The 119,208-nt window shown below is 40.9% G+C and overlaps 7 protein-coding genes across 13 annotated transcripts; 5 read left to right on the forward strand and 2 right to left on the reverse strand.

Moving 5' to 3' along the window:
• Nucleotides 1-1,118: 1,118 nt before the first annotated feature.
• ccnl1a (cyclin L1a) lies at nt 1,119-9,844 on the forward strand. The gene is made up of 10 exons (XM_026367792.1): nt 1,119-1,425; nt 1,670-1,744; nt 2,327-2,436; nt 4,111-4,231; nt 4,349-4,413; nt 6,828-6,927; nt 7,058-7,162; nt 7,309-7,562; nt 7,775-7,873; nt 8,023-9,844. The coding sequence occupies exons 1-10, from the start codon at nt 1,186-1,188 to the stop codon at nt 8,498-8,500; spliced, it is 1,647 nt and encodes a 548-aa protein (XP_026223577.1). The 5' UTR covers nt 1,119-1,185; the 3' UTR covers nt 8,501-9,844.
• A 2,694-nt stretch (nt 9,845-12,538) lies between these two features.
• veph1 (ventricular zone expressed PH domain-containing 1) lies at nt 12,539-64,246 on the reverse strand. 3 transcript variants are annotated; one of them, XM_026374870.1, is made up of 15 exons: nt 64,098-64,246; nt 56,779-57,422; nt 56,468-56,686; nt 54,829-55,003; nt 37,915-38,078; nt 36,836-37,045; nt 33,010-33,230; nt 31,620-31,859; nt 30,582-30,928; nt 28,545-28,675; nt 27,934-28,068; nt 22,791-22,908; nt 16,830-16,966; nt 14,623-14,676; nt 12,539-14,525 (listed from the first exon to the last, which is right to left on the reverse strand). In XM_026374870.1, the coding sequence occupies exons 2-15, from the start codon at nt 56,944-56,946 to the stop codon at nt 14,343-14,345; spliced, it is 2,502 nt and encodes an 833-aa protein (XP_026230655.1). In that variant the 5' UTR covers nt 56,947-57,422; nt 64,098-64,246; the 3' UTR covers nt 12,539-14,342. The 3 variants fall into 3 exon arrangements, with proteins under 3 accessions (XP_026230655.1, XP_026230647.1, XP_026230664.1); XM_026374862.1 differs by having other exon boundaries at nt 64,043-64,246; XM_026374879.1 differs by having other exon boundaries at nt 56,809-57,422; nt 64,043-64,244.
• ptx3a (pentraxin 3, long a) lies at nt 44,565-50,694 on the forward strand. Its single transcript, XM_026374903.1, has 4 exons — nt 44,565-44,898; nt 46,890-47,049; nt 47,270-47,712; nt 48,703-50,694. Exons 1-4 carry the CDS (start codon nt 44,760-44,762, stop codon nt 49,335-49,337), a joined length of 1,377 nt encoding a protein of 458 aa, XP_026230688.1. The 5' UTR covers nt 44,565-44,759; the 3' UTR covers nt 49,338-50,694.
• A 1,017-nt stretch (nt 64,247-65,263) lies between the features above and the next one.
• On the forward strand, nt 65,264-70,132 carry slc66a1l (solute carrier family 66 member 1 like). 2 transcript variants are annotated; one of them, XM_026374924.1, is made up of 8 exons: nt 65,278-65,359; nt 65,603-65,849; nt 65,958-66,087; nt 66,402-66,489; nt 66,689-66,798; nt 66,872-66,970; nt 67,907-68,092; nt 69,065-70,132. In XM_026374924.1, exons 2-8 carry the CDS (start codon nt 65,653-65,655, stop codon nt 69,173-69,175), a joined length of 921 nt encoding a protein of 306 aa, XP_026230709.1. In that variant the 5' UTR covers nt 65,278-65,359; nt 65,603-65,652; the 3' UTR covers nt 69,176-70,132. The 2 variants fall into 2 exon arrangements, with proteins under 2 accessions (XP_026230699.1, XP_026230709.1); XM_026374914.1 differs by having other exon boundaries at nt 65,264-65,849.
• A 2,026-nt stretch (nt 70,133-72,158) lies between these two features.
• Nucleotides 72,159-87,536, forward strand: golim4a (golgi integral membrane protein 4a). The gene is given in 17 exon segments (XM_026374891.1): nt 72,159-72,799; nt 79,029-79,103; nt 79,430-79,479; nt 79,707-79,760; nt 79,975-80,125; nt 80,735-80,817; nt 80,918-81,001; nt 82,719-82,937; nt 83,022-83,279; nt 83,654-83,922; nt 84,212-84,267; nt 84,420-84,493; nt 84,901-85,077; nt 85,079-85,111; nt 85,215-85,283; nt 85,501-85,590; nt 86,384-87,536. Coding segments are annotated over 17 exon segments (2,076 nt in total). The 5' UTR covers nt 72,159-72,612; the 3' UTR covers nt 86,531-87,536.
• A 7,359-nt stretch (nt 87,537-94,895) lies between these two features.
• serpini1 (serpin peptidase inhibitor, clade I (neuroserpin), member 1) lies at nt 94,896-108,949 on the reverse strand. Of its 3 annotated transcripts, none has more exons than XM_026365970.1 (9): nt 108,892-108,949; nt 100,144-100,493; nt 99,150-99,380; nt 98,695-98,889; nt 96,994-97,198; nt 96,761-96,858; nt 96,143-96,229; nt 95,921-96,010; nt 95,741-95,817 (listed from the first exon to the last, which is right to left on the reverse strand). In XM_026365970.1, the coding sequence occupies exons 2-9, from the start codon at nt 100,412-100,414 to the stop codon at nt 95,741-95,743; spliced, it is 1,254 nt and encodes a 417-aa protein (XP_026221755.1). In that variant the 5' UTR covers nt 100,415-100,493; nt 108,892-108,949. The 3 variants fall into 3 exon arrangements, with proteins under 3 accessions (XP_026221746.1, XP_026221755.1, XP_026221760.1); XM_026365975.1 differs by having other exon boundaries at nt 100,144-100,439; nt 108,892-108,946; XM_026365961.1 differs by lacking the exon at nt 108,892-108,949 and having other exon boundaries at nt 94,896-95,817; nt 100,144-100,414.
• A 125-nt stretch (nt 108,950-109,074) lies between these two features.
• On the forward strand, nt 109,075-116,925 carry pdcd10a (programmed cell death 10a). Of its 2 annotated transcripts, none has more exons than XM_026365005.1 (8): nt 109,075-109,104; nt 112,344-112,523; nt 113,579-113,632; nt 113,834-113,951; nt 114,710-114,836; nt 115,377-115,455; nt 115,541-115,623; nt 116,050-116,925. In XM_026365005.1, the coding sequence occupies exons 2-8, from the start codon at nt 112,443-112,445 to the stop codon at nt 116,129-116,131; spliced, it is 624 nt and encodes a 207-aa protein (XP_026220790.1). In that variant the 5' UTR covers nt 109,075-109,104; nt 112,344-112,442; the 3' UTR covers nt 116,132-116,925. The 2 variants fall into 2 exon arrangements, with proteins under 2 accessions (XP_026220790.1, XP_026220779.1); XM_026364994.1 differs by lacking the exon at nt 109,075-109,104 and adding an exon at nt 109,739-109,777.
• The last annotated feature ends 2,283 nt before the right edge of the window (nt 116,926-119,208 follow it).

Raw genomic sequence — 119,208 nt, forward strand, 5'->3', positions numbered from 1 at the left:
GCACCTCCTGTCACTTATAAACCAGTTTCCAGTTCTTTATGTGTCTTAAGCTTATTTTTGTTTCTCTATTTTGGTCCCTGTATATTAACAGTGAAGTTAAAACTGTATTTAAATTACTTTCATTTGAAATTACAGATAAATATTAATATCTTGACTTACAGAACATCACTTAAATAGGCATTTAAACACTGATTTATGAATAAAATCTAATTTAAATCAGTCACTGCAACAACTTTGCTCTTGTCCTTTTTGAATTGGCGGATGGATATGTTCCAGCGGTAGTGGTGAGAAGTCCGGACTTTCCTGTAAGTTACGTCACAGAAACTGGTGGTGGTGAGTAGCTTCCCTCTGCTGCCTTCACGTCATGTGGGAAATGTAGCAATCACAAAAAAAACACATTTAAGGAAATAATTGTATTTATTATAAATGTGACGTTAGATAGGTTTATACGGTGCATATGTGTATATATATATATATATATATATATATATATATATATATATATATATATAATTAATGGTAAAATTGAACTTATGTATAATAATAGTTATAAACCTATTTGTTGAAATAGACATGCCTAACATATTTGTAGGCCTGTTAAACGGTGTCGTTATGAATTCGGGGTCATAATTTTATTGTGATAATAATTTTACACAGTGACTGAGCTGTTTTTTGTTGGAGGGTTCATTCATGATTTACCGTCACAAACGTTGGTGTGGTCAAAAAGCGAAGCTTACGTAGAGTTCCTGAATGAATCATGAGGCAATTTACCGCTCTTAAAAAAAAAAATAAAAAGAAAGTGAAATAGTTTATTAGATGCATTAATGTGTAACTATGTGTTTAGACAATAAGTTAGGTTAATTAATATTATTAATATTACTTAAACTGTGCTGGAGCCTACTCTTATTAGACTTAATATATAGTCGCGATAAAGGAGCAACACCAGGAAAATATAAGTAAGCGAAGGCGGGGGGTTATTTCATGTTATATCTCATCATAATATTGATATTTGTAATAAAGTAATACAGTTTTTATCCAGTATTTCATTATTGCGGGTCTATTTCCTCACCGCGGATGTGCACTGACGTCTCGGTAGCGGCAGGGAGGTGACGTCACGTGCTTTGCCGTTCACCCCGTCTTTCCGTTGAGGCTGGCTGAGCTGTAACTGCTGTTTCTCGGGTGAAGATGGCCGCAGGTCCTCTCTCTGTTTCTTCCAACGCATCCACAAACAACGATGGCATCCTCATTGGTGACAAAGTTTACTCGGAAGTTTACCTTACGATCGATAACTCGCTTGTACCCGAGGAAAGGCTCTCTCCGACACCTTCCATGCTCGACGGCCTCGACCTGAACACGGAGACCGACCTTCGCATCCTGGGATGTGAATTGATTCAGTCGGCGGGCATTCTTCTGCGGCTACCACAGGTACACTTAGCAGTTAATAACCTAACACCGAACTTGGCTGTGTTGGTTTGTTTGTGTATTACTTGTAATTAGCTAAGGTTCACAGGTTTTATAACCCGCGACACGCCGTGGCCTGGTTATTAGCAGTTTGCTAACGTTAGCTCTTTGACGTTGGCGTGGTGGAGTTAAAATGGCGGCGGTCTTTTGTGCGAGGTTATCTCAGGTGTTATACAAGACAAAGTACAAATGCTCTGTTTTTTCATAGGTGGCAATGGCGACTGGACAGGTTCTCTTTCATCGTTTCTTCTACTCCAAGTCCTTCGTCAAACACAGTTTTGAGGTAAGTGCTTACAGTTTGAGGATCTTTGTCATGCCGGTGGTAGCAGTAGCAATGTTAGCATAACGTTGTGGTTACGTTCGTGGCAGCCATATTGTCTATAGTTGTAACGTTACCCAAGTTCTACAAGTGATTTGAGAGACGTATGTATCAAACCCCAAAGTAGAACGAATATACATTTTCTAGACTTGAGTAACAGATTAATTCAACGTTAGCTTTCCAGGGTGACTTGTTTCTCGCAAACGAGATCAGTTTAATCTCAGTTACACAATCTGTCATTACAGAGATTACTCTTGATTTGTTCATCTGAAAACATCTGACTCCATCACCCTCAGTCACGTTGTCCTATGCTATAATGCTAGAATTAAAAGTACAAATAACAGTATGATTTGTTATATTGACGTTACCATCAATTCCTGTTGTGACAAGTTATAATCAATTCAATACTTTAATACACTTATATAAATTATGGCTTGTAAATTTTGTCATAATGTCTTACCATGTTTGTTGCATGTGGGCCCTTGTTTTGCATGTCCAAAGTTATTGAACTCTTTCTTCCAACTTTTCCTTTGCGTATCTTAACAGATTGTTGCTATGGCTTGTATCAACCTGGCCTCCAAGATTGAAGAAGCGCCACGACGAATACGAGATGTCATCAATGTTTTTCACCACCTGAGACAGCTCAGAGGAAAAAAGTAAGTATCAACAATAAGTTTTTTTTTTCGGTAATGGATAATATTTTTGTTTTATGAATTGTGCTGCATTGCATTTGTTGTGTTTATCCAATGTTGTATGATGAACTGTTTTTACTGTGAAAGTGCTCTTCTGTTTATCCATGTACTCTAAACCATTTTAAAACTTTTCAGTTCCCCCTCACTGGTAGTTTCAAAAGTGTAATTGTCAACATGACATCTGAGTTTGACATTACTCTTGACACTGAAGTCTCGACAAACTCACTTTAAAACTGGAGTGCATTTTAATCATTGTAAGACAAGGCACGACTGCTTTATTTTTGAGAGTGCCTCTGTCTTCATAGAAATCTGTTCATGTCAGTACTATAGACCGTGGCATTAACTTGGATTCTTTTTTCCCTTGCAACCAACTAACAGCGACCAGCTACATTTACCAAAGCCTGGGTGATGTGGAATGGTACGTAAGATGAAGCAGTCGGCATGACAACCATGATGCGAGGGGGTCTCTCTCCTCCCCCAGGCCCACCCCACCCCCTCCTATGGGAGACACCCGTGGTCTGATCCACTGCGGGGCACTGGGATCGGGGATGACAGGTTGGCCGAAGGTTCTTGGCCCCCGGGGCGCCTTGAGGACTCCTGTGGTTCATTCTTAAGCTTTGGGTATCAGTCCGCATAACTGCGGACCGTTGGGTAATGTAGTTTTCTTCTGACTGCTCTGCACCATTCATTTTTGTTCATGCTTGAAGAGCAAAACCCCATTCACCAACTGTTAACCATGGCTTTTATAGAAATATCACCTTGTTTGTTGAGGTCAGTGCATGCACTGTAGCTTTGGTAGGCTGTTATGTATCAGGAATTGTGGCACATTTGTGGCTGGACTGTTCTGGCCAAATGTGGATAAAATCATTATATCTATTTTGATAATGGGCTTTATATTAATTATAGAGAGGAATTCCCAAGCATGTGATTCGTAGAATAGAACTGTATTCACAATGTTTGCCAGAGATAAAAATACTGAATTACTCCCCACTTGTGTTAAAAAATGTTAGATGGACGTCAATATTTTCTAAGTTCCGTTTAGTCTGTTTTTCTAGTGTAGCAGTAAATTGGACATAAAGAGGTTGACATGCATTTTGTGTGATTTTTTGATCTTATGCATGTTTTATTTTAGAAACATTGGCTATGATTGCAATAAAATAATGTTTAGCAGTGTCTGCATTATTAGTATTTTACATGCTGTGCTTTTACAAGCAGCTGTTTAGTGCAATAGTACTTTTGTAGCAAAATATAGTTCATTAAGAAAGAAAATTATCAGTCTGAATATTCTGGTGGGTTATGAGCTTAAATACTAGCTTTAATAGTTTATTAGTTTTTATAGTTGAAATCAGGAGACTGGCAGATTTTTCCTATGGAAGGAGGTAGTAATATAGGCAAAGATCTGAGTTGATATTTCTGTTAAAGCTGTGGCACAGGGTGTTTGAGCATTGTCTACAGATCCCATATGCTTTCACTGGAACCACAGGAGTCCACAAACCCCAGCAAACTGTCAGGCATGCTTGCTTTGAGTTGGTTGAAACGGGAAAAAAAGCAGAGTACAAAAGAACAAAAGGGCACTTTCTTTTTCACTTTTGTTTTGAAAGGGGGAAATATTTTATTTTGATTCCTTTTATAAACTAGGACTCCAAGTTCATTGATACTTGATCAGAACTACATAAATACCAAAAACCAAGTCATCAAAGCGGAACGGCGGGTCCTGAAGGAGCTGGGCTTCTGTGTGCATGTCAAGCATCCACACAAGGTGAGTTTAAGCCACACTAAAAGTTATTCACTTGTGTTGTGCAGTGTACTTCCACCTTAACAGTGCCACGCGTAGATTTGTTTGTATGTGTTTAACATGATAATTTTGTGTTTCCAGATTATTGTCATGTACCTTCAAGTCCTGGAATGTGAGAAGAACCAGACATTTGTCCAGACGGCCTGGTAAGTTCCTTCCTTGTTCTCTACTGACCATCCCCCCAACAGCAGCAACCTGTGTCATGTCTGCAAGAAATGCCACCAGACCTGGGCTAAAGATGAAGTTGAACGAGTTTCAAATGGTTGAATTACTTGAAGAGCACTTGATTTATCTGCTGGGAACTTGGGACAGACCCATATGTGGAAACGGCACCTGTCAGATAAGTGATATTCAAGTGCGTCTCATGTTTTAAGCACGAATTTGAAAAGCTTTCAACAACCATTTTGCCCAGGTCTGACCGCGACATTCCCTCACTCCATTTTAACCTTTTCACCTCTTTTTTTTTTTTTTTTTTTGATGGAGCAATTTATTTTATTGCAAACCTGTTACGTGTCTCACTCTCTGTTTTCCCTTAACATGGCTTTGCTATAAAGTCTGTTTGATTTGCTGTGCCCAGGGAACTTGGTTTAACTTTGTCCTTTCTCTCTACTCTTTGATTAAAGGGTAGTCCATGCTGGTAAGTCACATAAAGAACCTCTGAACTCTGCCTCCTCCAACCACATGACCTCAGGAAGCTCCCCCTATTGGCTGGCTGCCCCTCTCCAGACAGCCAATCCCAATGCCGAGATTCACTGAAGGGGGCGGGCGGGCCTTTCCCAACAGCCAACATCGTCTTGTTTTCTCTTGGGTGTCCAAAAGGATTTGTATTTTTTTGGTCTTGCTACAAAGGTTTCAACTGTAATACCTATTTTGCCAAGTAGCTACAGATACATTTATATACTTTTTTTTTATAGTTTACTTGCATCTAACAATGAAGTAAACTTAGCCAGAGCAGATTTACTTTTTTCACCAGCTTTTCATATTTAAAGCAGATTACTGTGTCCTGTCCCCAACTGACGTGGTGTCCAGACATGTCTGTTTTGCAGGCTGATCCAGTTCGCATGTTTTGCCTCGAAGGACCTGTCTCACTCACTCAGCAGTCAGAATCCAACGGCCATGTGTTCTGTAGTAGTTTTGGCATAGACTGACCTGTGAAAGTAACGTTTAGGTCATTCTTTTGTGAGGGCAGGTTAAACTGGACGTAAACCCTATGTCAGGTTTTCAACAAACCTCCAGCAGAACAGTATACATGTTTTGATTGGTTGGAAATTTACACATGGTGTATACAAATGGAGAAGTGTCACAACTGTAGAAAGGATGTTGCACTGCTTTTTGATTAGTTTTAGTATGGTTTTTAAGTTTTTTGGCTGGGTTGTAGTTCTTTTCAGGTCTTGTCTCGACTAACTTTCTTAGGGAGTTTGTCATGTTGTTTTTGTTATCACCCGTTTTTTGTCTTAATGACTTCTATGTTCAAGGACATAGATGATCACACCATCCTGTACCTGCCCGATTAACATCCTGGCCAATTTATTTTTCCTACTTTCCCCCAGTGGCTTATCTCATTTATCCATTCTCCTAGATAACCCACCAACATAATCTGTTTTGAGATTTTGCTCTGTCCAAATAGAGGCACATAGATTGCCATCTAATGTCAGTCTTGCAATTGCATATAGTGGAATGAGCTTGTGGACATATTGAATCAGTGAACTTATGGGAGTCAGTTTCAACTCAAGAAAGTTATTATTTTAAGTAATTCATTGGGGATTTGCAGTTGAATCTTTCTTGCATTATTAAAATTCCTTATGGTTCAGATACTAAATATACAGACTTTAAAATATATTAAATTAGAGCAGTGTTGTATCTGTTGATCACATCAGCAATCTACTGACTCCCAAAAAGTAGCTGTTGTGCATGTCACTGTACATACTGTGCCTGTATATTCTCCCAGATGTAACAATCTGAAAGTGGCCACTGAACCTTGGATGAATGTTGTACATTTGCGTGCCTGCATGTGCCATTGTATTGACCATCACTAGTATTAATAGTAAAATAGTTACACTCGGGTCATATTGTGGTATGGTCGTCTTGGCAGATCTTCATTAGATTATCTACCATTCGTGTCTTCATGCTTTACCTGTGACATACAGCACTCCCATGGATGCCCCAGAGAGAAATGGACAAAGTTAAACTTCACAAATCAAAATGCAAATATCACTTCAGCGCTGTGTAAATTTTAAAATGTGTCTGTTGTGTCTATTTCTGTTAAGGCTAAAAATAATATTGAATGATGTGGTCTCTAATCATCCAGTGGACAATTTCTAACCTATACTCCAACCATTTAGAGCAGTTAGAGCATTAAGGCAATTTATACATTGCTCAATGCTGATTGTAAGAATTAACTAGACTTGGTATTTAAAAGAAAAGTCTTAAATATGAAGCTAACACTGTATCTCTTAAATGTTGGCAGTAATAGCTTGTGGTCTACAATGTGGGTATGGGGGAGAGGTTGCTTTGTGTAGAGAAGATGCTATGTTTTGGTTTGTTCTTTTTGTCCCTATAGGAACTACATGAATGATAGCCTGAGGACAAATGTGTTCGTGAGGTTCCAAGCAGAGACCATCGCCTGTGCCTGCATATATCTCGCTGCTCGAGCTCTGCAGGTCAGTGGCCACCTGTTGCCATGAATACTTATATGTTTACGTCTCACATTTTCACCACATGGTTTCAGATCAAATCATCTGTATAGTGTAAGTGTTATAACATCTTGTACATATTTTTTTTTTATTTCAGATACCCCTGCCATCCAGACCTCATTGGTACCTGCTGTTTGGAGCCAGTGAAGATGAGATTAAAGACATCTGTATCACCACCCTTAGACTCTACACTCGGAAGAAGGTACGTGGTCCTTTTTATTTATTTATTTATTTTTTTACACTAATCTTCCCTATTTGTCAGAGAAGCTGTTTGTCACAACAATCCTGTAAGCTGCATTGTTTAACTCTGCTTGTTTGACAACTGTAAGTGTGATTTCTCTTGTGCAGCCCAACTATGAGCAGCTGGAAAAGGAGGTAGAGCGAAGGAAGGTATTTTTGGCAGAGGCTAAACTCAAAGCCAAAGGCCTGAACCCTGATGGTACCCCTGCACTCTCTACCCTGGGTGGCTTCTCTCCTGCTTCCAAGCCTTCCTCCCCAAATGTTGTCAAGGTAGAGGAGAAGTCCCCGAACCCCCAGACCCTCAAGCCAGTTAAAAAGGAGCCAGACAACCGGACTCAGGTCAACAAGAGTCCTTACAATGGGTAAGAAACTAATAAAATTTTACAGAGATTTTAGTAATGAAGATGTTTGTAAACTGTTTTGTCAGCCCTGAGGATAGACTGACATGTCGGACAACATAAAATTAAACGATGTATATGGAGATTTTAGGGACTCAATTTGTAATCCCTAAAATAGTTTAAATATGTGCTGACGAATGATCTTTCTGATTAGCCTAATCCTTTTTATTCCGCAGGTTGAGGAAAGAGGTGAAAATTGGGAGGAACAGCAGGAGTGGAAGTCGATCTCGTTCGAGAACACGTTCTCGGTCTAGATCTCGCTCTCCTCGCAGACAGTAAGATTATTTACATTATTATAAAGACATTGTGAGTTTACTAGTCTAAGAATTAACGTGTAATATTCTTACTGAGCTTCTGACAATGAGCCTCATTTTAGCTTAATTATCTGATTGCTAATTTTTTCCTTTTTCTTTTACTTTCACAGTTACAACAGTAGGCGCAGTCGCTCAGGGACCTACAGTTCTCGTTCACGCTCTCGTTCTCACAGTCGCAGTCCATCACCTCGGCGACATCAACCCTCACCACTCCTACCCCATCTCAAGTCCAAGACCAGCCACCATGGCAACAGTGACTCAAAGTCCAGCGGACGCCATAACAACAGCGGGAGTGGAGGATCCGGACATAAGAGGAAGCGCTCGCGTTCTCGCTCACGTTCCCGCACTCCAGTCAAAATTGACAGGGAACGGGACAGAGAGAGGGAACGGGAGAGAGACAGAGATCGCAGCTCCTTTGACCTCTCTACAAAGAAACACAAACATGATCGAGGAAGTGGCCATCGAGGAGACAGGAGGGAGAGGGAAAGGTCGCGGTCCTACGACAGGGACAGAGAGAGGGAACGTAGCCACAAGAGCAAACACCACAGCGGTAGTGGGCACTCAGGACATAGTCGTCACCGGCGTTGAGACAAACCCATCCCAACAGACTAGTTCTGGGGCTGATGGTCACTGAAATGTTTCCCCTATACTCATAGTAATCAAATTTGGTGTATTCTCTGAATTCTGTCAGCAAGTCAATGAGAACCTTATCTGTTTATTTAATGTTAATTTAAAGTCCATGCCAGCTGGATTGACGTTAGCAGAAACATCTCACAGGTTCTTCAGATGGTTACGTTTTACTACAACTGATTATGGACATAAATGTAATTTCTGCTACCTATTAATGCTGCAGCAATCTGAGTCAAATGCTGCACGTGTGCTGTATTTGAGAGAACACACCAAGTTTGATTTAATTTTAATCATATTACCAGCTTCCTACCAACATATTTTGGTTTCTGGATTTCTCATATGCACCCCGAAAGGTTTCATTTAAATGGTATAAATTACAGGAATGCTAATTGTTTTCTACTTGTAAATTTTGTTGCATACACCAAATCGTAGAACCCTGAACATTACCTTTTGTCCCACTGAGAACTTGTAATAAAGCATCGACATCAGCAGTATTTATGTCAACATTGTTAAAATCTGTGTGAACAGATATCTCGCTGGTGGATTATTTATTAATTTAACGTGTCTCCACAACAGCACATATCTGTCTCTTAGGCAGAGGTGTGAGATGTTGTGTTGGTGTAGACTGAAGGTGTGCATCTGAGGAACCCAGGCAGCAGCAGCCACCATGCAGTGACTGTTTGTATGTTCGTGCTGAACCTTTTAGCACAGGGTCAGACATGATCAGTGGCTGAGGGAGGGCACTAGTGCATTGTGAAATCAGTCCCAGACCTGTCATTTCCTCCGCGTACGTGTTTTACTTTTTTTTTTTTTTTCTATTATAACCTGTCTCCACACCTCCACATCCCCTTAGCCTGTCTTTATTTTCTTGGTTTTACATGTGAAGTTATGAACTTTGGGAAAAAGAAACTTATTTACAGTGTAAAGATTGATGGATGTCCACTGACAAAATGTGAACGCTTTGATTTATAAAAGCGAACAGTTCGGTGGAAAAGTTAAATGAATAAATGTAAAATAAAAATGATCATTCAGGAAAGATGTTTGCACATTAAGGGACTGGCAGGTGAATGGTTTTTGTTTTATTTTTTTGGGCAGATGTTGCTTGTGTTTTGTATAGTTTCCAAAAAAGGCAAACTGGTTTTTGATTTTTTTTTTTTTTTTTTTTTTTTTTTTTTTTTTTACAGCAGGGATGCAGACTTGATTTCAGAATGTTTTAGGGTTTGTCAATTTGTTACACTGGTTTTAGTCTGCACGAGTTAATGTCCTATTTTTATTCGATAATAAATGAGTTATGCCACTGAACTGTATGTTCTTTTATTGAATCAGTACTTGTTTTCATAAAGAGCACCATTAAGTAAAATACGATGTATGCAGTGGAACACTCCCCCAGTTAGTGGAGGTGTGTGAAGCATCTCATGTCATGAGTTGGAAATACAGCTGACTTGAATCTTCAGAATTAATCAAGTGTGTACTCCTCTTGTGAGAAGTGCTGTATTCTTAAAGGTTAGAAAACAGCTGAGCACATGTATAATGGCAGCTAGAGGGAGCTGTTTGCCTTGTAAGCCCTTGGTGTCCAACAGTGTTCATATACATGGAGGTGGCTGTGTACATTTTTTATATTGTTACTACTGGTATTAAATTTAGTAACAATGTGCAGCAGAAGGTAACTTATCATGTTTCTACTTTAATGTTTGTAAATAGCAGTGGGACAGTGTATAGACCAACTGATACTCTCATTAAATACATAATATATATACTTCATGTTGGTTTATTTAGTGTCTTTCAAAAATCCCATAAAAAAATATAGACAACAAGGCCCAGACAAATCTTAATGAGATTAGAATAACCCTGTTTGTGTCCATCATTAAACATGGTTAAAGTAGAAACATATTAAAATGCAGTAATAAGTCACTGGACTGCACAAGATACTGTTAAAATACTCTGTGATCGAGTTGCAAAGTTTATTAAATTAGATACTTGTGACTGTTTAGATCTGTCATTACTCTCTGTACTCACTCATGTCACTGCTCCAATTTCAATTAAGCAGCTTCTTCTGTCTCAGAGTTTCCAAAGCCTTTCGATTCTTACACGCTTCATCGTGTGGCCGTCACACTGAGTGATTACATCTGCGGGAAAGTTCAGGTCCTCGCAGCGATGAGACACACAGACACGCATTTGACGGACCAGGCCGGAACGTCGCATGCTTTACAAATTGTGCAACAGGAAGATGGTGCAAGTATTGGTTAACACCGTGTCCTGTGATGTGCATTAAAGCACTGTGAGGGATACAGTTGTGTCTGTAAGCACTTTAGCCTCTGTATGAGAGTTCAGCTGACAAATCTACACCTGATAAGAAGGAGAAGTGCATGAAAGAAGCAAGAATGTGTTTAACATTTGCTGAAATGAAGCCAAAATTGCAGCTGACTGTCCTCTAAAACACTATAACATACCTGACTGATCCCCTAATGTAATGTTGGACAGCTGACAGACATGTGTTGGACAAACATCTTACTGTCTTGAAGAGATAATGTGTGATTCATTGTGATTCCAGCAACTACACGAGTGTTTTTGTGTTTGATTCCAAACAATGAGGTTTGAATTATGGGAAAGGCGTTTTTATCAGATATTCATGGTCGACAAAGAACTTACTGTATCAGTTTGTTATGTGGACGTAAAGACATCAAAATGTAGGAAAAACTGGAAAAAAAAAGGCGCAGTCGTTTGCTATTTCTATCGGGTGTGATCAGGAAACAAGTTTAATGTGGTAAATGAATCTGAATGTTTCAGCTTAACTCTTAACTTTTTGGTTTGTGGATGTGAACAAAGCAGAAATTATAGAGTGCATGTCCACATGCATAGCTGAGTCATACAGTCCCAGCTTTTTGCCAAAGGGTCTGAACACTTGACGCTGAGTCACCCTCACGGTCCATTTCCCTGCATGACTAATCGGTTTTCCTGAAGAACTTTTAAATGCTTGTAATGGCGGTTTGGGAATGTCGAGTAATCAGCTGGGCCAGCCTCACTGCAGCTGATAAGTCTGAATTAGAACGATGTTGACAGACTGGATGTAGGAGAGAGATGAAATCTGAGGGGTTTGAATTCAGAGCTCTTCGGATTCAAGAAATGCCCAAGTTTTAATTCCAATGGGGAAGTAATGTAATTATGTTTAAGAGATGAGTCAGAGATATTCAACAGCATATGCTGTGACATTCAGCTGAGACAACTGACGCGACAGAAGATCACTATCACAGCTGGACGAATCAGCTAAAACTAGACCTGCACATAAATCAGCTCTACTCTTTTCTAGATTTTATTTCATCCAAGTGACTAAAACCAAACACGTGTGCTTTACTGATTTCACTGGTAAAGATTTATTGTACAATTCTGTCGGCAAAAAAGACAAAAAAAAAAGCTGTGTCAGACATGCAAACGGGCAAATATACAATCCATAACTACTGCATATGAATGAATTGTTAATAAAATACAGCATTTATTCATTTTGAAGTCATCGTAATGTAAAAACAAGGGAAGAAGAAAGGGAAGACTGTAGCTGACACGATGTGTTACAGCAGCACTTGTAAAAATAAATATCGACATTCATGTCAAAGATCAAACATAAAATCAAATGTAATTTAACATAGTAAAAAAAAAAAGAAAATCGACTTTCAATATGATTCTTAAAGCAAAGTATTTACTCTCAACACAGTTTATTTTATACATTCACTTATGTTAATGTGTCAGTCATATTCACATGTACATAGTTTGTGTGTGATTCTTGAAATCAACAGTGTTTTAACGTCATGTCAGTGTGCTTTTGTTAGATAGTAGATAGATAGTAGAGATAGATAATGATGGATAGATAGATGATAGATAGATTATAGATGATAGACGGTAGATAGATGATAAATAGATAATAGATAGATAGCTGATGGATGAGGATAGATAGATAGATAGATCTAGATAGATAGATGAGATAGATAGATAGATAGATAGATGGATAGATAGATAGATAGATAGATAGATAGATAGATAGATAGATAGATAGATAGATAGATAGATAGATAGATTCAGTATCTGTCCTCTAGACTAGTTAAACTGCTGCCTACAGATGCCTTTCATTAACAGGAAGGTTCCCTAAATCAACTGCTAAAACGTTGGCCCCCACAGGTTCGAAAACTAGGCCAACATGGCAGCGTGACGCCAGAGAGTCTTCACATTGTCGTTTTTAGACAACGTTGACATTCATATGATGAGACATTCGCTTTAAACAACAATCAACACTGTGCAGCTGCACGGGTAAAGTCCGCTTCACGGTACATTTAGTGCACAGCGTATGGCAGAGGAGTCTACATTTGCTTGCCAGCATGTAAATATGCTCCTCAAACACTTTGCTGAACTTTATTAATAGACCACTGGGGTGCCAGAGAGTGTGAGTGTGCACTGGTATGTAGATGTTTCCTAAGTTATTCAAATCTGATTAGGTTATTAGTAGATATGTGATAAAGAGGCACAGCCATAATGGTCAAAGATGATCTTCATCCATCCAATAGTTGAGATATATTATAGTGGTGGATGAGTCACGGTACCAGATGGGCTAAAAGATGTTTGCTGGAAGGAGAAATCGCAGCTTAATAGTTTGAATACTGAATTTTACGCAATGAGTGGGAACCTGACCCAGTGGGAAAGACAGAGCTATAACAAAACACGGAGTGGATTGTGAAAGAGCTGTTCAGGAAAGCCCAAAATAGTCCATTCTGAGGAGTGTTGCAAAAGAACGACTACTGGGCCTCAGCACCAGAGCAGGAAGATATGAAAATCTTCTTCATACAGTATGTTGGATGAGTTAAAGAGAATAAAGAACTTGAATGATAGAAGATTGATTTAAACACTGGGTTGAAGACGAACTGTAATCGATATTTCACAAAAAAAAAACAAAAAAACAATAGTTGCCACAAGTTTGATGTAAAGATCGAGACCAGGGAGAAACGAGCTCAGCCGTCTTGAAGGTGTGGTTCTGCCCCGTGTAACTTGTCTCTTTTCTTTTTTATTTGGTTTTCAGACAGAGTGGAGCAAAACTCCCCCTCTCCCCCCCCACGAACTGCTCGTCCCATCTGCTGTCCATTAGCTTCCTCTTCATCCTTCCTGCTTTCCAGTGGAACTGTTCAGTCTCGTTATTGCTACGCGTCTTTACGAGGTCACTGCTTCTAGTGAGTCTTTATTGCTAAATACGACTCCGGACCCAGATGGACCTCAGTCACAACGCTCCACTGACCTCAGAGATACAGCGCTTCTGCACATGCTGGTTTTGTTTGCTTGTTGTTCACAGCAGACTCCGAGGTTGATGACGTTTTTCTTATATTTTCCAGTCACATGTTAGTGTCAGTGTTGAACACCTTTGTATTGTAACATTCATGTAGATGGTCCACAGATGTACATATATCACATCTGGTCCACGGCTGGGTCAGTATTTGAAATATGTAACTACATATTCTGAGGGTGAGTTACTTATTGCTAGTTTAATCAGTCTCATTCATAGAAATACTGCAGTACACTTCTTTTCTGATTGTTTTCCATCACTGGCATTGGATGCCACCAAATGCAGAGGTGACGTTCTAGTGTCACTGAATCCGTGCTGGCATGAGATGATGTGAGTTTATCTCTTTATCCTAAGTTTTACCTCAGCATCTTCAGAGGCTGTGTTGGATGTTTTCTTCTCGTCAGCTCCGGTGGTCTGAGCACAGAACTCCTTTTCTCATCTGTTCCTACCACGGCTCTTTGTGGCGCCTACACATTCGGGCTCTCACAGGTAGGTGGTGGCCTCTCGGTTCTCCCTCTCTCTGGCCTGAGCCACAGCCACGTTGATGCACTGCAGCCACTCCTCCGCATGTTTCTCATCCTGAGCTTTCAGGACGTACGTCTTGTTGTCGGTGAAGATCTCAAAGGCCCTCGGGAGACCCCGATCCCGCCGCTTCTTGGCTACGACCTATTAAAGTAAATGAAATTGTCAATTTTGAGATGCATGTTGTTAGTTAATGCCCCCATGTTTTTTTATCTGCGTTCTCAACAGGCAGCAGACTCACCTTGACACTCTGGACCTTGCTCAGCTCAATAGGGATGTCGTCCAGCTCGTCCTTCTGAGGATAAGATGGAAAATGACAGAAGAATCTACTTGTATACTTATGATTACGTATGATACTCAAACTAATTAAGAAATAGAAACTAAAACAAACATATAATCAAACATATACATTAATTATACTACCCCCCCCCCTGATTTTTGCAGTGTTACTAAATTCTCCAGCTCTTCTTCGCACGACATCTGTGCTTCAACCAAGGTGCGGTTGTGTGTGTCGCACCTCAGTTGTGTTTTTACGCCATTTTTAGTTATGTGGTTGCAGCCAGCTGTAACACTCATGGCAGCTGTCCACATCCTTTCTGTGGTGTGTTTGTATTGAAAAGCCTTCAACTAGAGTCGACTGTGCCGAGGGTCGGATTTCTGTTTCCCCACTGAGGATTCACGTTAGTGATTTCACATGTTAACTTAACCCCTCACTAACTGGTTACACACATTTAATAACGCTTGCTGACAGGTTGCATCTTCAGTGCATCTGACACTCAAGATGTAAAGATGCAGTTCAGGAGGCAGCGATACTGGTATCAAGCCAAACAATGGAGCATCCTTTGAGGTGTATTTGTTACCTGTACATAGTTATATTTAGTTATTATGGATATTTGTGCTAAATATGAGCAGCAGGGAGTTTCTATTTCTGCTTATTGGACATTGACAGTAGACCAGCACTTGGCCGATGTACAAAACCATTTTATTTTCTATCATCACTCTATTTCTTTTTCGAGATGTGTCTGTTTGCTTGTTCTGTCTCGTCCGTGCCAGATTTCTGACAAGTTAAATAAAAAATATGTCCAATATGCTCGATTTTTGGAGCTTGTCTGAGCGCCTGAATGCACCATAACTAAGCCTTAAATGGCTCTTTGCAGCAATGCTACATTTCACTGACAAAAACAAAAACAGACACAGTCACGGTGATGGATTACCTAACGCAAGCAAGTATCTGTCTTAACAGTGAAATCAGTGGAGCTACTGACTGTAAGAAAAGGGTCATCAAAAACTATAGACAAGTGATGTTTCCTTTCCTCCATCAAAAACCTGATGTATACTGTTGTTTTATATACTGTATTCAAACAACCCTATCATAAGGTCTGTATTCAAAATAGAAACGGTGCTAAAGGAAATAAGTGCAACCACTTCAGGACCGGAGTAAGATTCAAGTCTCTGTGTGCATTGGAGCTGCTTGATCATTCACTATGATGGAAACAACCGCATGTTTTGGTTCTTACACTCACTCACCACCTTGGGAAAAGTGTTTCACAACCTACCAGTCACCTCCAGAAAACGCTGAGCTGCGAGAACAAAGACTCAAAACCTTTCCAAACGTGTGTGGCTGCTGCAAACACAGGAATGCATTACCATCTGCAGCAGAGCACAAAGACTATTATTTGCAGAAGAATGTCGTGCTTCTTTCTGGTTTCTAGTTTAGAGGATATCCAATCTCCTGTTCGCTTTGAGAATGATTTGAATCATCATTAATTGTTGTGACTGTCTAAAACTGTAGATGAGCACGTAAACACACAGGTGAAATAAAACTGTCATCAGCTGACTGAAAACTTTTTCCTTTTACCTGGATGAAGTCTAACTCAACCTTGTTTTTTAAAAACCTTTGTAGACCTCTAACCTCAGCACATTTTCAATCATGCTGCTTTGGCTCCACGTTTTTGATTAAGCAAACGTTTACCTTGCACAATCATTCTCCGCTTGGTGACCTCAGCCTTTACTCAGCATTATTGTAAGTCATCCACAAATCGGGGGAGGTTGGAGGAAAACTTGTGCTGTTTCTACCCAGAGGAAAATCTCCTCACTTTTGCTTAAATAAGAAAGAAACACACTGTAGGAGGCCTCACCTCCTTCTCTGTGTTTGCTGCTTGTGAGCTAAAGTGTGTGACAGTGACTCATCTTATCGCAGCATCATGCTTTGGCCTCGGAAGAGACACAAAACTTTGGCCAAGGAACATCAAGGATTCAGCAGATGTTCCTGAGGGACGGTTGATCTTATCAGGAGATGGGATTTCCACTGTTTCATACAGTTTCATCATGTTTTAAACGACACGGAACGGTGAAATAATAATGAGGATTTTCAGAGCCAGTATCCATGGACAGTGTGCATCTCCGTGCTTAAGTGTATTTGTGTGTGAACCCTCACTGGCTACGTACTGATTTCCCTCTGCGGAAGAGTAGCTGGTTTCCTGCCAAGGTGAAGTAGCGGGTTTTCCAGCGCTTGATAAACTTCCAGCGGACCTGCTTCTCCTTCAGCTTCCCCTCAATCAGAGGCTGTCCCTCCTGGTTCACAACTAGGAGGCCACAGCACCGCATTACGAGAGAGAGAGAGAGAGAGAGAGAGGGAGGGAGAGGGAGGGAGAGAGACAGAAGACAAAATAAAAAACAGGAAGAGAAACAGAAAATACATTTGTGTGTTTATGGCTTTTGAGTGTTTTTACTTTACATGTGAAGAGTCTGTCACTATGGTGCATTCACAAGCTGGTGAGACAGTCTGACATCTGAATGATATGCAAATAATTAAAACCTATATTAAAGACTATGGAGCCAATAAGAACCATTTGTTTGATCATTTGCGGGAGAACTAGCATATTTTGTACATTTAATTGTAATTGTAATTTCAAAGAAAATGTGAAAGCTTCATCTTAAAAACCTAAAACAAATGTAAATGTTTCTTAGTTACAATATTTGATATGTTGCCTCCTGTTTTGTTTTGTATACAGGTTTTAAATGATTTGCAAATTCCTTGCTTTCTCTTTTCATTTCCATTTTATCCAGCATCCATTTGGTGCAAAACACTTGTGACATGTGATCTGGAAAATTATGGATTGCACCAAATGAGGTGAATCCTGCAGCTCTCTTTTTCATTTCCTCAAAGTTTCTCTAAATAATGTTGGACGGCTTTTAGCATTTGTGCACCTTAAACACAACACAGCCACTGTTCTGATCGGAGCCTCGTGCCATTACGTTCTGTTATGTTCTCAATTTTCTTTTCTTTGATTTATTATGGTTCCTGTGTTGTTAGCTGTAATCTTTTATAACCTTAACACTTCACAAAAACTGTATAAATAATTGTGCAATACAAACAATCTTGATCTTATCCAGAGTCAACATTGTTGAGTTGCTCAGTTTTAAACGAACAACCGTGTTTTGTCTCATGTCTGATCTGATTTGATTAGAAGCACTGACCCACATCGACCTCCTGGACTGAGCTGGCTCACGTACCAGTTTGAGTGTGTGTGTGAGTGTGTGGTGTGTGTGTGGGAGAAAGAGAGAGAATGTTTATAATTGAATGCATCAAAGTGTATTTTGTGTTAACATATAGGGGAGTTTTGCTTGACTGCAAATGACCAGTTTATTTTGTTTTGGCCAAATAATCACTAAAGCCACGTTTTAATCAGTCACACCGGTCATTAATATCCCATCAATTTAGTCCTCTACGAGTCAACAATACTCTATTAAGTGACCTGTTGTTGCAGCAGAGAAGCATCAAGCCTCCACATGCACTGTGCAGTCGAAGAGTTTAAGAAACTGCGATCTCCAGATGTTCTGGTTGGTGCCAGTAAAGCAGAACCACTAAACAGAGCCGCTCTTTGTATCCACGCTGACGAGCAAAGCCGACAAGAGATTACTGCAATCTGATCGGAGTGTGTGTGAATGTGTGGGCATGTTGAAAAGACTGTTCACGGACGTACCTGAAGCCAAGCACGACAAACTATTAAAGGTCATTAAACCCCAAATCGTTTAACCGAGAACGCCGGAGGGAAATTAGCGTCTTTTGATTTTTGATTTTCATATTTCAGGGAGTAAGAGTTTCAATGAGCATTAAATGGTCTGTTTCAAGTACATTAACTGGTAATGATGATGATCATCCAGCTCTAGACGTTGGGGCCATTGCACACCAAGCTGAAGTGAAAACCAAACCATTTTAAAAGTTGAATATCAGCTTTAATCATTTGTTTTTATCTTTTCTATATTATATTACTGCCAGGCACCATGGTAAGTGATCTGCCACTTCAACTCTCTTTCGGCCTTTTGACAGAAGCACTGCTTAAATACAACTGGACAAGCTGCCACCACTATGGTGCCAACTTGTCTGCATCGTCTAATAAATATTTCAGATTTTTGGGAGCAGAAATAAACTCGTCTGGTGCATAAATCATTCATCACTTTGCTTTGATGTAGACACCTGGAAAATGATCCCTGCATTTGTTGTCAGCCCCAGGCCTGTGCTTCAAACTCACAACCAGTCGTCGGAGACACAGTGACATTAAACAGCGAGACCAGGACACAAAGCACACACACACACACACACACACACACACACACACACACAATTCAAGTCCTAATCACCACGTTTCACGGTAATGTCGAAATGTATAAAGGCCTTCATATTACATTTGTTTGGTATTTATAGTTCATGAGTGCATGTGCATGTAATTTTGGACCGCTGATACTGATACACCAGTTACAAGTACTAGGAGGAGGTGGAGCTAGTTTTACTTTATGTAAAGTTAGTGTCACAGTTAGGGGTCACAGTGAGACGATTAGTTAGGTAGCGAAGTGGAGAAAACTAATTCTTAGTCTTTGGTGATTAGGTCGTAAAGGTAAAAATACTTACCTTATTCTAACATGTCCACGCTTACGGTACGTGCACAAACACACACACTCTGCTCATTATCGCTCAGTTCAAAGACATTCCAGTAGTTAAACTCAACAGTATATCATAAAGCATCAGTGCGGCTGCTGTAACAACCGGTTTTCACAACAGTAATCACTTCACCTTTTCCTCTTTTCTCCTTTACCACTAAAACATGATACAGGCTCCTTGAATGTGTGTGAGTGTGTGTACACGGTTAGACAATCAGGCTGACTCAGCATTTTTTTTTATTAGAATAAAGCAATGTAAAGTAGAAATACTAGGTGATGGCAGATGGTCGTGTGAACAGTATTTGTTTGTTCTGTGCAGCATTTATGATGAAGAAAACAAAACAACAAACACACAAAACTGTGTAAAGTAGAGCTCGAAACTTTTTTGTATGTTTATATAAAATATAATGATGTCTCATTCAGATGCATGTGCTTGGCCTCCAGGGTTACATTACACATGGGCCATTCACCAGGCTACTGCAGGGCTGACACACAGAGATAATATTCATGTGGACATTCACACCTAACAGGAAATTAGAATAGAGAAGCTGCATGTTTCTGTCCTGTGGGAAACCAGATTTACAAAGTCTTTTGTCCTCTGAGTTGTGTAGCTCACTGTTCACAGCTGACTAATCATATGTTGCAGATAGTGTTGGTTCAGGACACTGAGTTCATGTCAGCAGTCTGAGGTGTGACTCACACCAAACTTCTTAGTTTTTGTGCATTTTCCTGACTCTGGCCTTTTCTGTTACTGATACATATCACACATAATCAATCCATCTATTAGCTGTTCCCACCTCCCAGATCAGCACTCGAGAGCTGCACCCATGTTTCAGTTACGCTGCCTTCTGTGCGTAATGAAGTTTTAAAATGTCATTTACTTGCTGTGCACACCCAAAACCAAAGTGCGATTTATTTTCACTGTGCAGAGTGGTGGGACCATCCAAGGGTACAAACACATTGATAAACACATGCATTCACATGCACACACTTAAAATCACACAATCCCACAGTGAAAGTTCTACTTTTCCAAATCCTCCTGTAACAAAGAGAGACTGGCATGAATCTGAAAAGGACTCATCTGTTCCTTGCGGTCATGCAGCAGGCAGCTCTCTGATTGATTGCACCGGTTTGTTCTGAGCGGCACCGCCTGGAGGAACGGTTCTCATTTGCACCGTTTGGATCAGGCCGTTTCATGTGAGCATGTGTTTACTTCTGTGCCTGTGTCTGTGTATTCCATGAAATTGGTGATGATGAGAGGACGACAATGAAAAGCTGTGAACGCGGTTTAGTGACAGCTTCCGTCTAAACGAACCGTGCAAATATTAATGTCATATGTTATATGAATATATCCTGATTGCTGTAGAGCCATTTCTAAGTGACTGTGCAGTGTTTCATTTTTTTAATGTAATTAAAACTAAAATCTGTTTTTTGTTATCAGAACCTTTATTTACACGACAAAAGTACCAAAATAGCCTACGATAAAAAATAAGTTGGAACAGAGGCATATTTACCACAGTGTTACATCACCTTTCCCTTTAATTACACTGTTTAAACTTTAGGGAAGTGAGTTTACTAACTTAGGTCTATCTGCCCATTTTTGCTGGACAAGTCTTCAACTGCTCAACAGTCTGCGGTCGCTGTTGTTTGATTCTCCTCTTCACGACATGCTATACAGAGAGACCAGTCGACCACCTTCACTCTATGTCTACAAAGCCATTCTGTTGAAGCACATGCAGAAGTCTTTGTGTCGATGGGCACTGATGCACAACCGTACCATCACAGAAACAATTAAGCTGTACAAGGTGACATTCTTTGCAATCTTGCATTGAAAAATATTCTGTTTGCACTGTTTCGCAACGCTCACACAAGCCCGTCTTTGTTTGCGAATACTGAGCGTTTGTTGGATGCTCCTTTCATCCTGAACCACGATCACCTCACCTGTTACAGATTAACCCACTTAGTTTGGGATCATCATCATCTATTGTGACAAACAGAACATTGTGTTTGATTTCTCTCTCGCTCTCTCTCTCTCTCTCTGATTCAGGCAGAAAGTGTTTGCAATAAAAACATGCATTCAATTAGTTAATATATGTATGTACTGTACAGTATTCCAGACCACACTCATGTAATTTGTGTATCACATCATTTGTGAGTAGTGATCATGTAATATAGACATCACATAATATTTATGTTATATTTTTCTGATAACAACAACACAACAGTTGTTGTTACATAAGTCCTAGACCATTAATCACCTACAACACATCAGAGTTAATCAAAATCCCACCAAAACACCGTAAGATAAATAAACTCATGCACACACACACTAAACTTTAACCGCATCCAATCTGCCAACAACTTTCTGAGAAATACCTGCTCTATGAGACAAAGACTAAAATGTACTCATTATTGACACTTTCTTAGCCGCCATCCTGTGTAAACCGTCCTCTCAGATTTACCTTTTCCTCCCCCGTCTCCAACACAACATTCGCCTCAAACTGCCCCCTTCGGACTCCTCTTATATAACTAATAACTGCTTCCATGTGAGAGCGACAGAGATGGGTTTTAAATTCAGATTTAAAGCCTGTTTCACAAACCTTCTGTCACATTTGTTCTCCTGTCTCCTCTCCTAAGGCTAAAATGTCACTCACTGATTTATTGACTGTCTCATCTTCTCACTACAAGCAGAGAAGTGAACTATGAGGTGGAAGACAGACGAGTTGAAGATGTTTTTGATTTTATAGACTTTTTAGTGTGGACCATTTATTATCTTGTATGGTTTTAAGTATCCACTGGGTATATTTGTGGGAGACACACACACACACACACACACACACACACACACACACACACACACACACACACACACACACACACACACACACACAATCCCTATTCCAACTCTGACTTCATTACAATGAAATGCTTGTCACAGGGGTGACTGGTTGAAAGTGAGCACAACACTACTGATTACAATGACCCTTCATAAACACTAAAATCAGACTGGTGGCTATTAAATACACACTGCTCCTTGCTCTATTTTTCCTCGACTGTTCTAAGAAAACACCCCCTGGAGCTATGTGATGGTTTGAGAGAGGAATTCCAGGGAACCACAACTGTGTCCAAAAGCCTGTCGAGTGACCGAAAATAAGAAGAAATGTGTTCATTGCTCTATTTGGAGACGAGGGCTCGTTGCAGTTCAGAGGAAACCACAGTGGAAAGTAGTCAACATGTGTTTTATAGTGTGTGAGTGTAAGTGGACAGTACAATAAGATGTTTTTTTAAAAGTCGAAGGCGGTCAGTCTACCAGATAACAGCTGATCTCTGAGCTTTGACAAGTGCTGTATCAATAACATTTAGCTTTGCCTTTGCTTGGTCTAAACTATGGTTCGCCCAACTATTTGTGGTCACTTGTGTTTGTGTTGAGGACACGGCAAACGTGTGCGTGTGTGTGCGTTTGTATACCTGTGGCTTTTTCTGGATTGTTACACATGAAGCAGAGCCAACCTCCTTCTTCCTCACTGTATCCAAACAAGTCAAAGAAGCGCACTTCCTCCAGATGGATCTGAAGACTGTCCAAGTCCTGGAAACAAAGGGAAACAAAACAGACACAGACAGACAAAGTCAGTGCATCACTAATTTGAAACTGGCCTAAAACTGTAAAATACCCAACGAGATATGCTGCGAATGTTTTGTTTTATATTAAACATGAGCACGGCCAGTCTACGATGGAGCTGCAATAAAGCTAGTAAAGAATTAGTTAAGAAAATAAAGCTTCTTCTTTAAAAAAAGATAAATCTGTGCTGCATACTACATACTCATCTATTCAACTGTGCATGTGTGTGTGCATGTGTGTGTGTAAATAGAAAGTAATGGAATCCTAGACCCCCATTAGAAATCCCTGAAGACCGCCTTGCACATGGTTGTAGTTAGACGTCACCATAAATGCACAGGAACAGTGTGGACTTAAGTATCTTCAGTGATACCTAAACCCTTGACATAATGCAGATTTATCTTAATGTGGTTTGGAGAAAAACTGGAACACTTAAGAGGATGATGGATTACTGTCATCAGTCTTCATGACAAAAAAAGCTCCTGTGTGAGTGTTTATACTATTTAAATGTTTCTAAATCTACATTTTCATGTAATGTCCCTAGAGAACGGCGTTCATACTGCGATTGCTGCCAGTGATGTTATAAAACCAAATCTTTTGTTCAATTATAGTGAAACTAACTTCTGCTCCATCAAGTCGCAGCTCTGATCTGATTCTTCACATTTTCTGATAACTTATTTAAGACTGGGTGCAGAATTTCCCACCACATCAATGTTAGACTCGAACTAACAGGGAGGTGAATTGACATGATTGTGTGGAAACCAGATAGCTGTAATGACTACTACAGTCCATGACCTTTTGACCTTTGCCCTTTCAGTCTTTGAGTTAGGATGTAAATGTGAAATCTGTTTTTTTAAGAGTGTATTCCCATTTGGATACTAAAACCTGCATTTCAACACACACACACACACACACACACAGACACATTAGCTTGAAACAGTGACCTACTATTCAGAATCGTGCACACATCAGAGCTTTCTTTGTGTTGTTAAAAGTTAAGTCATTGATGTGAACGGGCTTTTACTTGCAGATACAGATAAACTAAGACCATGTGTGGCTGAAGGGGCCAGTCCACATATGGGTTTACATCGACGTTAATATTCTGATGGGGTTCAGCAGACTAAGTGGTCTTCAGGAGAGTGAGAAAAGCCTGACTGTGATTACTGGAAAACCCAGTCAGTTTACTCATCGTGATCACAGAGAGTTCACGTTCAAACTGGGGATGAGGAAGCTGAAGAAATGCAGCCATTTATCCAAGGGAACCAGGTTGCAGGCAAAGATAGCATTAAAAGAGACCATTAACTTTGGCAGGAAGTAGTTGATATTAGCCGGAAGTTGTTAATCTTGGCAGAAGAAAGACCTTAAGGCAAAGGTTAAGATCAGGCAACACGTTTTGAGGGTTAAGGGAAATTCAGGGAGATAAGAGTCCAAGAAGACCAACTAACTCCTGGAAAAAGTTAACAACTTCCAGCCGAGGTTAAAAGTTGAAATTCTTGTTGACAGTCCGTGTCTGCATGTATATACATGTCCATTTATCAGCTAGAGGGGACCTATTAAAAAAATCCCCCGTCAAGTTGCATTATGGGAAGAAAAAAATTTAGGTATTTTGAGATGAGACTCATACCGATGGTGAAATTTTCTTACTTTCAGCTTTTTTTCAAAAAATCTGTATATTACAAAATATTGTTTTAATACATTATATAACAAACATATAACCAAATCACTCATAGGGGCTATTGCTCTACAGAAGATGTAGTTTTACTTTCATACAATATTTGGTACTTAGTAGTAATTAGTAGTATTTACTTTCACTTATGTAGCTTAAAAGGTGATAATTTAAGATAAGTAAACTAGATCGATAGATTAAGCAATTTATTCTCACATTGTGTCCCTGAAAACTGACAATATTGCCACTTGAGTCAATATGTGTTTGTTAAAACATTTTAAAGTTTACAGTAATCTTTATTCCAACAGGTTTGGCTTTTAGAGGCAGTGAAAACAACCTTTCTTTGGCATCGAAAATCCAATTCATGTCAAAGCAAATGCCAAAGTAATTAAATGGGTTTTTTAAATTATTTACTGATTACAAAATAAAGCCAGAGAAAGCGGAAGAGTGGTGAAAGACAGACTGAGTCAGATGTTGAGCAACACAGAGTAAAAGTGAATACAGAACCAGGGTCTGTTGCATAATACAACAGTAAGAGATGAATCACTAACAAAGAAAAATTAGTAAGCACACATTTGCTTCCAGAGTCCGCTACCAAAAAACCTCACAGTACACTACAGTCTCTGTGGTGCCAGGCTCACCACACTGTTACACACAGCTGGCAGCCAATGATGCACAGTAATGGTCTGTGTTATGAGGGACAAATGTGTAGTCGGGCAACAGGCTCGTTTTAACAAACACAGTCACACGTGATTATCTGGGAATCCAGAGGTGGAGTCGATGAAGAGGTGAAGAAACAAAGGCTGAACGTAATCTGTCTAACCTCGCGTAACCTCCCTTACCCTCACCTCTCGTTCTGCACCTCCTTTCTTCCCTCTAGCGCCATTTTTAGATCACAATTATAATTTGATCAAGATGGAACACTACAACCAGATGTGACTGACTCTGGCTGCAGCGATGAACGAATGTACTGAATGAAAATATCAAGCAACAGCTTTGTTCCCATGTTTAGATGTAAGAGAAAAGTCAATAGTCATCAGGGAGATTTAGTCCAGTTATTTATTTCATTTTATAGTAAACTTAACTTTACTTACTCTATATTTGAAAGTTCAAAACGTTGCTTTTTATTAGATGTGATTAACACAAGTCGATTTACACCTGGACTTGATTAGAGGAGATGAAAGGCGGTTTCTCCACTGAAGGAGAAAGACAGTGGGAGGCTGAGGTAGGAAGAGATGGAAACAGGGGGAGGGTCTGTCAGGAGCAGGCTGAGTGGACAAGAGGTAGGAGTGTCTCGTCTTTACATCTATCTGTGCAAACATGGGAAAAGCAGGGGTCTGACATTATGAGCCATTTCAAACAGGCTATGACAGAACTAACAGTTTTCATACGGGAACCTCAGATCCTGTCTCGCTTTTCTTCTTTCATCCCACTCCCTTCGCTCCTTCCTTCTCCAAAACTCTTTATCTAATCCGAGCTGCAGCTCTGTCCGTGGCTTTCTCTTTATCTCCTGGTTATCAGTCTTCCTTCTTTTCCTCCTCCAAACTCTATCTCCGCCACAGTTGTATCAACAAATGCTCTTACTGTGGGAACGAAGGAGAAGGCAACAATAACTGTGAAGTATCTCTTGAGTCTCAGGCTTCCACTTCGCTCAGCCTCTCTCCACCTCTCAGGCTCTTTTGCTCCATCATTTCCTCTGTTCTCTTGCTTCACCCTCTGTTCTCCATACTTAACATTTACATGTCTTACTCACATTCAGGCTCTCACCTACTCGTCATTCCTACATTTCACCTGTCATTTTCATCTGGTATTCATATGTTCTCCCTACTCAAATCTCAAATGTCTTCTTACGGTGCCCCAGTTGATTAGAAGGCCCCTTGTTTTTTCGTTTCTAACCTCTCAGACGATAATTTTTAAACTGTGTTTTCCCTTTTTCATCTCTAACACCTCTCTGTGTTGCAGTGCAGGTTTTTTTATTCTACACTTTCATGGAGCTCATCTAAGTTTACTGTTGAGCTTCATCTAATTTCCTGTACAGTGTGATTTATTTTTATACACCACCACCATCACAGCTGACTTAGCAGCTGTGATACTTCAGTAGGCAGGACATTGCATGACACTGTTTGCCACAAGAAGAAGACATATGGAGAAGTGAATCCTACAGCCTGCACGAAGCCTTCTTAGTCATGGATATAATTTTATAACAATATAGCTCGCTAGCTAACTGGTTTTGTTTATTATAGAACATTTGAATATACCAATATCACAGTACCATAGAATATAAAAACAGAATGAAACACAAACATACTGTATATAAAGGAATATACTATGATGTATTTTGAAACCACCAGAATCTTAAAAATATATACTACAACACAAAACAAAACTTCATGTCTTCTTTGTTACTCCCACCCTTTAAACCTGTTACTTTTACTGATAATGGTATCTTTCTCCAACATTTCCTCCTTTGTTTCCTGCAAACATCCTTTTTCCATCTTCCCTTCCCTCTCCTCATCTTCACTCACACCAGCTTTCCATTATCATGTAACTACTTAAACAAGTCATCAGAGGCTGAACATAAGGCCTTCTTAAAACTCCGAAGCTGGATTCAGCCCTATATTATTCCTTTAAATCTCCCTGTCAGTATAGATTTAACTGGCAACTATTTGTGTCTTATACATGTTTCCTCCCTTCACATCTTCTCTCTCCTCGTCTTCCACTACATGTGTTTCAGTTTGGCTGGCGGATCTGGTGAAGAGGCAAACAGGAAACGCAATGCATATGGAGAGAAAAGGTTGCGACCTTCTTCCTGTGTCTCTCCTATTAAACATCACCTTGATTTCTCTGCGTTTTATTCACTGTGCTTGTGCGCTAACATATCATTTAGTTTGGAGCTTTGTGTTTGTGTGCATGTTAGAGGAAAGGATAAGAACAGCTGACCTCTAAGCAAACTGGACAGTATTTGTCTATCTGTGTGTTTTTTTGTTATTGGGATTAAATACGTGGCTCCATATGGGAACCATAAGTGGTTCATCTCACTGCAGCCACAGCACATTTAGTTACACAAACTGAGTAACACAAACAGCTGTATTTTCTTTTTGGGTCAAACGATTTCCTAGCGACCACTTAGCGTGTCACATTAAGAAAGGGCAGCACGAGAAACACCACCCACATCTACATTACTTACAAAAACATTCACTGAAAGTGTTTTTTTTTTCTCTGTAATTAAGTGTTTCACACACACACACACACACACACACACACACACACACACACACACACACACACACACACACACACACACACACACACACACTGGTGTCCAGTACCTTCCTGTGTGGGGTAGTTTGTTGTGTCATAGCCATGGAGAAACTGTGAGCTCCTTTTAGCTGCGTCCTCTCCCAAAGAGAAGCCAGTCTCTGGATGCACTCGTCCTTGGAGCACAGAGGGACACTGGACTTACTCTGTTTGAGAGGGGGAAAAAAATAAAACAAGAGGGAAACAAAACTGAACATGAAACAGAGATATGGCTGAGATGGAGACAGAGGAGAAATGTGAGACAGTTCAGTGAAAAGCAGTTGGCACACGATGCTGGTTTTACATTTGAACAGATGCAACCACTTTTTACATTCCAGGATATTCTTCAACAAAGCTCTTTATATATTCTTAAACATAACAATGTGTGTTTCTGAATCAACATGTTTCGTCAACATGGTGACAGGTTTTCTTCCAGTTGAAGGGACATTAAAATTGGATGTGATGACTCTTCTCTGCAGTAACGTAAAACAAAAGTAATGTCCAAACTACATTTAAAGAGAGTTTATATAAGATATAGAAAGATAAAGCGCTTTTCAGCACTATGACAGACAATATGGAGTATTATAATCCTATGATATGATCAGTTTGACAGGTAGATAATGTCTTTCCTGCTTTACAGCACCTGTAGATGCAGCAGCATGATGTGAATCCAAACACGAGGCTGTCGGCTGGTCAGGTTGAAACAGGACTTGGCGTACAGACAGTAGTGGCCCTTCAGAGGACAGGAGAATGACACCTTGGCCACGTTTGAATCTGAAGCACAGACGCACATAAAAGAGTGAAAATGATAAAACTACAGTATTTAGATTTGCAAAAGTTCAGAGTCATTCAACTTGACCTAAATTCACAAGCCCAGTCACTCCTAGTTACTGTACTGTACGTCTTTCTTCATGTGTTTCTCTCTGACATATGGACTTTTGCAACTGTGGGAACATAAGTACACAACACAATGATGAAAAGAAATAATTATAATCATCAGAAAACATCTCTCTTCCCACCCCTACCTCCCACAGACTTTCATCTTTCAGCCAAAAAGAAGGAACCAGTAGTTTCTCTGCATCGTCAGATAAATATGAGACTTATTTTTGGCTTACAGGCCAATACAAAAACTGTGAGGATGATGGGTCTGATTTAACAGATAAGAGACGTATACGAATTCTGCTGATTTGTATATGTTTAAAAAGAAGAAACGAGACGAGGTGTTGAAACTACACATGCATGAACTACTAAGTGTTTATTTATGGTGATTCGCTCATTAACCCGTGTGTTTCTAGAAGGGTTTGTTTGTGGCCAACAGCCTGTGACGCTGTGTATTTTCTGTGTCAACATCTGTGTGCGTTTCTAGATGTTTTGATTGCGTTTGCATGTGCACGTGCGCTCTTCTGTGTAATCCCCCCCCCCTCAGGGTCAGCAGCTCATGTGTAGGTCAGCCAGGAGCCTGATGACATCATCCAATTGAGACCACCTGTGACATCACATCTGATTCCCAAACCAAGACGTAAGACTGAGCAAAGCAACAATTACAGGACGAGGAATAGAGCATGTGTCTATATGTTAAGGTTAAACACTGGCCATAGGAGGGCTTTACTTTTTATTAGATGTTTTTATTTTATTAGAGAGTTTGCTCAGTATATTTGAAGTTTTCTTGCATCTAATTTAAAAAATGTATGAATTCGACCAAAAGACATGATGCAAGACACATTTTTTAATACACTTCAGTTCATTTTTTTTGTTGATTAATTTACCTTTCTTTCACATTAATTTAATATCTGTTTGGGAGGAGCTGGATCGAGAAAAACACATCTGATCCAATGCAGAAAAGGTGATGAAAGGCACTGCTAAAAGATGGCAACGAAGTCTTAATTCAAGTGGAGCAAATCAATTTGAGAAGTGAAAAATAAGCAGGACTGAAAATATTAAATCCTCGAATGTGAGAAGGAAAGTGTGGAAACCTGAAAAGAATTTGTTTTAGAAACTAAATAAGATTAGGTTGGAGATGTAGGAGGTTTTCTATTCCATCGACTTTCTCATGAACTGTTTGGCCTCTTGTTTCCAGTTTGAATGCACCGATGATGAACTACAGTATAAACACACGCACACTCACATAACTACACACACAGATGTGCGTACAGTTGCTTGAGAGGTTATTCAGCTGACTCTGTCTTAAGCCTTAATTTTAAATGGATAAATCTTTTAGTTTTGCAAATACGACACAAAACATTCTGAACTTTGTTCAAACCCATTTAGTTACAGCTTGTTTCCACAACTTCTGCACATGTGGATTCGGGTGGTTAGGGCATGTTGGCTATGAACACAAGTCTACATTCAAGAATTTACAGACTAATTCAACATCCTGAAAACAATAATTTAGTATCAATAGCAGATACCAAGGTCGGATATCAACCAAGATGCTGCACTGTATTTGTTTATTGCAGATCGTGTATACCACATGCGTGGTTTACATGATATGCTTGTCTATACATGACATCTATAGTCTTACTCCTCTGGCCATCACCACATCTGATTCAGGTTGAGCTGATTATTCAAACCCTCTGTGGGCCCAGCTCTGTGTAATACTCCCTTTTACAGTACTGTATAAACACACACACAGCAAACACTCAGCATGCACACAGACAGCCATTCATCCTGTTCACGTTACCTTCTATCACACACTGCTCTGGGATGGGGATCTGCTGCACCATGTCTTTACAGAACTCTCTGATGGTTTCCATATTGTCTCTTAAATGGATGAAGAGCCTGTCAGCTTCGCACCGCTCCTCCGTCTCTCTGCTTTGACCCTTGTCTGCCTCTTTGACCCCTCTGTCCAGTGGAGCAATAACAGTCAGAGACACGTCGCCCGTCAGTTTTCTCTCACCAGGTGCTTCCTGGTCAGGCAGACTATTAGAGAACATATTGTCTGTGTTGAGCTCCACTCCCTCACTGTCCTCCCCTGTGTCTGAGTTGATGGAGCGGGACCGAACTGCATGGAGAGCCAGGCTCTTTGACCTTTGAGAGACCATGAAATTAAAACAAATAATTAGTCTTGCGAAATGATCCTAGCTATTTACATTTGATTCGATCTCTTATAGTGATAACCATCTCTTTTTTCTGTACAACAAGAAATGTGCAATACTGGGACACTTTACCATCCTTACTGTACACATCCCTCCTAAGTAACAGGGTAGAACTATTTTTTTAATACATACTACTCATATTTCAGCATAACAGGAAATGATGACAATAGTCTTAACAGTAAGTCAAGGCCACCCAGGAGTTTTTTTAACAGTTAAATGTTCTTGATTACACAACAGCTGATCGTAATCCAGCTGAGAAGGTAAGACCGAAGTTCAAAGACCTGAAAACAATTAAATATGAAGATGAAGTAGTAGCAGACTAACTCATCTGATTCTCAGGAATTAATCATCTGCTGATGTTGAGAGTGTCAGACTGCTTTTCCTGCTATAGATATATATCTTCAAAGTTTATGTTTAACTTAAGCATTATATTGGATTGTATTGAATTAAAGTTGTTTTAGTTCCTGTGCTGTTCATCTGTAAGATCCTTTGTGAACTGGGCTGGAAATCAATTAAATCAACCAGGATGCACAGTGACAGTGAGAACAGTCTATATGTTTATTATCTGGTCAGATTTGAACAGACACTGAGCAGAGCTGTGTTAAAGCTACGAACTGACCGACCTGTTGAATCTCATCTCACATCTCTCCTCCCTGACAGCTTGGTTCAGGCTGTAGCGTCTCTGAGGTGCGGGAGATTCCTCGTCTACCTTGTTGCCTCCCTCCTCCTCCTCCTCCTCCTCCTCCTCCTCCCCCATTCTCCCCTTGAAGGCCTGGATCTTCCCTTGTAGTCGGTGCTCGGACCCCACACCTCCTCCCCCTGGAAGAGCTGCACCGGGGGATGGAGGGCATGCCTCGTCCGCCCTGTCACAAACACACACAGAGGGGCACAGGGTTGAATTGGAGGCGGTGGGCATGTGAGACGCACACATGTGGGCAGTGTCGTTTTTTTTCTCACAATGACTGGCTCTATTTCGTTGTCCCTCACCCCCTCATGTCCCTCTCTCAATATCTACCTTCTCCCCTCTCTCTTTTTTTTGGCTCAGTTCTTCTTTGTCTCTCACTATGGTGCCTCTCTGGTCCTCTCTTCTCCAACTAAACTAATTATTCCCACTCCATCTCTCTCTGTGTTTCCCTCCCCATTTATTTTCATAAAGTGGCCTTTTATAACTTCATCAAACGTTCCACTTGTTTGCTGAAAGAGGACTTCCAACTTCACTGTGTTGTCTTCACCCCCTGCTCTTTCTCTAATAAACCATCCTGCCTCTCTCAATCTCTTGTGCGCTGCCTTTTTTTTTTTCCAAAGGACCCCAAGCAAAGCCTTTGTCCTGCACACAATGTTCTTATTTCAGAGGGCTGTGCGTGTTATTCCCACACTGCAGCCAGATGAATTCCAGTCGGCTTGTGCACGCCAACACACACACACGCTATCCTCACATGTTGTGCATGCGTACAGCATTTTTAAGCACTTTTTGAGATTTCCAATTACTGTAAATAGCAGTTATGCATGAAAGAAGTCAGTGGAGGACAAAATCACATGTAAATACTTATAAAGAAAAATATTTTAATGGTCTAGTAATAATCCAGATCTTTTAGGGTTTAGTACCCAAAAATCAGTCGAGCGTTTGAGCTCAATATGTGTGTTTGGTAAAGGTCCAGTCCTCTTAATTAGTCTCTGTAACATGCACATAAATCAGTGATTTTTAAGGCAGTTATTGTTTTGTGCAGTTATCTTTATTCACACTCTTTTAAATAAGGAACAAGTGCAAAGTAAAAGCATGTTTCAATTGAAACAACTTTGTTCTTGCAGTAATAGTTAATGTTAAATGTACATAATGTCAGTTTTCATTTAAACATCCTAATTAACCTTACTCCAAATGAGAAAACTGGGTTTCCATTGTTGGTGGCACCTACACTACATCTGCCTTTGTAACTCCATACATTTCAAGTTGGTGGGTCCAAGTGTATTTGTGGACATTCTCACGCGTGTGTACAAAAAGATGTCATTTCCAACCTGCAGTGTGTGACTGTGATCTCCTCCAGTCGCCGCCCCAGCTGTCTGGCTATAGCTGTAAAAGAGTTGCTCATCCTGTAGATGTCTTTGCCACAGCCTTCTAGTAAGGACGGGTAATGGTCAGTTAGATCACGGATCTCCAGCAGCAGGGTGTGGTGAAAGCTGTGCTCCATGCTGCCCAGAAGGGACACCAGGTAGACCAACGAGCTGTGGGCATGAGCCTGGAGAAATATGTTCATAATTATAATGTCTGGTGTTGTGAGCTAAGCAGGGAAATAAGAAAATAGTTAAAGAAAGGATGAGATTGTTTTCTTATGTATAAACATGCTGATTAATGATTATTATATTATATAATGTTGTGGGTTGTACTGAAAATGATTCTGTGTCATGTTATGGGAAGATTTCCTAAGTACTGTTTCTCACTACACGTGTTTTCGTGACACTGAATTTGATCTAATTCAACACACATTATACACTCCCAGGAAGTTTGGGGAGGTTTTGGTGTAACTTTGTTTCTACATCTTGACAAACAATAATAAATACAAACACATGCCGATGCCTCTCAGCAAATTTAGAAGTGGAAACTTCTCCTTTTTCTCAGATGGCTTTACATCCCCATTGCAATAACACACATATACCTTTCCTCATTCTCAGCCTGCTTTTTTGTCAAATCTACAAGAGCATGCTCGGCCTTGGTTATTTTGTATTCTCAAAAGAGGAAGATGCAAACCTCTCCATTACATGTACAGGCTCCTGCATTATGGGGTGTTGATAAACAATGTGATCTGTACATGCAATGTATACTTTCGCTTATGTTCTTTGCCATAATTTGAAAACAAATAAGACCTTATTGCTTCTGGCAGCAGCACATGTCTTAATGTGCCAGAAATATTAAAAAGCTTCTTATTTAAATTCACATTTTACCAAAATAAGACTCGTCGATTCACCAATCGGTTTTATTTCTTGTTTGTTCTGTTGCTTAATTTCCTCTGACTGACCATTAGTGCACTGGCCTCTGTGCTTTCTTTGGAGCTGCTGTCTGGCACTCAGCTAACAATTCTCTCCTTGCTTTGTTTCCCAGTCTGTACTAATTGTTTGTGACAATAAAATATATGTACTGTATCAAGAGAGTAATTATAAGAATTAGCTCATTTCTACTTCACTGTGAGGGATTTCACATGGACCTATCATACTGTTACTAGTAACATGTTTATTGATCCATTTAATGCCCATGACTGACAGATGACTACTACATGTCCTATATTATTGGTATTGGTTTACCTTTACTGTCCTGTGATGTTTTGAAGAGGTTTTCTGTTGGTTATTTTATCTATATGGACTCTATATGTCTATATTATGTTCTCTGTACAGGTGGTTTTTGACTTTTGATCCTTTAAAACTCTTTTATGGAAACTGTGATTGAAAAGTTTGTGATTTTACATTGCGTTGAGGCTAATACTTATTTAATTTACATTTGTTTATGAGCTGACCTAGCTGTACATTTTAGCCTATTTACTGTGTTTGACTACATTTACTTGTATACAGTACATGATGATGCATAGTTTAACTCAATACAGAATTCAACCAACATCTGTCTGTTTCTACTACAGCATTGTTGCACTAGATTACAGGTCCAGGTGTTTCTATTTTTCTAGTCTCCCAGAGAAACCTGAAATTTATTCTGACCTAACAACCAATAAGTAAGACACAATATAAGCTAACGCACTTCAGGAGGTAAAAGACCCAGAGAGAGTGTTGTGCAATCAAACGCATCCCAGTGAGAAAGTGTGTCTATGTGCATGTATGCGTGTATGGGGCACAAACATGAACCCACAGGAGGCACTCTCCACTGCCATCACCAGGAGGCCTCTGCAGAGGCATTTCCCAGAAAAACTTGGGTTCATTTCCAAATGGTTCCAATGTGAAGAAAGACAGGACACTGCGGTCCAACCAACTCTGTGTGCATGCATGTGTGTTTGTACGTGTGTGTGTTGAAGCGGTGTTGGAGGAAAAATTTCCCTGGAGCACTTAAAACCTTTATTATGCTTTTCAGCTCTGTGATTTCTGTTGGTGTGTCATTCTGTATGTGTTAGTGCAGAGCACTGCTTCGTTTTTCATTCATTTTCCCAAATTGTTGTTAAACTGCCTTAAATGGGCCCAGAGGGAAAGAGCAAGGGAAGCCCTCAAACCTGCCCTACTGTCACCTTCATCACACACACAAACACACACACACACACACACACACACACTGTCTAACTAAACCCCTGACTTCATCCTACCTACACAGTGTTGTGTTTTACATCTGCACAAAACAAGTTGATAGAGCTACGTTATGCACTACATACTGATATATTAGGCATGCATGTATACACAAAAGGATCAACCCTGAAATACTTTCCCATTTAACTCTGCAAGTAGTTGGAAGAAAGAAGATAAATAATAATTTGAATTTTTATGGATCGGTTCAAAACTTAAAATTGAACATAAACAGTTGTGCATGTTGAGGTCTACAGTATTTTATTTTCATATTTTGATCAGCTGCCAGCACAAGAGAAAATGTAGAGAATTCATCCTCTGGACACCATGAATGTCAGTACAAAGCTTCATGGAAATGTATTACATAACTGTTGTTATGTCTGAGTCTGTACTAATGTGGTAAACAGAATGTGGATTGTCTAAAATTACTGTTGGGTCAGTCCAGGTTTTTTTTCCTCCCCACACAAAACCAAGCTTATCAGACAAAGCTTAATTGCTGACCCTTCATGCATGCTGTCTGACTATGCATGTGATGCCTCAGCCGACATCAGTCCCTCCCTCTCCAGCTCATCAGTCAGCAGCAATGCCATCTTGCAGCTTGCTCCAGTTGCTAGGTCAATTAGGCTGTAATGAGGAACTCAAGTGTTTTAGCACAGGTCTCCAGTCACAGTCAAGTAATGGCTGAAACACCACGATTTTTTATTTATTTATTTGAAGACAAGAGCTATTAGGGGAAATCGAGCAGCCAAGTCTGCAGGGCAGCCAAGTGTTTTACTCACGGGTTGTCCAAAATGAGGCTCACAGGACACATTTAGCCTAGTTTGAAATAAATTGGTAATCTAAATCTTCCACTTATTGGTGGTTATTGGAACAGGACCTGTCGTCACATAAGTGCTATTTTGAGCCATGAATGCCATTGTCTCATCGAGTTGCTGCAGATGCATTAACATGCTGACCTGATGCAAAGCACAATTTATGTCACACACGATTTAATGCTGGAGGCTCTGACGCACACATGCATATGCACAAATGTGATTTTAGTGGTGTCTTTGTCAGCACATGTACAACAAGGTACTTCTCCTGAGGGTGATATTCATTCAAATTGCGTTATGGCTGCACCATTAGGCTACGACTTAACAAACTTGCTCTCAAACGACACCTTTTTTCTCTCACCAACAGCAGTTTGGATTCGTTGTAGTCCCCTACAGCGGTTGCTATATGTTTGTTTAGGACAGACGCTACTATTGAACAGAAAACAGTCAAAATCCTCTGGATCTGCACGACCTGTCCTGTGTGTGGCAGCATGTGTTTTACACTTGGCAGGACAACAGAGAACAAGTCATGTGAGGCTGCAGTTCATTCCTCCCTACTCACTAAAATAATCACTCCAGTGCTCGAGTAACTCTCTGTCTCTGTGTGTATGTGAGCGTGTATGAATGCACGCTGTCACGCTGACCTAAGATGCATTGAGAACTTTATTCCTGTTTTATTTGATCACAAACATTTGATTTTGTGATATGTCACACCTTAGAGGGAGAACTACTTGCGAACCGTCACTTTGTGTTTGTACCTCACTGATGATGCCAACAGCACCGTGGATTTTGGCCACATGACCCAGGAGAGCAGGGCATCGTTGTCCTACCATCCTCAGAGCTGGCAGGAAGCTGACTAACGAGGAAGGGCTGGCCTGTGAAACATCCACGAGAGCACCCAAAAGAGCCTCAGTCAGAGACTGATTACAGAGGTGACCGACCAGTGCGGGTACCTGGGGGCTCAACATCTGTATGGATAAAAAAGGAAAAACAAAGGACAGAGGGCACAAAGTGAAATCATTATATATCCTTTTTGATTGGATTACACTTGATTAACTGCGTGTACATCAACCCGACTAAACAGACGCTTCACGTGTTATTAATGAAGGTGAGAAGAGTGAGCTTGGAGCAAGATGAAGAGCCTGCAGACTATCAATAAACAAAAGCTTTACTGTAGCATTGTGAATAAACAGTTCCTCCTCATTATCTGTCCTTGTCACACTGGGTTACACTGAATCAGACTAACAATGCCCACCATTGCAGTCCTCCTGCTGCTACTTTTTTGAGTCACGTGTTGTGAATAATCACGGCATCAAACAGTATGTGTTCCTCTGAGAAAACATGTTCGGTTATGTAATTTCAAAATTGCATATCATTGTTAATTTTAATCTTTTCAATACCGCATCACTTCCAGTAAGTGAATACTAGCATACAGGAAAATTTGGTAAGTGCTGCGATGATTGCAGCTCACAGCAGAAATATTTTGTGTGTCAGTGTGGGGGGTAGAGATCAGAGTAACTCCAGATGGCTGGTTTTGATTCTCCATTGCATTGTTTTACCACCATGTGCTGTGTTTGCTGGAATGTGGTACTTTCCCTCATGCTGAACATCAACAGCTCTGCTCCAAAATATGCAGGATTAATGGGATTCCTACTGAGAAATGTGTACTAAACATGCGCTGACCCACTTACTCACTACTAACTATGCTCCAGTGGAATTTTCTACATTTTGACATCGGTATTGTAACTAACTACAAGTTCTAAAACATATTTTAAATGTCTTTGTATCTGTATAATTTATAATTAGAATTTACCCATAAAACTACAGAAACACTCACAAGCGGATGTTGCTCAGCAACCATTTGAATGAGTCGAATCAGGTGATGTTGCTCCGTGGACTCCAGTTGTGACATCATTGTAGTAAGGTTTCCAAGGTGGCAGTGGATGGTATCAGGTTGTCTGGGGTAAACGGATGGCAGCACTCGTAACAGCATGTGGTTACCTGACGAAGAGAGAGAGACACATGTTAGTGACAACAGTAAGGAAAAGGGTCACTGTAGAAAATCATACTGTGCCCACTGGTTTTCCAATGGGTATCTATCCACTGATAAGTGTACAGGTACGCTAGATGGTTTAGCTTTGGCCTCACGTAGTACTGTGAGGAGCCTCAGTTATTTTCAATTATAATATTTCCTTTACTTTGGCTATCAGCCTCTTCTCCCACTTCACCCTCTCTACTTTTAAGACTGAGCTTAAAACTTTCATTTTTAATTAAGCTTACAGTTAAAGTTGGCTCAGGTGACTCTGAACTATCTCTTAGTTATGCTGCTGTAGATTAGTCTGCTGGAGGACCTGTCTTAAATCCTTAAGCTCCTCTATTCTCCTCTCTCCATTTATATGACACCATTGCATGTCATTAGCTTGGTGTCTTCTCTCACCAATAGTTGTGCCTCCTCCTCTCTGTACCTTTCGGCAGGTATCCCCAGCGTCTGCGCTGCATGTTTCCAGTTTCTAGAATCCTGTCTAGTATTTTATTTTGTGCTTTTTGTTGAGATTCTACACTATATAAATACATTGAATTGAATAGATGCATGACAGCTTTATTACAAATGAAATATATATTAACCTTTTGCTGGAACACCATGAAGGACAATGTTTTTCACTCCATCAGTAACATCAATGTTACATGTAAGAATGTTTTTATGTGGAAGAAAACTTTACTGGATAGTTTAAGTGATAAATTCACTTTCTCCATTTGTGTTCTTTCTCCTAAACATGAGGCGAACCTTGCAACCTTGCTCTGTAAAAATGTGTCAGACTGCTCATATTTCTTGCTCCATAGTGTCACAACTCCCAGATCCAAACAAAAAACTTGGTGACAATTTTATTGTTACCACTAGAATCGATGGCTAAAACTAGGAAAATAAGACCCAGGTTGTATATAACTGCAACTTCCCTTTAAGCTGTTTGCGGTGTAGCTGTACAACACGGATATTTGCTGTAACTATTTACTCAGAGAACACACTATCCAGAGTCACGATAACATCTGTGTTAGGGGATAAAATGTTCTCCATTTGTTGTCAATATCCTTCCAGTGATGCTGTTGCATGAAAAACGCATGGCTGAACATAAAGGCAATTGTGAATCTGCACGAAGCTCGACAGAGCCCTCGGCATTACCCAACACCCCTTGACTCACGTATGAAACATCTTTAAATGATTCACATGGCTGAACAAAGGCTCCAGTTTTCAAATGCTAGCTCCATTATCCGGTGCCTTCTCAACAGTTCAAACAATGGCTTTTGTGTCTTGCGATAAACCAAAATCCAGACAACAAGAGACATTTTAACTTTATGTTTTAAAGCTTATTATTATTATTATTATTATTATTATTATTATTATTATTATTATTATTACTGTTATTATTATTAGTAGTGTAAAAGTTGAATAGAGCAGCAATGCAGATTATATGTGGTGTTAATGACCGGGGATGTATTCTAATATTTTACAGAACGTACAGTGTCTGGGACAGATGGAAACAATAACAGTGAAGAGAAAATTGATTTGACAAATACAGAGAAATAAATGAGCAGATGGACACTGAAGGAGAGACAATCTGAAACAGCCAGCTACCAGTTAGCTTAGCATAAAACCTGGACCCACATGTGTACAGATGGCTGGCTGACTTGTGTCCCTTTCCGTTGCCTTTAATCATAGAATATACTGGACAATATCACTGAGAGTCACGCAGCTCTAGATTTAAAACACTAATCACCAGATACAGGGCATTTACATAAGGGGAGAGCTGGTAATAACCATACAGCCAAGTCAGCATTTACAGGTCTGTTCAGAGGAATGTTAAAAGGCAGGAGGAGACGAGAGTCTGCACAGAAACACGCTGAGGACGATTTATAGAGATTACCTGTGTAAGTAGCATGCACACTGTACCCTGAGGCACACTTATAAACACAACTTGGCTGAATAAACTCCTATAATTCTGGTGAGTTGTTGATTATACATTGAATATATTATATTTCAGGAGCCTTGTTTTTTTCAGTTTTATTTGACTGTGTGTGTTTGTGTGTGTGTATCTGACCTTCATACCTTCATGCCAGCATACACCCATCCCAACATCACGACTTCCAAATCTCAGTCAAATATCCTGAAGTGACCTTTGCTCCTTCAGCAAACAAAGGTGACATTTTTGAAAAGTTCCTCCAACATTTTCCATGAGGAAAGAGGAGAATCTGCTAACTGAGCTGTCAAACTATTGTGAGGAGGCAGGAGAGGACATAATGGGTTTCTGTCAGCGTGCGCTTTTTCCAAATGTCACATTAGAATCCCAAAGTGAGTCATAAAATCAATTCTGGAGACAAAGTTAACTCTTAATAAAAAATAACTTCAATACATCTGTTGGCTATCTTAAAGTGATATTCTTTCTTTGTGCCTGATGCATTTAAATGCCTCTGTGCATGCTTCTATAAAGACCGAAAGTCCTAAGAGGACAGTAAAACAGGGAAAAATGATTTTAGTCTCTGCTGTTGATACAGTTTCTGGTAAAAAGCCATTACAACCCACAGCAATGACAAAAACATACACTGAAGGTATAACTAACAGAACGGGGACGTGCAGCCTCTGAGAAGTCAACACATGTATATTTTTTTATTTAGGAAAAGACATTTTAGCTCCTTAAAACCCTGTCTTAGTACTTGAAATGGTTGTATGGAAGTAGATAGAAATCATTGAAAATACAAACAAACAAAGCAAACTTCTTTGTCTTCTCCAGTTTATTGCTAGTAGCAACAATTTTCTTATATTGTCTTATATTAATCAGGAATCAAAACTGTTTTCTGTCATTATTGCGTCTATATTTAAAGAAATAACTTATCAACTATGAATGAACTCCTACACAATGGTATAGTAAAAATAAACTGCAGAGATCAGCACAAATTATATCCAGAGGGGCGTTTCTGAAAAGCTTTACGAGTTAAACATGTTTTCTGGAGCTTCGAACACTCTTTTCATGTCCAGTAAGTCGTATATCACGCGGATCGAGTAACCTCAGGTGAGCGAGGGCAGGGAGAAAGTGTCAAATCAAAATGTAAAAGCCAGGAGACAAGAGACAAATCTCTTCCAGAAATACTATGTCTTTGGGATTCTGTGCATTTTTATTGCATGAACAAATCCCCCTGCAAGGATCTAGGCCCCTATTCAATGTGCCTGCCCAGTTTTCTAGAAGGGATCCAGTTACTAGAGTGCAAATACATACAAGGATTTTTTATTACATGACACAAATAGTTTATTTCATAAAACTATTTAAAATCTATATGATAAAATGAACATCACGACAGCTAAACTCAAATTCATAGATCTAAATCCAAACACACAGAGAGAATGACACTGTCTCCTGCAAAGTTTAAACTTGATGACACACTTCCCCTTTCACCCAGAAAGCGTTACCCCATCAAACTCTTTCCGTGTGTCAGCGGAAGCAAAAATATCATGTCCATTGTGGAACTGCGCCTCCTCTTTTGTTACTGATTAAAAATACTTTCAGACTACAATAATTCCCAAACATCCAAAGTAATCATCATTTTTTTTCTGTTTCTGTTCAGTCAGCAGAAATTAAGTGCAGCTGGAGGCATGTCTGACACATCTACATACTTGATATCATATTCTCCCTTGTTGTAAACTCATTTGAATAAATCACACTCAGTCAAATCCCAGAGTTATTTGTCACTGCAACCCAAAGAATTACTCAGAACTACTTCCTGAACTGACGCTGCTATGGTCAACGTGTTTGAATGAATATAAATATACATGAATACAACAAATAAAAACTACTTGGTTAGGATAAAAAATCATGGTTAAAAGAAGAGGTGACTTATACAAACTCCTTTATCCATGTATCAAGTTCCTGTCAGTCAGTTCCCCCATTTATCGGCATCTTTTTGTTTCAGCCGTTTTAATAATTACAAATCCAGTACTTCTTGTGTGAATGGTGACACAATTCCCAGTATTTAAGTAAACAAACGGAGGTTAAACAAAATATAATTTCCTGGAAACACGATATATTTGCAATATACAGTATATAACCTTTCTGATGAAGCATACACACACTGACGTGATTTAATGGTCTGTCTGAGGAGAATCTGTTTCCAGGTAGCTTTCTAGCTCTTGTCAAACTCAGGTGGCAACGATTAAGGAAATCATGGAAGCATTAACTTACACCTCAGTCGTGTATTAGTATAAATGTCAAAAACCACAGTATGTTTGTTGAATATTTTTTACAACTAAAACGAGACGAAAACTGATAAAAGCAATCAATGAAAACAGGAGCTGTGTAGATATATATTACATTTTTACAAATAAAAACTAAATGATGAGATGGGCCAAACCGATTTTCTCTACAGCCGGCAGGTTGTAGAACTCTCTGCCACCACTACCACACTCGTTTCAGTGACTACATTTGATTTTCAGGGACGGTGATGATGTGTGACTCCTGTCCGTCATTGTCCAGTTCCATGGGAGCACAGGTGCAGTGCTAAATGTTTCTCAAAATCTCAAAATCGATTATTAATTTTCACATTTGAATGTGATTTGACTACAGCGTACCCACATGTTTTCTGTGGCTTTAACACTAAGAAAATATCTTTTTGTTTTCATTCACTCTACGGCTGCCATTAAGAAAAACTTGTTTTTCCCTGGGTGACACAAAGTTTCTCACAGATTTTTTTGTTTGATTTAAAGACATCAATGTGGTATGAATTGAAAGATTATAATCCAAGCTTTCATCAGAAAGCCTGGGCTTGTTTCTTTGTTTTGAGTTATGAGAATAATATGGCCTAAACCGAATGGCTGGCATCTTAATCATTCGCGCTTTCAAGGAAATGAATCTTATGGTTGACAGCGGGAACAAGTGGGTATAAGTTAACACGCTGACCTTTACGCAATAACAGTAACTTCAAAAAAGGGTGAAAACCAGAGTTTGACTGAACTCACTTGAAGTGTAACTACACCCAGCAGTGATGTGCTGACACACCCTGGGGTGCACTCCTCCACAGTACATCACCAATTCCCTCAAACCAAAATAATACCATAAATTTAACTGGCAAAGAAGTACATTTCAAAATACTGCAGTACATAGTTTTTTTTCTGCCATTGTAATTCCTCTATTGCAAAATAGAGGCATTTCACTGCTCACAAACATGCACACACAGTGTAGAAATCCACCTACTGTGTTTCAGGCTTTTTGAGAGAGAGAGAAAAAACAGACACAATGATAGAGACACAGGCAGACAGAAAGATGGAGGGAGGGGCGGTGGGACAAAAGTGGGAGAGGGGGCAAACCCTGAAATTCCATGAGGAAGTGATTATTTCCATTCCCTTGAAAATTCACCCAAGTGCACAGACACACACACACACACACACACTCATCATATAGACATGCATACAGTACTCACAGACATGCACACAAACACACACGGTATAGCTGACATATAAATAAATAAACAGAGTGAAGCAGGAGAACAATAAAGCCATTTAGAACCCCCTGATGTCTGGGTTTCATTCAAACCCCCCCCCCCCCACACAATCCACACACACACACACACACACACACACACACACACACACACACACACACACACACACACACACACACACATCTCTACATGGGGCCAAAATCAGGAAGCTTCGTGTTCTCTGATTCCTCTCCTTCCTTTCCACTACCGCCCACCTCCTCTCTCTCTCTATCTCTATGAGTCACAGGAGCTGCAGTTATATCAGATTACCACATAGAGGCTACCTCCAACGTTGCATTACTCACCGCCTCGCTTGCGGGCCAGGGCACTGCTTTTATATTTCTTTATTTTTACAGCCAAATGTTGAAAGGATGGAAATTTAGAGGAATGTTTGCACATTTCCTCATACAGGTATTCCCCTATGTGTTTGAATGTATAATTTAGTTTAACAACTGTGTTTATTAGTATTACAGTAGAAGTTTAGATGAGCATATGGACACTTCTTTATTAAGAGCTTTGGTTAAGAGTTATTATAGTTACAAAGTACATTACAAATGACAGTGGATTAAAAGTATTTCATTTAACAAAAGACAAAACACGAGGAAAAATTCTTAAATATTTCAGACAGAGCAAAATTATAAACTGAGATAAGGCAGAAAACAGAAATCTTTATTAGCTATAATGATTTGGAAGATAAAACAATAAAATTAATAACACAACCCAAAAATACAGTGTACACATGGGGTCAAGTTTAAGATCATCAATATCAAAGTCAGTGGAAAGCTCTAATAATACTGTATAGATTTACAAATGTGTGTACAGCCTCTCTCTCTTGTTGGAGTACTCTACATTGCTGGGCTTCCTGCCAAAAGATTGCTCAGCATTTAACAAGGGGGGGGCTCCAAGAGCGCTAGAGGTGGGGAGTCATTAAGGAGGAGGGACAAATACAGTATGAGAGAGTGAAGGGTTGAAAAGGAGAGTGGAGGACCTGCAGTGATCTAGAACGTGAGAGAGACAGAGAGAAGCAGCAGAGGAATCCAAAACACACACAGACAACCTGATATACTCACAAATAGACTGACAGTCAGAGACTGACCGCCACAGGAGGCTACCACACACATAAATAAATATCTCTAACCATCAGTCAGCAGCAACAGCATCATGTTTCCGTGGAGGCTCCTCCGGGCGGTGTGTGCGCTGTCAGTGTGTGTGTGTCTGGCTTTCGCCTATGAGGATGATACCGAGGTCAACTACTCTGACCACTTCTATAATGACATCACACAGGGAGAGACACCAGAACGTGAGTATTAAACTATGTGCTTGTCTGTGTGTGTGTGTGTGTGTGTGTGTGCATGTGGTGGAACCAAAGATTTATCTGATTGAAATGATTGTGGCTGAAAAATGTTGATTTCTTGTAGGATGTAAGCATTTTTTTTGTGTGAGAGCTGTGACATGGACTTCAGATTACTGACCACAGTGGAAATCAATATGTGACATGCTATGTCGTAAGGTTTCACTACTCATCCAAGTAGCTTCTTCAGTCACACTGCACTTGCCATGACTCAACTTCCAGACATCTTTGCCTGGCTGAGTTAAAATCTGCACAGACAATGCATCATGATGACATTCTTCTCTCATTTGTTTTGGGAGGCATCGCTTTTTTCTGTGGTGGGGAGAGAGAAAGAGAGAGAGAGAAGAATACGTTCATGGGTGTGAGTGCATGTGTTTCTGTGTGCACACTGGATGTTGCATTTGTTTTTTTGTTTTAAACACCAACAGTGAACAGGCAGGAAACTTTGCTCTGGGCACAGCCTGAGATGTGATTGAACAAGATTCGAGGCTAAAACTGAGAGTGATTGACTGAGAACAGTGAAATACAAGCACGTGCATTATAAGTGCCAAAGCAAAACTGAGAGATGGAGGAAAGGGAACAGAAAGATGGACAAAGAAAAAAAGGGCAGCTCATGTGAGGTAAATACCGTGTGTGCAGATGTGTGAGGAAGAAGAGAGGAGGAGGACACAGACCAATGCTTGTGACCTGCTCAAATCAAAAGTAGATTTGTAATGACTGAGGACAACATGAGCAGCAGAGGTCATAACACTGCTCAAAGACAAATGAAAGGCTAACAAGTCAAAAACAAGTATAATCAGTAATATTAGTGAATTAATTATTTTTAAATCAATCCATCCATCCATCAACATAACACTTCACACAATTAACAGTAAATAACCACCTCTCTCAACTTACTGAGGGAGATTAGGTGTGATAACTGACACTGAGAGTCCTCAAACACAGCAGCTTAAAAGGTGCACAAAGGTTCAACAATCCAAATGAATCAAATCTCACTCTTTGACAGGGCTTTTACACTCTGCTCACGCCCAGGTCCATTAAAATCAGCCTTAAGTCAGAAGAAGCATGAACCTTCTGACTACTTTACTCTGAACCCTGGGGACAGGCAGCCAAACAAATCCTGCAGTCTTGTGATAAAGTCCCTTCAGAATACATTTGCAGGTATAAACAGTTTGTGGTCGAGAGGCTCACATGTTAATCAGAACGGCGTGTCTGGCACAGATTCTCACTCCAGGATTGTTTTACCCCTGGTTTACGCCTCAGCTCCTCTCCACTCTGGTTATCGGTCTGTCTCCTCCCAGCAGATCTTCCCCTTCCCTTTCCTACCTTATTTTCCTGCCAGATGATCTCAGATGATCTTTGCAGGGAAAGCAGCAGTCAGACATGTATGGTTTATGACCCAATTGTTATCTAAACCTCACTTGTGCTAGTGGAAAAAGTATGTGAACCCTTGGAATTACTAGCTGGTTGACCCCCCTCCCACCTTGGCAGCCATAAACTCGACCAGGCGCTTCCTGTAGCTGAGGTTGAGACCTGCACATCGTTCAGGAGGAATTTTAGCTCATTCATCAACTTAGATGAAGATCAGATCCCGTTTTATGACAAATTTAGGCAGAAAACCATGAAATTCACACACAGGATCACATACTTTGTTAGCCACTGTTTATACAGTACTTTTTTCTCCCTTTCTCTTTATAATTATGACTTTGAAGTCCCTGCTTAGCCTGGAGAGTATGTTCAACTCAGCACATTTGATAAATGTTAAATATATTTGCTGTTTTCTCTGACTGAAGGCACACCTGCTCTTGTTTTTGGTAAATAATTACCATATACATGACAAGTAGAATCCCCCTCTACAAACATAATGTAAAAAAAAAGTAAAAAAAAATCTCTTAGATAACTTCATTTCATCTTTGTCTTTTCTAAATCCCTCTCTCCAGCAACACCAAGCTCTGCGCCCTGCAGTTCTCGGGACCTGACCAAGTGGGACAAAATCTTCTCAATGCTGGAAAACAGTCAGATGAGGGAGAACATGCTGCTTCAATATGCAGACGATATCATCAAGGTAGAGATGGGGTCACTGCGCGGAGAAATGCTCAGGTTGGTTGGACAAAGGAACAAGTGGTCAGAGTTTCAAAAGGAAGGAATGTGTTTTTATAGTAGCTGGATAAACGAAGCTAAAACTTGAGCAACACAGATACAATAGTACGTCAAGACTGAAACTCAAGAGTTCAATATGATCGATTTTAAAAACAAATTCATGAGTTTTTGCTTTTAGTTAAAATGAAAACGTTTCTTTTCTATTGGTCCTCTTGGTCAGATTTGTAGCTCAGTATGGTGGCTCCTGTGGGGCTGCAGTAGAGACTACAGGAAGAAGAATGGCCCTGCAGCTGGAGAGCCGCCTCCGAGACATCTTGGAGCGCCTCAGACTTGGAGGTCGAACTTCTGCTGCTGCTTCTGACGATCCTGTCGGTAATCCCAACAACCTGGAGGTGATGCTACAACAGCTCCTCACCGCAGCGCAAACACAAGCTTCCCGACTCGCCAAGCTGGAAACCAGCTGCTTCACCAGTCCTGGTGCTGAGATGGGGGTGAATATAAAGACAGGATTTGGGCTTCCAGAGGATGGAGGGGCTGGGCACCAGGAGCAGGAGGTCACATCACGAGATGTGGCTTTAGACGGGATGCTGACTGCACTGCAAAACACGAGAGAGGAGCTGGAGCAGGTCCTGAAGTCATCGAGGCAGAGACATCTACCTGCAGGTAGGATAGCCACCTAACATGAATCATTGATTTGGTTTCACGTCTCTTCAAAGGCACGCCTCACGCCGAACAGACAGTTATTCAAATAACCGCTTAAACACACTTACTCATCCCACAAAAACTCACACACATTCACAGTCCAGAAATCTAACACAGTCCTACACACACTTAGAAGAGAGGGAGGTCCAATTATTAGCTGGTCGCCACAAAAAAGGCCACACCAAAGGAGAACCAGATGGAAACGATCATGAACACACACACACACGCACACACAAAGCAAGCTCAAAATGCCTTTGGCACTGATGTTTTGTGGCAGAAACGTGAGACAAATGTAATCTCCAGTTTTCTATAGGTAAGGAGCACGTCTGCTAACTGGAGGGAGAGATGGAAAGAGAGGAAAGGAAATGAGGGGATGATGTCGGGGCAGGTAGAGGGTAGAGAGCAAGCAAAACTAATGGAGGTGGAGGGAAAAGACTGAAGTAGAAGGATTAGGTCGACAAGCGCAGCTTTCCACATGGTGAATTCAATTTGTGTAATGTTTGCACACACACACACACACACACACACACACACACACACACACACACACACACACACACACACACTATACCACCAACAGAGCTTTAAATTGCCTGGAAAAGCCTCACTTAAAGGAATACGGCGCACATACAACAGTGCTTCTGGGTGATACGTCCTCAAAAATTTGCCAAAAACATTGGCTTTCACAATGCGGGGAAATGAGGCAGAACCAAAACCAATGAACCAGATGACCCGGAGCGGGACGTGTCTGTGAGTGTGTGGTGATCACCTGACTGTGAACTGATTTTGATTGTCTCTCATTCAACCAGACTTCCACATCTAATCCTCTTTTTCAAAACAGCTTTCATTTGTGTGCCACGTAAAAGTTACCAGCACTTTGCAGATACCTTGCAGACGTCCCTGAACTGCAATCAATTATCACATACTAAATCACATCTTCTTGTTGACTAGGTTGCGAGATGGCCCTCCTCTTTCCCATGCGTTCCAGTCGAATCTACACCACCGTCCTACCAGATGTCCCCCTCTCCACCTCCACCTTCACGGTGTGCATGTGGGTAAAGCCAACCGCCACCTCCAACAAAACGGTGCTGTTCTCCTACGGAAACAACCGCAACCCACACGAGATCCAGCTGCTTCTCGGTCAAACCTCTGTATTTTTCACCATCGGAGGAGAGGCTCATCTGGTGGAGGCACGCGATGTGGTCAACTCAGGGGAGTGGATCCACTTGTGTGGGGCTTGGTCCTCCAAGCAGGGCCTGGCGTTCCTGTGGGCAGGTGGGAAAAAGGTGGCCTCTACCCCCGGAGTGGCTGAGGGACACGTCTTACCCGATGGAGGCTCACTCCAGCTGGGGCAGGAAAGGAATGGTTGCTGCTCTCGCTTGCCAGGGTTTGAGGGAGGCTTCGATTCCAAGCTGGCCTTCGCTGGGAAGATGACAGGGGTGAACATGTGGGACAGGATGCTGTCAGAGGACGAAATTTCCCGACTGGCTGTGCAGGAGGGCCGAGGCTGTGAGCAGAGGGGTAACATGGTGGCTTGGGGAGTGACTGAAATGGTGCCACATGGAGGCGCTCAGTTCACCAACTAACAGACTTCTACTGTCCATGATTTTCATTAGAATCATCATCATTATCATCATCATCTTCATCAATATCAAATACGTTTTCATGCTAAAGCTGAAGACAGCAACTTGCAACAGCTTTTATAATCATCAACCTCGTTCCTGTAGTTAGATGTCTGAATTATTATCATGACATTAACACTGTTTCATTTATCATCTTTATTGCTATTACCATGAAATTTAATGCTGCGATGAACTCTACTGGAACTGTTCAAATGAGAGAGAAAGCCAACGCTGTGAGAGACTGAACACTTTATTTTTCTAACATAACCTCTTGAAGTGAGGCCATAACACACACACTCTGCACTCATTGGAACACACACACAGTACAGTACATTAAGCTCAGAAAACGTGTACTGTAGCAGGAAATGTGCTGCAAGCATTTGCCAAAGATTTAATTAGACTCCAGGAAAGACAAACAGTCTATTGTTGAAGTGAACGGGTTCTGAGCCAGTAAATGGAGTAATCCCTAGACAGATATGCAGGGGAGGAAAATAGGAGGTCACAGTTATTGCAAGAGATAATCTTGTAATTGCATAGTAATTATGCATTTTCGTTTTTTTAACATCTAGATTTGTGCAGAAATGACTGAAGCGCTGCGTAATCCGCCATCAATGCAAAATCCGATCTCCCCTTCGCATTTTTCAGGGGAATGTTAATTAATGAAACGTCTGCTTTTCTACCTTTACAGTCTGGTAGGTTCAGTTATGAGAAGTGAGTGTTAATGTGTTAGTGTTAATGATGTGTTGTAATGTTGTAGTACAATATGTGATGTATGAAAATACTTGTTCCTGAAAACTGCTGTACTTGCTTTTCATTTCAAGCACGGCCAACTAGCGACTCTAGAAATAGCTTCAAATCAAATCATTTTAACAACTTATTGTTTTATTATCATAATGTTTTTTGAATTTATTAAAGTTTAAAACCGTTGTACAACCTTACATTTGCAAACCTGTACTTAAAGTCACAAAGTGTTTACATTAATATGAATTATATAAATTCTCTTCTTGTCTCTTAAGTTTTTTTCTCACTACTTTGCATTTAATTATAGAGTTTTCTGTTTTTTTTTGATACTGCATACATTTTGTCATGTGAGATTGAGTCATTGTTCATTGTTTTTATGATATGATAAAAAAAAAACCCGAGGACAAAGTTTACACAGTCTAATCTTTTATTAATTAAGTTGTCTTGTATAATACTGTAAATTGCTTTTGTTGTTGTTGTTAAAACGGTGAAACTGAATGTATTTTGTACATAAATATGTTTTCCATAACATATTTGGATGAATGGATAATGAATTATGAATAAAAATATTAAACTTACAGTATTTTCTCTTGTTGTGATACAGCTGATGGTTTATGTTGCATCAAATCTACACTCACACTCACTACTGTACAGCCGAGCCGCCATGAAACACTTTGGTCAACTTATGGTTAGGTGTATTGTTCAAGATCGCCAGGTGATGCTTAAAAGAAACTAATTTGAACGACATATTGTCCAATCACACCACAATGCAACGTGTTTAGAATGAAAACCAGTCTTCATAGTGGGAAGGAGGGACTATATTATTGACCCATTTGGGGAAAACTGTGCAAATATTGTTGCAGTCTCTTCTGGGAGACATTCAAAGTTGAACTGTGCACATGGCTGGTGCTACAAATAGCAGAGAATGAACAGTCAAGAATGGAAACAAGAGCCGGAGAGTGAAGTTCCTTTCTCACCTACACACAGCTGGTCAAAGCCTGAGCAAAAGGGGGTGTGAATGTCAAGCTGCAGAATCTGTTGGACACAGCTCCCACAATTACTGATGTTGAGCAAGAAGAGGGTTTTCATTACCACTACTTCAGTGTTGTGTGTTTATAAAGCTGTAAATAATGTAACAAGAAAAAATCCAAATTCTCAACGTTGCAGCAAAGATTCAAGTTTAAAGCACAGAGATTATGATAAACTGTACATAATATATGATAAGAATTCATTATATGTGCCATAACGGCATAAACTACATAAACTACTTGCTGCTTAAAATGCTGTATGCCATTTGAAAGAATGTTCCCATCTGCTCACAGTTTATGGTGGCACATCCTGTTATTGGCCCATTAGTGACATATAACAGGTTTCTCCTGCAGCCACAACCTCTGCGTAGTCTCCAACCGCGACCAGTTACGAAATGGAAACGCTCCTCAGCTCCCCTCACTCTCCTCTTGTTTTGCCTTCTGGTAACCTCACAGACCAGAGTGCAGTGGCTGCATATGTTTCACAGCAGGGGACACCCCCCCCCCCCATCCCCCCCCCAAAAAAAGACAGACAACATAGAGAGATGACACATTTTAAACTTTAGTGTTGGGTTAAAATCAGGTTTTACCTTCAAGGAAGGAGGAACTTCAAAATCCCTATGAGGTCAAAGCAATGCCATATGTTTTTAATGCGTGTGTGTGTGAGACATCTGATAATGACTGAGTCTTGTTGTTGCTTACTGTAGCAGGCTATAAAAACCTTCACGCTGCATCCTGCTGTTGGCTTCCATAACTAGTAAACACACAACATACAAAATACAGCTTGTTCATGTGGCTTCCAAAGAACACACACAACAATGTATAGAGAATGTGTAAAGCCTGCATATGGAAAGCATAGGCCTCAGTAAAAAAATGTACAGTGTAAACACACACATATGCACAGTCCATCCATCCTTATAGCTCATGTAACCAACCCATCACGTTCGCATCATCAACATCATACGAACCCCATTACGTCATCTCGTGAACGGAGGACTGCTGGGAAAAAGAGATGTCATCTGTTATTGCTTCTACGTGCCACACGTGTGTGTGTGTGTGTGTGTGTGTGTGTGTGGGTGTGTGTAGACTTTGGCATTCTAACGTGTGTTTGTAGTCTTGTGTTTATCTCTTGTTGTGTTTATATTGAGGTTTCTTTGGGGGGAGAAGAGAAGTAGAGGTTTGTTATAAAGGCTTGAAACGCTGAGAGCACAATAGACGAGCCTCGGGAGTGAGTTTCGGCAGGGGGTAAAAAGTTGAAACTGCCCAGGCTGCATTAAAAAAATGCCCAAGGACACATAAATCTGAGCTCGCTATAATAAAGCCCTCAAGTTAGTTTGTGCTCGCTTTCATCCTTTCTCTAAAGTATGTGTGTTCATCCCCCCCGTCAAGCTGGATCACAGCGACTCAGAATGCATACATGCATACAACTTACTATCTCTCCCTTCTTCTTGTCTCTAAATTCAAAAACAAGGCCAAGTTTCCAAAACTGCCCCTCAGTGTGATAATACGTGATGGTTTTAGGGGTGTTATAAATCTACTGGAAAGATATTTCAAGGTTAGTATTCAGAGTATTTTGAAATATTATGACTAACATCACTCCTGAGTGGTGGAAATTCAGGAATCTGATACATGTATGTTGACTAGAAAGCATACATTTTAAATGAAACACATTAAAATGGCAAACTGATACGTCCTGTGTGGGACTTTATTTGCTTCTTAGCTCTAACAAGCGAACTGAGTTTGACTGTGGCTGGACACTGAATCCACAAAGGCATGTAACACAGTACCACATGTGCCAGTAGTGCAAATATGCAACACCACAGTTATTATTTTACACTTTATCAGTCAAAGCAGCACTAACATAAACAAGTGTAGACAGATGGAAAAGACAAAAGCTGCTATGTGGAGCTATATTGGATTTATTTGAAACAAACCAGAAATGATACTGCATGTTTTAACATACATTTATTTAACATATCTGCCCATTAATCATGGTGTGGATGTTTAAGGGCTAATCAGTTCATTTATGGGTTCAAGATGTTTGAGCCTTATATAATGAAATCACCTCCATGTGTCGGGGCATTGAAATTGGGACACACATGATGACACAGTGACCTTGATCTGTAATCAGTCCATCCATTAAAATCCATCAATGATACTTTGCAGAAATCACCCTGAGGGGTTCCTGAGATATTGTGTTAAAAATACTATAGACGGACAGCTCCCAATCATATTGTCTTCTAAATATGACATTGCCACATATTATACTAACATTATTTATATTTTTGGAGAAGCCTTGAAAAACTTGTTTTTAGTCTTATACATCTCAGATCAGAAAAGAAACACCTCATTTCTTTTTCCGTTTGGCATGGACCATAAGGTATCTCAATTTTCACCCACAGTTTTATGAACCTAATGTGTAAAGTGTATTCCAGCGATCTGACGCTCTAAGCCCAAAAACCTGGCTAAGCTTCACTTGTAAAGTGAACCAGACAGCGGAGAACTAAGCTGTTTCATTTGCTGGGCTGCTGGCTGCAGAATATGTGCTCGGTGGGAGCATCACTGTGGAGGGCGCTTCGCTGTTCTGCAGCCTGAGGTGATTAGCGCCACGTGCTTGTTGTGTGTGTGTGTGTGGGTGTGTGTGCGTTCAACATGTTGCCAAATTGTTTTGCAGAGAAAAACACACCGGCACATGCAAATGCATATTCACACAATGTGCAACTGATTACTTCTACAGAAATAAACTCTATTAACCGAACCCCTGTACAGCAACCCGCTTGTGCTAATGGAGTGTGGCATTTGTGTATGTGAATGTGTATTTGTATGGCTTGTGTATCTTTGTGAGGACTGGTGTGAGTTTTACAGCTTGAGAGTGAGGACGCTTTTGAAAAGTGACCAGATTTTGCCCTGATTTTAGATTTAAGATGAAGATTAGGGTTACGCTTGTGTGTATAGCTGTGTCCTCAGCACAACGTCAGAAAGACATGACTCTGTGTGTTTCAGGCTCGAGGGGTAAACAGATCTCCAGCAGGTTGTGCTGATGACAAAACTTGAGAGATCTACACTAATGAGCTTGAACAGTGTCTGTGTTGAATTAAAAGAAAAGGAACTCAACGTTTCAAGGAATATATCTTATTTATAACCACTGGCCAGAGGTCAGCCCCCTCTCATACTTACTGTTAAGAAGGGAAGCTAAACAAAGTAGAGACCAGAACTATGCTGTTTAATGTGTTCTTCTTAAAAATGTTTAAGTAGCACAAAAACACGCTGACAGCAACTGCACAAAACAGCAAATCTGTTTTTGTCCCTAAAATAACTACTTCTTACTCACGAATTTTCATGCTGCATCAGGGAAAAGATGATTTGTAACAGCCGAAATTTGCTATCATCATTTTCAGTGAACTGGCAGCCGTCATGACGGTATGTACACCATGATTCATGACATGATAAGACTGTGAATCACTACTAAAACTAATGATTGCATGTCTAGTTCCTTTTTAAAAGAATAAAAGTAGTATGTCTACAACATGTCAACAATTAACGGCAAAATAAATACAACTCTAGCAGAGGAGAGGAGACAAGAGGAGAGGAGAGGAGATGAAAGGAATTGCATAGAATCAGAGGTAAAAGGGTAAAACACAGGGGACAGACACTTTTAAAGTGTGCATGTGACATGTGTGTCCTACCTCCCAGCACGCTAAGTGTTATGGCCTCTGTGTGTTCAGCCAGCAGATCGGCCTCAGCGATAGCAGCCAGGGAGAGATAACTGGACATGTTCCTGCTCAGCTCCCTATTCCCTCTCTGAAGGAACCGCACTGCCACGGGGATGGCCAGCACCATGACCGAGGGACAGCTGTAGTTCTGCAGGTTGAAAAAAGCATTTATATATTTACTAAAGGGTTAAAACATGCATTCAGTCCCATCAGTCCTATATTTGCAGAAATAGAGATGGGATGGTAAAGCAGGCCGGACGTAACAGCACCTTTAAAAGAAGTATTTAACTTTCACTATCTACAACGAACAAGAACAAGAATGAAGTGTGATACTGATGATGATGTGTGTTGGAGAGTGTGTTGCATTTGACGACACAGACACATGCAGATGTTTAAATGAAACAGATGGAAGGGGATTTGAAATACTCTAGCGCCCTCAACTGGACACATCGAAATCTGCTAGGATGTGTGTGTGTGTGTGAGAGAGAGAGAGAGAGAGAGAGAGAGAGAGAGAGAGAGAGAGAGAGAGAGAGAGAGAGAGAGTCTGTGGTGAAGACAGAAAAAGGAGATTGTGGCTGATTAACCTGACGTTTACCGTTGTACCCCCCCCTCACCTCTCTCTCTCTGTCATATCTCTATTTTGCCACATGGCGTCAGTGTAGACAATGTATACATAAAAAAATCATCATGCTAACAGCCTATTCATCAAGCTCCTGTGTCATCAGTGAAGACATAATCTATTTGTACTATTGCTTACCAGTGTTGACAGGGCTCATACAACTTAAACTGTACTAAACGTAATGAGGCACAGTAAACAACCAACAACGGTCGAAGTCAGGAATGCCCAATCCTGATCCTCCAGGGTTTTCTAGCTCTCCCTACTACTGCTGATTACCTGAATCAGAAAGAGTGTAGGAGACTGAAAGAAAGAGTAAAAGAGAGAATAGAAAACAGAGAGAGACAGGGAGACGCAAAGAGAAACAGCAACAGGGAGGAGAGAGAGAGAGTGCGTGCTCCACTGACACCTGCTGGAGTCAGAGCATCGGAGCCAGGAGCGGCTGCCAGAGCTTCTAGTCTCACTTCTACTTGTGTGTATGTGTGCATGTATTTCCTCAAGAATCAGCCTCATTACGGTGGCATTAAGCACATTCCCATAGCAAATAGGCAGAGAGAGAGAGAGAGAGAGAGAGAGGAGGGTGAAGGAGAGAGTCCTTCTGCTTTTAAGTCTTTTAGCTATGGAGGTCTGAAGGGGAATGAAGGAAAGATTTAGATTTACAGTTTGAACCCCCTTAGCAGTGATTATATAAGGCATATTTGCCAGCAAAGTCACATGGTGATGTGATGTGGTATTAATCTGTGATGCTCACTGCACTCCTTTGATCATTTTGCGATCAGGAATTGCAAAAACACTGATATCTCCCATAATAAGGAGTGTGATGGTGCACGTTGGCTGTTCTCTGAATTAAACTTGCACCAGTGGGACCCTTGTTTTATTGATGCCAAAAAACAAAACAAAAAAAAAAGTTGTTGAAAAGTTTAAATAACTCGAACGCTCAAACATTTTGTGCAGTAGACTATGTAAGTGTTCAACAGTGTGTGTGTGTGTGTGTACCTGCAGGATACAGCTGGTGATGTCAGAGGCTATCTTAGCGTGCGGTGTGTCCTCTGTGTTTTCTCCTTGCGGGGTGAGGTTATGTTCCAGACATGACTCCCACAGCCCCACCAGCGCCGTGCTGTGTCTCTCAATGGAGCCCGTCTCCCTTATGGCCGTGGTGATGCGTGTTATGCAAATCTCCACCACCGCCTGGTCATTGTCATTGGTCAAATAGTCCTGCCGGCCAGCAGACAGTAATAAGATGCAAAATTAAGGAGGCAATGATAAATTAAGGACAAAAGGATCATAAATAATTTATTAAGACTGACATTTGCTCTGAAACAGTTTGTATAATATACCGGTGAGCAGGAAATGGCCTTGATGTGGTCCAGAGCCTGAGAGAGACAGTCTTCGATCTCTGCATCCTCCAGAGAGAACAGATCCCCTGCTCTGGACAGATCCCTCTGGCCCAGCACCTGGCTAAACAGCTGGTGCATCCTGGATCTGGTTTAGGCCTGTTTTTTTTACACCACTGTGGGACGAGTGCTTCCCAGTTTAATGGTAACTCAGAATAAATGTATCCCTGACATTATAATCGAGGAATTAATGAATGAATAATAACAAATGGTTATAAAGTTATCTCCGGGCTTTAGGGAACCATTTAAAAAGAACACAAAGTGCTCTGCATTGTGATTGATGAAAATTTCGGGCACTGTTTTTGACATTTGGGGTCCTGTGAAGAACCGGACCTCGTAAAATCACTATGAGAAATCATGGAGAAGATGCCGAATATTGTAACTATAATTAATCGTGTGAATTTAAAGTTGAAGTCCTCTACGGTGCAGCCTCAGGTAGGTTGGATGAGAGTGGGGCCAGTTTGGTCCGGTGTTTTTCTGAGTCTGCCTGAGGCCTGTTACCATGGAGACAAGGCATATTTATATTTTGGAGAATGGAGTCTTTCTACAGCAGAGTCCTGAAGGAGAGAGGACAGAGAGAGAGAGAGGGAGAGGAACAGTGGATTAACTAGAGAGAACTAGATTCACTAGATAGAAGATACAGACAAAGGAACTGACACTGTGAAAATCTGTTTCGAGGACAATAAAAGAAGCAGACAGACTTTTTAGACAATTTAGACAATCAGGAAACAGATTAAAACCTACTTTGTATGGTTTCAGAGTTTACATTTGATCATTTGAAAGATCCAAACTGAGGTACTAAGCAAGTGGACAAGGTCTGAGAAAAAAATGAGGGAGAAAACGTTCAAAGCAAAGTAACATGAGGAGAAATGTCTCAAACACTATTTTTTTGTTTCTCATACTGAGTAAACTAATCAGACATAATGTTTAAGGTGAATTTTGCAGCCTACTGTATAAACAAAGCCGAGCTAGCTGTTGTCGCCTGCTCCCACTCTTTGTGCTATGCTCACTTGTCAGTTGCAGCAACTTTAGGTTAATATGTGATGATGTGAACTAAATGATCCCTTGATAATGTGTGACATATCTGCTACAGAACCGTGCATACCAACAAAGATACACACGCATGCATGGGACTGTGTGACCTCAGTTTCCAGGTCACAGATGTTTGTTCAAACTGTGCAGCCTCAGTGAAATATTATTTGATAACAACAGACTACAATAAACTAAAGTTATATTGTTTGCTAGCGAAGCAGCACTATTTGGGCCAGGGTACATATTGTGGTCTAAAATCCAATATGGCAAACAATGTAAGGTTTTTATTTTTCTGTATTAAAACAACATTTCACTATGCCATTCAGTAATTATTACTAGTATTATTAATAAAATAAATACATGTAAAACAATGTGTCATTTGCCTTTAACTCTTATGAATGGAGTTAGAGCTGTGGGATTTCAAGTGTATGTTGTTAACCATTTACTTGCTATTATCGCTGTTTCTGTCAGCCTCGACTAAACTTTAAAACATTAACGCAACAAGAGGATCCGGAAGGGCGGAAAAATCACACACACAACGGTCTGTCTATGCTTGCTCCTCCTGGAGTAACAATCTGTCCTCCCTATACAATACAAATGTACACACACACACATCACATATCCCTGTGACAATATTCTGCAAACGCTCAAAGCTGTTCTCTTTAAAGCAGCCACCCAGCCTGTCTGCTGCCTCTGATCATGACTTTGCTTAGATCTGAACTCTGCCTCCATTCAGATGATGCATCTAAGTATATGTATCTGTGTCACTGTTTGCTTTCTGCACCCGCCTTCCTCAACAATCGGGCGTCATCTCATCTTCACACCATTTCTCTGAAATCCGCATTGGAGCGGTCCCAGCCTGGACCAAAAGGAAAACACAAAGCAGAACACTTGGGAGACCATTATCTGTCCAGCCAAGCCGGTGATGGCCATGGAAACCTGCCCATTGCCGGGATACCACATCAGGAATTCTGAGCGGTCCAAGCCAGGTCTCTGAGCCCAAAACAACAAAACAAACATAAACCCAGAGCAAAAAGATTTATCTGTCACACACAGACATGCAAAAACAGCTATTATCCTCATTGTCTGGTGCAACAATCAAACAAGCTATTTCTGTGCATGGCTGAAGCTACTGTATATAAAAAAATAGTCTGATGATGTGTCTTTAACAGTGACAAATGTTAATATCTGTACCTCTCTGTAGTGATTCTTTATTAAGACAAGTTCTGACTACACAGTTCATTTCTTTAATGCATGTTTTTTCCTAGTTTTTTTAGGATTTCTAGGCAATGTTAGTGTATGGCTCTGTTTGTTTACACAGCAATTAGGTTTGTCATCAAGCGCTATTCTATATGTATTTATCAGAAATAAAGGAAAATTACAGAAAGAGAGTGAAGGCATGAGATAAAGTCTCACGAGAGGGAGATGAAGAGGATCAGGGAGAAAGCAAACAGAGCAAAACAATAAAAAAAGCACACATTGAGAAATGAAAATCAGACACACACAGTCACAGTGACAGAGAAATGGAGACAGACACACAAAGTAAGAGAGACGGAGAGAGAGAGAGACAGACATATAATGTTTCTTTGTCCTGAGATCCCTGTGTAACCTGCACACAAGTTACATACTGAGCTTCCATTATTACACCTGAATGCAACATACACACACACACACACCTGCACACAGATACCATATACAGTATAGTGTACGTATGGGCACTCCTCTAACTAGTGTTGATATACTGTATCCTTTCCTGCTCTCATTATATCACCTGAGTGTGTGTGTGTGTGTGTGTGTCTGTGTCTGTAAAAGTGGAGGAGAAAATGGGCCTGAGGAATTTCAGTTCTTAAACAACCTGCTAGTTACTATTAATCACCCGGCTACGGCTCAGCAAACTCAGGAATGCAGCCTTTAAATGTGGGCACACACACACACACACACACACACACACACAACAGCGATTGACTGCCAGCTTGTTTTCACCTGCATGTGGTTGCACATACTTTAATATAAATCTTTCACGACGAACTGAACAGCATTTTTGAGCTGTGATTTTCCTTTTCGAGTCGTTGGCGCGTTGCCTGTCAAACTTCTGCAAACACACACACACACACACACACACAAAAAGACATAGATCGCTCTAGTAAAATTCGGTTGAATGTAAAGCTCTGGCAGGAAACCACATGTTGCAGGAGAGCTGTGCCTGGGCAACAGGGTGCGGGGTGACAGGGCGCGCATGCTGGGGGGCCGGTGAGAGGGTTATGTGAGGACAATGTGACCGAAGGGCCTCTCTCCTTCTTCTCCGCCACCGCCACTACTGTCTTCACTCAGGGCTCTGAGCAAGAGAGAGAGAGAGAGAGAGAGAGAGAGAGAGAGAGAGAGCGAAAACACTGGCTCTTTTGTATGACCTATAAGACAGACCACCCCTCCCTTCCCCCATCCCTCTCTCTCTCGCTGCTCAGTCGGCCCTGTCCTTCTGTGTAATGTGCACCTGCTCAGCCTACAAGACTTACACACACACACACACACACACAAACACACACACACACACACACACACACACACACACACACACACACACAGACAAATACTTTAGAGAGAAGCTGGGTAAAAGGGAGAGACAGATGGAACTATAGAAGAAAAAAACAGCGCTGCATGTGAAAAATGTCTCTTTCTTTCTCTCAGTCACTCTTTATTTATGCACACATTTATTATGTGGATTTGAGAGCGGGTGAGTTTGAAGCACCCTGTTAGGAAGCTGCTCCTGTCACATCATTAAGACATAGATAAATACATCATTCTCCACTCTGGGTTTGGTACTGTAATGTGGTTTCATTTACTACTTGTGGAAATGTAATTAGCAGACCAGACAGATTAACTTTGCCATGTCTATAACCACAAATGCAGCCATTGCTAACAAAGGTGCTCACAAAAATGACTCTTAAACAGTGACAGGTACTCATGCACATGTCCCAGTCTAAAACCATGCTCCTAAAATGAGAACGACCACACCAGAAGACTTTTTTTCAATACCAATCAAGAAAAAATGGCAAAAAATTCCAATATGACTTAATTGAAATCTACCATCTATATTAACAATTCCATTAATATCTGGTTAAATCTGTGAATTGTGAGTAGTTATTCCCTGGGACAATCACTTATATAACTGTTGCCATGAATTTCATGAATAAATAAGCTGAATAAGTCACAAAAAAGAGACTCTATGAGGACTTGTTTGGAAATAGACGCTGCCTCAGAGCGCTCACTTACGACTTGAAAGATAGACCCCCAAGGTTTATTATATGAAGATATTGGAGGAGTGTATTGAATTCAGTGTGTATGTGGGAGAGCGGGAAGGAGCTCCATTATTTATATCTTGCAGTTATACAGCTGTGGAGCAACAACTGGGAATTACAGTATGACAGGAGCTGCAGAAAATAGATACTGTAAAACACACTGAAGCCACTGACAGATAGAGAACGACAGAATGGGAAATGGGAAGGCATGGAGTGAACATGTCTCTTTCTCTCTTGTTTGCAGTCACTGTGACCTGGTAAGAAAAAGCACAACCAGACCACAGGAACACTTAATGTGACACTTATGGATGCCTTGTTGCCTAATACAGAACGAGCAGGTGTTATGAATAGCAAAGAAAGAAAGTTAAAACTGGTTCAGACACACACAGAGACACATATCTGCTGTACATGTGTGGCATTTAATCCTTCAAAATGTACACATGTTCACTCTCATATAAAGATTTGCACATTAATGTTTTTATCAATCAATGAAAAATAAGGGTTTAAGTCATTTATCATGCAAAAATGCTAAACAATCTCGGCCCGCAGCTTCTTGAATCTGAGGTTTCTCTGTTTTACGTCACCATAACGTGAAAATCTTGCTACTGTGAAAATATCTTTATCTAATCTGATGGTGAGTATTTTAATTACAGTATTATCAAATGAAAGAAAATGCTAATTACAATTTCTCAGGGTCCATGATAATATGTTTAGACTGATTGTTCAACAAAAATACAAAGATTTTTAATTAACAATTAGAAAATATAACAAAGTAAAGCAACAAATTCTCCCTTTGAAAAAAGTTAAGTACATGACTATTTATCTTCTTTCTTTTTCTTTAACAGCAGTATTACCGTGACTTATGCAATTCAAACTCTCAGCTTTAACTCGGACTGGTCTTACAAAAAAAAATCTTCTGGGAACCACCGTGTTGGATTCCACGGTGAAACTAATCAGAGCCCCAGACAGGAACGTAGACCCACCTTTAACAGGAGGCCTCCGTGGACTGATATGAACCGACTTCATTCCTTTTTTTCCAGTTTGTATTTGTGGTCATACGTTGGATGTAAATGTGTGTTTATGTAAGAGGCTCTGCAGGCATAACTGTGTCAAATGGCAGTGAATTCAGTCCAGGGTGTGGAAGGGGGGGGGGGGGGGGGGGGGGGGGGGGTTTCTGTTGGCTTTGCTGCGCTGTGAGACCCAGAACCACTGAGAGGATTTCCATAGCCGAGAGCAAACGTGCTGGTTGGAAAAGTGCATTACTGCCACAGTCAGCCAACTAAAATTCATGCACATTTTTTTAACTATTCATTATTCATTACTCCCTGCTGCCTTCCGCAGCCCAAATCCAGAGTCTTGTGTGCTGAGAACTTGAACGGAAGCATTTTCTGGTTTCAGGGTCTGACCCAGGAGTAAAGCTTTAAAGGAATACATTCACCACTCAAAATATTAGGATCTCATTCTTAACTGCAAGCTGCTTCCAAATATCCTCGATGCATGTTTAATAGGTTTCTAAGTTTAGAAATCCTTTCATACCCTGCATCCGCCACATTATCTAGATTTCCTGTTTCCTGAGTAAGTGAGTAAAGAAATGAAAAGAAATGAGCAATAAATCGCGGCGTTCACTCGATGAAACGCATCAAATTGTTGCATAAAAATATACCCGACTTTCTATTCCTGGTAGCTCACAATCACCTGCCATCACAGCAATGAAACAAAAAAAAAAAACAACTTCACATAAACACACTCACAAAAATCATCCTCCAAGACCGACGTGTCCTCATCCCAAGGTAACATATGCACCTTTTAGGAACAACATCACATGATCAATCAAATTAAAGTGTTCAGTACATGATGTCTAAATGACACACACGGAAACAAATAGGTGTTGAATGTAGGTATTAGTTGTGAAAAGAAGCGAATTAATGATGATGGGCTGGAGTTTGTCCATTTAATGTGTTTAAAAAATGAATGATAAATGTATTACAGGCTGCTTCTAGAATTAAATAGAGAACAGTTTTATCTTTATGTCTCTTTCACAATGCAGGTGAAAAAAATGTATTAATATAAATACAAATAATTCCAGTTCTAAGTTGAGGATAACCCTGATCATGTCCTTCCTTTTGGGACAGCAACATCTGTCAATCAAAGAAGTCTGTGACCTTGAGGAGTCCCCCCCCCAACCACCACCTCTCTCTCTCTCTATGTGTTCCCACACAGAGGTGGAGCAACAGAGGGTTTCGACTTGGCCAGAGCATTAAAAGCAGAAATGCACACACTAAATGTGAGTAATGCCACTGAACTTGCCTTTCAAGCTGTCGGAACACATTCCTCTGCATTTACACCGAAGCACCGGGACCGTGAGAGCCACAGAGGGGAGGGGAGGGGAGGGGGGGAGAAGTGTAATTGAAGTTGTCTGAGACACCGAAATGATTTCACAACATCTTTAGCAGAAAGTGTCGATCTGACCCAAAGCTACAGATCAGCTGTTTATTCCCATGGGGGCAATATGTGGAACCTGCTAAGACACTAATTACCAAGTAACACCACAGTTGTTCCCATCAGTGCTTCAGGGCTTTCGCCCACGATAACACCTCTCCAGTCCACCTGCACGCTAAACTGTGCACCCCCCTCCAGTAAAAGGCGTTTAATGCACAATTAGATCAACCTGAGGCACATCAGCGCTTCTGGCCACCGATTCCATCCGGACAACTTTCCCGACATCAAGGGATGTGAGCAGCATTCATGCATTTTCCCCAGCAACGCGTTTCGCCTCTAATGACTGAATGTCATGCAACAAGGAAACCAAACACCCCGATCCCTCGCTCCTGCGGCGTCGGCCAGCTTACCTGCTCCGTGCGGGACGAGGGCGCAGGGACATTAAATACGGAGATCGTTCAGTACCTCTAAAGCTCGGTCCACAGCGGCACATAGCTCCACAAATTCCCCGTCTACAGCCTCAAGTTCCCCCACAGAGCAATATAGTCATCCTGGTTGGTCAACCTTGGAAAGCGCGCCATCGTGCGGCAGACGGGGCCACGGTGCAACAGGTGGATGAAGGAGAGAGAGGTGCAGCGCTCCAGGGAAACGAGATGACATGTTTTACTCATCAAAAATAACACGAACTGATTACTTTTTTGCAACCCTCAATTCTCTCAGCACTTAATTGTTAATAGTTTAGCTGCATGTGACGCATTTTGTGTTTAGATCTGGCATCCAGGCAACATTGCAGGGTGTGTTTCTATTGTGGAACATGGTGACTGTTACCTTGAATTGGTTTACCTGAGCATCTGTTTCACAAGAGCCCTGAAAGGCAGCACGGTGATACAGAGGGATGGACGAGGTCTGATGAGTTCATTGAAACCAAAGCAAAGTTATTCCTGATCCCTTCTGCCATCTCACATATAGGCATAGGAAAGATAATGGGCTCTATTATAACTATTCACTATTTACAATCTTGTGCACTGTCTGTATTTTTTGACAATAGGACAGGCATCAAAATATCCATTATGTAAACAACTTGTGTTTTATTTGGTGCTTATTGACATTTATACCTTTTACTTTTATTTTCTGTGTTTTACAACTGATGCACCATCCACATGTCCAGGTGATCAGTAGGTGGTGGTATTTCCACAGGCATCAACCATCGGAAGTGAAGCTGGAAAATGTATTTCCCGTCTATGGAGCCTGAAGGTAACATCAATAGTGTGTAATTTTGCCTTCACAATAAAAGCGCGGCTTTTGCCACCTGGACTGGTTGATGTACCATCCCAATACCACGCTGACCGCTTTAAAGGATGCTGTTTACTTTGCAAATACATATTTTACAACTACATATGACCTTACTGTTCTTGGTGTTACCAAAATTAAATCCTTGATCACCGGCACACTACAGTTAATGTTTATAGGTCAGATGCGTTTATGACACAGCAGAGATGAGATGAAAAAATAAAGAGTTTGTAATAAAAATCTATCAAAACCTAATCATGGCATGTGCTCCTTATTATCCATGTACCTTTCAGTCCTCCATGTCCCAAAGAATGAAGCGACATTATTTTGAAAATCCTCTCATCGTGGTGCATTTTGGTTCCGGATTTCTTGACACTTGGGGACCAGCAGCAGAGATGGACGATAGCATCTGTGGAGCTAATCTGTAATATTTAAAGGTGTGCATTGCTCGCAGGGACGTGTAGGACGTGGGGAAAGTTACCACGGACCCACACACACCCCCAGTCTGCTGCCAGTGTGCTTCGTCGGGGGGGGGGAGAGGGGGCAGGAAGCCGCCTTGAGCCATCTTTGTTTGATAGCGTCCGTTCATCAAGTCTCTCAACACTTGCCTAAACAAAAGCAGTGCTCGTAGATAAGGGACGTGTAGCTCGAGTTGACCGCTGTTTGTTTTGATGCAACAGACCCTGCAGCTGGGGAGCAGCCAGTCGGCGGACAGAGCCCGTCTCCCCCCATGGCCGCAGTGCGCTTCCCCGGGAAGACCGTGGACGTGGCCGCCGCCAACTGGAGCGCTCCAGCGCCGCCGGCGTGCGTCAACGGGACGCGCTGGATCCTTTACCTGTTGGAGGAGTGTGTGGACAATGTGTGGGAGTACTGCAGCGTGGTGATAGGACTCATATCCATGTTCTGCTTCCTGCTGTCCACTCTGCCGTAAGTAGTAATGATCATGATGTTTACCATTGTGATAAACTAGTATTAACTAATATTACTCTTTCTGTCTACCCCTCCCTCCCTCCATCCATCCATCCATCCATCCAGGCAGGTCTATGAAGCTTATCGTAATGGTAAAGTGGAGAAAGCCATGTCTTTTGGCTTCCTCTTCTTCCTCTTCAGTGGAGACTTGACCAACTTTGCAGGCTGCTATCTCACCAACCAGCTGCCTATTCAGGTAAAAGGTGGAAGTCTGCACCATGAAGTCTGTAGCTGGTGTCCTGAGGCCGGGGTTTTTGTCGCTCACACATGCTTGTAATCCACTACAAGTACCACTAGAATACAAATCTTCACCAAGAAACTATGTGATATTACATAATTTAGTAGGTGATTACGTTTTTCGTGAAGAATTTGCATCTGAAAAGTAACTAGTAATTAAAGTGGAGAAATAAACATAGTGGATGTAATGTAGTTAGGTAAAAGAAGACGTTTAGTTATTTATTACTAAGTTAGAGGATAACATCTTTGTTCTTTGCCATCTCCGTCTCTCAGGTCGTCACGGTGGTTTTCTACATCTTCACAGACCTGATCCTCATCTCTCAGTTTCTCTACTACAAGATAAAGAACAGCTCCAGCAGACGTAAGCCCCGACCTTAAGTCTACTCTTGAGTTAAAGAGCTAGTCAGTGCTGCATGTGTTGTGTAAATAAAGCACGTCACAACTCCTCGTGAATTAGCAGAACTAAGAGGGAAGGAAGTGCTCACTATTGTTGGCTAATACCTTAACGTAACTGCGCAATGGGCTGCAGCACTGTCACTTCTCGGTTTTGTGTCCCATAGAGAGCCCCGTATTGAAGTGGCTGTGCTTCATGTGGTGTGGTGCTGCTACATTAGTCCTCTTGGCTTTACCCAAGCTCATCATAGACAGTAGTCCACCCTTAGACACTCAGGTAGGTACATTGTGTGTAGCATGCTTGTATCCATGTGTGCAGGGGGTGCTCATTGAGCTTGTTTTTTTTCCAGAGTCCAAATACCTCCAAAGTTGAAATCTCTGGCTATATATGTGGATACTTGGCATCCATCTTCTACCTCAGCTCCCGTTTCCCCCAGCTCTATAAAAATGTAAGTCATGGTTTGTGTGTTTGAGTGAGTTAAGATCCGCAGTTTGTTTCCGTGGTTTGCGTGTGAGCAGTACCATAGAGAGAGAGAGAGACAGTTTTTCACATGGCTTTATCCCAGGGGTCCATGGAAAACTCTGCTTATTGCATATGAGTTAGTCACAAACAAGGGCCCTGTGTGTTTCTGTTTGAAGAAGCAGAAGGGGTTTGTGTGTTTGTGTATTCAAAATGAGAACCAGGTATTAAAGACAATGGTGTTGTTGTTGCTGAAGAAACATCATGGCTCGAGTGCAGCTATTAATCACTAGAGGGAATTGTCTCAGTGTCAGGGAAATGTCTGGATACACACACACACACACACACACACAAAGACACACAGCCTCCATGGCTGCTGTAAATCATCTAAGTCAGATTTATCCTGGGGATTCCTGCATGATGAAACATGTTCCTAATTTTCAGCAGCACTTTGTCCACATCACTCCTGGTAGCAAGTTACACTCTCACACTGTTTATTATTATTCCCTTCAGTATTTCTATGGCACATGTTGGTTTCATTTTATTGCTGGGGTTCAGTTTGTGATTCAATCAACACTTGGAATCATTTCAGCATTTCATTGTAGGGACAGGTTGAGCTTAGGGACAGTAACTCAGTAAAACATTTTACTTACCCAATGTGCAGCTAAAATTAAAATGTTTCTACAATTAACTATATTATTTAACTTGTAAAGAAAATGATGAACTCAGAAACAGATCAGATAAAGATATATAGAAATTCTATTCTTATTCTTGTTATATTTATCTGCATCTGTTTAGAGTGTAGATATGAAACAGAAACCTTGTGGTTTACATATAGCACCCTACCTTTTTCTTTTTCATTGACTGTGGGTTCTCACATGTGTGCACTATGACATAAATATGCTGTAAGCTCTCTCCATCCTAGTTTCAGCGACAGTCTACAGAGGGCACCTCTTACCTGTTGTTTGCCCTGGCCATGATGGGCAATGGCACGTATGGATTGAGCGTTATAGCAGTCCTGCCTGCACTGAGGGGCTCCAAACAGACTTTTATCCTCAAACATCTGGCCTGGCTCATTGGCAGCCTGGGAGTGCTCATATTGGACTTCTTTGTATCCTTTAAATAACAAGTGCAGGTACTACAGATCTTAGGAAGCATCAAAGGTGCGAGGAATCCTTGTTCCCATCCTAAACTTCACCCTTTCATCATTATACAGGCATAAATATGGCTTGTGACATCATTGCTCACACAGTATATGCAAGTAACATCGAATGTGCCTATTGGGTTGTGTCCATGTTATCTGCACTTACAACAGATGATTAACTAATTCATTTAACATTCATGATTTGCATTAGCACAGTGCAGCTTCAAGTACTGTATGAAATATTTCCATTATGGTCTATTGTGCTAGAGTGTGGATGTTTCACGCCAACAACCATGTGTTTAAAGATGTAGTTTGGAAATTTGGGAAATTTTTTTTTACTTTCTTGCTGAGAGTACATTGAGAAGATCAGGACCACTGTCACATCTTTTACATTATGAATAGTGAAAGTGAGACTGATGGTACATCCTGGAGTCATGTCTTCAGAGACTTCTGGATGTGACTCAGTCAACAAAGAGAATGCAACATGACCTCAAGTAAAACCACAAATGGTTGTTTTCAAAATTAGCTTTTTGTACAGATGTTGTAAACAAATGAGATAACGGGGAACAAGCAGGGAACTTTAGAGGTCGGGCTCAGCACATTTTGATCAGCGGAAGGTCAACGACATCTGACACTTTGTACACAGTAAATAATATAGTTAGTACCACTAAGTTAATTTATTTAATATAGAAACAGTCAGAATCTGAAATATGTGTGTATCTTTAATCCTCAACTTTCTCATTATTTCCAGGGTACATTAAAATATTGAGTCACACTTAGTTTACATTATATACTTTAGTGGGTGGTGTCAATACTATCATGTAACATTTGGCTAGAAAGCAGTAAGTGTTATTTCTTTGTTATTCATGTCACAGATAGTGTGGAATCACTAGTTGCCATGAACTCTGCATGCTTCTGTATGAACCTTAACTTTATCAGGTTACTGCCCAGTTCATCATGTACAGGAAGAACAGCTCCGCTAAAAGCAGCACACTTCTCCCAGAGGTGGAACCCCTTCTGTGTGAGGAAGAGGAGCTGACGGTGCTATAGGACACAGAACCGACCCCGGTTGGACAGTCCACTTTCTGGGATGACTTGACTCTCTACTGCAGAGCCAGTAGAAGCAACACGTGTTTTTGCAGTTCCTGCTATGAAAAGGACAAACACCACAATCATCTTTTCTGTGGTTCACTGTTGCAGTGAGGAAGCTCTGTTCAGGCCACTGGCGATAAAGTGAAGTACTGTACCACTTTAAGAACAGCTTCTCTTCAGACAGGCCTTCCAGCACCAGTGGAGTCTTTCTGTGGTTATGAGCACTGTCATTTTGATTAATTATTCCAGCGGGATGTCTTGATTTTGTTTTGGGCGGAATAACCGTCTTTTTATTTGCCACCGGGGACCGTACACGCCCAGACGAGGAAGCTTCATGCCAGATGACTTTACAAATGCAAGCTTTATGGAACAACAAAGTGCCTGTTAGATTTACACATTTTTTGACAGGGTAAATGCAGCCATAGGGGATTATGATATTATTATTATCATTATTATTATTATTATATATGGGATAATATATATATTATTATGTGGGACTGTGAGTTTTTTCTTTACTGCTTTCTTACTCCATGTTCTGTGCTCTCCCAGAGAAACTCTTTGTGCCCTTTTTGAAACTAGCACAGTCTTAATGTAAACAGGCTGCAGATCCTGTTAGAACTAAATTATTTTTAAATTATATTAGGTCTGATTTTTAAACTGTTAACGCTAATTTATTTAACCCGTTATTGTTTTTTGTTTGTTTTTAGAAAATGCACATTTCTCTGATTTTGGTCTTCTCCATTTTCTCTCCACTTCCTTCTGGTTAGGTCAACCAGCAGGAAGTCCAGTTGCTATGACTCCATCCACTCCATCCACTCTAACCTCCATTAACCGTTAAGTTTTCTTGTAACGGTTTCCTTTTCTGTACCATCATTATGACATACGAACACATTGATTAAAGGCTTAGGAACAGAAGTTGTGTCATTATTACAATACTCTCAAGCTCAAGCAGTGTTGTTAAAGTAATACAGATGAGAACTATTCTGTCATCAGGTTTAAAGCCAAGACGCTGCTCTTGTCATTTGTTTTAAGACACTTTCCCTTTTAAGCTTCATTACAAGGTAAAAAAAAAATTGATGATAACAAAGGAGAGCAAAACAGAACAAATGGTTGTTTTAGGATTTTTCATTTAAATCAATAGTAAAACTAACAGCTCATCAAAGTTGTGCCAAATGTCTTAAATACATTTTGTTTGCGATGATGATGTCATTGTTTAATCTCATCATATATTATATGCTATATAACATATAATAAGTACTGTACTTGCGGACATCTGAAGATTTCTCCACCTCATTACAATGTGGACGTGGTTTATTTTATTTCTCCCAGTTTCCATGAAGAGGTGGGATGTACCCGGAGCGAGGGAAAACGCTGTCTTTGTATGGAGGAAGATTTAATTTAACACATGTAAAAATTTGAAAACTGAACTTAAGATGCAACATCTGTTTGTTAGCAGCTAAACTATTGTGACATGTTTTTTCTATTCAGTCAGTCAGGTGATGCTGTAATGTAGATCTATGTGGAGATGGAAGTCCTGACTTTGTTTACTAAAAGTTAACTTTGCATAATAAGTACAATTAGGGTATCATTTCTTAACCAGATTATGTTGTCGAGATTTGCTACTTTGATTCCTTCTCATGTCCCTCCAAATCAGTCTGACGTACTTTTTCAGTATAGCACAAAGAAGTACCTACAGACCTGCCTAAGTTGTAATTAAAGGTTCTTCTGTCATTTATACCTGCATGGCTTTGGTTTGCTGTAAAATAAAACAAAGCTGTGAAAAAAGCTGAATTCATGTTTATTCTTTGAACTGCTGCTGAAAAAAGTGCATTCTAGTGATATTTCAAGCAGGTTATTTCTATTTCTTCACTGTGAATCACCAGTGTTTTATTATTGCTCATTTCACCTCTTCAAGTGGTGAAAACTCATCAATGGAGCTTTGGGTCACTGTGTGAACATGGACAAGGAAAACAAAGAATAGAGTTGTTTAAGGACACGAGGAGAGATTGGTGTGAAAAGTGAAAGCTACAAGACCGTCATCTAGCAGGTGATGCTTCTGTGATGACAGATTTAAGAGAAGGGTAGTTTGAATGGTGGAAAAACAACTAAGAAGACCTGGTAAACAGTCTCCAACATCACGGTACAACAGTGTCCCATCACACATATGTTGTTTTCTGAAAGTGAAAAATGAAAGTGGGCGATGAACAGGATAATGGCTCAAAATACTAGTAGTATAGTAACAAGAATGAATGAGAAGAAAATATAGTGCTGTGACTGCACTAAGACTGATCTTAATCCAGCTGAACGCAAATGGGAAGAGCTGAAACTCACTGTCACGGTGGAGAGACCCATAAAAACCCGAGGGAGCTGGAGCAGCGTGCTCAAAGAGAGTGAGACAAAGTCAGGAAATGTAGAAGCCTCGTTAAGAATCTGCAAAAAATATACTGGTATTTACTCTTGTAATTGAATGTACATGCTACTGCTCAACAATAGGATGTATTTATTTTGTTTAGATGTTATATTGCTGCTTTGATGGGGACATATTGCTTGCAAGTCAGACTTTTAGGAGCAAAAGAAGTTGTTTTTAGAAATCATTTGCATGCTGTGTTGTAGGGTCGGCTGTTTATTGTTCAGTACATTACAAATACTACAAGTGCTCAGTAGCAATAACAATGACTTGACCCTGGAGCCACAGTAGTGCATGAGTCAGTAATGAGTGTAATGCCCCTGCAGGTATTCAGTGACTTTGATGACAGCCTACAGTAACATGTTATCACGGGATTACAAGGAGCTGTGTTGATGGGAGAGCAACACATCTCCACACTCTCCACCCTGCTGTTTGATGGAGCTCTCCTCTGACCAATGGGTGACAGGTTTCCCTCTGAGGGGGCGGGAGTTGGGAAAGTCTCTGACTTGTCGGAGGAGGGACTTCCTCTGTAGTTCCAGTCGGATGGCAGGCAGGCGGCTGCGGGGCTGACACGTAACTCAAGTTAAAGGTGCTCTGGAGGCCTCGTAGGGCACTTGAGGTTTTACTTTTTCCCCCCTACAACCCTCTGTTAAATTGCGTCGAAAGGGCAAAAGTGTGCAGCGGGGGGAGGAAGGCGCGGACGGGAGCGGTGCGCCTCGGGTTGTTGTGCGTTTCAGGAGTTTGACGTGAAGTCCAGCGAAAATCTGAGCGGCTACTTTGAAGTCGGGAGAGGATGTGGACATGCGAAAAACAAAAAGCAACCAGAGGTTAAGTCGTGTTTTCTGCGCGGAAATGCTCCTGGAGTGAGGGGAGGAGGGCTCCAGCTTTCACCGGGAGGTAAAAAAAAAAAAAAAAGTTGAGTCGGAAGTTTCCTGCAGCAGAGACGGGGCTTTCTGGCGCAGACGGCGGGGAGGGGTGCGGGTCCAACATGGGAAACGGGGTGTGCTCCCGCAGGCAGAGGAGGATCTTCCAGTGCCTGCTGCTGGTCACGGTGGTGTGCGGGATGATGTACGCGGGCATGATGTCGTACGAGATGCACAGACAGCTCAAGAGGGCGGAGGCGACGGCGCAGAAGTACCAGCAGCACCAAGAGTCGCTGTCGGCGCAACTCCAAGGTAAAGTGAGGGGACTGTGGGTCCCTGCTCAGGGGACAGGTGAGCGCGTCACCTTTGAATGAAAGCGGCGGGAGACGTCACCCCGCCATCAAAACACGGCGCTGTTGTTGTCGTGTTTAACGTCAGAGTTTAAATTTGCCATTTTCACCTAAAAGACAGACAGTCACATTTGCGTAATGGGTGCATGTCACATGTAAGAATGACTCCACAGAGGCTCAAAGCTGTCTCACACAGCCAAGCTGTTTTTTTTACCAAGTGCCTGTGTTTGACCTTTGACTCTTGTGCGCCCTTCTAACCTTCTAAACCAGGTTGAGGTCTGAGCAGATTGAGATTTAAAGTTCAGCAGAAAGTTAATTTGCTCGGACGAGTCTGTCTAGGTTTACTGTAGGAATGAAATTAGACGCCACCCGCCCCACCAGTGGGCTTTACTGCAGACTGGAGGCTATGGTACACACACACACACACACACACACACACACACACCTGGTTGTAGTCACTGCGTTCCCAGGCACACCTCAGAATACAGATTAGTATACTTTTACAAAGTTATGAGGACAGCCAGAACATCTGCTTCCTGAGGAAGAGAAGAGGGAAGGGGTAGACAGTCGCATTTAGTTTTCTGCAGAGGCTGACAAAGCACAATTTTACCAAACCTCATCCAGCTCAGTGCTACACCACACTGATGCCAGTGGTCCCATGTACAGCCGCCACGACTCCACTGAAGACAGTGATGTTTGCAAAACATTTCTTTTTAATCTGTCTTTAACACAGTCTTTAAAGTCTACATGTTAACCCCAGAGAGTGTGGTAATATCTCCACATTGTCTCTGTTGTTTCTGTGGGTACTAATCACTTGTTCCAGTGTAGATATCTCATTCTGACCCTTTGGTTCAATTATAGACACGATCACTACAAAAATAAGCATTCAACCCATCACAAAACTAGGTGATATGAAAGTAGTGTATAGAAATCATTGGAAATGCTGTTCTGATTTATCAGGTTTCTGTCTTTTGTGCTTCATGATGGTGGGTCAACCAGTTTGTTAGCATTTAGATTAGAGGCTGTGTCTTTAAAGAGTCACTGATTTTACTTTGAAATGTGACGCGATGCCACTGTTGTGAGCGTTTGTTGGCCTAGAGCCAGCAGCCATTCAGCTAGAAACCAGAAACGCACTGTGCTCCCATTCAAACATTAGTCAGTCCGGACATATCTATTTGTTTTACAGTATATTATGTCTGAAAATTGTGACACATGCACTCACACTAGTAGACCAACAGTGAGCCGCATTGTAGGAATGAATGATTCCATTAAAGTCTAAATTTAAACTCTTTACACTCTCCACCTCTAGAAAAGATTAAACAGTACCTTCCCTGATTTACTCCCTCCATATAAACACACTTAAACACACTCTGCTGTGCTGACAGGATGTGAGGTTTTGTGTCATGCTATTATGCCATGAACATCAGGGTGGAGAACCCGCTCCTGCATGGCTTCACGGCTGTTCGGATGAAGGTTTGTGCCCACATCAGGGAGTTTTAAAAAGCCTGTCATAGTTTTTTAGACTCCGCCTGATCCTGATCATTTAATGCAACCTTTGATTCTTGGAAGCAGTAGTTATCCCTCCACACCGTCCACAGCTTCGACCAGAGGACCAGTCATCGTCAAGCCTTAAACCCTGCACCTATTGCTTTTGTAGTATGAAGTATTTGCGCTCACACACACAAATCGACCTCTGTTTGTGTTGTTATTAAGCAAAGCAGAGTGTGTTAAATGTGTATTGTTAGACAATGAATCTGACTTAACGGGTGTTAGTGTGGACCTCCAAATGAACAGCCTTATATGGTAAACGTGCAGTTTTATCTTCATTACACTAAATCCTTCTTGCCGTGGTTTTATTGCATCCTTTTCCATGACAAAAGTGGTGAGGTGATGGTGGGCAGCCAGCCCACATTTAACAAGGCAAGACAAACTGCTTCATGGGAGACGGTGTTTAAATTCCACCTCAATTGTGACCCCTATCTTCAGTCTGTTTTCTCCAAGCCGAGCAGCTGCTTTTTTGTCTGTTTCAGGTAAACATTCAGCAAAAGGCTCATGTTTCATTTCTGAAAAGGTGCAGTAAACTAATCCGAAAGGTGCCGCAGTATAATGTGACGCTTTAAATTAAATGGGTATTGCTTAACTCCATTTACATCGCTCAGCTTGTGTGCACCACACCCATGAAGCAATGGATCATTAAACCAATCATGAGGCTGGGGCCACTTGATATCCATGGCTTACTGTTGATTTCTGTTTTTGTGTCCTATATTTAGATGTGGGTCGTAGTTTGGGGGTTGTGAGCCAGCCTTATTGATTCACTGTTACCCACTGTAACCACAGGCTGGCAGTTGTCAGTCATTAAAACGATCAACTGGCACTTTGTGGTTTCGCATGCACCCTGATAAATGTGTCCCTGTGGTTTAAACCCCCCCCACACACACACACACACACATCATTGTTTCTGTGTCAGTTGCAAAACATGAATCAAATTCAATAACTGCAGCCATCTCTAAAAAGATTGCTGTAATATTTTTGATTTATTGTAATGAACACTCTCGTCTCAACAGTTGGACGTTTCATTTTGTTGGGATAAAAGAAAATACTTCTGTTGTTTGCATTAGAGTGACACTTTCTTGCTAGATTACCCAAATCAAACACTTAAATTCACATTTAGGTATTCGGCGGCTTTTATTCAAAGCAACTTTAAAGCAATGTGCAAATCAAGCAGATAGCTAAGCCAGGGAGAAGACAAGGCAAAGTTAGAAGGAATATTTCAGTTTAGTGGAACATAAGTAGTTTGTTCCACCATTGTGCAGCCTCTGAGCTTTACCTAGGGTCTTCTGATTTGTGCAGAGAAATTGCAGGGAGCGAGGGAGGCTGCAGACACGGATGATGATGACCACCAGCGAGGAAGTGTGTTTCTTGCCAAGTTTCCACCTTTTTTTGAGGTTTACAATTTCAGTGAAAAAAAAACAACACCACTATGGCTGTATCTTCTGAGCAACGTTTTGTGCAACTTAACAACAAATTATAATATGTTTAAATGTTTGATTGCTGGACGAAAAACAAACAACCTGTGTGGGTTATGTGTACCAGCAAGAGGTTGAAAGGAAGGACAGGAATTCCTGTGAGAGGAGGAAGTTTGAAACCCACAGTGTGTTTTGATGGAAGTTTGTGCCTTTGTGAGGCAGCTAAAAATAAATGAAGTGTGGTGTTTGTGTAGTGCCGTGAAGTAGTCGAGCGATGATCACAAAACCACCGGCTCTTAAATGGATCTTGTTGGAAGGACAGCATCTTTTATACATATTATACTATCATATATTTTCATGACTTGATATGTGATCCAGATCAGTTCACACGTTCTTACACACACAAACACACCACAGACCAAATTCACAGAACACAACACCCGCCAACTCTAGCCAATCTTCGCCACATCTAAACCACTAGACCAGTAAAAGTCACCACCATAGAGAACTCCCTTGTTCTCGCTCTGCCGATGAACTTTAACCACATTGAAAGAGAAATGTGTCACTGGTCTGAGAGGAAACCCTCAAACGATGCATGCTCATTGAAGTTTGATTGCGATAAGGGCAGGTGCAGATCCAATCGGCGTGCAGGGCTACTTCTGGAAGCTTCACCTGAATAGTTGTTGCTCATTATTATTGTATTTTCATTCTTGTTAACTGTTTATTGACTGAAAGAGCCTGAAACACTAGAATATTTGTGGTCATAGTTGTAATATATTAGCTTGAACTGTCCTAAATAAATTAATTCTAAGACCGCTCATCAGCTTTTAGTTTAAGTTGTTTTATGTTGGGAAAAAATTTGGAATAATAATAATAAAGAAATAAGTAAAAAAAAATGTATTTGAATATTTGTTTTTAAACTCTATTGTTCTCTTTTAATCTTTAACTATGTTCTGTTTTAGTTCATGTGAAACAAAAGTATACAAAAGTAGAGCACAATTGTTTTTTTAATAATTAAAATGACCTTTTTTAGACTGTAGTTTTTCTTCCTGGTCAGTCTTAGTGCTTAGTGAAACATGGCCTCAACTTTGGCACTGCTAAGAGGGGACTGAGCCTCTGTGAGGCAGAATAAAATGTCGCTAATCTCATGTAGCGGGATGTCGGCAGTATCTGATGAAGCTCACAGAAAAGAAGGAATTTGTAATTATCTGTTAGAGGTCAGCTGTTTTTACAGGCATTAAAAGCTGAAGGTCAGCTGTTACTTCTGAGACGGTCTCAAGATGCGAAGTCATGAACATAACACAGTCTTGTAACACTGTCATCACTGAAAAGTATCAACACTGAGAGTTGTCAGAGGTATTAACCAGTTTTAGTGGTTAATAACTGATAGTGACACATTTTAGGCTCATCATATTTTTTTTTACCAATGTTTGACAGTTCGTACCTTTCCTGTGTACTGGGCAGACATTGGACATGTGCACACAGCACAGAATGAAGGGAGGTGGATCAGCGTGCTCCTTTATTTTGACATAACTGTCCAGAAAACTGCAGCTGAATGGAGAAGTGATGTCATTTAAGTTGACATGAAGTATTCATGAAGGCAGTGCTGCTGTATCAGGGTGACTTTTCTGGTCAAGAGTGTGTGAATGTAGGTGCAAGGACTGAGATGAACATGAGGCCACCAGGTAGAGCATTTAGTCTGTGGAGGTGAGATTTAATCAGTGAAACTGTTGTGTTGACAGAATCTCTCAGAAGGTCTGGCTACTGAAGAGTATGGTCACATGATCAGTTTGACTGTCAATATATTATATATAATATATTGATATCATACTAGTGTAGCGCAACTGCAAGTTAGAGTAAAGAGGGCAGTGGCATGTGCTCTACATAACACTTTTATTTCCTGAGTGATAAATAAGGTGAGCGATCAAAGTGAGATCGTATTAGGGAACTGAAATACCTTAAATAGTTGGCCACCAACTTTGCTTTTACAGCACATGAAAGAGTTGCACTTTCTAACAGAGCTGATCGCAGGTGCTTGTGCAAAATAGATCTGAGACCGAAGTTCTTAGATTATGTGCTATATGATAACAGCCTCAGGTTTGTTTTCAGCACTGTGAACAGGTTGACCAAGCGTCACGGCTCTGTTAAAGCTAGTATACTCTTATCTCTGACATGCTTGAAAAGTTGCAAAGCAGTTTTTCAGTAGTGTGTTGGTATAGGTTGTTTAGGCTCACGTGTTTGCCTGGAGGCCTATGGCATTTTCTAGACCTTTCACTTAGTGGTTGCTCACGCATTAGGCTACATGGGAACAACAAAAGTTATGACAGGCAGCAGTGGTGTAAAGGAGAAAGCTGATCAAACAGAACAAGAAAGACCTGCAGCTTGCCAACCTTGGCATTGCTTTTTTATTTGTTGTGTGTGTGTGTGTGTGTGTGTGTGTGTGTGTGTGTGTAAGCGTGTGTGTGTGTGTGTCAGTTTTATATTACATTTTGCTCTATTGTCTCCACCTTTTAGTCTGCTGCTGCTGCTGCTGCAATGACCCTTTTACCCGACAGGGTTTTTTCCCCTTAATTTGATTTAATCTCGAATCTGATGAAAAGTGGAGGCAATAAAAGGAGAATCTGTTACAACAGACTTTGTGGACTATGGCGAAGACAGCTAGAAGCATTAGAAGTGAATCTCAGAGCTCAATTGAAATTTGAAATAAAGAGGTATACAAGAGCTTTTCTGGGTTATGTAGGAGCATTATCGACTTATCTTTCAATTTGTTATGAGTCTTTACCATTCACCCACATTTTCAGGGAGATTTAACTGGTGAGCTGTTAATGAAGACGAACCCTACTATTGCCACGCTCGAAACTCTCATGTAATTACCTAAATTCACTAAAGCTTGTGATGTATTTTGTGGTAAATGTGAGTCATCAGGCACGGGAGCAGCCTGAGCCAGACTACAAGTGTTTTGTAAAGAACTTTAAACCACTGGTCTCGTGAGGAATACCACAGCTTTATGTCGATGGAGGAGGTACCATTCACTGTGATCATAGTGTGGCTGAATAAATATCACACGTGGCTCACATATCAACCATGAAAATATATATTATCTCTCTATTTGCCTTTCTAAAATAAATATTTAAGCATTCTGTGAGTGCATGTTTTATACAGAGTTCAAACCAGTCGCTGATCGTCTGACTCTTTTCTTTCTGTGTCTTATAAATATATGTTTAGTGGTGTATGAGCATCGCTCCAGGTTGGAGAAGTCTCTGCAGAAGGAGAGGTTAGAGCACAAAAAAGCCAAAGAAGGTGAGATAACTAACACTTACACTCTAGAGATATATCTCCATTTAAAGGAGCTTTGGGATATTCACATATCACACTGAGGCTGCCGATCATGAAGGTATAACAGATGCAATAAAGACTAGTGTTATTGAAGTTACTTAAATGCTGCTCCTATAAATAAATATGCAAATAATTTAAATGCAAACAAACTGTGTTCATGAAACAAACGAAACTGAATGAAGTTAGAAAAGTGTAGGACGTTTTTAAGTTGATATTTATTTTTTATTTATTTTTTTAATTAAACTTGACATGCAGAAAAATGTTCTCTATGATGTTCTCATGTTTTCTAGATTATCTGGTTTATAAACTGGAAACACAGCAGTCACTGAACAAGGAGAAGGTGTGTGTTTTATTTCTTTCACCATGTCTTCTATTAGAATATCTTTACACTAATGTTTAATCTGTTTCTAGACATTTAGTTTTGTAAAGTACTATGTAAAAAGTGCCACTGTAGTTGGAGTTGCTGTCATGACCAGCTGTAATCGGTCTCATCTCTAGTTTCGGTTATTGCAGTAAGACTAGAAGATTATTGAGTTTCGTAACCTTTGTTTTTTTTTACTCAAACAGCAAGAGTCCAGCAGCCGACTAAACTCTTTACAAGTGCAACACCAGATGCTAAAGGTATGGATGAAACACACACAGCTGTGTTTACACTGAAGGTTACACATAGTCTGCATCCTCATATAAACCAGCCTTCTTCTGATGTCTATTTGAACACAGACTTTTCCCGACCTTACCGCAGTGCGTCCTTCCTTTTTTGGTGTAAACCTTTTACATAACGAGAGGTAAAGCGAAGATATTATGTCAATTGATAAGGTGTGTTTTTCTCCGTAAGAACCAGCACGACGACCTGAAGAAGCAGTATTACGAGCTGCAGGAACAGCTCCAAGTGCAGGGTGAGGACCACAGTCGTCTACTGGATGAACACAGAGATCGCTTTGACAAACTGCAGCAAGCTAAACAAGTGGAAGTCTCCCAGCTCAAAGGTACTGAGGGTCATACACAGAGATATGACTTCTTTTTTTGTTTATAAAGTGTTTGTGGATCTAAACCCTAAGCACAGAGGGTGAAGACATGAATACAAATGTGCAGTGAATTTAAACACCCATTAGGTACATGCATATACATAGTGTACCAGCACTTTGTACATACGTGGTGTTTAATCTACTGCATGTGCACATGTGCATCCTTGTCTTTGCTGGTGTCATCAACGAATCCTCTTGCTCTGTCTCCATCTTCTGACTTAATGAAAAACTGCATCACTGAAACCAAGTTTAAATGCTTCATGTACATTTTCAAATATCCACATAATTATACGTAGACTAAAATTACTTTTGACCTAGTATCTATTTTGCCTGCACTATTTATTTAAAATCACTTCGTGTCGCTTCAAGCACTGTTGAGTAAAACAGATCTGGATTCCATTTGCCATGTTGCTGTAGGAAGCGTGTGTGCAATCCAATGCTTTGAGCAGGAAATGAACTGACGATTCATAAGGACAGAAGAGTGACACATAATTCGTCTTTCATGTGTTTCCTATTTAGTCGCATACTTACTGTTAAAATGTTTTTTTCGTTTGTTTTTTTTATCCTCAGACAGTGTGTACAACCTGAGAGAGGAAAACAAACAACTGAGGAAAGCCCATCATGACATTCATGTGCAGCTTCAGGATGCACGGGTGAGAACCCAGTTATGCTTTTAAAGTTTTTATCCACTTTGTCTCTCTCTCTAATGTTACACTAACTTCATTTCTGCTTTTTGGTTGCACATGTCTACAGGTTCAGCATCAGGATCTGAAGGCAGCACACACCCAGCTCGCATTGACACTGGAAGACCACAAGAGTGCGCTGGCTGCAGCTCAGGTAGAACTGCAGTAGAGCGCTGCACTAATATTGTCACTCTGTCTGTTGCTTGTACAATTCAGAATTCATAGCTTTATTAACAATGGCGAGATATGCTGGTCCAGAGGCAGCAAAGCAGGATGAGGCTGCCACCATAATGTTTTACAGATAGAATAAGGTTATTATGCTGGAAATACAGTGTTCTCATTCAAGCCAAAAAGTTCTGCTCATCTGTCCACAAAACATTCTTCCAATATGCGTCTGGTTTATCCACATGGCCTTGAGCAAACTAAGGAAGGACAGTAGTTTTGTCTTTGAGTAGACGTGTCACCCTACTGTTATTCAGTATTAGATTAGATCAGTTTAAATGGAGTAAAACTGCCAAGTAACAAGGAGGGTCTATTACTATTGTACAGTATAGGCCACTAATCTGATTGCCCCCGCCCCTTTTTATTTGTCAAAACCAGTAAAGGTTTTGCTAAATGCCTGTGAAAAATGAGTTCATCCAGGGAAATCGTAAGGCCTGTACTAAGCATATCCCCAGAGAAGCTAAAACATGCTCCTTTTTGTGCTGCATCCCTCTAAGACTCGCTGTAACCTTTAAAAAATGTCTATAGCAGTGGACTGTATAATCCTCATTAGAAAGAGGGAAAGATGCCGGAGGTGTTGATTGGTTTTTCGGTAATTAGATCACATGTTGCCATTTCTCCTTGAGAGTGACCTTTTGAAATGCCTCAGTGGTTCATTGAATAAACAGTTTTCTGCTGATTTGTTTGGACATGCTTTCGTCCCCTCTGTCTGCATTGAAGGATACTTGCCTACTCTCTTCTCTTTTGGTCTCTCACTTCATGTCTGTCTGCATTTGCAAATTTGTTGCAAAGCCTGTCCTGCTTTCTATCAGTTCTTATGGTTCAATGGTCAGGCGCACACAAACACATACACTCACAGTCTTGTGTCACTATAATTGTGGGGACATTAATTAACATAATGCATTCCCTAGCCCCTTACCCTTACTCTAACCATCACAACTAAATCCTTAACCTTACGTTTTGCCTACATCTTAACCCCCAAAAACACTCTTTGCTGTGAGGCCTGGGTAAAATGTCCTAACAAGAATAGTATTTGAACAAAATTTGTCCACATAAAGAAATGAAGACATGCACACACACACACACACACACACCCTTTCTTTCGCTCCAGGGGGTTTGTTTTAGTTGGGACTGTCAGAGCAGCACATCTAAAGCACGTTGCAACCAATCAGCCGGAAGGATGTAATAGAGGGACTGGAGTGAGACAGAAACAGAGGGCAGGAATTTAGCAAAGAATTTGGAGAATTTAAGCCCCAGGCTGGGATACAAAACTATTTGTGTGTATTTATGCATGGCCAATTTGAAGATAAATATGAGGATAGGTTTTTAGATGCAGATGAATTGGCCATATGGTAGTTTTTAAGCCTTACTGTAGTAATTATCATGCACTGTTCTGTGCATCTGTTGGTAGCTCCACCACCTTTGTCCTCACCACTCTTGTTATTTTGAGACTGTATTTAATTTAGGTTTAATTTTTTGTGCTAAGTAACCTAGCAAAGTTTTAATATGAAAAAAGTGATATCCAGCATTTAGTCACATGTCCTAGAAGTTCACACGTTGTCAACCTTTCGAATGCTGACGATAGTACAGTCTCACAACATTCCCCTAGCATTGTCTCTTATCCCTCCTGTGCTTTTGATTCCCCTCAGATTCAGGTGGATCAGTACAAGCAGCTGAAGGAGTCTCTAAACAGAGTACCTAACCTGATACAACCTGAGCAAAATCATGTCCCACACCAGCCGCAAATAGCAACTGTTGCAGCTGAATCCCATGTCCATGAAGCCCAGCATGCGCATCAGCCCAGTAGTACAATATTGCCTCATAAAGAGGAGCCTGCCTATGACGGTCACCGGGACACTAACTTCAAGGTAACAAAGGTGTTTCTCTTTTTCCCGTTTGATATCTACCAACTTCTCTGTTTTCCCCTGGATGAAACTGCTGCTTCTTCTCAGGTGAACCCCCAGGTGGAGGAGGTGCATCCCACTGTATCACACAACACCTTGTTAGAGAAAGAGGAGGATCAAGAGGGAGAAGCAGAGAGGAGGAGGGAGCTGGCGGAGGAGGAGATGGCACAAGCAGGACAACCTCAGAAGCTGGAGGAGGACCCAGATCAACCACAGGATGAGCAACAGGAGGAGGGGGAGGAAGAGGGGCCAGAGCAGGAACGGCCAGATGTGAACGCCTTGGACCGACAGAGACGCCACCCACAGGTGGTCAGAACTGTTTCAATGTAGTGTTTTATCTGAGCAGGATGTAAACTGCCCTTTTTAAAGTTTCATATATACACATGTGATTTTTCAGTGAGAGTTATGTAATTTAGCATTTGTTATATTCTTGTCATATTTGGGGAACAAATTGAAATACTAATAATGTAGCTTTAGAATAAATTACAACCTTTGATCAGTGTTTACATCTTTGTTTAATGACCACTTGTTAATTTTGTGTTGAGCTGATGATTTTACCCTGTAATTCTTATCTATTGAAAAATCTTCAGCTATTATTTATGTTTAACATCTGCCGAAAATAAAGTATGTATGTAATTTGCTTTTAATGTATACATGTTGTTCAATTTGCAATCTCAAAGGATCCCCACGAGGAGCTGCAGCAAGAGGCCCACGCTCAGGTGGCAGGTGTGAAGTCGGCCTACGAACAGCAGCAGGAGCAGCAGCGCCTTGAGGCTCAGAGGGCCGAGGAGCACAGACAGATCCAGGCGCGACAGGAGGCCATGCAGGCTCAGAGAGAGAGGATTCTAAAGGAGAGGGAGCAGAGGATGAAAGAGGAGAAGGAGAGAGAGGAGCAGCAGCACAGGGAGGCCGACAGACGGGAGCAGCTGCTGAGAGAGGAGCATCAAAGGTCAGACTGGACTATCACTACTGGAATATCAGAGTTGTAATCACTTAAAATCAGATGCACAATGAGTTTACAACATATATAATTGGTCACGTACACTTATTGATATGTAGACCTGCAGAGAGTTTGACACTTAAGGAGAGTGGAATTACAGCCAATACCCCAAACAAATTATTATTACTAATTATTAATTATTCTAACAAGTTAGTTATTTACACACTCGTCCATCATCCAGGAGAAAACATTTGATGCTTACGCTCGTCTGACTATCCTGTACTGTCGTATTTTTTAGGAAGAGGACTGAGTATGAGAACACAGACAACGATGTTGTACATGGAGAAGAAGAAGGTGAGACAGAAAAAAGAATTCAAAGTTTCTAGATAAATGGAAAGAAAAAGTCAATTAAAGAATCAGATGCTGAGTTCACACTGCAATGATGTTTATTTAGAGTGATGCTCACACTAGCTCTTCATTCGTATTTTGTGTGTGTGTGTGAACAGAGAGAGATGTTCATATGTTGCATGAGGAAGAGGATAAACAAGAAGTGGATCACAGAGTGCCTCCACATCAGCAGGTGACTGTCCATCCATCCATCGCTTAAGAAGTGGCCGTATGATCTGTCTGTTCTTTAAGCTCATTCACTCATTTACTTAACATTCACACCAGTGCATCGTGTGTCATACACCTCTTAATTCAGCCGTGCATCCCGAAATTTGATCTTTCATCGTTCCTGCCCACCATCTGAAAACAGCAGCTCTGTCCTTCTTCCACTTGTCAGTCAAATCAGGGCTCTATCAATTCTTAATAATTAATTAAATTAATAATTATGAACAATTAAAACAACATTACAGCGCAATAACTGTCACAATCAGTTTTCATCTGACAAACATATTCAGTTACTAATCTCTAATGATCAGTCTTATTGAAATTTTTACCCACTTTTACCACTTATTGTTTCAACTGTCATCTCCTCTTTTGTAGGGTGCTGTAGATGGTGAGCTGGACCCAGAGGATGACCCCAACAACCAGGGAGAGGATGAGTTTGAGGAGGCCGAGGACGAGCGGCCACAGCACAGGGTTGCAGAAGAGGAAGAGGAGGTGGTAGATGAGGAAGAGGAGCCCGCAGCACCAGCCCAGCACATAGGTGCACACAAAGGCCCCTGAACATCCTGTTGTGGAGGAGGAACTGGTGGTGAGTAACAAGTCAGAGGAGAAGGATGGTGCAGTATGATGACCAGCAGGGGAATTATCAGAAATAATACCTACGTAATGTTTTAACTTGTGTGTGTTTTCAGATGGCAGGAAACCCAGATCAACAGGAAGACACACTGGATGACCAGTACCAGGAGGAAGGAGAGGACGAGGTCAGTGTAATAATATGGGTGCTTTACTTTACATGCTGAAAGATGAAACTTTTGTTGTGACGGAGAATTGCAGTGGGTAATTTAACACCAAAAGCTACACATATACTGTATGTATCATACTGTGTGTCCCAATCCACAGGGAACATTTATAATTGCGTTTTTCTATTTCTAAAATCAGTCTATTATTAAACCTTCTCTTGTTATTGCTCTTGTGGAGGCCCAGGAGGACATAGCTGGTGGGCAGAAAAGAGGAGAAGAGGTGGAGGAGGAAGGAGAGGATCCATATAACGAGGAGAACATTGAACAGGTGAGTTTTGCTGTGAGTCAGACGGGTTCTGGTTGTTCTTGCCGGCACGGTGGAAAGTGGTACATTTTATTCTCACATCCTTAAACCAGAGCTTATTAAAAAAGTTATTGCAAGGTGACCATAGAGTTAGTGTTAGGTAGTGTTAGGTAAAGTAGAAAGGCTAGGAAAAGTATTTCACTTGTATAATGTGTTTTCAGTGAAACTGGAAATGCATGGCACATCTCCTGACACAGAGACACAGACAGTGTGTTTGTGTGTGTGTGTGTGTGTGTGTGTGTGTGTGTGTGTGTGTGTATTCAGTACCTGTGTTTTGCCCTGTAACTTAAACCTGCTCTGTGAGTGTCTTAGAGATCAGGTGTTGGGTGTGTTTGGGTGTCAGGTTAACACCTGAGCTTGGTTTGTATTTGCATAATCTCTCCTAAGAGGAAATCTGTTTGAACTAAGAAACATTTATAACTTCTAACTTTAAAACGTTTAACTTCAAATCTCATTTAGTAGACTGGATATGATATGTTGTTATTATTGCATTGGTTGTGATCACTTGAATACATTTCAAACTGCATTCATCCACTGTGGTACAGTGTGGCGTGAGTGACTGTTCAGTTGAATTTGAAATTAGCCGGAACAGATGTCATTTAGTTTAATTGACAACTAGTTTACTAGTTTAAAACATAATGAAATGGTTTGAATAGGCCTCAGCCTAAATGGTACAAATGAAGACAAAGAACCAAGAATATTTCAACATATATAAACTGTAAATGTATTAAATTATTGTGCTTGTGATTTGCTTTAGGATGAAGCAAAACACCAGGAGGGACAAAGAAAAGAGGGGGATCACAGAAAAGGCACAGAGAATAATGAGGAAGAGAACTATGAAGAGGAGGAGGTGGAGGATACGGCTGGTCGAGACAAGGGAACCATTCGAAGAGCAGAGATGTAGGACGGACTCAGATGTCGACCAGTTGCAGTGCCTTTTTCTGCTGCCTGTAGAGCCTATCAGGTTTTCCTTTTCCTCGTCTCCCAAAGGAATAAATCCAGCCATCCGTTCAGAGTTCCAATTAGAAAAATTGGGATATTATGCTGGAAGATTTGATGCTATTCCAAACGTTGTGGTTGGAACAGATCTGTGGGAATGGACAGAAATCATAGGAAGGAAATAGAGTATATATTGTATTATTATTAATTTTTTTTATTGCTTTTCTGTCTGATCGCACGTCTGCCTGATTACCTGTCTGTTTGTTGTTGTTGTTTTGTTTTTTTGCAGACAGGTAGAGAATGTATTTTTATCATGTCCTGTTTTTGTGTTAAAAAAGCAAAAAATAAATTATGTTATTCTAATGTCCCCACGTTCAGGCCTTTATATGTATGTTAAATGCAAACAGTTGTATTCTTTGTAGATCGCAAAGTTGAATTTAGATCTTGCCTTTTGACCAAGTGAGTTTCTGTTATTTATTGTTACTTGTAACAACTCAGACAATCTTAAAAAGGTGCAACCTTGTCCTCTCCCCAGAGTGAACCGCACTCTGACACACAAGCGTTTTCTTTTAATATTTCTGCAAATGCCAATCAAACATATGGTCTGTACTGAAAGTGTCAAACTGACGTGTGCCTTTCCATTTCCAGAAACCTTTGGAAACCATGTCTTGTCATTTTACACAGGAGAGATGAGAGCATGCCAGTTGGTGACTAACTTCCTGCGCACTGGTTAAGAATCGCTGTAAATCAAAAGCTGTTTCATGTCACATGCTGGTGTCAAGTAAATTCATAAAATCTAGCGTAATTTAATGCAGAACATTTCGTCTATTGTACAATGTATAGTAAAACATTCTGACTATTTGTACATGTTTTCATCGGTTATATTTGATACAAATCTGGGATTTGGGGTTTATTGAACTATGTTTGTCACCTGTGAATGGTGAGTGGAATAAAGAGACTTAGGGAATTTGTTTTTTGTCTAATGCTGCTCTTTCACCCTCAGTATAAAGTGGACATAGTAACACCTAGTCCATAAGATGGATACTGAAACAGCAAATTATTATGTAGTAGGAAGCCAAACCTTTCATTTCATCAGGACTTCAAGCTAAGAAATAAAGATAAACATTGTAAAATATAATTGACTAAAACAGTGATGTTGCTCCTTTTCTGTTGCCTGACAGATAGATGGTCGCATTGTTGAGTTGTGAAAAGCTCGTAACTTCAGCTGTGTGCAATTTTTCTGTCACGTCTGTTTTCAAACAGACATGATGATCATAAATATGCATTAAAAAAAAAACCACATCATGCATGCTCGGTTGTTTATGTCTGCCAGCGATGACTGTTCCCAAGTATAAATCCTGCCGGCCCAGTTCCTTATCTGCACTTTCTGGTAGAGGATGGAGAGTCGAGAGGATTGTGTGTGAACCTGCTCACATTAGAGCTGAACAGACAAGTCAGGGTGAAGTGAAAATCAAACTGGTGGAAAGGCAATTACTTTTAATGAACCTTTGTCACAATCGAATCATCCTTTCTCCTCTCACACTCTGTTTCTGATCTACCTTTCAGGTCCTGTCGTCATCCCTGTGCTTCCTCTATATCCCCCACCCCTCCACCACCACCACCAACCCTCTTTTTTTTCCTGTCATCATTCCTGTGCCGTTGCAAGATTGTTGATGTCCCCAGAGGGACTGTGGGATGCTGGAGGAGTTCAAGAGTAACAGGTGTCTCATTACTGTGCTAATAACAGACACACACACACACACTTGTTACAGTGACAAGCAATGGCAGAGATGATAACTAGTCCACATTCCTACACTCTCTCCATCATCATTTCATGGGTGAAATACCCGGGATGAATAATTTGAACATGCTGATTGCCTTAAGTCAGAGTCTATCTTGAGACACATGCCCACACGACTGCCACTGGTTCTCAAACCTTCTGTTTAACACTAGTTGCAAGATTTACTTGAAAGCCGAGGCTCCAAGCTATGAAAAGATGTTTTCAACCCACGTTTTTCTTTGCGTGTGTGTGTGTGTGTGTGTGTGGGTTTTACTGCCATATTGGAAGCAGCCATTGCATTTGAATTAGTAGCAAAGATCACTGACGACGTCATGAAACCATCAGTTGCACATCAGCTTGACCCTCATCCTGTTTGCAGTGCGTAAGGATCCAGTGAGCTCACTATACTGTCTCTCTGCAGCAGTAACGAGCTCTCATTCATCAGCTCCACACACACACACACACACACAAACATAACATGCAAATTGCGCAAACAATCTTCCACACTTAAACGAATCCCAATGAGGCATGTAACTGGCAGTTTGTGCCTGGCTGTGTGCTTGTTAGAGAGACGCTGGCTGCTTAAATTCTGTTTCTCTGCATTACTGTGAGGGGAAGAGAAGGTGGATGTGTGCGTGCATGGGCTGCGTGTGTGTGGGACTATCAAACTACTGCAACATCAGATTACACAATGTGTTTATGTTTCATGTACAGGACGAAAATGAATGAGAATATGCTGATGCAATGTATTAATAGGTTAACTCCATCTGAATGGAGGGGGTGCTGCGTAACCTCGGCAACACTGCTTTATGTGAGTGACTCCTGCAGAATCTTGACACTAAATGTTAAATAAACCTCAAAATGGCTATCCTGTTTTTCTCATATATCAGACAAATAGCATACAGTAAACCAGCACCCAATTAGAAATAGATAGAGGAGAGAAACTACATTTAGATGACTGAGAGTGAGAAAATATTTCTATGTATGTTTGGTGCAGACACAGGAGAGTAAGTGTGCAAAGTCCTGATAGATGTCAAGCTGGTAGAGATGAGTCATGCAGCAATCTGTTGCCTTCTCTCTCTTTTCCTCCATTGAAAGTTTTATATATACTTTGAACTCGTATCCCTGCTCTGCACCACATTCAGTTGAACTCCGAAAAACAAATGGGTGCAAAAATAATACATTTTCTATTTATTATAGAAAATATTATACAATTGCCCTATACAAGAAAATCTAAGTTAAAAAAATATGATTGACATGAAGACTGTATAAAAAATCTCATTCTTCATGGCCTTGGAGCATATTACCATCGAAAAGTTGGTGATGGTATATTCAGTGTGGCCTAAAAAGTGTTTTTAGCAACAGCTGTGACACAGTTTGTGTAAATAGCTGAATACCAGTTGGCTTTCCTTTGAAGAAATCAGTGAAAACTATTTCAGCTTTTGCTGTCGTGTTGGTGAAGTCTGGTGAAAGCACAGAGATCTGCGTCAGTCCACATCCAGACACAGGGGAATGTCACAAAATGTTGCACATCCTGGTTGGTGCCGCAAAGTGTGGTCTGAGGGGCAGAGAGTCTTCTGGCAACTTGGGGATTCCATCCAGGACCTCGAGCTTTGGCAGGCAGGAGAAAACACTGCAACGACAATAGACGAAGATGAAGAAACCCCTCTTCCTCTGTTTATTACCCAACTTTATCCCGTAACAAAAGTCTTCTCACCGTGCACGATAGTCCTGAGTGAAGGTCACTGGGTTGCAGGTCAGGTTTAGTGAGCGCAGTGGGCTGTTTCCCAGAGCTCCCAGTCCTCCCAGGGAGCTGATGGCGTTCTCAGACAGACAAAGATGCTCCACGGCTGGGAGCTTTGGCAGCTGACGCAGACACACAAGGTTGTTATGGTGCAGGTTTAACATTCTGCACCTGTCCAAACGGAGCACAAAGTCAATTTAGTATCCTACAATATAATATTTTACTGGACAGACTGTTCACAAAACCTGGATTATAAACTGGAAATATTACATTTCTGAAAGCACTCAGTAAAAACAGGAACAAAAACTATGTGGGCCATACACAGTTCAGCAGAATTGTTCCACAGGTGAGGAAGCTGTGGTGCAGTCTGGGTAACGTGGTTCATACCTTGGCAGACGTACAGAACTCAGGTTTGTGAGTGAGTTGTCAACCAGTTGTAGTTTCTCCACACGGATCAACCTGCGGAGGATCCGAAGGAAATTCTCTTGCTGGAAGGGATCACCCAGGTCTTGATAGGACAGATTTAACTCCTTAGAAAAGAAATTGGCACAATATTCAGGGTCTCTGTCCCTTTCCCCTGCACGGTGCTTCTTTCATTCAACACATACTAACTCACCAGACAGTTTTCCCAGTTTTCTTGCAGTCTCTCTTCCCAACTCTGTCCTTCCTGCTGTCTCCTCCTCCCCCTGCCTCTCTCCAAACATATATCATTCCTCTCTCTTTTGAACAGCTCCTCTTCTGATGGCCCTTTTTGGTGACATAACATTTTTGTAAAGTCAGCATTGCTCTCTAGTCCTGCATGAAGTTTAAATAGCTACAGGTTCATGTTTTGATTTTTTCATTATGATGAACCATAAAAATGGGCAGGATGAAGCACTTTTTGAATGATATGATCACAGCAGTGTTTTTCTCATGTTGGTCACACACCTTCTCTGACCCTGGGGCAGGTCAGCTGGTCACCTGTAACTTCACACTGCTCCAGGCGATGCCAGGACAAAAAGCGGAACCGATTTGATGGAAGCTGACGAAAGAAAAACAGCGCAGGACGACTGATTCAGGTCACATTCTTCACAGTCTATTTCTGTTTTACACTGGTGAACAAAACAGGGGATGATTTGAAAGAACAGGAGGCAAACTTACTAAAGTTGAATCTACCGCAGCTTCATAAACTATATTCCCCTGGTGTGCTTGTTGTATACAATCAAAACCAACCAGTACTGGTCCATGTGTTAACAAGGTGAAGGTGACAGGTGGCTGACAAGAATCATTATGTTTTATCATCTGTTAACGAGTGACTTCAAAACATGACCATCAAGGATGGATGGCTTTCCACCAGCTACAGTATTTCAGGTAATTCATCACATCCATGATCAACTCACAATTGTTACTGCACTTCATCAATGAAACTAAATTTACATCTCACTGATTCTATAAGACAGGACACTTGTCCTTTGTTCTTATATAAAGTATCCAGCATTTTACCTACTAGGAACTTTTTGTTAAAAAAGATACAGCTTGTTACATGTGACAGTGACAGCTCATAACTACAGTGGATCACTACAGAGAAACTACAACAATAAAATGTAAAAGACAATGTTTACCGTCTTTAAAGACATGACATGTTGTTACAGTGGGATTTGGTAGTGGGATACAATCTTCTCCCTACATGACCCTTTCATCCCCCTTCAGTCAACTTGTTCACCCTTACTTTGTCTGTGTAACTCTACACCTCCCTCTGTTAATCTAGACATAAGATTGACCTTAGTCCACTTAAACGCTGCTCCATATTGATTAGGAACCTGCAAAAGGTTTCCAGCAACATGGAATAGAAAATAATAATAATAATAATAATACTCATAAAATCATATGATACTGATAATTAAAATAGGATATTTGATAATTGTCCATTTCTTAAACTAAGATAAAATAAGACACTAGAGTTTACTCTATACTCATGTGCTCAAATTTCTGAACTGATTAAATAATTACATAATGTGTGAGCGTGTGTATGAGCCACTTACAGGTGTGGATACTAGTCCAGAATCAGGACTGTGGTCCACAGAGAGAGGTGTACGTCTAACACTGAGGTCGGAGTAGTGAGACGAGTGGGATTTGGGAAAACTGCCACTGAGAGTTTTCACACCTGAAGAACTGAAACAAAGAAAAAGTTTGGACCAGGCACAAGGACAAAGCTCAAAGAGACAGACAGGGACACTTCATCATCACATCCGTGGCCTCTGTCGGGCGGGGAGCTGTTCTTTTTTGTAATGCAAACCGTGGTGTGTGCTGAAACCCTGACCACTGGACGAGTGGTTAGAGTTACATTGAACTGGGCCTGACAATGTAGATTAGGACCCGTTGCCATGGCAGCAGTGGACACCTGAGCAGGTGCTATTAGTTTATAATAGTAGGTGCATGCAGGGGATAGCTGGGCAGACACTGCTTGTTGTGTATCTGGTTGCTGCAGTTGCCATTCAAATGAACTGCACAGAAGCATTTGAAATGCAATGTGGTTTTGTAAAAACAAAAGCAGGCTTACGTGTTTGGGGATTCAAGTCTTGGAATAAAATAGGACACTTGAGACTGGTAATGTAATTAAATTGGCAAACAACAAAAGAACACTATATCTAATTTATTCATGCAGACATAGCTGGTGTAGCTTACCTTTCTGACATGTCCCAAACGTCTTGTGACAAATTCCCCTGGCCTTCTTTAACACATTGTGAGCGGCTCCGTTTGGCCTGCAGCTGTTACCCATGGAGTCCGGTGGGTCTTTTGGTATTCGCAGAGAGAAAGTTTTAAAGTCCTGTCGGCTGGGGAGACTGACACCATGTGGGCCCACCGCTGTAGGTGAGACGCTGCCAGAGCTGCAGGACACTGACTGTGATCACTCAGCTGCTGGTTGCCTAGTAACAGGTGTTCAGGTGTATCACACAAGACAGGTAGAAAGCAGCACATTTAATTTGACAGCTTCACTGCCTCAGCTGAGATCTGAAATAGGTATAAAAACCAGAACCTGGTAACATTTCAGTGGCAAATGGCTTCAGAAGCTTAATGTGACCACCTGATTCAAGATATGCGGTGAAGAGGGCGTCACTAAGCAACTACTCCATGTATTTCTAAAAAATTAATGTAAATAAAAGCGTGGAAGAGGCTGTGAAATGTGCCAGACGTGAGACAATTTCCACCTCAGCGTAAATCGTTAATGTATGTTAATGCAAAATAGCAAACAACAAAAACAAACTGCTGGTTCTAGAAGTGAACTACATTATAATGCATCACATTACGCAAGTTTTAACATTTAAATAAATATTTCAAGTGCCAAGTAACTACAGCTGTGAGAAAGAGATAGAGAGAAACCATAAAGTCACACAAGTTGAACAGTTTCTCAGTATATGTATTTACTAAATACTTCCAGATAGGGTCAACCATTAAAGGTAGAGATGCGGGAAAAAGCTCCTGGCCTCATTTCTATCTGCATGTTGTCACGGGCAGGGGGGAAAGATAAGGCTGATTTAGATTTGCAGCGAAGACATAAGGCACAGCTATCATACCAGCTGGTGGAAGTAATTTGGATTATAAATAACCTCCTACACCCATGGGCTGTCATTCCTCATTGATGCAGCTTGTTGTGTTTAAGATATTGCAAATGTGAAACATGGTGTGCACAGCAAGGCAGTGAAAAAGCTGACAGATTTTATAGAGGTAAACGAATGTTTGGAACTGCAGGAGAGCCTCTGACTTTATGCAAAGTAACTTGTGTTCAATGGATCTGGTGCTTTTGCTGGTTGTTTCATGACAGAACTATTATTCACAGTAATAAGCTATAATATATATATATATATATATATATATATATATATATATATATATATATATATATATATATATATATATATATATATATATATATATATATATATATATATATATATCTTCTTTTTTCCTAGGCTTGCAGATATCACATCAAAGCTTCTTTTTTGTGTGCCATATAATGGCAGAAGCATCTGCTGGGGGTGTGATTATCAAGGTTTATTTCCTATTTTATTGTTACTGGTGTGTTAGTGCTGTGCAGACACCGATGGGTGTTTTAGTTGTGATATGAATATTTAATCGGTTTTACTGAGACAACACCAAATTCACCTCTGAGTATAAGATCAGAGGTGGAAAACAACTAAGAACATTTACTTAGTGTCTAGTGAACTATTGCAGTAGAACTAGTTTCATTTCTAAATAAATGTATGATCATTAAACAGATATGTACAATACTCACATTGGTACTGCTACTAAAGATATAACAATAATAGCAGTTATTAAAGGACTGTTTTATATATACAGCTGTAGCTTTAACCTACTGAAACTGTTCTTCCTTATGTATTTACTTACTTATGAGAAGCAGGCCAGAATATTTCCCTAGAACAAAAAGTAAACGTTCATACATCCTGAACATGCTGAGAGTTACACAGTCTACCATGTGAAGTGACATTAATCTGAATTAACATGCAGCTCTCATTCGTCCTCGGTCACAGTATCTTTGCTTTGCGCAGCGATACGATCTGTTTCCTTGTGAGTGTGTGTGTGTGTGTGTGTGTGCATGTCCCTGTTTGTTGGGTGATGCCACACGCCTGAAACTACTCCAAGATCCCTTGGCAGGACATTGTCTGCCCTGGGAAGCAGCGTTATGAATGGAGAGCCGTTGGTAACATCCTCAATGCCTAAACTGTGCCATTGTTGAAAATTCATCTCACATGTAAAAATGACCAAGTAACATCCACACATGAAACGATGACACGTTTTTAATGGGAACACATTCATGTTTTTATTAAGTAAAAGACTCAATACAGCTGGTGTTACTGTTTCTCCCTGTATATGTACATCCAAAACAGTGCAGCAGCATCTTTTTCAGTGCGCCTGCATGCTCCAGTCCGTTTCTATAGCAACCCGCCTTAGTTACGCAGTCTCCTTTGCTCACCTGTGAGGTGCCCAACTGGGGCAACCACTCAAATGTGATAAGGCATATTAGTTCATCAGCGATTTAGTTTGTGCCTACAGTGAAAAATGACAAGAATACTGTCTGAAACAGATATATTACTAAGATTCATTGTGTAGGGACAAGATGTTTGCACATGTTTATTCTGCAATAAATACTGAGCATATATATGTATATATAGAACACAATGTCTGATGTACAGGTGTATAGTTAAGGGAAAACTTACAATGTGCACATACTGAATCTGGAGTAAGAAAGAGTACTTTTTTTTTTTTAAAGAAGAGAGAAAACAGTTTTTGTGCATTGTGTGTTTGTGCAAGTGAGGACAAAGCTGCTGAACTTAAAGGGGTTGTGCGTGTATTACGTATCATGTGTCCTTCTTGCTCATATACAAACCACCCTTTAGTAGAGAATATTTACAACTTCCTCTTTCTGCATATCTATATCCAAGAGTTTAAAGCTTCCAGTATCAAAACACAGTCACGTTATATGTTGTATGTTAGATTTCTGTATATAATATACAGTATAATATCCACCAGTTTATATAGAGATTTTTTTTTCATAAAGAGTATAAAACACAGCAGAAGATGGTGATAAAGGATAGGTAGCATTTATGAAGCCAGGATCTGATTGGCAGAGACTGAGTGACCACACGCCATGGTTACATGGAGTCAAAGTCTTGGTCGTTGGGCTCAATGACTTCAGGGGTCATGACCCTGCCCATGAAGAGTATGGACCCTAGAAGAAGAAGGGACAACACACACACATAAACTGTATATGTAGATATGAGCAGCACTACACATTTATCACAGATAGGTAATACCAACAAAAAGACACACACCTGTTCTCCTGTTTCTGATTATAAAGAAGAACGGGTGATCGGCCATGACCTGGGGGTACAGTACCAGAGTCCTCGTCAGGGCGATCATTCCTAAGAGATAGAAGGAGGGAGAGACTGTAATCATCAGAGTTATCCTTTGATGGGGCAGTGCTTTCTGCTAATGGTCTTTGTGTAGTAATCATAATGATCAGGAACATGTCTTTTATTTGGATTTCAGTCTACCTGACCCGACGGCTCCCTCCGCCCCTTCTTCAGTCACCTCCAGGTAGGCCTTCTGTACTGCCTTCCCAATGTACAGGTCTTTACCATCTGGAAAACACGAGCACAGAAAGCACATTGATCATCCCCTTGATTATATGCTGTAATATCCATCAATCTGAGAAGTCAGGACAATGTGATACAGTTGTTCTCCATAAGGTTAAAGTATTTTAAACCACTCATATAATAAATGTATACTTTGCTGAGCCTGTACCATAATGTTATAATATAGTGTTGGTTTTTACTTGTTAGTTATGTCATTTATTTGGATTTCTTTTTGCTTTTTTGTTAAATTTAATAGAAATGATCCTAACGTATGTCTGGCTCTCTGTTTCTCTTTCAATATGTATATCTGTCTCTTTCCCTGCATCTATTTTTACCAGATGACAAGACAGCTCTGACCTGCCCACTCACTGCCAGTTACCTTGGTTACCTTCGAAAGTACCCAAGACTACCTAATGCAAGCCAAGAAGTGGAAATATTAAATGTTCTTATGTTGGACCCCCTGGAGTCTTTGCCATCAGTGCCTATACAGTATCTATGTAATTTATGCCATTTACTATGTTTCACACTGAGTCTCACCTGTCATGGCGGAGAGGTCAGCATCGCTGGTAAAGATGTTCTTTATTCCCAGCTCTTGCAAAGTGCTCCTCAGGTCAATCTTCTGCTCCACCTTGAACCTGAACAGTTCAGCCAGTGTAAAACAGACAAGTGTCACATGTTTATGTTCATATATGTATGAAGATAGCTGTGTGAGAACATGTTGAACTGAACATCAACACACTCCTTGTGTGTTTATATTTGTCCTCTCTCACCTAGGTAAGTAGACCTCCACCTTCTGTCGTTTCACGTTGTTAGCCCACTCCTCCAGCAGTGGTGCTTTGATTATGGGCTCCAGTGAAGCCAGTGGTACCTCCTGCCGGGGCAGAACGATCATCATGGACATATCCTCTCCCTCGTATGGCATCTCCAGCACCTGGTACACACCACCAGCTTCTTGGGAGCCATCACTGAACTCACCTGGTGGGGAGACATCACAGATGAGGTACATTAAAGTGTGCTAACATGCACATGTTGGTACACACAAGCTCCCTGAGGAGGAAGATACACAGCTGTAAGCATGTTGAGGTGCATCGATCGCCTGTATTGATTGCAGTGTGTGTGATAATTAAAAGATGTGGACGGTCCTCTTGAAAGGCTCCAGTTACACTTGTAATTTACTACATAGATACTATATGTAGTCTCCTAGTGCTCAGAGTGTGTTCTCAGAATCCCATCATTTTGCACATGTTTAAGGCAAAATGACCACAAAACAGCAGATCATCCTTCATTAGCTTAGCATTCTTTGGAGCAGCTCCTCGTGCAGACTGAGGAAACGTTGCAGAAGTGAGGTGTCGCTTCCCAATACACTTTATTTAAACAACATGACTGTGCTGGAAAATGTGAATGCAAATACAGCTGTCTCCCCAAGGACCTGTCCCTGTTCTGCAGCTCTCAAATACCAAATCTACTGTACACACACACCAGTTCACACATACACACATTTTCTTGATCCAGAATGTGTCAGTATGTGTCCACTCTGTGTTCAGTCTCACTACGCACATACAGACTGCACCAAACTAACTGAAATACAGCCAACCTCAGTAGCAGAGCAGTAAGAATCTGATGTAACTATGCTTGGCAGTGTATCAAAGACTGGAATCAGAACTCTGTACTAAAACAATCCTGCACCTCACAGTTCTGGCACATGATCAGATTTGACCTTAAGTCAAGTAAGATAAAAAAAAAAAAAAGATCAATTGTGGAAAATATTTGCCACACACAAATATCTAAATATTTATGTGTGGCAAAAGTATGTGAACCTTGAGGATTCAGTTTATTTGAAGGGAAAATAAAAGTCAGATGTTTCGATGCATTGAATGATAATTAATAAGAATCAATTAAAACCAATGTGGAGAGAAATTTGAGTCTTCGCTCTCAGTGTCTGATCTTTAAAATCACTTTTTTCTGGTGTGAAATGTAATGTTCTTGACATTAAGAAAACATCCACCAGAACCCAACAGATGAGGAAAAGTACAGATGTGTGAGCAAAAAAAAATAAAGAAGAAGAATCAAGTGAAAAACAAAAGTAGTGGAAAGACACTGCTGTGCTCAACCTGCTGTCAGAATAGATATAGCAAAACCTAACATAACACTAGATGGCTTAACACAGACTGTCACAGTACTGCTAATATTGCATGACATTAACAAAATAGACTTCAAAAAGTAGTGCTAAATCAAACAGACAGACCAGAGGAGTTTGTGTAAGCGAGGAGAATTTTAGCAGCACGATCCACTGAGGAGTCTTTCCTGGGAAAATCACTCCCAATATGAATATTTTACATCTAAGATTAACATTTAAAATAACGTCAGAGCTGAAATTCAAGGGCTCCAGACAAAAAAAAAAAAACAACATCAGAAGTACAATTCTGGCATACACACACACACACACACACACACACACAGAGGCTCATTACCATAGTAGAAGTCTCCCTGTTGGTACATCATGAGCGTCTGGACTTCAGAGCCGTCGTCTTTGCTGAAGGAGAAGGTTCTGGTGTTCTCCGGCCTGAACTGATTTTTCCATGAGCCTCTGAAGTAAACAGCATTCACCAGGGTCAGTCGGGTCACGCTGCTGAAGTCGTCGGCTGACAGCAACTCGCGGATCTTACCTGGAGGGAATGATTCGCACCGTGCATTAGGATCTAAATTAGTTTTCCTTGGCCTCAGGACGCTCTCCGCTGAGATGCAGCTTAAGCTGTACTCCAGGATGAGGATAGGGATTTGAGAATTTATTCAGTAAATTTTGTTTGTGCTCAAAATGATGTGATGTGAACATAAAATGATCTAATTCTTACAATGGCTGTAATATATTCCTATTATCCCCCCCCCTTTCTTTGTTCTTTTCCTTTCTTCCTTGTTTATCACTCACTCTCTGTGTGATTTTCCACCCAGCTGTTGATTTGCTCAGCCACCGCTGCCGATTCGGTGAAGTCTACAGTTTCCACATCGGCCCGGAAGTACTTCCTCATCAGATGCAGGAACTCGGGGTTAAAAGTGACGCCTTCCTGCAGGAAGAGGCTGTTGGCAAATCGGATCACGTATTGGGTGTCATCGTCCGACAGAGCTGACGTCAGGTTCTGCAGCAAAGAGAACTCCACACCTGGGAAACGGAGAGACACACACACACACATTCATAATGTTGGGGTGTGTAAGAGTACAGCACCATGGAAAAACATGTTTATGTCACGTATTGCTGCAAGGTGTTTTCATACAGTGTTTTTGTTTAACAGCTGCACAGCTAGAAAGTCTGATTGTAACATACAGATAAATAAGAAAGTCCATTTTCATACCACGCATCATTCACAAATATTTAATCCATCCTTTATAACTCGCTGCTAACATCTCCTGTTCAAATAGAGTTCAAATAGAGTAACAGCCTGGAATCTTAGTGGGATTTAGCCTGCATTTATCTTTTCTTATTCAGTTTTGTCCTCCTACTGTTACCTAAACTGTTATTTTCATTTTAGAAAGCACCTCTTTTTTCACCATAATATGATGTGTATTACTGTTACGAAACACTTTGACTTAAAAAGAACTCAATAAATCAGTATAGAAACAGCTTTAGGTTTTGTAAGCATATTTATGTCTGCACGTCCAGTATTTGTATATGTATAGTTTAAGAGGCCGGGGGAATCACAAGAGAAACATAAAAACACAGTGGTCAAAATCTGAAGGAGCACAGGCTGACACTGGCTCCTACATGTTCAGAATAGTTTTAGATAGTTACAAATAACCCACGGAAAATTACACTTGCATTTGCTTTAGCAAAGATTTTTCCACCTATGGATCCAGCCCTCCTCTTCCTTCAGTCACTACTGAAGCTCATGCTGGTGAACCTATATTTAGGAATGTGTCCGTCTCACCTGGCAGCAGGTGGTTGAATCCCAGGACCTGTCGTATCTCCTCCAGCGAAGCTCCCTTAGCGCCCAGCTCCACCATGCCCAGAGCTATAGCAATGCTCAGCGGGGAGAAAATGATATTGTCCTGCACCCCCGCTGCCTTCAACTGGTGGTACAGTCTGACCGAGAACTCTGATGTAGTGTCCTCGGGAATGTCCGCCGCCCGGCAACCGTAGCCCAGCAACAGGATGGAGAGGAGGAGAAGGAGCGGGGACAAAACGTCCAGGATCAACATCGCAGCACAGACCACAGATAGCCGACTGAAACGAGAATGTATGGAGGAGTTGGATGGAGAGAAAAACTAGTGAAATGCACTGAAAGAAAGAAGAAAAGAGAGGATGGAGGGAGGAGATGTGGGTGATAATTAAATATGTTAGCAGCCAGACGTGTGTGGAAGGAAGGAACACATGTGGATGGAGGAAAGATAAGATGAAAGAATTGGGGAGAGGATGGAGTAGAGACAGGAGGGTAGCAGAGAGGTAGAGGTGATTGCATAAGGGAGAAAAAGAGATGAAGGACAAGAGGATTTGGGGAAAGAGAGAGACAGAGATGAAAGTAGAGACATCGGGGATATGGAAGGATGAAAAGAGAACAGAGAGAGAGAGATAGAGAGAGAGAGAGAGAGAGAAACCATCTGTCAGTCAATCATTCTGCCAAAAAAGGAATACACTAAATAATAAGCATAATAAGAGAGGAGGAGGACGAGTAAACACATCAACATCCTGTTAAAAGTAGCAGTAACAGTAACTACAGCAGTAACAGTAACTACAGCAGTAACTACAGCAGTAACAGTAACTACAGCAGTAACTACAGCAGTAACAGTAACTACGCAGTAAAGTACTACAGCAGTAACAGTAACTACAGCAGTAACTACAGCAGTAACAGTAACTACAGCAGTAACAGTAACTACAGCAGTAACAGTAACTACAGCAGTAACAGTAACTACAGCAGTAACAGTAACTACAGCAGTAACTACAGCAGTAACAGTAACTACAGCAGTAAATACTACAGCAGAAACAGTAACTACAGCAGTAACAGTAACTACAGCAGTAACAGTAACTACAGCAGTAACAGTAACTACAGCAGTAACTACAGCAGTAACAGTAACTACAGCAGTAACAGTAACTACAGCAGTAACTACAGCAGTAACAGTAACTACAGCAGTAACTACAGCAGTAACAGTAACTACAGCAGTAACAGTAACTACAGCAGTAACAGTAACTACAGCAGTAACTACAGCAGTAACAGTAACTACAGCAGTAACAGTAACTACAGCAGTAACAGTAACTACAGCAGTAACAGTAACTACAGCAGTAACTACAGCAGTAACAGTAACTACAGCAGTACAGCTGACTGCAGACACTATTGCTGTTCAGAGCACATCTGCTAAATGAGCTCATACATATTTCATGGCCATTCTTATCATCTTGAGTTAAATCAGCTTCTTTCCTTTAAAATCTGTTTGTGTGTGTGTGTGTGTGTGTGTGTGTGTGTGTGTGTGTGTTTGTGTGTGTGTGAGCCTTTATACAGTATGTGAGCGAGCAGCGAGTTCCTGTCTGTCTGTACAGAATGGCTGATTAGGTTGAAGCCTTTACCCACCTCCCATCCTCCATCCTTCTCCTCATCTTTCCCATACGACCACACTTCTCATTTTCTTTTTCATCTCCCTCTCATCCACACGTTATCTATCATCACCAGTCCGCCTCTTCCCTCCCATCTCTCTACTTTCCTACTGTTTCTGTCTCCTTAACCCTCTCTTTATACCTTTTTTAAATGACAAGGAACGTACACGCGCTGCACCACCTCTCCTGCGCTGTTGTTGTCAGGCAACGAAGGGGAATGATGCATTGCATAAAGATGGAGAAAGATATGGAGGACAGAGTGAGACACACTTGTTAGGTTGTTTTTTTCTGCAGCGTTGTTTGTTATTTGTGTAAAACATTCAATTAGCAGGCCCATGCAGAGCTGGAATCTGCTAGCTGCTGACTGTGGTGACAATGTACCTGAGTGTCAACAACATGAACAATGGGCAGAAGCCAGACAATTAGTGCCCCATCCTGCTGTGTGCTGTCCTTTGCTCTGCTGTGTTCTGGCACGTAACAATCAACTCACCTTCCCTGAACAAACCAGATTTAACCTTGGGAATACATTGATTTTTCGAATTTGTGCTGCATTGTTCACATATTCCATGAAAAGACTATAAGCAGGATTAAATCGATCCCACTACCAGTTATTTCTATGCATCCATTGCCTGATATGCTTTCACTTTACAATTGTTTTGCATTAGATGGACACACAGCACCTGCACTTTGTTGCTTATGCATTAAAATATGTTAGAGACGAAACAGTGTAAGAAAGTCAGGAAGCTTTTAGAGTATTATTAGTTACATTATTGGCAAAATAAACCCCCGTGCTAATGTTCAGTGCATTCGTACATCATGTCAGAAAGTGTAAAGGGAATCAGACAATCTGAATATCAGTTAACTAATTCAGTAGCACGATGGCTCACCAAGCTGACAGGCACAGAAACTGTGGTTAGTTTCATAAACACTGCATCAATGACGCACAGCAAAATGCACTGAACACATTATATACTCCTTGTCACGTGTTCACCTGCTCTCAGGTGTCGCGCTATGAGTCAGACATTGCAGAAAGAACGCAGGAGAGATCCTGAGAGAGCAAGAGAGGCTGAAGGGGAAGGAGTCGGGGGGGGGGCGGCTGGCAGAGATGTAAATGGAGGTAATGTTCCTGACCTTCTGAGCTGTGGGAGCTGAACTTTTCTGGGACAGGCACTCCTGTTTTCTGTTAGGAAAGACCCAGCCATGCAGTTAAGCCAGGGAAAGTAGTGTGGACCATCACCGTGTGCACACCTGTGTGTGTCTGTTGCAAGGCAGCGTGATTGAGTGAATAATAACGCCATGGGTGGCTGGCTTTTACTTGTAACGCTGACACCATTCTGACCTTTTGAGTTGTGGCACACTGTCTGCAAGGGGATCCCTCACTTTTGCCCGTTTGCCCATGGATGACTATGAATCCCACTTCGACTCCAAACTACTCAGATAGGGTTCCCAGCACGCCTCACAGGTAAGCAGGGAAACCAACACCTGGCTATTAAATGTTTGCTCGTGACTAAAAGAACTGAACGTAGTGGAAAATCTCTCATGGTTTAAGTTGCACGAGTTTAATCCTGACAACTTGATTAATTCCATGCAATTAAACTCGCTGGCCTTTAAAAGCAGACTTTAATCCCGGTGTAATCCTAATTCTCAGGCAGAATTGACATTTCAACAATTAAAACATGACGTCACCCAAATCCACAGCGCGTACGTTAATCCTTACTGCCATTTAAACCCAACACCTTGAGATGGCATGCTTCAGGGGCCAGGGGAATTTATTAAACATGAACATTCTCACTGATGGTTCACACGTACACACACACACTGTACACTCTGAAGCACACATTTCCAAATGCACCTCCAAGGCAACAGCAGGTGATGGAAGTTTTTTACTTTCGACAAGATGACAGAAATCATTTTTACCCTTAAAATATGTATTCTTTGTATGCAGAGAGATAAACTCTCTCTCTCTCTATCTCTCTCTCTCTTCTATCTCACACAACCCCTTTGTTTGCGAGATCTCTTCACACCAGCTCCAGTTCTGTCACTTAGCGCACTCTCTGACATTGTGCAGTACTAACGTGCACTCTCAAACTCTCCAGACACACACACGTGCGACTCAGTAAATTTGCAAAAACAGGGCAAACTCCTGCTCTTGCCATATTCTTTGGAACTGATTTCTGTGAGGTAGGTAGCAGTCCCCTGACATTACTTCTGTCTCCAACATTGGTCAACTTAGGCACTACCTTCAAATTGCTGAAGCTCATGGGCGCGTTGAGGGTGAAGTCTGTGAAAATGCATCAAACATCCCATTTCACCCTCTAGGAATACAGTGTAGAAAAGAATGTCTTATATTTTTTACTTGAACTTGTGCGGTGGGCACATGGCATGATTTCATCACGAATATGTCTTAACTGTAACCATAGTAACCATATAACTTATGTATAGGACTTTGCAACACAGGGATGATAAAGTGTGATTATCTTTGATGAGTCTGAAGTTTAACTTGGACGTGCCACCGTGCCCACTTTCTTGTTCTGGCCTTAACCTGAGTAAAATGCAAACGCACAAGCAGAGCATAAAATATACACATGGAAACTGCAACAAAGCACGCCACTGGGCAGAGCCTTTAACTCGATTACATTCTGGGAAAGAGGAAGCACACTCCTGTGGAAGGTGGGGCCTTTCATTACTGGGCACCACGAAGTGAATTCAGTTCATCAATCAAGATGTCCGTCCCGCTCACACTCCACACACCTACTGTAGCACCCGGGGAACAGCCGCTAACAGCCGAAGCGGCTGGTGCTGTTCCTAATCAAGCCCGTTTTGGTAAAACTGTTAAAACACATCACAAACGTGTTGGTGCATGAGCCCAACTCATCACGGCACAATCGTGGCAAAGTTACCCACTGATGTGATTCACCAGTTTGAAGCGAGTAATGTTAAAGCGTATAATAGTCCCAAAAGAATGAATGATGATAAATATCTACATATACTCTTTATGTATTTATAGGTAAACCATAACTATTATTGCTCTTTGTGAGTTAACTAGGTTACAGTATTTTACACTGTGTATGTTAATTATTATGACAAAATCCTCTAAGGTTTAACATCTTCAAAAGCAGCGCGCTCCCCTGCTTCCATATTCACACGCTTATTTCTATTTTAACAACTAAACTACATGTATTTTATCAGGCCTTTGAAGGAGCTCCTGAATAACTAACACGTTGAACGTCTTCAGTGAATTCATTTTTAATTACATTGTAAATCTTAGATTTAAATGTAACACACTCAGTCTCCTCGCTAAATAACTCTGAAGATCAAACAGTTACAGTAAACTGGGGCATCCGTCCCAAGTCGACATTCATTTGAACACTGGCTACTGTGATTCTTCTGTGTTTCTGTGGATGGTGAAAGGTAATGTTGTTGCTGGTGTTGCATTATCAAGCCTCTCTTACACTGGACCTTTTTCAATTATTTTACAAAGTTGCTATTTTAATTAATTGACTTTCCCCAAACATAGGTTAGAATATGTATAGATTATTATTAGTTTGGTGTAATTATGAAGGAAACAGAAGCTACACAGGTGGAGAGAAAAACATAGATTGACATAAGAGACCAAGCACAGCAGAACTAAAATTCACTGATACTTTTATAACAGTATCATTGTTTGATTTGTAAAGTCATTCTATATCTTTCTGGATTTCAGGCACAGCCACATCAATGGCTCACTACTCTTTGTTAGATTGCTGTTGGGGCTGCAATAGCTCATTGGTGCATGTTAAACTTACAGAGACAACCAACTCATCAGGACAAAGCAGTGTTACGGGACTGCTAGTTGAGGGCTCCTATTTATCATACTTAAACTAGACATCTGTGACTGCTGAGAAATAGTTGTTTCTATGATTAACGCATAAGGCAAAAGGACATCTTGGTGATATATTCAATTAAAAGCTGAAATTCTCTGTATGTGTGCCCTATCGCTGCTGTATTAATTGTAATCTTCCATGCATGTTCACGCTTCGTTGCACTTACATCTGCACAGTCTCCTGTGCCTGTGATTGTACTTTTAAATTCTACCTTAACAATTCACATTCATTCCGGTGGCAGACAAAATTACAGCCCATCCGCAGCTCACTACCCCAGCTCGTTCAGCCCCCTTGTTAGAAAATGACATAATGTGCCGTGGAACCTGCTTGAAGTCCCAGGATGCTCAGTGTATGCTCCACAGAGGGCAAACAGAGGTTAACAGCCCTTTATTAATCCCTGCTAACAGAGACGCCGACAGGGAGGGATAAAGAGGTACAACAAGAGTTACGCAGACTGAGAGAGAGAAGTAAAATAAGGAATGACGTGGGAAGGAGAAAATTAGCAAAAGACAAGCAGACGGACACACGGACAGACAGACGGTGACAGGAAAAGCATCGGCTGAACGGAGGCCGCTTCCATGCAGATAGCAGATTTGACTCAGAGCCAACGATATCTAACGACCCCCTGCGTAGCATGGCAAGATGGTTGACTGCTCTCCACACTCTGCCAAGACACACTCAACAGTGTCTCTTCGTCTGTGCCTATATCAGAAAAGCACACACACACACACACAGACACACATTGACTAACAGCTACGGCGCTGTGGGAACACAGTTAGGAGGTTTGAGCTGTAATTGGATCGGCCTCTATTTGGGGTCAGTGGTAAAAGTGAAAAGACTGGAGGCTTTTTCAAATGGACTAAAGACCAGGGAGACACCAGAGCAGAAGAAGGGTCGTTATCAACTACTCCTGTGGGGGAAATGTGTGCGTGGGTGTGTGTGTGTTTAGGTGGGGGGCTAACAGCGGCTAGTAAGGGAGACAAAGTAGGTGATGCTGAATAAGATGTTAAGTGAAGAGGCTGAGATGGAGCCAACAGCAGAGGGAGGCAGGGTGATAATAACAATAACAAACTCTACTCTGCCTGTTCCGCCTTCTTCAGAGGATCAAGCATTAGTTAAGCACGGGTACAAAAACAGAGAACAGGCCGAGAGGCCGTGTTGGTGATAGGTGAAGCAATTAAGAGCAATGATTGAGTTTGAGTAGAGAAATGTGGGTATTATCATTCATCATCTCATGTGTCCTACTCTACACTGAGCCTAACGTGAACTGTTTTCAGTTGGGTTTTGTAGAAAATGATTATTTTTTAAATGTTAAAGTGCAACTTAACATCCTCACAAATTCCAAATCACATTTACTGCTTTGGAACTCTATTCACATGGAAAATTCATTTCTATTCCTTTGTCTTTCTCTGTCCCTGCTCGTCTCCCCTAATGCAACTCCTGACCTCTTTCTCTGCGCTCGCTCTCATCCTCCTATCCGGCCACGTACGAACTAATCCCCTGTGTCTTTGCCGCAGCAGAAGGTACAGGGGACAAACCTGCTGCCTCAGTGTGTACTGTACGTGCAGGTGGCGTCCGTCAGTGCGAGAGGGCTCATTTGGAAAGAGAAGCACAGAGAAACTGCTGGACCTTGTTTATGTGTTTAATTATTTGTTGTAAATGATTACATAATTTCACCTGACACATAATTTGTTGTATGAATTCCACTTCTGGGAGATAAATAAGCAGTTTGTTCATGCTGATCGCTGGGAGCCTTTTGTTCTACTGCATTTTTAGTCAATTCAAATTCAGTAACCGTGGCCAAAAATGTATTCAGGACAAAGACAGATTAAATTAGATTTTCTTTCTTTTCTTTTCTTTTTTGCACTCTGTTCACACTGCTGCACATGCAGTAGGCTTGAGGAAACATACGGGATCGAGTAGGGTAGAGAACAGCAACACATCCGCACCCACAGCGAGACACCCAGAGTGTTCAGACCCACGCAGTTGGTTCTCCCTTCCCTACTCGTTTTGTTTCACTAGGCTGATTTGAAAGACATTTAATTATTGAAATGCAATTACTGCGGCGTTCGGTGGGAGGAGGCAGAACACGCACGCACACTCACACACACACACACACACACACACACACACACACACACACACACTCACACACACATACACGCACACACACCATAGGAAGACATGGGAGGAGAAACAGCACGCTATATATTAGCAGAGATTAGCCAGTGATCCAGATGCATATGGTATTAATACATTCAGATTAGGACTAAAAGAGATAGAGATGCTAGAATTATGGGCCAATGTGAGGTATTAGGAAGTCATTATTATAATTTCAGAGATAAAGAGATCATAGCTGGATTGAGAAAAGCAGACATGTGAATTGTTTATTATTGACATGACTGATATTAACAGTTAGATATGTTATATATATTAAAATGCTATTTGACTGTGAACAACCTTGGGAAAAACATTTTATGTAGGTTTATCAAGTATAGTGCAAAATGATCTCAACATTAGTGGTTAAAACAAAAAACACACACAGGCAACCTTCCAGTAATGCTGTATATGTTTTTCAATATTTATATTTATTATAGGCAAAACCACAAGAACACATTGACCTGCATGGAGGAATAACAAGTGGTGTGTGTGTGTGTGTGTGTGTGTGTGTGTGTGTGTTTGAGTGTGTGTGTTTGTGTGTTTGAGTGTGTTTGTGGGGTGGGGATAGGGTAGGACCAGGCTACTACAGTCTGCCTCGTTAATTCAAACACATTCACTCACTGCGCCTTTGCCTGTATTCCAAGGGCAAGAAACACACCGCAATGCATGAGCTGGTTGACAGTGGAAAAGCAACAAGAAACACAAGCACAGCGGGAACAGACCACCGACAAATATTAAAAACACCCTTGGGGGGGTGATCAATGGGCTTAAGAAATATGTTTGGCTACAGTGTGCGTCTCTATCCGCCCCCTTATTTAAAGCCCACACATGTTGATTATAGCACTAAAATCCCTTTCCACTAATCCATAAAATTCCTTATTACAGCTTCACATTCCCACACCTTCCTGGGAATAATTCAACGAGAAACTCAGAAATAAGATCTTTTTCTGGGCTGTAGGAGATCTGGCAAAAGCTCGGCTCAGGTGGGGCTTTATCTTCGTTACAGGTTATGTAGATCGTCTAAATCACTACACACTCGGTCGGATATCACATATAACAGCTCTTACCTCTACACCGTGCTGGACAGGGTGGATGGATGGATGGATGTGCGCTCTCTCTCCTCCAGAGCCGCAGCTCGCTGCGTGTTCGCTCGTCGCAGATCCCGCCCCGCTCCACGCTGATTGGTCCAATGGCCAGCCGACCAAAGAGTGTCGAGGTGACACGAAATAATCATCGTTGCTAGCCTGCTGATTTCGTCTTTGCTCCCGTCAAACGTTAAGGTACATTTAGCTATAGCTTTATCGTGTAGCATAAACGGTTTAGACTCTAGTTGTGTGTTTGTGAGTCATGTAGGATTTTAGTAACGTTAATTAAGTATGAATATTCTTGATTACATTTTAGGAAACGCTAGTACATCTTGCCAATACTAACTGTCCATAGTTGTCACTGGTAGAGAGCCATCTTGACAACTGTTAACAATTACCTTTCTGTTATTTTAAATCTAAATGTGTTTTCTATAGACATAAACACACTTTTACATTGTGTGCTTTTCTCAAAGTGGACATTCAGGATCATTTTCGTACTTTGCTCTTTGACGAAAGCGATTAAAAACGCCTCTCCTGTAGCTGTATGGGATTTGAAGTCCGCTCTGGAGGTCAGTGCCATTAAAAAACATGGAGGAAACGCAGGGAAAGAACTACAACCAACCTCCAGCGTGACGCCGCCTCTCGACACACGCCCACCTCGGCTGTCGGATTCAGTTTTATCAGGCAGAAAACTTCCTGAAGGAGACAACACCAGCAACAAGAAGCCTTTAAGCAGCCTGTTGGAAGAAAATACCTGTCGTCCTTGTATTTTATAATATTGCGATGTGGTGCTGGTTAGCTCTCATTGTAGCACACTAACTACCTGTACTGGATACCAGCTGTTTTCTGTTTATTCTCTACAGGAGAAGTGAGTATAATTCAGTAACATTCATCTTTCTCATCACTCATCACTGGCAGCTGTCTGCTACCATCCAGCTTCAGTGGTGCGCATCATAAAAGTGATAAAGCTGATTCCCTACCATCAACTTTTGCAAACATTGTATAATAGTTTTTTAATTCAGTTTATTTCTGATATTATGTGGCTGACACAGTTAAACAGTACAGTGCCACGTTCAGCCTTTCTTCCTTTTTGTTTTCCTGTCTGTGTAGGTGATGATGTTAGGTGTGTCGCTAATGATAGGCACACGGAGCAAGTATTTGAAATACCAGTGCCATGTTGCAGGCACACCTATGTAAATGTCATGCAGTCATTGGATTTATTTTCTTTTTTGTTTGTTTGTTTGTTGTTACACCCATCAACCGTCTGCAGAAAGGTTCATTATCTACAAGTAGATATATATACCTAGGAAATATAGAGTGGCAAGAAAAACATGTGTAAGGCAGCAGTGTGTAAATGTGAGTGTGTCTGAGATACACTGCATAAACAGACCAGTGGTAAAATCTGTTTGAATAACATGAGGTCAATGATGCAGCAAAGCGGACCCAATTCATGATGTTTCCTCCACCATACTTTACGATTGGGTTTACTTTATGTGCAGTGTTCTTTTCTACACCAGATGTAGTACTGTGTGTTCTTCTAAATAGTTCAGTCTAGTCCTCGATAGTCCTCTAATCATTTTGCCAATAGCCCTGGGGAGTGTCAATGTGCTCTTTTGCAAACTTCAGGCATGCAGAGATGTTCTTTTTAGTATGCAGCAGCTTTTTTCGTGGTGTCCTACCATAGACACCCTGCTTGTTCAATGTTTTATGTACTGCAGACTCATGAATATGGATTTTAGCCAGTTCCAATGATGCCTTCAAATCTTTGGTTGTTACTTTGTTGTTCTTGTTGCTTCTTTACCTCATTAATGAGTGTTCATTGTCCCTTTGGGGTCATTTTGACTGGCCGCCCTCTTCCTGGTAGAGTAGCAACAGTCCCAAAGTGTCTCCATTTGTAGATTGTTTGCCTGTAGGCTGGTGAATTTTTTAAGTCTTTATCATGACTTTGTAACACTTTCCAGCTTTATGTAAAATATCAGTTTTGAAAGTAGATCCTCTGGCGAGTAATGTCTCAAATAAGCACATTCCTCTTATGTGGAGCAAACTCAAAAAGTTTGAGTGTTTTTTGTCTGTCAAAGTAGCTCTAGTCCAAATTACCCTGCAGGTTCCTAAAGGTTCACATGCTTTTTCTTGCCACTGTATGCACATAAAGTACAATCGCCCTCCACTTTCAAGGTCCTCACTGTTCACTGGATCTATAGAAGAAATCTTGGTCAGAGTAAAACGGGCCAAAGAGACAAGACAAAGAGTTTACTGAAGATTGGCTAAACTTACTGAATTTGAGTGTTTTGGGTCATGAAGCACTGGAAAACAGCATCTACAATTACTTGTTTAAAATTTTTTAAGCATCGCACAGAAAAGGACTGTGTAATGTATATTGTGTGTCTGTTTCAGCTCTCTGTGGAATCTAAGTCTGTATTCATGTCTGTGGTTGCCTCCCAGTGGTAGCTGGTGAAAATACTGTTAAATTCTCCTTTCATGATCTCAGATATGCAAGATACAAGAAACGACGCCACACTGTACCCATTTACTTTCATATTGTTTGTGTTGTTTGGTATCAGAGCCCACATTGGAGCTCACAAACTAGTTAAAGTTATTTTTATTAAATAATATTAAAGTGCTCTTTAAGAGCTGGACTTTGGAGGTAGCTTAAAGTCACTGCCAGATATTTAGGTGATGACTCATTGTAATCCTGAAAAGATCACTAACAGATACTTGCTATGTGAAGTGAGTCCCTGCCCTCTTATAAATGATATGTTGTGTGACAAGTAGGAAGAAGAATGATGTCATGTTAAATCCTGTGTAAGGTTTTACTGTACAAACAGTGGCTGAGGAAGAAGTCCTTAAGGTGTCACACACAGGCAGGTGTGTGTATGTGAATCAATGAAACACAACATATTGTGCCGCAGATATTTTTCTCTTATTCAAACTAGACCGAGGTTCTTTGTATGGTTACGACAAGACCGAGGTAAAAAAAAAAAGTATGTAAACCAAGGTTCTGTATTTATCACACAGGTATTTTTATTGCAGCAGTAATATCAGAAAGGGTGTGTATTATTGATGTATGACATCCTCCTGTTTTGTTTTCATTGCTCCCAATTGTAAAACGTAGGCTCTTTGACAGTGTGGCTGTTTATGAGGATCGTATCTGTGACTGAACGGCTTTCTGGGAAGTCGTATACATGACATTTTTATTATATGTAATAGGAAAGACTAGGGCTGGTGCATTACTGGAATCATTATAAAACATTTATTCCACATTTGATAAACCAAATTTTCATTAAATACCCCACATCTAAGTGGTTGGTTTGATTTCTGAATGTTACCATGGTGCAATTTTCAAATCTTTGTTTTAACCTTCTGCTCCTTTGTGTCCATCCACCACCACTTGTCTCTATCTGCCCGTTCACCTGTCCTGCTATCTTTTTCTTCAGGTCCCCGTCTGCTCCCATTCTGTCAGTGAGTGACTGAATGTGGTGAAACTGGCATCAGTGGACAAGTGCACGCACAAAGGCCTATTGATTGGTCAAAGCATGACCACGGAGGACATGAAGAATGAAGCAGTAGTCTCTCTGCAGACTCTCTACACTGTGATGTATCCGGTCTTGAACCAGGTAAGGAATGCAGGGTTTCTGTTGAAGTAACGAAGAGGAATAAACAACTTGTTTATGTGAAACAGAAATGTGGATCACACAGAGGGATGCTGTAATGGCGGTGAAGGAAAAATGCTCATGGAGGTTTACTAAAGCAGATCAAAGTTTTAAGCTAGACACAGTATAGGACATTGGGAAACAGTAGAGTTTAAACTGATACATGAAGAAATATAGTAACGTGAAGCCAACTATAAAAATAATATGTGCTGAAAAACTGGTTGTTGGGCATTACTGTTCATATATGAAAGGTGTGTATTATAGTGTCTGTGAGTAATATAAATAGATTTGGTGTCTTGATGTTATTCAGATTCACATCTTGTTTATTTCCTAGGAAAAAAACAAAAACTAAAACACTTTTGTTTATTTAGGTAGTCATTGACTTATTCTTAAATAAAAAAGAATCTACAAATAATAGACATCTAAACATTGCAACCTAATAAAGTACTCTGGGGTATAATGCTAAATCAAATGTGACAAGACAAAGAAAATCAATAGAGCTTACAGTACATGGTAATACTGACTTGAAAACAATGGGTTTCATTTACCAAGCAAATGACAAAGCAGTTTGCACTGAAAACCTTTTAAAACCTACATCTGTGCTCATTATGTAGTGAATCGATAGGTACACAGGAAAAGAACAGGACTATATTCATGGTGGCATCTGGGTTTGTGGTGCTGACCAGCCTCATACAGTACCGCATGCCCCCCCCCCTTCAACTCTAACAGACAAACGAAAATAAGTTTATACCTGAATTTATTCAAATCATGGTTAAAGTCTTGACATGTGAGCACAAGGTGTGCAAAGTAAAACAAAATTTGAGTTTGTGGTAGAGGCAAACTTTGCAATGCATCTAATTTAACGTCTGCTCAGAGGAACTGAACAGGCTTGTGATGTTTAGATGGACTCAACCACTATTAACATAGCAATAAGCTGGTGTTATCTGCAGAATTACATTTCAGGGCAGCGTTTATATATGTGCTTGTGTTTATATGTGCCTGTTTGTTATAACTCGCAGTTGAAACATGTCAACCCATCAGCAGCGCAGACCTTGAGAGCAGCCTTTGTAAACGTAAGAAAGACTTTCTATTGTTACTTGGTGTCATTTTCTTGGAATGAACTGTCATTTTTCCTCTATTACCTGTGCCAATACCTTACTTTTCAAAGTGTTTGAGATTTGCTGTCGAAACGTCTTGTTGATATGTTGAATTTCAGTGACAGGAGACCAAGGCTAACTGTGATTATTTTCACTTGTATATTTGTGTGTTTCAAGGCAGAGAAGAAGAACCCAGGTCTGACCCAGGATATTGTTGTGAAAATACTGGAGAAGAAGAACTTAAATTTCAACCATAACGAGTCTCTGCTTCGAATGGCTGCAGACAATGTGGAAGGTAGGAAGCTCTGTGAATGGTGCGCACGAAGCGGGAAGGATGTCAGAAGATGATGTTTCATACAGATCAAACATATGACATGTGACCAGTTTGACACTTGCTATTTATTACATCCCTACAATCGAATACAGCAGCTCCGCCATGGGTTCTGCTTTTACAAGGGGATCTTTCTACAGTTTTGGTTCGAACCATCAGCACCAGCCACACTGTTTACACGAATGAGAGGAGCAAAACATTAGAAACCTCGGTAATATGTAAATGTCTAGTAGCTCTGTCACCTTTCTGATGGTGGCTTATCAGAAAGGCCACTATAGACTGAGTCTATCTTGACTCTTATTTCTTGTCATGTTACATTAGCACAGTTGTCCACTGGGGGGAGCTGTTTCTCCACGAATTGACTCCTCTCCCTCTCTTCAAATGTTCATTCTTTTCTCTCTCTAATTGAATTCCTTTAGCTGTGTACAGTGATTGATGGTAGTAATGAATTCACATGCACTCCCACATGCGTTGGATGAATTGTAAATGTACCTCCTGCACGGCATAGCCTGCGTTCTATCTTAGTCCTGCATTCATGTAACAAACTTCACTGTAGTGTGTGCGTGTGCGCACACATTTTGGTTAATCACATCCCGTGCTTATTCGGTGCATTTGCGCTGTAGATGTGTTTTTATTAATTGCTTCACGTCAGTGTCCCCTGTGTTAACTTGCCGCTGAGGAGTATGACGTCTGTATTATTCTCTGCTTCTTGGTGTTTGCAGAGTTCGTGATTGATAGACAAGAGCCGGAGCTTCAGGAGCTGAGTAAGAGGGCCCGAGCTCTGAAACGCATCCTCAGTACCATACCAGATGAGATCAATGACAGAGCAGGCTTCCTGCAGACCATCAAGTAAGGCAGCAGTGTGGATATACACCAAGCACATGTCACATGCGGTCAGTGCATACCTGTAAAGCTAACACCTGAGTTGTGTTGGTACATTGGTTGTTTTTGGTGACTTACACACACACACTGCATAAACAGACTAGAGGTAAAATCTGTATGAATAACATGAAGTCAAAATTCACTTCACAGCACAGTTCCACTTTTTTCCCCCCACTACACGGGTAATACAAGTCCGCTATAGAGAGAAAGTGAGAGACGTTTCATTTTCTTGGCCCACTCGGCCATTATTGTGATCGAATTCGATGCTCTTAGTGAGTCACTCTTTAAGTTACTAGCACAGCAGATGGCTTCGAAATAAAATCAATTCAAAGGCAATGCGAAAAAATAGAATGGCAGATTTTTAAGGGGCGAAAAAGTTGATGGTGAGAGCAGAGGTGGAAAGGAAGACAACAAGCAGGATCAAAGAACTGTCTGCCTGATACAATCCCACAGATTTTGCAATATTGTTTTTTAACCATTCGATATTTGTGCGTGCGTCACCCACAGAGATGTTGCCAGTGCCATAAAGGAACTTCTGGATATATTTAATACTGTCTTCAGGAAATACCAGTATCACAACAGGCAGGTAAGTAGATACATGCACACGCACACACACAAACTGTTTCTGTGAAATGAGGGGCGCTGAAAGGCTGTCTGTATTCATTGGTTAGGCACTGGAACAGCAGAAGAAAGAATTTGTGAAATACTCCAAGAGCTTCAGCGACTCTCTCAAAATCTACTTCAAAGATGGAAAGTATGACACCGCTTCTAGTTTGTTCTCTGTTTTAGGACTTTTCTCTGTCTGGTTTTCTTCCCCTTCTGTCTGCTCAGTCACTTGTTTAACAGTTTCGCTTTCGCGTGCACACACAGCTACATCACAGTTAATAGTTGTGCACGCACGCAATGGCGCGCGCGCACACACACACACACACACTGTCACCGCCATGTAAATGGTTGTCGTTTGATCACAGACCCGCTTCTATCAAATCTACCATTGCTGAATAATTCCCTTGACCCATTTCCTGTGGATTCATGCTGACTTGTTTTCTGTGAAGCCTGACGTTCTCTATTTCAGCCAGATCAAAGGGTTTTCCTGCATCAATCCTAATATTGTTGCTATGGCTTCTTTGCTCTGTGATTGACACGTGTGTCCTTGTGTCTCTGTTACGGCTGTTTCCAGAGTGATAAACGTGTTTGTCAGCGCCAACCGGCTCACCCACCAAACCAACATGATACTTCAGGCCTTCAAGACTGCGGTGTAGCAGCCTGAGAAGACACACACACACACACACACACACACACACACACACACACACACACACACACACACACACACACACACACACACACACACACACACACACACACACACAGTTTCATTAGAGAAAAAGTGATATGAGACTTTCTAATTTGTCAAGACATTTTATTATTCTGTATAATTTATAACTCTGTGGCTTTGAGGGGAGATCAGTTACTCTGAGGTTCAAAGCAAAATCAGGTTGACAGTAATTGCCAGGAATTTTTTACTCTCTTTTATGTTGTTCTTTTATCCGATTTTTAAGTCGATATTACTTTATTCCTTTATATATTTCTCTCTACATTCAGTATCGTGTAGCTCTAAAAAGTCTAGGAAATATGTCTTTAAAGATTAAAAAGTTTAAAAAAGTTATATTTATTTGGCCTCTCGCTTCATTTTTGTTGTCATTTATGTGTATAAACACTAACTTCTATCATATTTTATATCCTGGAGACACTTAGGAGAATTTCACTTGGTGCCTTTGTTGCTACATGAATGTATTTTACTTTTAAAAAGATTTTAAAGAGGTCACAACATTAAAATAAGTTATAATTAACCTTTTATTTCTCAAGTGTTTTTGATATAAGAATGTATAATTTCCTTTTCATCTTGTTCTTGCAATGGCCATGACATTGTTTCTTCAACCAAATCCTAATAGGAAAAAAAAAAAAAGTGGGAATCTTAAACAAGAGTCAAGAAGAGTGTGCTGCAAAATCACCTCTTTTTTCTTATTGCTAATAAAAGAGTTCCAACATTTGAGGAAGATTTTCAAAAGTGGGTCTTTCTTCAGATTTGCATTGTTGTATGAAAGCGCTTCGTTTCCACTCAGTTGCCCTTGCGTTCTCTTTTCTTCGACTGCACCTCTTTCCTTCCAGTACTAAGAGCCATACCAATTTTTTCCCCTTCATTCCAGCAACTTCATTCTTCTCCCTGTATAATAGTGGATTTTCCATGGTGGATTTGTGGTTGGCTATTTTGGGCTCTGTACCGGCTCCTATATGCACGACTGTAATCCAATTGTGAGAGTGTTAATTTTTTAAAGCTTTATTATTGAAATTGCTGAGACCTAATTTTCTGATCCTGTCACCGTTGATGACCGCTGTAATCGGCTAATTCGAGTTATTCCAGGCCATTAAGCCACACACAGCTGTTGGTCATGGTCACTGAAGCAGCAGAGAAGAAGGGAAATGATAATATCTGCGGTAGATGTACAGCTTTTGTGTGAATTCACACTTGCAGTCATACAGGCAATTTGTTTGTTTCAGTTTAACAAATCCCTGAGAGACTTTTTCCTCTTTTGTTGTTGTGTGCAGCTATGAGTGACCCACAAGATGCCCTCTCTAAGGCATTTGAATGGCACTATAAAACTCTGGTGACGTGTGTTTTATTTCAGTTGTTTTAATGTATGAACACTTTCAATGAACGGCAGTAGAACAGTAACGTTCTTGCGAGTTGTGTTGCTGTAGGAGTAGAGCAGGCGGTGTATCTGTGTTGGGGGTAATTGTACCTCACATAGATTATCTTCTTTCCTGCGTCTAATCTGTGAATAGCAGTAACGCACGCACACACGCATTGTTGTACATGCAGACGTCTCACAAACACAACTCTTTTTGACTACTTGGTTGCCAGGAAACTTAGCCCGAGTCTTTGAGAGTGAGGGATAATAAAAAGAAAAGAACTGTGTGCCTGTGTGTGTGTGTGTGTGTGTATGTGTGTGTGTGTGTGTGTGTGTGTGTGTGTGTGTGGCCTCTGCCACTGTCTGGGCTACCGGGGGCAGTTAGTTAACTCTCCGTGGGTGTGTGTGCTGCAGCCAGGGCTGTTAACATTGATTACTCCTCAGAAATTGGCGGCTTTGACAAACCTCTGGACACAAAAGCTCAGACTTCTGAAACCAGCTGAATCTCCCATGGACAGGGCTGAGACACTGAGGACTTGAGACGTCATACATTTAAAAATGGTACGTTTCAGCACCTCACGGGTTTGCTGTGGACTCAGAGGAAGACGCTGAGCATCTGGGTAAGTTGAAACTGTGAATACAGTCCTACTATACGGACTTCATGATTAAAAACCTGCTTAACTGACTTGACTGTGCAAGGTACAGATAACTTGACATTGAAATATCCAGGCCAGGTCCTAATATTGGCTTGTTATAGTCTGGTGCTTTGGGCTGATGAGACCGTCGAAGCTTAATAAACCACAGAAATGTAGCAGTGACAGTTGGGAGAGAGCTGTGAGCATTTAGGAGGATAAGAGGCACCCCTGGTCATACATTTGTTCGCAGACAAGACTTTCATTGAGTTATCTTGAGTCAATGACAGCACTGAAAAGCAAAACATATGTTTTACCTCTTTTCAAACAGGAATAGTTATGGTGCACCTGCTATCAATATGTTTGTTTTTGTGTGTGTGTGTGTGTGTGTGTGTTCATTTTATGTAATTGTGGCTGCGTAATCCAATAAAGACTGATGCTAGCTGCTTGCTGCAAAACAACTCTGAATATGGTTGATTGCACTAATAAACAAAACATGAACAAACCGTCCCCGGGGTTTTCACCAGTCTTTTATTACTGTAGCATAAACATATCTGTTGTCTGATTTCAGTGATGTTGATAAAAGGTTGAAAACTATCATATCGGGATCACTCTGCAGTTAATTACCAATGTAAAAGAGATAATAGCCAGAGCAAAGCAGTGATTTTTGCTTTCATCATGCACCCTGTCATCTAAATTTGAGCTCAGTTTGATGTCGCTTCCAATGAATTTGTCTCGTAAACTATTATGTGAGATGAAAATGAAACAGTTTTACGTCCTCTATTGTCCTTTGTAGTGTCCTGTAGAGTGGTAAAGAGCATCTCACATTTCTCTCTTAGGCCTCAAACATGCTTTTAATCACAGCACTGTCTAATTAAATGTATTCATGCCATTTTTAATGCTTCTAATCTGTCTACATAACTTGTATTACTATATATTTTTTCACATCACCTGACATAACAGAGAGTTGCAATGCTTTGACAACCTGCTGCCTCCTTGAAACATTTGTGAGAC

Source organism: Anabas testudineus, chromosome 13 (assembly GCF_900324465.2).
Source record: "Anabas testudineus chromosome 13, fAnaTes1.2, whole genome shotgun sequence".
Classification (NCBI taxonomy): Eukaryota; Metazoa; Chordata; class Actinopteri; order Anabantiformes; family Anabantidae; genus Anabas; species Anabas testudineus.

Bases quoted from the DNA above. Each gene is read 5' to 3' on its own strand.
- ccnl1a (XM_026367792.1), top strand. From the start codon at position 1,186: ATGGCCGCAGGTCCTCTCTCTGTTTCTTCCAACGCATCCACAAACAAC. The intron at 1,426-1,669 runs GTACACTTAGCA...GTTTTTTCATAG, and splicing joins TTCTTCTGCGGCTACCACAG to GTGGCAATGGCGACTGGACA. The intron at 6,928-7,057 runs GTCAGTGGCCAC...TTTTTATTTCAG, and splicing joins TCGCTGCTCGAGCTCTGCAG to ATACCCCTGCCATCCAGACC.
- ptx3a (XM_026374903.1), top strand. From the start codon at position 44,760: ATGTTTCCGTGGAGGCTCCTCCGGGCGGTGTGTGCGCTGTCAGTGTGT. The intron at 47,050-47,269 runs GTTGGTTGGACA...CCTCTTGGTCAG, and splicing joins CTGCGCGGAGAAATGCTCAG to ATTTGTAGCTCAGTATGGTG. The intron at 47,713-48,702 runs GTAGGATAGCCA...CTTGTTGACTAG, and splicing joins GCAGAGACATCTACCTGCAG to GTTGCGAGATGGCCCTCCTC.
- slc66a1l (XM_026374914.1), top strand. From the start codon at position 65,653: ATGGCCGCAGTGCGCTTCCCCGGGAAGACCGTGGACGTGGCCGCCGCC. The intron at 65,850-65,957 runs GTAAGTAGTAAT...CCATCCATCCAG, and splicing joins TTCCTGCTGTCCACTCTGCC to GCAGGTCTATGAAGCTTATC. The intron at 68,093-69,064 runs GTATCCTTTAAA...TAACTTTATCAG, and splicing joins TGCTCATATTGGACTTCTTT to GTTACTGCCCAGTTCATCAT.
- serpini1 (XM_026365961.1), bottom strand. From the start codon at position 100,414: ATGTTGATCCTGGACGTTTTGTCCCCGCTCCTTCTCCTCCTCTCCATC. The intron at 99,381-100,143 runs GTGAGACGGACA...TCCGTTTCCCAG, and splicing joins ATTCAACCACCTGCTGCCAG to GTGTGGAGTTCTCTTTGCTG. The intron at 95,818-95,920 runs GTGTGTGTCTTT...TTCTTCTTCTAG, and splicing joins AATCAGAAACAGGAGAACAG to GGTCCATACTCTTCATGGGC.
- veph1 (XM_026374870.1), bottom strand. From the start codon at position 56,946: ATGCACCAGCTGTTTAGCCAGGTGCTGGGCCAGAGGGATCTGTCCAGA. The intron at 37,046-37,914 runs GTGAGTGTTTCT...TTATCCATACAG, and splicing joins TTGCTGAGCAACATCCGCTT to ATGTTGAGCCCCCAGGTACC. The intron at 30,929-31,619 runs GTCGGTCAGTTC...GGTCTCTCAAAG, and splicing joins TGTGAGATGAGATTCAACAG to GTCAAAGAGCCTGGCTCTCC.
- pdcd10a (XM_026365005.1), top strand. From the start codon at position 112,443: ATGACCACGGAGGACATGAAGAATGAAGCAGTAGTCTCTCTGCAGACT. The intron at 114,837-115,376 runs GTAAGGCAGCAG...CGTCACCCACAG, and splicing joins GGCTTCCTGCAGACCATCAA to AGATGTTGCCAGTGCCATAA. The intron at 115,456-115,540 runs GTAAGTAGATAC...TTCATTGGTTAG, and splicing joins ACCAGTATCACAACAGGCAG to GCACTGGAACAGCAGAAGAA.